Below are 143,269 nucleotides of genomic sequence, written 5' to 3' on the forward strand. Positions count from 1 at the left end.
GAAGGGGAAGATCTGGTTGTTCTGACCGTACCATTGTGTCCACAGGGGGAGAAGGGGAAGAAGGGGAAAAAGGGGCCTAAGGGGGAGAAAGGCGAACAGGGTGCCCCTGGATTAGATGCCCCCTGCCCGTTGGTATGTCCCAGCTGAGAGCTGAGAGAGAGCTGCCCGCGGTCATGCGTAAGGTTGGGGAGCTGGGGGGAGCAGCAGTCCTGCACCTGTCCAGACAGTATCAGCACCTGCAGCAGCCCTGACCTCTGACCTGTACATTCCCTACAGCTGAACTTGACCTCTTGTACATTCCATAGACCTGTCCTCCGACCTTTGACCTCCGACCCTTGACCAAAAAAGTGCGACTTGGTAGAGAGTAAATCCCCCACCTGCCCTGCCATTACTGACAGTCCCAGATGAGGACAGAGGAGGTGAGGACTGTGGCTCAGGTGTAATCACTGCGGTCCAAATATCCTGATGGGAGGGAAACACTGCCCCCACCATCGGGGACGGGCGTGGCTCAGCTGCGTGATGCTGATTCTGTCAGGGCTGCAGTCGTACAGAACTGCTGCTGCCCCCCCCCCGCTCGCAGTAACACTCCCAGTGTTAACCTGTGAACATGGCTCCCAGTAACACCCCCAGTGTTAATCTGTGAACAGGGCTCCCAGTAACACTCCCCGTGTTAATCTGTGAACAGGACTCCCATTAACACTGCCAGTGTTAATCTCTGAACAGGGGTTCCGGGGATTTAAAGGTGAAAAGGGTGATCCGGGCCAGCCTGGTTTGGACGGGCTGGACGCCCCGTGCCAATTGGTACAGTATTCTTTCTCCTTCCTACCTAACCCCCTCAACCCCCCCCCCCGCCCCCCTGCATGCCTCTCTGCACCCCCCCACCTCCCTTCCTCCCACCTCCTTTAGCAACCAAACTCAGTGCCAGGGTGGAGGCCCTTGTAAAAATGGCCCCACCCTCGTTCGGGTGTGTGGTGCGTGCTTTAGTAAGACACTGGCATCTGTGACGTGCTCCTCCCTAATCACCCTCACCCTCACCATCTCCAAGCGCTTCACAGTGCACTTTATTTTCCTCCTTCAGTCATGTTTCTTTCTTCCAAAGATTAATCAGTAAATTCTGATTTTTCAGACCCTAAAACTTTGGCTTTATTCCTGCAAATTCTGTTACCAGCTTGCAAAAAGCACCGAAAACTCTTGATATGTGTACTTATGACAGACCCAAGTCCTTGAGATAATTAGGGTCTGAAAATGAGTGTTTTCCTCTTATTGATCATAGAAATTCCCTTTCCTGAACCTTTCACAATGCCTTCTACTGCACACTCACCTCTGACTGACTTAAAGAATCACACATCCCTAATCGCAGTCACTGATATCTATAAATATGTGGCAGAAAAGGATTCGTATAAATTCACTGATAATGGTGTTTTACTAATTCTCTTCCCTGTATTGTTTCACCCTGTTGATATGTCTGCAAATTTTCTTGAAGTGATCTTATCGCAGCTTGATAAGGTAATGGTCAAACAAACTGGCTTTATCTTATCGCAGCTTGATAAGGTAATGGTCAAACAAACTGGCTTTACTGGCCCATAGTATTTTCTCTAACCTGTTTCTATTTTCCTTCTAATCACCCACTAAATCTCATGGTTCCCAGCTCTGACCCCTGGGGTACGCTGAGCTCTCAGTTCATTAGGTTCAATTTTGCTCTTTATTGAATCCTGATTACTAGATCTGATGTCTACATTTAAACTGATGATTTTATTTATTGTTTGCAGGACAGTCAGAGGTAGGGAACTGGGACCAAATATGCTAGACTTTGTTCTCCAGAGCTTTGCTATATACCAGAAAGAGCAGGTGTTTGCCTCCTCATTTACATACAGGTGTTTAATCCAGAGCAACCTAATACCGGTTCCCTAACCACTGTACCACGCTGTCATTGTGTGCTTGCGATATGCTAGCATCGGCATCACACAGCTTAAAACTTGCACAAGGATGACAAATATACATGTGTGTTTTCATATGTATTCTACCCTTGAAAGGTGTGAGGTCACAAATATGTCATGGAAATGTTCTTAACCGAACATTCTAATGCTGATGTCACAATAAATGCTGGTAATTTAAAAGCAATGACGTTCTGGCTGACGCTGACTTTGAATTTTGAAAAAAATATTACAAAAAAAAAACCTTCTCTTCAAAGGGTGACGTGGCTCACACAAATCGATATAATTAACATTTGCATTTTCATGGTCCGTTTCCACAAGTGACTTGCTCAGCTTGCATTCTTTTTTAATTTAATTTTTCAACGTAGGCACACCTTGTTGCTGAATGGGACAATGGCGGTGTCCCACACGTCCAGTTCCCTAGCCACTGTGCTACATAGCCGTCGCTCACAGAAACACTTCACTCTGTCAGGAGCCCTTCTGTCAGAGAAAGCAACATCTACAGAACCGTGTCATTAACACCGCACTGACAAACTCTTTGTTAGGTGACATCAGGTCCGGATCAGCGTTCAGTCCTCGGCTTAATCTAACTAAATTAATTGAGAGCTCAGCTGGAACCGAAACCAGTGTGCACCACGTTCACTGTGGGACCATAATGGGGTAACACCTCTTGCCCTGCCAACTACCAATACTACCAATCCTAAAATGGCTCCTAAATCCCCTGTTCCGCCTGTATTTCTGTCCTCTCTGTATGCCCCTGTGTTACTGTTCTCCTGCAGTGCAGGATGAAATCCCATAATCCTCTCTCCTCTCCTTCACCCTGTACCAATTGTGCAGAACTCGGTCGTTTACCACAGAAGAAGAAACCAATTACTGGAGAGCCATTTTTAATTTCAGTTTTAAAAAATGTACAGTGCTTTTTACAGAGACACCGTCACAAAGATGGTCTGCGAGATTTTTAAGGGGGGGGGGGGGGGGGGGGTAATTTGTCATTTCTGTTGAATTATGGGGTAATAGATGGTTGAGTCTCTTAAATTAATTTGAGGTTAATTTCATTTTAGAATAGTAAAAACAAATCTGTCAGAATTAACTTCAAGGCTGACTTGAAGCCTTAGAATCCTGGAACTGCAGCCAAAGACTTACGCGTCTTAAGTCTTTTTTTTTTTCGGTACAAATCCACTGAAACAACACATTGAGATTCTTGTTTGGCTCGAGACGGGCTTGCCACTGGGGAAATTCGCCGTTTGGCGTTTCTCCACGAACAAACACCATGCCTTTTCCCCTGCCACGGCCGGTGTTTCCAGACATTCTGATGATTACCGCCATTTAGCAGACGCTCTTATCCATTGAGCGACTCGCGCAACATTCTACACAGCATTTACACCGCATCCATTTGCACAGCTGGATATACGCTGAAGCAGTGCAGGTTCAGTACCTTGCTCAAGTGTACAACAACGCCAGTATTCTACCTGGGATTCAAACCTGCGACCTGCAGGTTTTTCCCCTCATTGCATCACCGCACGTCAGCTCCCGTCCATTTCAGCTTGCATGTCAAAAACCACCGAGTCGGCATGACCCATACACCACCCATCAGATAACTGGTATTTTACTTTACAAACGTGTTAATAAAAATGTGAAGCTGAGAGAATGGTCCTTTGGGTGAGTGAGGACGAATGCCTTCACATGACTAATGTAAATAAATATTGTAATGCAGTGCATCATTTCTGGCACATTCTGGTTGGCTGGTTTCATAACTGAATGCACTTATGTAAGTTATTTTGGCTAAAAGCATCTGTCAAATGACTAAATTGTAAATCGAATGCCTTTGAGGTGTAGTGCGTTCAGCATATACCCATTTCCAGCACATTTATCAGTTGTTGTATTATATTATATCGTAATAAAGCTCATATTAGCCTTCCTTGACATCAAACATACATTCCAGGATATTAATGAGAAATAAAATATTTTTTAAAGAAAAGCTACTGCTTGTAGTGCAGAAAACTGAACTGTCAGTGTTGTTTTTGGCAGGAATTTATATTTCATTCATGTAAATTCATATTTCATCTGTTTGCAGATTTATTCTTAGAAAAGACTGTTTGAATGTCCTTTGCCTATTTTTATTTACATTCACATATATTTAAGAGATTTTTATTTATATAATTTAATATATATATTTAAGATTTTACATGGAGCCTAGTACTCTGATGTCTTTTGATCTGCAACAGCAGCACAAAGTTGATCTACTGCACCACTTAGCAGAGATTTGATAAAAACCAAGGTGCTTTGCTGAGTTTAAGCTGGATGACGGGGATGCTTGGCTTCTTGTGTGTTGATTTAAAATGGCTGAATCTGAGCTGGGCTACTGGGGTGTTTAGCTTTTTGTGTATTGATTTAAAATGGCTGAATTCACATCTCTGCTGTTTCCTGTCTCACAGGGTCCAGATGGTCTGCCGATGCCAGGCTGTTGGCAGAAGGTAAGTCAACCAGGAAGTAACGCTCCTAATCACGAAGGGTCCATGCAAAGTATAAACTTAATTTAATGCCACTTTTCAGGGGTGTGTGTCACAACCTGACTTGTTATTATGGTTATTTATGAAATCTCTTTCAAAATAATTGTGTGTATATGTGTGGGTTGGGGGGGGGGGGGTGTAGCTCTCACTGGGAGGCCAGTTTTGCACCAGAACATGCAAAACGCACTCAATCTTTGTGAATGTATTGAGCAATGTATGAACACACATAAGATGCAGTCCTGACCGCATTAAGTTAAACTCCCCCTGTTAAACTTCAGTAACACATCGCTGGACTAACCCTCATCACCACCTGTCCTGTCTCTCTTGTGTTCTCTTGCAGTGATCACTCTTAATACCCAAAGCATGGAGTTTTTGTACATAATGCTTCATTTTATTTTGTATTTGTATTTATAGTTTTGTTTTGTTTTGTTTTTAAAATGAAAATGTAGATGTACACAAAGCTGTGTAACTGTGTTAAGTCGTCTCCCATAACAAATGTGTGCAAATTTCACGTCCGCATCGTGGAGCTTATTGACCGATAACTGAGGTCTCATGGGGCATGGTGTCGTGGCCTAGCTTGCTTGCATGGACAAAGAGGTCAAAGGGCACTTTGGTGGTGACATGGCCAAAGCAGAGACTCATGGGAAAGTGAGTTCTTTATGGAGGCGGGACCAGACTCACTGTAACGGGAGGTGATTGCTGTTGGTTCATCTCAAGTTCATCGTCCATCCATGCCACAGCACCAACTCAAATGACTAAAATGTTCATTCTTTAAAAAAAATATGCTAAATGCAAAACAAACAAAAAAAATGAAGAAAAAAAAACGCATGGGTGTTGTGTCCAACAAGGAATATATGTGAACGGATTATAATGTCTCTTTGTGGTGTGCTCAAACATGCGGCTTCCTCAAACACTAACTTGCTGCTCATTGCAACTTACCGCAAAAACAAAATGGATGGGAAAAAAAAAAACAAACAAAGCAGAGCACTGATTGGCTGTCCTCTTTCTTTCGTCATCTCCAAAGGGAATCACGCCATGGCTGGTGGTTTGACAAAAAAAAAACAAAAAAAAACAAAACAAAAGCCAATTCCCAGAAAGCGGTGATGAGTATTTTTGGTTTCTTTATCGCGGCGCGGCGCCCAGCAGCTCGAGCTTCCTGGCATCCCGCCATGAACTCTGTCTCCGGGGCCATGCTGTGAGCACAGCGGCCCTCACAGGAAGTTGCCTGGGGCCCTCACAGGAAGTTGTGTGGGGTCTGCCTGCAGGGCACAACAGCTCGGAGAGGCCCTGGACAGGACAGACAGACAGACGTGTGTTTTGAGAGAGAGAGAGTGCAGTCCAGGCCCCACTGTTGGCTCCCGACAGCTCGGGGGGAAGGGGGGCATTTTCGGTTGTTGTGGACAAGGGAAATGGAGGAGAAGAGCGTGGGCTTGGAAACCGTTTCAGAAGGTGCTTGGGAGAGAGGGAGATGGAACTTCTAAAGCAGCCAATCAGAGCTGCTGATGGAACCATCATGACTTTAATCTTTTTCTTTTTTTTTTCACCATTCATACGTAATGTCCTTAGGTGCCTCACTTTGGTAATTATTTTTTGGCAACCGTGACTTTTCTATCATGCTCTGAAAAAAAGGTTTTTTATTTTTGATGAATGGAATGCTTGCTATGTACCATGCAGTATTGTTCATTTTATTGTCTTATATCAATTTTCATGTATATTATGTTGTTGAAATTTTAATGGTAACCTGACACAAAACTATATTTTGTGCTGCAAACATACATGCTGATGTGGACTTGAATATATCTGTGAAGAAGCATTAAACATTTTACAATTACTGAAAAGTATCGTCTGTAAATTGTCTGGATTCACAAAAGATCCTGGTGATTTCTTAAATGTTAATTGTTAAATAAGACAGATGGATGTTTTAGCGTTGAGGTTTTTAGTGTAAGAAAAAAAGACTACCGTTGATGATAAATAACACCATGGAGAAAACGAAGAACATTTTCTGAGTTTTATTTTATTTTTTAAAATTTCTGTTTATTTGATTTATGACATCTCACGATGCTGTGCTTCAATTCCCCCAGTTTCTTGTTTCTTTGATTGTTGAACATGACCAGGAATAGTTTTCTGTTCTATGATTTATTTCCCAATGTAAATGTGTGTGTATGACGAAGTTCAAGTTCACTTTTTTTTTTTGTTTTGTGTTGTTGTTTTATTCAGAAAGTATCACCGATACTTTCTAGAATTTTTTTTTTTTTCTGTCCAATCGGACCAAACATGTTTCATTTTAAATCAAGTCATATTCTTTCTTACCAATATCCGTTCCACGGTTTGTGTGATTAGGTTGGGACTTCTGTCCTGTTCGCATGCTGAATCATGGTGAAACCTGGTTCCACTGGTGGATCCAGGAAGTGGTTCCCAGGGTAATATTTCTGATGGAAAGAATCTTGTCCAGCCCGCCCCACCTCCCCAGCTTGAAAACACCACAGCGCCACAGGCTCAAAAGCCTGATTTGAATATCAAATCAAGGTGTTAGCCTTTGGATGAAGTCTTTTGATTGGTTCACAGGTGGTGATTGACAGCACTGTGTTCACTGTGGCCATGTCCTTAACGGCCTCGTAACTACTGTGTCCTCAAAATACGTACTGTCTACTAAACGTTGCTGCCTACTGTTTAGTGTGCCGTTTGGTACATGATAGGCAGTATGCAAAAAAAAATATCCTCGCATGGATGTAACTCCCAAATTTCACTCAGCGAAACCCTGGAAATAAGTGCATCTACCGGGAATTTTAAGCACACTACATTTAGAGAAAATCTTGCATACTTTAACAACTTTTTTTCATCCAGTGTACTCAACTTTCATACTTAATAGTACGTAAGTATGCTCTTTTGGACAAGGCCAAAGCTATTTTCCACGCCTAGCTACGCATCTCCAAGCTTTACATTCCAGTGTTAGCAGGAAATAATATGGTTTCTCCTGGCAATGATGTTGCTGATGTCAGATCTGATGGAGTCCAAGGCTGACAGCCAGCCCTGTGTCAAGTCGATCGTTGCAACTTAAAACTTTCACACTAACGATGGCCGACCATGAATGAATAACACTGAAAGCACTGGATTTATAAACGAGCAGTAGGGCAGTGGCTCCCGGCCCTGTTCCTGGAGATCTTACCGTCCGGTAGGTTTTCATTTCAACCGTAATTTGGCACGCCTGATTCTGCTAATTAGCATCTCAATGAGATCTCTAGCTGTTGAATGAGGTGTGCTTTGTTAGGGTTGGAGTGAAAACCTAGAGGACAATAGATCCTGAGGAACAGGTTTGGGCAGCCCTGCCCTAGCTGTTGAACAAGGTGTGCTTTGTTAGGGCTGGAGTGAGAACCTACAGGACAGTGGATCTCCAGTAACATGTTTGGGAACCACTTCAGTCGGAGGTTTTAAGAAATACACCCTGGCTCAATCATCATTCAAATGACAGGCCCCCAGGAGTACCAGATATTACTTGGAAAACAAAGCTGTTATTTTCTTTAGTCTCTGAAATAATTTTCCTAATGTCCTTGGCAGCTATTCGCTGTGTTCTTTTGAATCATGTTACAAGATGTGAAGTTGTGTTTTTGTGCCATTTTAAAAAAAGGTGCATAATTTATTTAACTTTCCTTAAATTCAAATTTTTTTTTTGTTTTGTAATTGTGCATTTCATGGGTTGCACTCTTTAAGGTTGATCCATGTCAGTGCTGTTTTTCGAAGAACTATGACACTATGACGCATTTTGTAGGAAGACAGAATTAATTGTGAATAAGTATTGTGAAATTGCTTTGACGTTAATTGCATTAATTTAATTGGTCAATACCGCATAGGAGTACATGAGCTGTATTGAAATGTTTTTGTTTTTTTTCCTGCGGGAATGATCGACAGCCACAAAAATATATTCTTTTAATACATCATAAAAGAAAGTATGCAGATGTATATCGACTGCGCAAAACGAAAGCGTTATTATGCTTGTCCTCTTATTCCTGCAGTTGGTGTCTGGTTGAAACAATGTACTTTATTGTGTTTTGATTATATATTTGTCATGCCGGAGATATTTCATATTTGAGATATGCATTCAGATAAAAGTGTGCATATGCAGAATTTGTGTCTTACACAAGCAAGAAACAGCCTTGGAGTCTATATATTGTGCCATAAACAGTTTTGTTGCAAGTTTGCTATCTGAAGATGGACAGTTTTCAGTGGTGGCTTTCCAGTTTTCACTATAGCTACTTTTATGGGCTATATATGTCTTTATTTTAAATGCATACATACCGTCATGGGAAAATGCAACTAGCAGTCATTTTAAAGCTATGCCGTACCTATTTCCATTATGTGCACCATTTCAGATTGCTGCATTATAAATGTTTATTATAATTTTTACAACATACTGTAATTTTCTTTTCCTCCTTTCTTGCAGTTTTATATGCAAAACAGAATGCTTTTTTCCTGTTAGTGTTGCTACTGTTTGTAGTATTGTGAGTTAATGTGAGAACATATCAGTTTTACCTGTGTTCATTCAACATTTGTTTTTGAAATGTTTGAGGTCAATACAAGGATAGCACTTCAGAGTTATTGATCCCTGAACCTGCCAAACTGTTTGTGAAAAAAGTATAAAGTTTGATTTTAATTGTTAGCCAAAGTTAGACAAATGTTGATTGAATCTGAACCTGCCACAAAATATTTTTGTCATTCACACCCATATTATTTATCAATAAACTTGTCCTGGCCTGAATTTAGTTATGATCGGATTATGTAAATGATGTACAATAAACTTGCATAAATACATAAACCTTTTATGTCTAGAACCTCATCATTGAAACCAATGTTTTACTAAGACCCCTGATGGAGTCTGATGGTGATCACTTATATTTATCATTTATTTCCTCTCTGCAATTTGAAAAATCTGTTTTTAAACATACTTTATTTGCATTGCTGTTGTGAAGTTTTTTTTTGAAGGCCAACTCCAGTTTCTGTCATCACATTTTTTTAAAAGTGTGTGTTAAGTGTTGTTGTTGTCACAGATTTGGGCAGTTAAAAATGTGAGCCAGACTGCAGGGAATTCTGGGAAGACTACATTGCAGTCATGCAAATCAAAAATGCATGCCAGGACACATTAGAGACGACCAGGCCTTGTTTTTCTTGTACTGTGGATGTGCGATTATTAACTGAACCACACAATTTTCTTAAGCTAGGTCATGGCCGGTTTCCATTGAACTATATCTTCTCCCCCCCCCCCCCCCCCCCCCCCCCCCCCACCCAGGTGACTAAGGCCTTTTTTATCTAGTGGATTCCATGTGGATTCCTATTGACCGTATAGTTTCATTTTGAATAAAGAGTTTTCCTCACTGCTGTGCTGGGGCCATCAAAATAGCAATTCCTTTTTTTCGGCACACTTAATCTGATTTCCAGGAATCAATTACAGCATTCACTGATTCAGTAAGCGAACCCGATACAGCCAAAGCTCATCCCACATTACTTGACTGTCATATCCATTAACGGGAAATAATTGTACTGCAATTGGTGACATTTGAACTATATGTCATGAAGCCTACATTGCTCTCTCATATGCACGCTGTGACACCGGTCTTAACTGGGCAAGACAGCGCATTACAGCTTTAACTGTTATTGTTGTGAGCTGTATTATGCCATTATGACTGGTTATGGCTGGTGTTATGTCATGCTTATGGCAGTGTTATGTAGGCTTTATGGCATGTGTCTCCTGCCATAGTTGTCCTGTCGTGAGTGTGAGGGGTGTTGATGTCATTTGAGTCACCTGAGTTCACCTTTAGCCAGGTGCTGCTGCAGCCTTTAATGTTAGCTTCTTACTGCTACTGTTTCTCAGTTATTGTTATTGTTATTTTCATTCTTTTGGCTGCATTGAAGCTGTACCATTTGGAGCAAAAATAAATGCAGATTCGTGTGTTCATTTTCATGTATTGCTTATTGTATGTCTGTCTCTATGTTCTGTCTGTAGGGAAAATACATTTTTTACATCTTTTTATTTAAGTTGTTATACTTTAATCTGTTTTCAGTGAAGTTTCAGTGAAACTCTATGGGAAAGATACTTAAACAGTGATTTAAGTTTTATCAATGTTTCCAGGAGGACAGGAGAACATTAGTTTTTTTATATTATAATAAATGAAAACCGTCAAATTACAAGTCTTTCAAAACAAATGCTTGTTCAGTGATAAGGTAGGTGAGAGAAGTCTATATCTCAAACTATTTCCAAGCTTTAGATATTCCCAAATTATGAATATTATTGATTCAATAATTTGTTACAATAAGTATTGTTACAGATAATGTGTTATTGCATTCCGCTTCCGCATCTAGACCCGATCCTACTCTGGCTGCCCAACCTACCTCATCTACACCTGCGGTGTCTAATTAAAATGACTGATATCCGCGTTAAGGAAAGCCTCGTTTGTGTAGTGATTCTCTAAAGTTGCACGTTCCTCGATTACGCCCAATGGAGCGCACACAGGGGGCGGTGTTGCGTCGCCAGAAAGAAGGTGCGTTCTCGTTCTAGCTTGGCACGAGGATCCGTGGAGGAGGGAAAAGCCCAACCTCTGGCAGTTTTATTCGCAGATGCACGCCGACTACCAAGTGTACACTGCGGGTAGCGGGGGGACTCTGCGCGAGATACAGCTCCACCGAAGAAGGATGTCGGAAACTTACGATAAGCAGAAGACGATCGAACTGAGGCGGAAGCATGTCGGGTAAGGGACCGCAATCAATTAGATTATTTGTTTAAAAGATATATAATTGAAAATATATATAAATTATACAAATATAAAAAATATGTTATTACCGCGTTTCTACCTAATTACCTACTTTTACTCCAGTTGGTAAACGGAAATCTGATGGGAAAAGTTCTTGGACACATTCAAAGACTCGCGCCTGGGTCTGCGCTTTTATAAGCGTTTAGCCGCAAGTCTTGCCCTGGACTTTCTGGAGTTTCACATTAAGTGACCGTAAAATTTACAAAGTAAAATAATTGGGCTACTTAGAATATATATGTTGCTAATGCTGTTTAAAGAACGGTGTTGAATACAGTATGTGTCATATGAATTGTTTATGCACGTACAGTAATGACACTTATGTGCTGACAAATAAGATATAAGGATTCACAGTAACTGAAAAGGATCTTCCTCGTCTGCACTTCTGTGCACAATTCTACGTGTATGACGTCATTTGTGATCTACTGGTACGTCGGCACTCACGGTCCATTGCAATAGGCTACTGGCCTGTTCCCAGAACACGTCCGAAGAGCAATGGCGATTTCTCCCTCAGTTAAGAGGCATCTTTCCTCTTTACTGAGATCTGTGCCCTATGCATTCCTCGCAAATGTTTTGTATTTAAAACAGGCCAATGCTCAAAACAACTGCAGGATAATTATTTTACTTATTCAGTGTGCAAAGGTTATTACTCATGACAAAATTCAGGATAGGATACAAGCAAGCAGGGAAAAAAGGGGCATTAAAATTAATTTACAGGCGTATGACCTGGGTGCTACATGTCCTGCATCTGGGTCCCATTTCACACCATGTTGCATGCCTAAGTGTTACTGTCCACATAATTTCGGTTTCATCGTCTTTTCTCTCAGTCCGTCGTGCAAGGTCTTCTTCAGCCAGGATCCAATCAAAATCGTCCGAGCCAGAGGCCAGTACATGTATGATGAGAACGGAGAGCGCTACCTGGACTGCATCAACAACGTAGCCCACGGTGAGCACCCCCCCCCCCTTTACACCTGGGTTCTGAGAGCAGCACAGGTGGAATTCAGTTACAGGTAAACCCTGCATTCGTATCGGGTAGCTTTTTTAAATGTCAACGTGTGGTACAGCCTGCCAGCCAGGTCATGTTGTAGAGACAGAGACACTCACCGTGTTCAGTTCTGGTAGTGCGGGTTAGACTCTAGACTGTCCTGACCGCTCCAGTGGCAACTGTGACCTGGGAACCGTGCTCAAAGGAGACTCCTAATTGGCCAGAGCTTCCATTCCCCCACCTTATTGCCCAATAGCAACTCTTCTAGGCGATCCTGCTGACCTACAGCAGCTGGAAGCCTACAGATTGCAAAGCATGAACAGGCAGCAGTGTAAGATCTACTGAATCGCCATCGGACACTTGAGCAATGGAAGGCGTACAGTCACAAATGGGCATTTCCAAATGCCAAATGAAAAGAAAACCGGACAGATAAAAACAGGAGACAGGAACTGAACATGTGGGTTGATATCTTTGGTCACATAATCGTCCCCAAGAGGCCTTTTTAAAAGATCCGATGAACAGCTTGCCACTTCTTCTTCAGCAACTTAACCTGCTTCTTACACAGCAGTCAGAGTACTTACTGAAAGAGGCAAAGCTTTGTTTGTAGGCTGTTCCAGAGAGGCTGCTTCACTGATAGCAGGACAGCAGTTATAACTGGAACGTGTTCGCTGATGTCACAATTGAAAGGGAGTTTTCTATTGGCAAGCTCCGTGGAACGTTGAGCAGGAAGACCGGGGCTCCAGACTTGTGTCCATTTTACTCTCATTTGCTAGTTAAAACCTGGCTAGCCCTGGTCGCACCAGCACGACTGGAATCCGGCTGGCTGGAACGACGTTTGATTTACATCACGCCGCTGTCTGTCTGTCTGTGCGCGAGCCAATCTGCTCTCCCTCCCTCCCTCCCGTCCCTTAACGTCTTTTTTTCAGTGAGACAACATTCTCAGTAGGTTAATTGCCATGGGTGGATACCATCACTGCCAGTAGCTAAAGCTACTCCAATAGACTCCCCCCCCCCCCCCCCCCCCCAGTACAAAATCTGCTGGTGTTTGGGCCTCCACCTGTGTCTACCAAACCTGAGGTAGCACCAGGGTCAGATGAGCTCCATGTTATTTAACATTTATTGGCATGTGCTGAGATCGAATAACTGACACGCTGGTAAGGGAACGAAGGGAGAGGGCACTCCCTGACCTGCTGGCTGGGTCGGGGGCACTCCCTGAGCATTGTCTCACACTTCCAAGATCTGAGCTTCTGGCTGGGTTGAGGGCATGCCCTGAGCTTCCGGCTGGATTAAGGGCACTCCCTGAGCCTCTGGCTGGATTAAGGGCACTCCCTGTATCGAGCCTCCTGATTGTGCTTCGCAGTGGGCCCCTGCATTGAGTGTCCTGGTTGTGCTCTACAATGGGGCCCTGTATTGAGCCTCCTGATTGTGCTCCGCAGTGGGCCCCTGTATTGAGCCTCCTGGTTGTGCTCCACAATGGGGTCCTGTATTGAGCCTCCTGGTTGTGCTCCACAGTGGGCCACAGTCACCCGGATGTGGTGAGGGCAGGAGCCGCACAGATGGAACTCCTGAACACCAACTCCCGCTTCCTGCATGACAACCTGGTCCAGTACGCCCAGCGGCTGCAGGCCACCCTCCCCAGCAGCCTCTCTGTCTGCTACTTCGTCAACTCCGGGTGAGTGTGTGTGTGTGTGTGTGTGTGTGTGTGTGTGTGTGAGAGTGTGTGTGTCTCTCTGTGTGCGTGCGTGCCTGCGTGTGTGTGTGTGTGCGCGCACGCGTGTGCGTGCGTGTGTGTCTGTGTATATGTGCATGCATGTGTGTGAGTGCGTGTGTTCATGCACACATGCATGTGTGCTTGTGTGTCTATCCCTTGTTCCTGTGTGTCTGTGTGTGTCTATGCGTGTGTATCCCTTGTGTCTGTGTGCTTAAGGATTCAGAATCCAGGCAGTTTAACCCCATGCATGCCATGCAGTGTCTTCCTGCAAAACACCCTGTGCTGGACTGCACTGCCATGGCCTGTGCCAGGGAACACTGGATAGGTGCCACTGAATTCCCCCAGCCTCAGCATTGGCAACATTTGCCGTTAGTTTGCTTAGTTTGTATTTTTTAACCCGGAATCTCCATTAATTATCGCTGTAAAGTCAATATTTGTATAACCCGCAACTTTAGCAATCTGGTGAAGTGAATGGTTTACAGGGAGATGTGAGATATGGTCTCTGTGTGGATTATGAAACGGGTTGTGTTCATGCATGCAGTTTAAAAAAAAAAATTTCTAGCTACTCACACTGAAAGAGAAAAACAGTGAAAGAGAAAAACACTGAAAGAGAAAAACAGTGCTGTAGTCTATTCCCATGGAGTAGTGTAAACAGGACTTGAGAAATTTCTGCCAGGAAAATGTACTTCTCAAAATTGCCACACCAACAAATTTTATGTGTGTGTGTGTGTGCGCCTTTTTATTTCACATTGCTACATTTCAAGTAAAAAGCATATTTAATAAGCAGGGGAGGATTTCATAAATGGGGGGTGGGGGAGTGGGGAAAAAAACCTGGAGAATTACAGAACTTGAGTTCTCAAGACTCAACTGTTATTATGACAGCTGTTAGCTGTCAGTAGCTTCAGAATGGATGACAGGAGAAACAGTGTCTTTGACCAAGGGCTGCCACCCCCCCCACCCCCGGGGCATGATGGAGTGATTGAGAGAGAGAGGAAGGGAGACCGAGAGAGACTGACAGAACAGGCTAGGGAAGAGCGATAAAGAGAGCATGCAAGGGAGAAAGAAAGAGAGGGAGAAGATCAGTCTTTGGCGGTGTGGAGGCCAGCCAGCCAATCACAGATCCCCGCTGGAGGCACACCCGCCGGCATGGCCGGGGGCTGCCGTGCAGCTGTCCCGCGCGGAATGTCGGCACGTGCGCGGGCAGCGCAGGCACCATGGGAAAGAATTCCGCTCCGCTGCGGAGTCTCGGATAGCGCTGCAACGGTGGCGGTGGGAGGGGGGGGGTGGGGAGGGGGGGGGGAGGGTGGGGGTTACGCACCACGAGCGTTTTTCCGCCTTGGGCCTTGTCGACTGCACGTGCATTTAAAGCATGCGCAGGAGCCACAGACGTGCAGCACGTCCAGCCTGTCCTCATTCCAGTATTCAGGGCGTGGTTTTATCCCTCTGGAGGTCAAAGGTAAAAAAATAAAAATAAAAAACATCCTTGCACTTTTGGCCTAAGCACTAAGCACAGTAATGGCAGTGGGTCAGTCAGCCCTGGAGCTGATGGTGGCTGAGATTGCTTTCATAAGGGTTGCTGGCGTTCAGTCCACCTCAGGGCCGGGCCTATCACTCCCCTGGTGTTAAGGCTCAGGGCCTGTCACTCCCCCTGGTGTTAAGGCTCAGGGCCTATCACTCCCCCGGTGTTAAGGTTCAGGGCCTATCACTCCCCTGGTGTTAAGGCTCAGGGCCTATCACTTCCCCAGTGTTAAGGTTCAGGGCCTATCACTCCCCTGGTGTTAAGGCTCAGGGCCTATCACTCCCCTGGTGTTAAGGCTCAGGGCCTATCACTCCCCCGGTGTTAAGGTTCAGGGCCTATCACTCCCCCTGGTGTTAAGGTTCAGGGCCTATCACTCCCCCAGTGTTAAGGTTCAGGGCCTATCACTACCCCTGGTGTTAAGGTTCAGGGCCTGTCACTCCCCCCGGGTGTTAAGGCTCAGGGCCTGTCACTTCCCCTGGTGTTAAGGCTGCGTCTTGGGCAGAGTTCAGCGCCCAGGGTGGGTGTGTCCACTCAGCGGCACGTTGCCGCCATCAGCATGCAAGCTTGCTGTGTTTTTATCTCTCTACCACAGCTGTGGAGGTCTCAGAACATTAGCCTGCCCGCTTTCCCATTGGCCGATATCACATCTGTCGCCCAAGCAACAGATTCAACAGACTCTTTACTGTCTGTTTTCACACAGTTAAGAGTGAAGTGAGAAGTGAGGAGCGTGCTTTAAACCCACACCTTCTGTTACTTTATACTGTATGATTGATAGCGCTGAGGGCGACAAACCCTTTCAAGGGTGGTTCCACAGAAGTGTTGTGTGTGTGCTAACGCCGTCGGTGCTAACCTGTCCCCGCGGCCTGTCGTCTCTGCAGATCCGAGGCCAACGACCTGGCCCTGAGGCTCGCCCGGCAGTACACCGGCCACGATGACATCATCACCCTGGACCAGTAAGCACGAGCGCCCCCGGCCTCCCCCGAACAGCTGGGTCGTTAGCATTAGCACGTAAATCATTTGGCGCGTACACTGTAGCTGTCTGCCCGGGCTACGGGCTCCATGCCCCCGGGCTGTCTCAGAGAGCCGAGGCAAAGCCAGCCGATCCCTGCATTTTCATACGGCGCACGCTGCCGCCGTCTGGAGCCAGTACCCTCCCCCGCCCGACCGCGCAAAAACAAAATCTTTCCAGGGAATGTTCCAGTAGGGCTGGAGCTCTCCTTCCGCAGAACATTTACGGCGCTCGCTTAACTACTTCCTGTTTTATTTGTATAGACTACTTTTTGTCGTGTCAATAAGATTACCTACAGGGTCCAAGTTAAACTGTGCGGTTGCTCCCTGCACTTGGAACTGAACTTCGCTTCTAGGGTTTTCAGCGCACTTGTAACTGGTTATGGTTATACACTTTGTTGTACGTCGCTCTGGAGAAGAGCGTCTGCCAAATGCCTGTAATGTAATGTAATTTACAGAAATGGAATGTACTGTAATATATTGAAATAAAATATCAGGATGAGAAAAATATTTACAAAACTTTACAAATGTATGGCCATGTTCACATATTTCTATGTATTTTTTTTATTTAATGCGATGTGTGAAATGTGTATATCCCGGCCTACTGGGGAGTATAGCTGGCAACACGTTCAGGTTCCTGTTAATGTGCTTGAATCGACATTGTGTCCTTCAAAAACGAGTTAAGATCTGTCTTATCTGTTTGCGTCTATTTAGGAAAACACCTGCAGGTACACTTGTTTTAATAGTTTTTTTTTTGTTTCGTTTTGCTGCAAAACTTTGGCTTAGTTTTTTTGTTTTGCTGCAAAACTCAGTTTCAGGCCTTGACTTTCTCAAATGTTTCTGATTCAGAAATTATTTTTGATGGTTTTGTAAACTATGTTAAATGAAATAATGTGTTGTAAACAACACGTCTCGGGTTCACTGTGGATTTGTGACGCGAGAGAGCATTGTCTTTGAAGTGTTGCAAAACATAAGAATGGAATGTTCCTGCCTCAGTGCTCTCTTTGACCGTCATGCTTTCTGACATTGGATACTGGGCGTTTTCTTTATTCATTTATTTATTTTTTCTATAACTTGTTTTTTGAACGTTGTTCCAGCGCATACCACGGCCACGTCTCCTCGCTCATCGCCATAAGTCCGTACAAGTTCCACGAGATGGGGAATTCTGGAAGGGATCAGGGTGTTCATGTGGTGAGCTCTCTTTGACAGAACACACACCACACCTTCTCCCAAAACAACAATGCAAACAAACACGTACGCCTCGTCTGGTGAACAACAATGCAATGGAACACCTCGTCTCACGAACAGCAGTGTAACATGAAACAATTACTGCTGGTAATTAAAAGCAGTGGAGATGTAGAACACTGAACACTGGGGAAAAAAACATTCCAAAAAATTTAAAAAACCCTACTCTTATATAGGGTTAATATAATTATTTTCTTCAGCTAAGCCCCACTCCCCCCTACACCCCATATCTTAGAGGTACATTTACCTCCCCTGTGTATATTACATACTTCAAGCTTTATTGTTTAATATTCTTGTTGGCAGTTGTTATTATTTATGTATGATTCCCCTCCCCCCCTTAGTCATATACTTTGTTGACGGCAGCAGTGGTGAAGTTTTTCAGGAAGTAAGAACGCACGCAGAGCTTAACCGATTGTTGTTGAAGTGTTGTTAGCGTTGCTCTGGATACGAGCGTCAGCCTGAGCGCCCGGACTGCGCTGTAACTGAACGCCGGCTGCCCGCGACACCGCAGCTTCTGCGGAAGTGGGCACTGGAGACAGCGGCTGTGCTGAAATTAGGGCGTTTCCGCTCGTATCCTGGAGCAGGCTCGGCGCGCGTCCTGTCGTCTGTCGTCCTGCGCGCACCGGCGGGAGGAGGCCCGATGCCGTCGTCGCCATGACGCTCCGCTATCGTGTTACGCTGGTGGTGTCCTGATCTCCGAGGCTTTGGGGGGGGGGGGGGGGGGCGCTGGGGGGGGGGCGCTGTACATTATTAATGGCAGGAGACTGTAAAAATAAAATAAATAAATAAATAAATAAAATAAATGAAAAACACTTCCTGTTTGTTGCTCGGGCCTGCTCAGAGAGTGGTCAGTGTGTGCAGTAGCCTGCCAGGTCACATAGTAGAGCCAGAAACTCCGATACTACCTAGCCTGTAGGTGATCAGAGCACTAGGTGCAATTTAGTCAGGAAAATGGCGAGCATTGTTGGGGCGAATGGCGTGCTCTCATCATTATGTTACGTTACGTTATTTAAGTGTTGAAAATGAACCAGAAATCGGCACGTACTGTGGGATGTGACAGCCCCTCCTTACTGGAGAGCGGTAACAGGCGTTGTCCCAGACAGCTCGTAGCGCAATTACTCATCGAATTGGGGAAGTGCGGATGTTCGTCACGATAGGGTCAAAGTCCTGGCTTGCTGTTTCGCTGTGAATGTGTAGGTTTTGGCAAAAAGGGGAACCTGTGTCATTGGGTGGTTACATAAGCGTTGTGTTACGTTGAAGGGAGTGGGGGGCGGGGGAGGGGTGAGGAGGTTGACTGTCGTGAAGATCACAAATCGCAGAATTTTGCAAATCGCCATGGGGTGGATGTTCACCAGAGTGTGGGGCGGGGTCTGATCCCCCGCCCCACATGGGGGGGGGGGGGCAGATTGATTTTAAGAACAGCTTGTCTCGTTCCTCAGGCTCCCAGCCCTGACGTCTACAGAGGGAAATTTCGCGAGGACCACCCGGACCCCGCCACCGCGTACTCGGACGAGGTTCGGGACATCCTGCAGAATGCCCACAAGAAGGGCCGCAAGGTATGCTGGGTCCCCAACCCTAAAATGACCGCCCTATGACCCTGGGTTTGGGGTTCCCGTAACGTTTCAGTATCCGCGGGGGAGTTGAGGCACCAGAGACCCTAAAATTGGCGGACCTACCGTGTGACCTGCCGGTCTGAACCAATCAGAGCGCTTTTTTTCTGCAGAGAGCAAAATCTTGTGATTGGTTCTCCTGAGATGGTGATCGACCATCAGCCTATCACAGCCACTGCTATAAACGTACTCTGCTCAGCCTGCCTTTGCTTCCCCAACAGCTGCTGATCCAGTTGAATAATCCCATTTAATCCGTTCGTAGCCCATCCTCATTGAAATCTGATGCAGCAATTCAACAAAGGTTTCACAACTTGGAAGAACTGAAACCCTGTTTTGCAACTGTGTCCTGCACATTTTATTTGGCAGTATCCTAAATCCTGACTGAAATAATGGCCTTTAGACACTGTGTTTGCTGGCAGAGCCGTTTTATCTTTTTTCAATTTACCACTGGATAAAAGAAAAAACCCTGCCCAATCCACACGTCCTAGCTGGTCCAGTGTTGGCCAATGTCAGCGTTAGGTTTTCAAGCTGGACATTTACAAGACTGCTCCAATATTTACCACAAGCAATGGACAAACAAAAACTAATCTGATAAGTGGTTCGGTCCCTTGGTAAAGTGAAAAGAAAAACAATGTGTAAGCGTTGGCTTTGCAGACGTGTAAATCTTTGGTCAGTGTAGGGTCTCCCTGTTCCAGCTGTGTGTGGATGCTGATAGTTGACATGGGGACACTTTGCCCCATCTGTAGGTTAACCAAACTTGCCTTTGGGTGCAAAAAGACAGCGACTGTTTGGGGCAATTGACTTGGGATCCTGAAAATTCCAGCAATGGGGACTAACTCAGGAACTATAGCCTCGGGGGAATGAAGATATAGCTTTCAGTTATGTATGGTAGCCAGTGCATTGGATCAGCACTGGCTACTGTAGATTAGCCACAGCTGACTGATTACAGCATAACTAATAGGAGGTTAGAGCTGGTCTAACAAGGTTGAAAATTCCATTGCAGGTTTTGCAGATCTTTCTCAAGTCGCTGCTTGTTTTAGTTTTTCTTTTTTTTTGCCCCTTTTTTTTTGTTTAACTGAGGAAGGTTTTGACAGGTTGTCTGAAAATGTCCAACCAGGTCACTCCGCGACTGGCTTTCTAACCCAAAGAGAGAGAGAGAGAGAGAGGAGGGCATGTTTTCATCGACACAAAGAACTTATTCACATTTTACAAATGTACATGGAGACTAATTTATTTATTTATTAATTTTTACTTCTCTTTTTTTTTCTCTCCCTTTTTCTCCTTCTTTGTAGGTGTGCCCCAGACAGGGGCTCCCCATTGGCTGATGAACCCCCTCTCACCCCCATCTCAGGCTAAGCCTGAGGGGAAGGGGGGGGGGGGCAGGCCAGCTTAGTTGCTCAGACCCAGGCTGACGGCAGCCTCGGTCCTTAACTCTTTGTTCCAGGAGGACCGGATGACGACCTAACCCTTTCTTCCAGAGAGAGGTCCGGAGATGAGTCGCTGCTGTCTCTGTGGAATCCCGAGAGCTTAAGAGTGCGGCATGCTGGGAATAGCAGTTTTTCAGCAACTTGGAAACTTTTAAGAGCTCCGACACGGCGTCTTCGACCTGAAAACCGAACTCGTGAGAGCGCACGTGCACAGCTTGTGCCGCTCTTGGTGTTAATTAGCCGCGCAAGCCCATGCAATGCAGTCTTGTTGTTTTACAACTGTAGAAGAGCAAACTCTGTGGACACTCGTTTGGGGTGTGTGTCCCTGCGAGCTCACTGTCCCATGTGACATAACGTGTCTTTTAATTCGGGTTTACCTATCCGACGGACATTAAATCCCACCCTTCCAGGGACGTGTGGAGAGGAAAACGGACGGTGGGTGTTGTTGGTAAGGGGGGAGGGGGGGGCGGGGGGCCGGCGGCGTTCCTGCCCTCCCTCCCTCCCGCTGGCGGTCTCCGTGGCGACCCGCGGCCGGGGGCGGGCCCTGCTCTCCTGACGCGGCTCTTCTCTTGTGTAGATCGCCGCGTTCATTGCCGAGTCTCTGCAGAGTTGTGGCGGGCAGGTCATCCCTCCGCCGGGGTACTTCCGGAAAGTGGCAGAGTACGTAAGAGCGCCTCGCCGCCGCCCCCTGCTGTTCGCTCAGGCGCTCGCGGCTCGTCTTCACGCCTCTTTACGTAAAAAAAAAAGAAAAAAAAAGGACGCTACACTAGCAGTCAAAAAACTAAACCCACTCAAATTAATTCCAGGGGCCTGGTCACTGGAAAACAAGAAAAAAGATTATCATTCCTTAGAAGCCATAAACATTTATTGGTGGCTTATCCACGCCCTTGTAGCAGTCCAGTGAACTGTGCGGGGGGGGGGGGGGAGGGGATAGGTCAAAAATAATTGGTTTATATACACATGTATTTATATATTATGTAATTCCTTTTGACTGCTGGTGTATATTCACCATCATGCATATTTTCCCTGCACGATTCTGTAAACTTGCTTTGTGTACTCTTTATTGCTGTGCAGTTTTAATGTGGGAAAACCAGTCTCTCTTAGGAGATACTCCCGTGTCGTAGTTAAATGAAACTGGCACTGTAACATTATGAAGATGTGCTGTGATTTCACTTCGTTTAGCCAATTCTCGTAAAATCAATTGCTTGTCCATCACGTTCGTTCACTTTGTTAATTGTTATAGCTATTATTTGATGTGCAATAGACTGCGAACTGTTGCGAGTGTTTCACGTGTACGTGGTGAAGGGGCAGCCCTCCTGTGCTCGTGAGTGCCCCCTGGTGGTGAGACGGTGCCGTGGCGCTCTTCCCTCTGCGCTCGCAGGCAGGTGCGGCAGGCGGGCGGGGTCTTCATCGCGGACGAGGTGCAGGTGGGGTTCGGTCGGGTGGGGTCCCACTTCTGGGCGTTCCAGCTGCAGGGCGACGACTTCTGCCCCGACATCGTCACCATGGGCAAGCCCATCGGCAACGGGCACCCCATGTCCTGCGTGGTGACCACCCGCCAGATCGCTGAGGCCTTCACGTCCTCCGGCATGGAGTACTTCAACACGGTGAGCGCGCCCGGCCTACTGCAAACAACAGTCATAATCATTATCATAAGAACAACAACAACACTCGGGCCTGCATGGACATGTCCTCAGTGCTGCCTGCAAACAATAATAATGTGTGATTAGTTCCTTTGGCTTGGGACCTCGGTCTTCAGCATGACAGAACACGCTCTCACACCCGCATGTCTCTTACAGTTGTATTTCACGTATTTCAATGTGCCAGATTCATATATTTATATTTCATATATTTCAAGTACGTATTTGAAATGTACATATTTCCTTTTGTTATGATTGGGGTCTTTTTTTGTATAGTTTATATCTCAGCCCTCTGTGAGTTACCCTACCCCTGCACTGCAGCTCATAGACATGGTCTGAAAGGTAATCTGGCGTTGAGCGCACGTTAGCGTGCTTTAGCGCTCGTTAGCGCACTGTTGCTCATAGACAGGGTTTGAAAGGTAATTTGGCGTTGAGCATACGTTAGCGTGCTTTAGCGCTCGTTAGCGCACTGTTGCTCATAGACAGGGTTTGAAAGGTAATCTGTCGTTGAGCGCACGTTAGCGTGCTTTAGCGCTCGTTAGCGCACTGTTGCTCATAGACAGGGTTTGAAAGGTAATCTGTCGTTGAGCGCACGTTAGCGTGCTTTAGCGCTCGTTAGCGCACTGTTGCTCATAGACAGGGTTTGAAAGGTAATCTGTCGTTGAGCATATGTTAGCGCTCGTTAGCGCATGTTAGTGCACTTTAGCGCACTGTAGCGCTGGTTAGCGCTCGTTAGCGCACTGTTGCTCAGACCCGGTCTCCACGCTGCAGTTTGGCGGTAACCCCGTCTCCTGCGCCATCGGCCTGGCTGTCCTCGACGTCATCGAGAGGGAGGATCTCCGTGGCAACGCCCTGCGGGTGGGGGGCTACCTGACCCGGCTTCTGACTCAGCAGCAGGAGAAGCACGCCCTGATCGGGGACGTCAGGTAAGAGGAACGCCCCACACACACGCACACACGCACACGCGCACACCTGATACCCAGGTAAGAGGAACACCCCCCACATACACACACACACACACACACACCAAAAACCCAAGTAAGAGGAACCCCTCAACCCATGCACACACACACACACACACACCTGATACCCAGGTAAGAGGAACCCCCCCCCCATACACACACACACACACACATGCACACACACACCAGAAACCCAAGTAAGAGGAACCCCTCAACCCACGCACACACCTGATACCCAGGTAAGAGGAACCACCACCCCCCACACACACACCTGAAACCCACAGGTAACCAGGCACAGTGACACTGATACCTGCATCTCAGCTAGAGGTCAACACAGCACACACACAATAACAAAGAGATTCCCCAAATAACACACACATTCCCCTAATAACTCACACATCCTCCAGATAACGCACACATTCCCCTAATAACTCACACATCCTCCAAATAAAACACACATCCTCCAAATAACACACATTCCCCTAATAACACACACATTCACCTAATTTTTTAACTGATCAATTTAAGGACTGAGGGGCATCAATAGGACACTGAAACTAACCAGTTGAAAGACTATGAAGAATTCAAAGACAAAGCAAATGATAACGAGCCAAAACTGTAAACTTGCGTTAACAGCGTTAAGGATGTAAATATGAAAGAACTGAGGCACACGTGTTCAACAACCTTACCTGGGCGAGGCATCGGCTACAGCAAAAACCAGCATGCGCAGGGGTCTCAGGGTCAAGTGTGAGCGCCACTGTTTTACTGCGTTCTAAATGGGCCAAACCACAGCGCCTACGGGGGTCAGATCCCCCCCCCCCCAACCTCTGGCAGAGCTCACACCTTGCTGTAATGTCAAATAGGAAGTGCACGCCCCTCTTACCTGAACGAGGTGCTCTCCTCGCTTACCTAAACAAGGTGTACACCCCTTGCTTACCTAAACAAGGTGCATGCCCCTCTTACCTGAACAAGGTGCACGCGCCTCTTACCTAAACAAGGTGCACGCGCCTCTTACCTAAACAAGGTGCACGCGCCTTGCTTACCTGAGCAAGGTTCACGGACACAGGTACATGGACAGAGGTGCGTTGGTACACAGGTGTGTTGGGACAGATCTGCGTTGGGACACAGGGGCATTGGGGCTCAGGTGTGTGTTGGCACACCTCCTCCGCTCCAGTGTGTCTGTCTGGGCTCCAGCTCACCTCATTCTGACACTGTGCCAAAGCTACGTCAGCTGGCAGCACGCCAGCCTCACCTCAAAAGCCCTTCTTATTATTCCTGTATTTTGTCACGCTCGCTCCATTTGGGAAACGAGGGGGGAAAAAAACAGGGAATCCAGTCCTTGCAGTGGAGCCAAGGCTCCACATTCCTTGGCCTTGTTGTTCGATGGTTCGATTCCCGGGTAGGACACTGCCATTGTACCCTTGAGCAAGGTACTTACAGGAACCTTGCATTGCTTCCGTAAATGGATGCAGTGTAAATGCTGCGTCTGCTAAACGGCAGTAATATAATGCAATGTCTGAGTAGTTCTTGAGGGAGGGAAAAACAAACGAACACAGCGATAGCTGACAGACATTGCCCTTACTGGAGTCATCTCCACTTGTACCTGTTGTGCATCATGCTGCACAGGGCATACCGGCGCGTAGTAGTTGAAACAGGTTTCCGGGTCGCGTTCAGACGCATCGCCGTTGAGCAGTGAGCCTCGTGCTAGCCGACACGCGCGGCTTCGCTTCCCGCCGCCTTCGGGCGCGACCAGGAGGGCGTTCCTCTCCGGGGCGGAGGGGGCAAGGATTTCAGCGGCGGCTCATCGTAAAAAAACGCCTGCACCGGTCAGGGCTGGGCGGCTGGCACCAAGGGTCAGAGGTCACGCCGCGTCGCTGTTCCGCAGGGGCGTCGGCCTGTTTGTGGGGGCGGAGCTTGTACAGCTTGTGCACAGGGTCAGAGGTCACGCCGTGTCGCTGTTCCGCAGGGGCGTCGGCCTGTTTGTGGGGGTGGAGCTTGTACACAGGGTCAGAGGTCACGTCGTGTCGCTGTTCCGCAGGGGCGTCGGCCTGTTTGTGGGGGGTGGAGCTTGTACACAGGGTCAGAGGTCACGCCGTGTCGCTGTTCCGCGGGGGCGTCGGCCTGTTTGTGGGGGTGGAGCTTGTACACAGGGTCAGAGGTCACGCCGTGTCGCTGTTCCGCAGGGGCGTCGGCCTGTTTGTGGGGGTGGAGCTTGTACACAGGGTCAGAGGTCACGCCGTGTCGCTGTTCCGCGGGGGCGTCGGCCTGTTTGTGGGGGTGGAGCTTGTACACAGGGTCAGAGGTCACGCCGTGTCGCTGTTCCACAGGGGCGTCGGCCTGTTTGTGGGGGTGGAGCTTGTGAGAGACCGAGTGAAGAGGACGCCGGCTACTGCTGAAGCCCAGGAAGTCATTTACAAGTGAGCTTTTAATTCCCTTATTTATTTATTTATTTATTTATACTGTGAAACGGTGTAGAAGTCCCAGCCTGGACAAAGGTCACCTAGGATATCGCACAACTTACAGAGAGCACTGCATTATGGGAACAGGCACTGGCCCTGCCCCCCCTTCTTCTGCTCACATCCTCCCTTCCCTTTCTGTCTCTCCCTCCCTCCCTCTCTGTCTCTCCCTCCATACCTCTGTTTTTCTCTGTCACATCTGTTACTCTCCCTCTTTTTAACTTCCCACACCCCGCCTCGCCGCAGACTGAAGGACCAGCGGATTCTCCTCAGCGCAGACGGGCCTCACCGGAACGTTCTGAAGTTCAAGCCGCCCATGTGCTTCTCCGAAGACGACGCCCGGCTCGTCGTCGGCGAGATCGACAAAGTCCTTACAGGTGTGCACACCCCCGGGCGAGCCGTTTTCTCCGTCCGAGATACGCCACGGACACACGGTGCTGTTCATGAACTCAAATCAGTACACAGTGAAAGGGGGGGAGGGGAGGGGCAACACACCACAACCACCACACCACTGTGTAGCACCCCACCTGGGTCATCTGCGGCGGCCATTTTGTGCCGGAGCGCTCAGCTGAGGTGGAGACGGAGGGATTTACTGAGCCAGAGATGATTAGGCTGCCTGATTGAAAGAGCTGAGGATCCCCCCCCCCTCCACACCTCCCCGCCCCCCCCCCCCCACAATGAATGTAAGTCCAGCCTTGAGACCCTGTGTCCCCTTTCTGCGCCTTTACAAGGCCTTGTCTTTTTCTTTCCGCAGAGCTTGAGAAAGCGACGGGGCTCCACTCGCAGGCCTGCGCTGCCGTGGAGACGGGAAGCAGCAAGCGAGCCGTGAGTACAGCCGAACCACCGCTCGCCCTGCGGACCCCGAACGTTCCCACAACGCTGGGCCCTGCTGCTCTGGCCTGGGAGCAACGTTGCGTCAACGTTGGGCCTCCGGGAGGTCACTAAGTATTGAACACTGAAGGCTTTAACGTCATGGCACTTGGTCGCATGGCGTAGTATTCGATACGCTAACGGAAGAATATACTGAAAATGATATTAAAGTACAAATATATTATTAAAGGTATTGTGACGTTTGACTATACATATGGACAACTATACTTAAAGAACATCAGCAGCAACAGATTAATGCTGATGTAATGTTGTCTCTCTTCGTGGTTAATTATGAAACCCTTCGTGGTGTTCTTTAAATATCAGCAGACGGGGGAATGCGAGCAGACTGGTCTAAATGCAAACAGAAGGAAAATGGAAATGTCCTGTAGCCGCCGCCAAACCGCCAAAACATTAACCTCTCTTCTGCGCCGCTTTCTTTCTTACCAAAAAATCGAACGTTCTCACGGGTCCATGCTCAAGGTCTCATCTGACCGCTTGCTCGAGAGAAAGAAATAACAATTTTTTGGAAATGCCTGTTTGAGTAGGCAAATTTTTTCTAGAGGATAGATTTTCTGTGGGACTGTGGCAAGCTTGTCGTGACAGCTGGAGAAGTTCGTTGAATGTTTAATGGTGACACCATGAACTCCTGGGTAACCTGGTGGGTGCAAAGGTAGATTTGCATCGAATTTCTGTTCTGTTTCTTGCAGCGGTTTTTCGAAATGTGCTTTTTTTTTTTTGTTCTCTGGAGTATGTCCAGCTGGTAAAACACGTCTCTCTGGTTTGATGCACAGATGATTTCCCTCTTGCTCGTTTTCTGTACCTATTGGGTGAATAATTTTATTTAAAGGCACAGCTCTGCCTGGGAGGATTTAGCTACACAAAGTGGATGAAAACACCTGTAGAATATGAGCTTGCAAAACACCTGTGAATAATAAGTGTGCAAATCACCAGTAGAATATCAAAACAACATGCTTAAAAATCATTATGAGTCAAAACTAGTCTGCGATACAAAAAAAAAAGAATCTTTAGTGTAGTGCGGGTATTTCAAACTCAAAGCTAGGGTGTGTTTTCAAGTTTATTTCACTGAGCATAGTCAGGTATTTCATATGTGTGTTGCTTGTTGATATTATAGAGGCATTTTCGGTTTTAAAAAATGTGTTATACTGCACAAACTTTATTTTGTTAAAATGAAAGGTTATTGTTTTGAAAAGACAGTTCAAGGTTCAGGGTCAACTTATTTTAAGTTCGCTTTACCAGAAAAATTTGTGGAATGAGGCAGATAAACACACGCATAGAACAACCATGACTTCAGAGCGCTTATTGTAGCAGTGCTTTAAATACATTAGTATTGCCATTACGTTACATTGCATTGCAGGGATTTAGCAGACGCTGTTATCCAAAAGTGACTTACGCAACATTTTCGCGTAGCATTTACATTGCACCCATTTTACAGCCGGATATATACTGAAGCAGTGCAGATTAAGTGCCATGCTCAAGGGTACAACGGCAGTGTCCTGTCCGGGAATCGAACCTGCAACCTCTAGGTTCCAGTTCCTTACCCGTTACACTACACTGCAGCCCGCCTTGTCATTCATACTGCAAACTAAAACTGTTTCCAGCTGCATATTTTACGCCTTGGAAACAAGCTAGTGTGCGACACTAGCCAATCGCTGACTTGCTTGAGTTAGTCAGGCTAAAACATGCTGAAAGGCAGCAGACACCATTGCACTACAGGGCCAGAGCCAGGCAGCCCTGACGCAGGGTAACCCCTCCCACCCGCCCAAAGGGATCACAGAGCTTCTTCACCCTAGCTCCCCAGTGGTGGAATGAACTCCCCGTACCCCTCCGAACCTCCCCCTCACTACCCATCTTCCGCCGTGGCCTGAAGACTCATCTCTTCAGACTATACCTAGACTAACCACCACCACGCTGTATATTTCACTCTAAATCTCCCCCCCCCCACACTTGTTACATGTTGCCCCATCCCAGCACTTCTTGGTAATTTGTATTTGTCCCAATACTGTAGCTTATTCTTCTGCCTAATTGGCTTTGCAGAGGTTAGGTCTGAATAGCGTTCACTGTGTGAACTAAACTGTGTTCTTGGCTAGAAATAGCTGTACAAAATAAGCATTGTACCTTACCGAACCTGTGTTTAGCAGTTGTCCATGACCATGAAATGCATTTCTTGTACGTCGCTTTGGATAAAAGCATCTGCCAAATAAATGTAAATGTAAATGTAACGCAGGGATACTCAATTTAGGTGCCGGGGGCCATTATAGCTGCCGGTTCTCATTGTTCCCCTCTCGTCAGGGACTGATTTAGACCTGCCACACCAGAGCAGCAGGATGGCTGGCCAATTAGGGACACTGCTCAACCAGTTAACCCTCAGGTAGAACGAAAACTAGCGGTACTACTGGCATCCGGGCTCAGGTGTTGGTGTCACTGCATTGCAGTTCATCCTTAACCACACATTGGGCCTCATTCGCAAAACCTTTCTTAAATTATTCTTACTTTTGTTCATAAAAATGTTCCAGGGAAAAACCAATATAGGATTTATGACCTTTGTTTTTTTTGGTGCATATCCCAGGTGTATGAGATGATGAACGCTGTCCGGTTTGTAAAATTTTATTCACAATCTTGTTCATGTGATTAGCATAAGGGAAACAGCCATGAACAAACACAAATAAGAAAACAGAAAAAACATGAATTCCAGAACTGGAAATGTCCCTGGAAACGTTCTTACGCACAGTTTTACGATCAAATGTGATCGTACGTGTTTTCGTGAATGAGGCCCGTTTGAGAGTATTTTGTGTTTTTTCTCTCTCTCTCTCTCGCGCAGAGGGCCTGTGAGGAAAATGGCCGCCATCACTCGAGCGGGAAGGAGCATTTTAGCGAGTCCTGCAGACAGGAGGAGGCGCACCGCCAGAGTGACAGAGCGCCCGCCAAGCGGCTCAGGACGTGATGCTCGGCCGCGGACCTCACCCCCATCCCTGCCCCCCGCCCCCCCGCCCCCCGCTGCCCCACCCGCACAGTCCTGGACCTCATTCGCACCCGGGACCGCGTACGCTCTGTCTCTCCAGCCCTCTGGGTGGAGCTACTCTGCATGGCCTTTGCTGAAACACGTACAAGCACAACGCTAATGAAGCCTAATCATATTCAGGGATCACCTCTTTAACAACCGCGATCGCGAGCAGTTGATTTTCATGTTTTAACGGTTAACGCGAAAATGTTTTTAAATGCGCTTTTAGAAAGAAATAAGTTTACTCAGAGAAGACGTACTCTGTCTTCACGCCCACACTTTGAAATATTTCTTTTTTTTTTGTTTTTCTTTCGTGTGGTGATATTAACTTTATGTGACATACTCAGATGGACCTTTCCCGCCTTCCTGTAGCCAGTGTTTCCGTTTCTCCGGGGCTTCGCGGGCCTCGCTCCCGTACGCCACAGTGATGAAACGCTGAGGGGGTTTTTATGGGGCTGAAGCAGAGCTGGTGCCAGCTGTGGCCTTCCATATCACCACCAACTCAATGCCTGTCAGTGTGATTTTAAGATGAACACACACACACACACACATAAATATATACATGCATTATCTCATACACACACACACACACATTACACATGCATTATCTCATACACACGCACAATCTGCCTACACATACACACTCTCAAATGCAAACACACAAACATGCAATCTCCCTCACACACACACACGCCATCTGCCTACTCACACACTCTCAAATGCAAACACAAACATGCACGCACGCACGCACGCACACACATACACACTCACACACAGACACATATGCATACACACACACACACGCGCACACACACGCACCTGTCCTCTCTGCGCTGTAGAAGAGGACCCGCTGCTGCGGCTGCTCTGCTGATTGGCTGAACGGACCGCGGTGCACAGGTCACAATTCAGTCTCAGGGACCCAGGAGAGGAGCCGCGTGGCCGCCGCACTTCAGCCGCGCGCCACCGCCTCAGACTGACAAACTAGCGCTTATATTTCCAGTGCTCTTCTTCTTCATGGACCTCGCATAAGTCAAATAAACCTCAGGCTCAAGCACCCAACCTGTCCCTGAGTTTTATTCACGCAAGTGTCCCCCTCTGGACCGCTGCTTAGATTGCTGTCCAATCAAAAAGAATAGCTGTGAAAAAAAGCATTGATTTCTTTTATTGTTGCGTATTTGTCACACTGAATGGTTTCGGATCTTTACACAAAATGTAATATTAGACAAAGGGAACCTGAGTAAGCACTGAACACATTTTTTTTTTTAATTACTTCATTTGTTTAATGAAATAAGTTATCAAACATCCATATGACCCATGTGAAAAAGTAATTGTCCCCGTTAACGTAATAACTGGTTCTACCACATTTGGTAGCAACAATAAGTGCAACCAAATGCTTCCTATAATTTGATATCAGTCTCGCATCACTGTGGAGGAATGTTCAGCCCACTCTTCTTTGCAGAACTGCTTTAATTCATTCCCTTTGTCTAATTTTACACTTCTTCTAATGATCTGAACCCATTCAGCAGGACAAATATGCAATAATACAGGAAAATAGGAACGGGACATGGGGGGGGGGGGGGGGCATTGTACTTTGGTCGGCACAGGGTGTGGATTAATAGCGACTTCTCTATCTTCAAAGCGATTAAATGACAGTACTAATGAAGACGAAGGTCAGCAAATGCAGAACGTTTCCCATTGTCAATTTACAGCAGTTACACAACCAGAGGAGTGACCTGCAGCATTCCACGTAGCTCTAAATCCTGAAGTTGGGGTTAAAACGCACAGGTCATGTCTGCAAAAAAATATATAACAATCAACAGAGAAAAATTTTGAGTTCAAAAGAAACCCCATATTAACACAATATGATTCATCTCTCACTGATTTTTGGAAAACAGAAGGGGGAATATTTTCCTTAAAAAATTGAAGTTCTCTTCAGTTTCCTGCTGGAATCTCTCTTCGTCCTCTCATTAGAAAATCATGGGAACGTACCCCTGAAACATGGACGGGGGATTTTCCGGGCATGCTCTGTTGCAGCCCCTCGGCCTCTGGAACTCACCTGAAACTCTCCCAGACGCGCACGTGATTTAAGGCACTTCTCCTCTGCACACCTGTTGGCTAAAATGTCCTCCGGGTATTTTGATGCGAATGCTCAGTCAAACCATGTGTTTTTACTTAGCAGCTGTTTTTCCTGTTTTCATTGTGCAGTACTTTTGAATTATTCAAAGTAGTCTAAAATATTATTAATAATAATAGTAGTACTACTACTAATAATAATAATAATAATAAATTCTGCATCAAGACATTTCTTTATTCACATCACACCTTTAAACATGTAATTGTTTTTAAGTCATTCCAGATCACTTGCCCTATATACTCATTCAGGTAACACTTACTTTTTCTACTAAAATACGTCTTTGTTGGTTGTCATGGGATCTCCTCCTCCATCACGTATCTCTGTTTGAGCTGGTTAGCCTTGGGGAAGTACAGGAGAATGTAGATATGTGCTTTTATTGCTCTCTAATCAGTGCACGTGTCAGAGTACAGGTGGATAGTTTTATAGCCGGTTTGAGAGCGGTGGCACGCCGCTGAACAGTGTCCCGTCTGTACCCGGAAATACCGAGCAGTTACGTAGCTCGACCCGCGAGCCCGCGTTCTCACGTCCCAGTCTTTCTGCGGTGCCAATCGCTGCGTGGTACGCTGCTGGGAGCTTGGAGCGCATCTACCCCAAGTGGCCAAGGCCGGGCGTTGTTTCTGAAGCTCACTTCCCGGTCTTGTTGGAAGACATTGCTCTCTAATGCCAGTGCGGTTGGCTCCAATTCAGCCACCTGTTTCAATGCAAATCAGTTGTGCCAATGTACCAAAATACAAAGTCAATTTTCCCCACAAAAATATTCAGTTGCAAAAAGGTGTGCCTATTTTTTGTTATTGTATCATTTGGACAATATCTGAAAATCCTGTGGACCGATCAGGGACACTTGACATCAGTGCCGCGCTCAGTGGACGAGCGGGACCCCCATTTAAGGGTCCACCATTTTAGCTACTGCCTACTGCGCAGTCAGTCCCAGTTTGTACAAAACGACGGCACAAAAACTGCATTTCAAAACGCTTTTCGCTCGCCCGTGGGAATGCGTTGGGTGACGTCACCGTTACTTCATCCACATTTTTCATACAGATCTACCTCCCAGTGCGGGCTCGAGATTTGTGCACACTCTTGGCACATTTGTTGTAGATTTTTTTTTTACTCCGCTCCCCCGTTGTCGGTTGTTCTCGTCTGACCTGTCCCAGACGCTTCGCGAGTTTGGACTGGGTCTGGGATGGTTTCAGTCAGACGATGCTAGATTTGCGCGTGACCAGGCTAAACAAACGATAAGATCTCCACATCCTTTGACCTGCTGGCTACCCACCGCTGTCCCTATCCCGTTCAGACGTTCACATTCATGTTAATGTGTCACTTGGGAATTGTAACTGTGTTCTTTTAATGTTAATATTTAAATTTGAATATATGCCGTGTTTGAAATATACACACTATCTGGTCTGGTTTAGTGCCCTAGCAGTCATGGACTATTTACCGTTTCTAAACGGATGTAGATAATGATTGTGGTTAACAGAAAAGAACTGAAAGGTACAACTGAATAGTTGTGCAGCCTTGTCAGTATTCTCGGCCATGGCGCAAATCACCATCAACAACACTAATTTTCTGGTATGATTCGTTTCTTTGATCGCTTTCCTCTACGCCAGGAAGGGCCACTGCGAGCGAAGGCCATGCCTTCAGTCTCAGAAGTGAGAAAGAATCACGCGGTCTTATTCCCAACTTTGACGCGCAGAACCTGTGGCGCCAAGAGTGTTTTTTATTTTTTTTATTTTATTTATTTTTATTTTTAATAATTAAAAATCTGCACTATAAGGCAGAATGAATTGTACATTGTGTATTTGAAAACCCAGATTCGTGTGACATCCATTTGAGGTGGCATTTAAATTCTGCAGCTTTTTTAAATAAAAAAAATCGGTTGTTAATGTAAACGTTGTAACTATGTTATTGTCATTTTGCTTGAAATTATGCTTCTTTATTTTAATAGCTACCCTTGAGGCACAAGCTTGGACCATCAAAAATAGAGCACCTGCTTCCCTATTCAGCTCCAGCACCCTTTGTTGCCAGGCTGAAGTAATCGTTGATTGACTTCATCATTATTACTGCAGTTAACTAACGCTGGGTCACTGTAAATTTTACACACATTGTCAAACTGTATTTTATGAATCATCTCAGGTAAAGTAGCAATGGCCAGGGACACCAGTAGAGCAACGCTGGACTGGAACGGCCCCAACATGGAAAAAAGCCAGAACATTATAAATATCACCAATATATTTTAAAGGGGCCCAGAATCCCTGGCAGCAACATTGGCATGAGCCACCAACACCATGATCAGGAAGTGTCTGGGCCTTCTCTCTGAGCAATGCTATTGCAGGCTTCGGTTGTTAATGTTATACACTTTGGACATGAACCCAGATGTCCTAACCTGGTCAGTATTGTGTTCTTGGTCACCTTTTTAGGGCTATAAGTTTCTCCCGACCACGTGACCTGGGAGACATTTTGACCCGAATTTCAGACCTTAACCCAGGGGGTTCTCAACCCAGCTCCTGGAGATCCGCAGGATTTGCTGGTTTTTTGTTTCCACCTCACAAATCAGCGACTGATAACCTGCTTTCACTGATATATACTCCCGAGCTGCATCACAATGAAAACCAGACCCTATGGCCCTCCAGAGAACCTCTCATTCTGTAGAATGGTATTGTCATCATCATCTCAGTATAACTGTTTGCACGTGTTTTCCGTCATGAAAACTAATAATTTTGCAGAAACGTCAAAAATGTCAAAAAAAAAGTTTTGGAACTTTTTCCCGAAGTACTGGAGGAGGAATGCTGGCCACTCCTGGCCCCTATTATTTATATATATCATTTCTTTATTTTTCAATCGTATGGAAAAGAGCATTTATCAGCACTTCAGCCTGCATACGTTAAGCTCTAGAGAGCCATTTCCCTGCCTTAAAATTCCAGATGCAAATCTCCTTTCCGTTGAGCTCAAGAGAGCCGAACGGCATCCTGCCACTTTAGCGCTGGTCCAGAAATGTGTCTCCAGTCTTCACCATATGAAGTCGAGTTTCCCGTGGCTCGACTCGTCCGTGGCGGCGCCGTACAGCCTGCTGATGTCCTTCGCCGTGCTGTTGACGTAGTCCGGTATGTAGCTGGAGCCGGGCACCAGGTACTTGGCCCGCAGGCCGCCGTAGATGGGCCCCACGCCTTGCCCGGCGCCCGCGTTGGCGGCCCTGCGGACGGGCGCGGTGTTGCGCTTGCTGGCCTCCGCCACGCGGATGATGCCGTCGGCGTAGCGGCGGAACTGCGCGTCCTCGTGCGCCAGCAGCTCCTGGTTGCGCGCGTCCAGGTCCATCTCCGCCCGCCGCCGCAGCGCCTCCTGCTGGCGCTTCTGCGCCATCTGCTGGCGGAGCGCGGCGTCCATGTCCGCGCGGGCGTCTCGCTGCGCCCGCGCCGCCCGCCGCTCCCCCGCCCAGTGGGCCCGGTCCGCCGCCCGGTGGAAGCCCAGCTCGTCCAGGCCGCTCCGCTTCTCCTCGTCCTGCCGCAGCTGCCGCTCCCGCCGCTTGTACTCCCGCTGGGCGCCGATGGCGGCCGCCATGTCCAGGCCCGTGCGCTGCTTGCGGCCGCGCTCCTGGCTGGCCCGCGCCTCCCGGCTGGCCAGCGCCTTGGCGGTGGCGCGGGCCTCGGCCTCCTCGTACTGGCGGGCGCGGTCGCCCTCCTGCGCCGCCAGCATGTCCGACGCAACCTGGCTCCGCCGCTGCCGCCGCCGCAGCCTGGCGGCCATCTTCTCCTCGTTGGCCCGGTCCCACTCGTCCTTCTCGCGCGCGCACCGCTGCCGCCACTCCTCGGCCAGCGCCTCCCGCCGGTTCTCCTTGTCGCGCTCGCCGCGGCTCGTCGCCACCTGCGCCGCGTAGGTGCCGCGCACGCGCAGCTGCTCCGCCCGCTGCCGCTGCCGCAGCTCGCGCTGCTCCTGCTCGTGCTGCTCGCGCAGCGCCTCGCGCTCCCGCATCTCCCGCTGCTTGGCCAGCGACGACTGCTGCCGGCCCTTCGCCATCTCCCGCATCTGCTGCCGCAGGTCCTCCGCGTACGCCCGCTTGTTCGCCTCGCGCTGCCTGGCCCGCTGCCGGTCCTGCTCCAGCGCCTCCATCTCCCCACGCCTGATCTCCGCCATGAACCTGCGCGTCTCCTCGTTGGTGTTGTCGTCGATCCTGCGGTTCCGCTCCATCTGCAGCCTCCGGTCGTTCAGGGTCTCCATCAGCAGGAGCTCCCTGTGGAACTGCTTCACCCGGTCGCTCTGGTAGAACTGCTGCCGGGTGGCATTTTCGATTGCCAGCTTCCTGTATTCTCCGAGCTCTTTGGGGCCATTCCTCCCGTTTAAGGAAAGCAAAGGAGAAGTTGCTTCCATCTTGGACCTGGTTCAGGCCTCATACCCTTGGTATCTTGCCGGTAGAGATTTATAAGAAAATGCGTGGAATACCTACTGTTGCGTCACGCATGCATCGGCCAATAGAATTTGTTGACAACAGTTGCACCGCTTTGAGCGTTCTACAGTGACGTCAGGAAATCAAGCGAACTGCACTTGGCTAAATAGTGAGCTGTGGATGAATTTTCTGTTTAACGGTATCAGTTCCCCAGGATGGAATTGTATTCTACACTATATTCATCAACGGCATTCATATATTTTTCTGATATATATTGGAGATTATTTTCTATATTTGTTACTAAACATTGTCTAACCTGTTGCCGAATAATATATTGAATTCAACGAGCTGAGCAAGTTACGGCAAGACGATACTTGAATGTTAATACTGTCGTTATCAAAATAACAAATTCAGTAAAATCACATTAAGGATGTTGTTTGAGCAACACTGATAATATTGCTAGAACCCGTTATTTATTTCTACGGCACGAATTGCATTATGTAGAGGTAACGAGATACCGTAGATTAAATCTTTTTTAAGTGTACAGCTAAGCTGTATATAGCCTTTATGGAACATCTTTTTATGTTTTTAATATTCTGAATCAAGTCCGCGCATTCAGCCAGCGTTTACAACGTATACATTAGAACGTTCTGTGTTACAAATTAACCAGAGATTCTTTAACGTCCTTCGGTGGACTGGGCACTAACACCTGGAAGTGTTCGACAGCACGTACTGCAAGATAGCACGAGGATCGTGACACGGTCGAGTATCTAATAAAATAAACTATCGAATTTATTCATCATCTTCCAGGACGAGTCCACATGGATTTCTGCATAACGTCGACATACTTTTAATGACGAAATTTCATAAAAATAGAAACAAATCGTTCCTGTTCCTGATTGGTGCTCGATAGCGCAAGCGATCCGCAGTGCATCCTTCCCAATTGCTGAGCACTACTGTAAAGCCAGTATTCGTTACAAATATGTAAGCCTGTGCATTATTGTTGAAATGCCAACGGTTATTAACAAAAAAATCTGTTTTCCTTTGTAATTCGTTAATGTTCATTTCAGTTCATTGGTGGAAAAATTTTAATAATTTGGATTAGAATTTGGTTCAATTTGCAACTGGTAATAATTTTCCTTGTGATTAAATAGCTCATAACTTACTGAGGGGCTAGTGACAGTAGCGTTACCGTGGTAATGCTGGCTGACTCACCCCGGGGGGAGAGGGGTTACTGTGTGTCAGAGAGACTGGTACAGTCTTAGCCATGGCAACCAGAGCAGAAAACAGAAATGACAAGTGACTGTTGGAAGGGAAGAGAAACTGCATGTGTGTGTGTGTATGTTTGACTAGAGAAACTATGTGTTGGTGACCTCCTGTGCTGACTACAGTGTGAGCGCTGACCAATCGTGTTGCGGGAACAGTGTGGGAGTGGTGTGGCAGCCGGCGACCTTGCGTCTGCCCCCCCCCCCCCCCCCCCCCCCCAGAATATAGAGATGTCCTGTAATGCCACTAAGAGGGGAAACGAATGTGACTGGGGGCAGCGCATGCACACACACACACACATACAATAACAATCCACTGCACACATGCAGTCACACATCTCTCTCCTGCACACAGAGATGTTTAAGTGTGCGTGTGTTTGTGTGCACATGCCCCCCCAGTCCATTGGTGTCCCCTCTTTAGTGACATTACCGGACATCTCCGTATTCTGGGGGGGGGCAGACGCAAGGTCACTGGCTGCCACACCACTCCCACGCTGTTCCCGCACCACGATTGGCCAGGCAGCGCTCGCACTGTAGTCAGTACGGGGGGGTCAGTTTCTGATGAAAACAAACAGCTACCGATGCCAGTCATCGTGACGGGCCAGAACGCAAGTCCTCCAGCTACCCAGCGAAGGGGGCAGGTGAGGACTGCCTCTCTGTGATAGGGGGGAACGCTGTTGATGCCCCATTCCCCAAATGTATTCAGAGCACAAACAGAGAGCAAAACCAAAGGAGCTGGCCCAGTTCTGGTCTGCAGGGATTCTAATGTAACAACAGGACAAGGATTTGTTGGTTTAGCCTAATTTTGGGTGGAGTACTAGCACTGGTATACCGCCAGTCTAATTTAAATTAGCCTGCGTTATTTGGTTAGTAAGCATCAAAGAGCTCTTTCAATGTTCCCCATGAGAAAAATAGTATGCTGAAGTATACTATTTAATACTCCGGAGTACTTGAAGTATGATTAAAGTTCATAGAATTATGCTGCAAGTAAGCTTTAGGTATACTATCTATACCTAAACTATATCTATACAGTTTTTAGGCTATTTATTTATTTATTTATTTATTTTGTTCCAGGGGTTTGGTCTTTAGTGGCGTTTTTAGATATGTTGGTGTCTTGTAGCCCCTCTCCTCATTACCTCTCTCATCCACGCATTTTTCAAAATGTCAATTCAGTTCAGTTTACTTATTTCATTTAAAAAAAATAAAGTTCATTTTCACGCGCCGTGCTCGTGTCCAATAGCCCCGACAGGTCGCGCAACGTCTGGAATCGATTCCAATACGAAAGTTCTGTGGCGAAATAGCGATGATGTTGTTGATTGGCTCGTCTGTGAACCTTAACGATCAGCACGGGCATAATCTGTCGCATTTTCGCGAACAGACAGGGGGACCATTAGCTCGGGGACGGCACTCACGCGCAAAGCGCGGCTGACTCTTAAGTGCTGTCCGAACATCTGGCTCAGGGATGATTAGTATTTTTCTCACCTCATTTACCCTTTATTTCACATGCAGTTCAAACAACGCTGCTTGTTCGACTCGTTCACTTCGTTGAGGCCCACTTTACAAATCATTTACCCGATGACCCATCACGTCCTTGTCAATAGATGACATCCCACTCTGAGACACGTGAGAAAAAACATGTAAAAACAGTGACACAAATGATTTCCCATTTTTAACAAAAAAACAACATCCTGCCAATTTCTGCAACGGGACGATTACTGCCTATTAGTACAAGTATGTCTTAAACGATACGAGCGCATGCTAGATTGCGAACTCAGGTGTCTAACGAAGCAGTTTATTTTTCACTTGTGCTTGAATACATTAAACTCCCGTCGATGTCTCAGACAGCAGAGCGTGGGAAATAACTAGAAGCAAGTTTATCTGCATGCTTTGAGCGACCGAAATAGCTTCCTGCAAATGCCACATGCTATCCAGTACTCTGTCGTTCTGCCCTGTTCAATATACGTTCGTTGCATTGGTGATATTTTCCCCCCACGTTGAATAACGTAGCTCAAGTACACCACCTTGTGGACACATGTATCCACACACAACTTTAGAACGAATACTTGCGGTTACTTTTTCAAATGCTACTTTACATTGCATTTTATTTACAATGCATTCTGCCTTTCTGAAATGTAGTTCACCCATTCTTAGGATATTGATGTGTGTCTTCAACCACATTACATCGCTGGTTCTTAAGTTTTTTTTTAATCTAAACTTTTTTTAAAATATATTAATTTGGCACCCAGCGTGTGGCGGCATACATCCAGTTCCCATCTTAATTTGGCATGTTTAATCTCCAGCTGCAGTTTCTCACACCACAGACTACAGCCAAGCTTGCACAGAGCAGAGGCGGAGGAAGATCATTAATATGTGGCGGTGACACGCAGTCCACAGGCCGTGGGGTCCCCTAACCCAGCGAGCCATCCCACAGCCCCATACTCAACCTTTTATAACAGAAAGCAAGTCGCACATGAAAGATATTCCCGATTTCGGGCGAATGCAGGAATGGGCGAAAGGGGAAAACACTCTGCAGGGACATGAGCCCACACAGGTCCCAGTCTGAACCGATGGCTGGAACTCAAATCTGAGGGTCTGACTTTGAGTTGGTCAGAGATTCCCACTTAGCATAAATTTAACAGCACACAGCGGGACACAAACAGCAGACAGATTCTGGAAAGTACAAACATTTATTTCTGACCTTTTAGGGAAAAAAAAAACCAAAAACAAAAAAATTAACATACATAACTTGGGTCATAGCATGTAAGGCCACATCAAAGATCGCACTTGGTTTACAAACCAATGTGCTTTTTTTTTTTTGGATGGGCGGGGTGGGGTGGTGAGTAACCTTCAAATCAACAGAACAAAAAGCAAAACCCATTCAATCGAGCTTTGATCTGGAATACACACACAAAAAAATACCCCCCAACATCTGGAATGGTGGTTCCCCAATGACAATCTGAACAAAGACAGCACGATTCATTTCACGCATAACGTGAACATCCTGAAGTTGTCTGCAAGTGCTGGGTCGGTGCTGAAATGTTTCTAGCTGGGCTTGGCTGCAGTAATGGCACCTTGGTCTCCATTTCAGGCCAGTACAGGAAGCAGCAGAGCCCGCTGTGGTCTCCCCCCCCTCTCTCTTGCCCCCCCCCCCCTCTTCTCTGATGTCGCTGTCCACACGCTCATCTTTATCCCATCAGGTAGCCCCTGCAGACCAGAGAAAGAGTCATCAGGATTATACAGGTACAGCAACGCATTGAAACAAAAAATTCAACGCTCCTGTGAAAAGGCTTTTTATCTGATTTTAACGCATGTGGAAGACTTGGTCTGAGCCTTCATCAGGACACGCCCCTCCTCTGACGTGCCTAAGTATAAACAGACACATATTTCTATACATTTTTTACTCTACTCACTACTTGTTCAATGAAACTTGTTTGCTAAAACCACTTCAACTGTTAATATGCTACAACTGGCTTACTCATGTTACGTTGCAACAGTTGTTCAGGATTTGTAGTTGTATTAGCCCAATAAAATGTTCTGCAAAAATCGTAATACACGTGTTTAGGGAATTATGAAATGCATTTTTTCCGTGGGATTCTAACTTTTTGGAGTTCCCAGATTCATAGTTCCACTTTTATTATATCCTACAGGACAGTAGATCTCCAGGCCTAGGGTTGGGCAGCCCTGGCCTACAGGACGGTAGATCTCCAGGAAGAGGGTTGGGCAGCCCTGGCCTACAGGACAGTAGACCTCCAGGAACAGGGCTGGGCAGCCCTGCTCTAGCTGTTAAGTGAGGTGCGCTTTGTTAGGGCTGGAGTGAGAACCTACAGGACAGTAGATCTCCAGGCCCAGGGTTGGGCAGGCCTGGTCTACAGGACAGTAGATCTCCAGGAGCAGGGTTGGGCAGCCCTGGCCTACAGGACAGTAGATCTCCAGGCCCAGGGCTGGGCAGCCCTGGCCTACAGGACAGTAGATCTCCAGGAGCAGGATTGGGCAGCCCTGGCCTACAGGACAGTAGATCTTCAGGAGCAAGGTTGGGCAGCCCTGGCCTACAGGACAGTAGATCTCCAGGGCTAGGTTTGGGCAGCCCTGCTCTAGCTGTTAAGTGAGGTGCGCTTTGTTAGGGCTGGAGTGAGAACCTACAGGACAGTAGATTTCCAGGCCCAGGGTTGGGCAGCCCTGCTGTACTGGTCAGTAATAATACGGGTCTTACGGCCCCCGCACTGTTGGAATGGCGCACTAACGGCGCTCTCCGCGGGGGGGGGGGGGGGGGCGGGACTTACGGCAGCTTCATCCTCATGAAGACGCGGGCCATGAAGAAGCTGAGCAGCACGCTGACGAAGCCGATGAAGAGGAGCAGGAAGCGGTTCAGCTTGGGGATGTTGGGCGCGTTGGAGCGGTCCAGGATTATGAAGCCCAGCCCACCCATCGTGAACAGGAAGCTGGAGGCCAGACCCTCCATGATGTACTGCCCGTTCACCCTGAGGGAAGGTCACGTCTGTTTAATACGTTTACATTTTTTTTTCACAACTTTCAATATACTGTTTGTGGCTTATGAGACGCCATTGCATTGGGTGAATTTGTCATGCCCACGTTTCTCATATTGAACTTTCGTAGTGCGTGCACGTTCCCAAAATGAGAGCTTTGGAGATGAAATGAAGGCACAGGTTAGGGTAGGGCACAAACGCACGCAAGTTCAGTCTTTACTCTGCAATTCGCGCAGCGGACTGAGGGGTGAGGTGACAGTGGTGCTACTCTGACACGTAAAGACAGGTGCTGTCGTCATCAAACCTGAGCATCCTATTTACATCCTGCATGCATGCAAGTGTGTCCCTTTGGGTCAAACACAAATCAAACGCTGGCACTAATCTACATTAATTCACTGGCTGGCTTAATTTCGTTAGTGCTAAATGCTGTCAACTATTTTAAATGATTAATTCTGACTTTGGGAGACCAAAGTCAAATGATTCCATCTGTGAACAATGGACGGCCAAGCAAGATCACCTGGCTATGGCTCGTGCTTACCTATAGGCCAAAAAGGCTACAGGCCTTTGGTGACCATGTTCATCGGTCATTGATCCGACACTGGGCGGTTCGACAATGACGTCATAGATGATCCCTGCAAGAAACACGTACAGTAACAATGAGCCAAAGACACAAACACACACTAAAGACACTATCACAGTAACAGCTACACAGTACAGGTGACTGCATTCTGCAGGATCTCCGTAGAGCACATAAGAAGGCTATCGCACTCCAGTCAGAAGTAAGCTAAATAAAAACATGTTTTTCGGTGTAACTTGCCAAATGTCAATTTGGAATGAAGGCTTGTAACATACTTATCTAGCTAACAAGCTAGGAAGTATGACGTTACTCATATCCTCATCTTGACAACTCCGCAATACGAATTTCTTTGACAATCTTAACAGTAATATGCAACAAGATAAGGTTAGACCCTGCAACTAGGTTGGGTAAAGGTTTCTTCTCCTTCATTCTCAGAGGCAACTGACGTGCAATTTATGGAAGAAGCTTAAAACGTGCACAAAGTGACAAGGAATTAACTAGCAGAGAGCAAGCTAACAGGCTACCTTACCTCCAGTGATGAGAAAGTACGACACTATAACCAGAGCATAAACCGTCATTGCCGACGGCATGTGGAGCCAGGACGGCTTCTTGAGTTTTATGTTTGGACATTCTAGCACAGCAAATGGAAGCCCGTAAAGAGTTTCCATTTTTTAAATGCAGCCAAATATTTAGCGTGCTGTACAGTGCAAAAGAAATTTCCTTTCTCGCTCTCCTCAAAGCACTTCCTATAGAACGTCGACGTGTCCAGGAAATACAAAGGTACTGGTTGGCGCAACAACTAACAAAAAACAAAAAATATAAAATTATAATAATTTGAGCGTTAAACTTGTGTGCCGATTAAAGTTCATATGTAAATATATCGCTTATTTTGTTTTCAATATATTCTTTATATCTTTTGGTTTATATATGTTAAATACTGCTTTATGTAACAGCTACAACCCGTCATATATGACGTGTCACGAATACGCCGCCATTATGGTTCTTAATGGTGTCGCTGTTTCCCGCTGTTTCAATCTTCGAACTGTCGCCATTACGGCTCTTAACGGTGCTGCTGTTTCGTGCAGTTCCAATCTTCGACATGGGTAGTAATCTAAAGTTAACCAGTAGGTGGTTTGTAGCCGATGATGTCTGACTGTATGAAGTTCTACTAATCTCCGATAATAATCTTCAATGCATTGTTTACATTATGATTTATATACAATATTCTCAGTGATGGTATTCCAATATCGTCATTAAAAGATCGTGATTTTTAGGTAATATTATAAATTCTACAGGGCAGTGAAAATAGTTAAAATTCAGTTGCAATTTTAGCGACTAATTCAGCTGTGCCATGGAGTGTGACAGCTTATATCAAGGAATATTGCTGCAAGTAATGTTCAGGATGAATACTGATAGTAAAACAAAATACAACACGTTATTTTTCATATTTTAAATAGCCTACTATATTTGCTATAGGCTTACACTAGGCCTATATATTTATAAATATGTACAATATATTTATAAATTATTACTGGTAATATAAAATTACCGGAGAGACTATGTATAAAACAGCTGTAATTCCTACGCTTATCATCCGATGGATGTAAGTATCCTCAAACCAAAGCCGACCCTCTGCAATAACCTCGCGATGCATTGTTTTAGCCTATTTTATTTTAAATCCCACGTGCTACAAACATAGTGCGAGCCACGGCCCTGATATTTTCTAACGGCACATTCCACAGACTGGGGGCCTGCAGAGTCTGAGAATAAACAGTGCAACAAACCTTTCCCCAGTTTTCCTACACCAAAACCAGCTTCACATCAACCTGACAAAGATGGTTATCTGCCCATTGTTCACGCGCCACCTCATCGGAGCCGCCTCTGATTTGCCCTTTGTCTTCACGTGAAAGAAGAGGCTTATCTGACAACCTGAAAATCTGTCCAGGTCAGCAGGGCGTCAGCAGCAACTGCACCTGCTCTCGGGGGTCTCTTGCAATGCAGCCGGGCACGTCTTAAAAAAAAAAAAGATTCTGAAAGAAAGTGCGCGGCAGCGCAAGTAAACCGAGATCAGAGCAATCGGCGGTATCCTCTTTGTCCTGGTCAAGCGACGGCATTTTACTCTAAACAATGGCGGGATGGATTGTGGCAATTTAAGCTTCTACAGTAGGCTATAAAGAGCATTTCAGTACTCCAATCAGGAAAAAAACATGAATGCACAAATGATTCTCTCAGGGAACTTATGTTCAAAATCACTTATGTTCAAAATCAGCAATCAATGCCTAAGAAAGTTCTACATATTTTTTGGCAGGCCAGTTTTGATCTAACATGGTTAAAAACATCCAGAATAAAAACGCAACTTTTGCAAATCACTGTAACAACAGTAGTGCATATGCATGTTAGAGCTGTGTGACGTGAACTTGACAGGAGCTCTGCTCACCTTTAGTGCACAGCAGGTAACTGTCCGTTTAAACATGACATTACATGTACAAATCAGGGCAACTTTGACCAAAATAATACTTAATGAAACCTATTATGCACAGTGTCTGCTCCCATGTTCATGAACTGAGCAAGAAAACTGCAGTGATTTGTGTGTGTGTGCGTGTGTGCATATGAGTGTGTGTATGTGCATGTGTGTGTGTGTGTAGGTGAGAGTGTGCATATGAGTGTGTGTGCTTGTATGTGTGTGAACTCAATGCGGAGCTGAATCATTAAAGCGCACACAAGGCTTTTACAATCAATGAAAGGTTGTGATGTTGTGATGTGGACGCAAGCAGAGATGCATTCACAACCAGAGCACCTTACAGGTCGGCGGCTGTTTCTAAAGTACCTCCAGCTCATCGGTGCATTAAATGGCCATCGCCTCGCAGGCTTGCCGTGGGTGCTCTTGGACAAAGCTGTCCGACGTCGGCCCATTTTATTGAAGCGGGAGTCCTCGGCCGCAGGAGTGCGCATTCGAGGGGACCTTGAATCTATAATATAAAGTGTGGGAAGTGGTCTCTAGGTGGCAGTCGTGGAGAAGTGCGCCAGGCGGTGGCTGTTGTGCCGATTTGTGCAGAAGTGCCTCGTGTCTCCTCGTCTCCACGGAGAAGGGATGAGATCGGAGAGAGCTTTCTGCGGTGTGACTCACGGCCATGCTGTACAGCAAGTCTTAACCCATTGAAGAGTATGTTCTTTTTTTTTTTGGAATGTGTGCTCTCAAAATTCCGAGTCAGTGTTCTAGAACTCCGCTGCTTTCAGTTGCCAGCAGTGACTGTGACATCAGCGTTAGGACGTTCGGTTAAGAACCATCTAATCACGTTCACGTTTAGTGGGGTTAATACCGAGACGATTAGCTCTGAGTGAGCGGGGACGCATGCACGGTGACCAATCACGCGCTGGGCCCCACTGTAGGGGATGACATCACAGTGTTAGCGGACTCACGTGCGCTGTGAGCTCAGATTTACTGTTCTTAGGCCGAGCGAGCCGGCCTGAAGGGACACGTTTTGGTTTTTGGCGGCCACTCAGCAAGCTCTTCCTTTAGTGGCTGTCCTTGCTGGGGGGTGGGAGATGGGGGGGGGGGGGGGGGGGGGGTGGGAGGGGGGGTGCTGGCAGCTCCCAAGCTGCTCTCCCAGATGGCCGTCGCTTCTCTTCTGAGCGCTTTGAAGCCGAGCGTCTGGCGAACGCCAGAGCGGTATGCCACAACGTGACGCCCTGGATCACAATATTGACACAATGAGGTGGCAATTAAGAGGAGGGAGCTAGGGCCTTAATGGAGCCAATTAGCTTTAGAGCACAAATAGGGGGTGGGCGTGGGGGGGGGGGGGTGGGGGGTGAGAGAGAGCTCTTCTGACTCCTGGGGTGTCTCCCCCCCCCCCGGACTCATGCTCTCGCCTCGTGACTGAACACTTCAAACCCCCCACTTTCAACAGATGTTCAACAAACACATTTTTTTTTTCCCACTGACAAATTGTGCCTTCTTGATCGCCCACAGTCGATAGTTCCTCTCGTTCTCCCCACCTGCCGTGACAATTTGTCAGGAGTCCTGACAGTTCCAGGTATTATTTATTTTTGCCCAAAAAAAAAAAAAAAAAAACCAGAAAAACATTTGCGTCTCTCTGCGTTTGGCCCGCCCACCTCTCAAATGATTCTGGTGCCCGAGTCTCCAGGGTGCACCGGCATATCACGAGTTCTGCTTGCAAACTTTTTGCAGGAGAATGGAAAGCTTAAAATAGAAGACTCTCCGTGTCTGACGTCACATCAGAGGCATGCGACGCTGATCCAAAATAGACGCTTCTCTGAGCAGAATGATCCATCCATTAACCCCCCCCCCCCCCGACTCCCATCCACCCCCCCCCCTCCTGTGAGCAGAATGATCCATCATTTAACCTCCACCTCCCACCCCCTAGGAGCAAAACAATCCATCATTTAACCCCCCCAGCCCCCCCGTGAGCAAAACAATCCATCCTTTAACCCCCCCCCCCCAGCCCCCCCATGAGCAAAATGATCCATCCTTTAAGCCCCCCCCCCCCCCCCCCCATATTGTTAGCAGCTGCACTTACCTGTGTCAGGTCTGACCGCACAAAAACAAACCTGCTGGTGACGACCGCGCTCCACACTGGGATAACAAGGAGCAGCGGGTGATTCGGCCGACCAATCAGCACGCGGCGTTTCATTGTGAAGGGAATGAATTGGATCGCACGCAGCGTTCCTTCCCTATATACTTACTTCAATGTTATTTCAGTGAAGCGAATGCCTGCATGTTTGTACTGACCCATTTCTGTTAATCACACACGTCTAACATTGCCTTCGCGTCAGTGCTGTGCGTTGAAAGGCACGTAATTGGACATTTTTGGAAAAACAAAAGTAATATATTGGATTTAAAAAGTAGCTGAAGAAAGTATAAATATAGTGTAGACTTTCCATGAAGTGTCATACTGCAGAGTCTTCATAAGCCTTACATTATGCCTTAATTAAGCACATTCATAAACACTTACAGTATATGCATACAAACTGATATAGAGTGTCAGAGTATGTTATGCCACTCAATCAACCTGACACAACACTCCCAGAATCTGTACCAGATGGCACATGCTTTATTTACGAATGTATATCAAGTGCTATAATCTGGGCCTGTAGTACTCCTCCTTGCAGAAGGTATTGAAGAGCAATGCATTGTGGGGGCACATTTGAGAGACGTGGGGCTGTTTAGACCCTCCAAAACTTGTGGCAAAATTATTTTAAAAAGACGCCATTGCACTGAATAATTCTTCACATGATTTATTAAAAAAAAACCCACACTTGTGTTTTTAAAGAAATTAAGGGGGATGGGGGGGGGGGGTGCTAATTGTATATAAGATTAGAATGTAGGCCCAGCTCCTGCTCTCACACACCTGCCACGCCGCGTATAGATCTGCAATAAACACCGCTGCTGTTACATATATACAGTAATAACATGCTCTATTCGTGACCACCGCACCGGGAGTTCAGACTGTCAAAATAAGAGTCCTGTGGGGGGAGAGCGTGGCGTGAGAACAGTGCTGAGGGCTTTTATTTTTACCCCTGCTGGCGCGCGTCACACCTCCACCTGCGCCACACGGGCTGGCACCGCCGCGAGGAGCCTCTGCTTCTCGCCCCGGGGACTGTCGGCTGTCTCGGCCCCCCGGAGACGAGGGCTTCCGCCCGCTAGCGATGTTAGCACTCCGGTTGTGTCCTTTACCTGGGGGGTCGGGGGGTCGAGGGGTCGAGGGGTCGGGGAGGGGGGGTCACTGGTCATGTGACAAATTCATCCTGTCGTAAATGTCTGTCCCAAGAGCAATGCGACATTGGATGTATTTTTGTTATTTGTTTTTTTTGTTTGTTTTGTTTTGTTTTTTTGACAAGTCAGACCGTGTAATGAAGCACAAAGGCCTTATTCATCGATCTGACACATCTGAAGGAAGTTAGCTTGCGCATTACGTACATTCATAACCTCTCATTTAGCACAGTCTCTCATCCAGACTGACTTCTATATTAGTGCGTTATCGGGCATTTTGTATCAAGGCACTGCTGTTAACCTGCAGCTTCAGTATATATCCATGTATAACTATGTAAGAAATGCACAAGCTGTGTAAGTCACTCTGGATAAGTGTGTTTGATAAATGCCAGTAATGCATAGGCAAATTGTCAGCATTTATTTGACTATGTCAGTCCAAGAGTGATCTAATGTACTCAGAGCTAAATACACTTTATCAGAGGTCTGGATAAACAGCTGTACAGATTCAGAAATCCAGCAGAATCAAAAGTTTATTTATATAAATCAATAGCTCATGTCAGGACTTTGTGATGTGCTTTATTGACAGGAAAGTGGGGCAACTGAGGATGGTCTGCGATTGGTGCAGAAAGTAGAGTGGGCGTGGCCTCAAATCCCTCCCTGTTTTGAGGATAACAGAGAAAAATGAGGAGGAGCAATGGCGTGATTGACAGGTGAGACCCTCTTTTTAAAGCTGGCATGGTTTTCCTGGACTTACCTTTTCAGCTTCTTGGCAAATGTTCCCACTGCTAACTTTTTTTATACAATTGAAACCAACAAATTTGCATAACATCTTAATAACTTTATTTCCATATTGTGTTACATACTTCGTTAGTTTTTTTTTTACATAAAGAAATACCATTTATTTAGATTCAAGTATACAAGAGATTATATTGTTCAGTTGAGTGTGTATATTCGTACGGTTGAAAATAAATCTTACGTGAACACACAGAGAGAGAGAGAGAGAGAGAAAGAAAGAAAGAGAGGAAACTGTGACAGAGCAAGAATAATAAATGTAGTAACAAAGTCCACCAATATACTTATTTTTGCCTCTTTAGAATAAGTTGTAGTTTAAAATGGTTTTCACAATGGACCTTCCGCTAAACCGCGGCTCTGCGGGCGAGCTCGCCTGCCCGTGTTTAAGCGTAAATAAGCGACGATGAGGGCGGCGCTCCTCTCTCAGACTCCACTAACCCTAACCCTAACCCCCACCCCCGTCCACCCCCCCCCTGCACACGAGGCCGTCGCCTCATAATCACACGCCGGAATTCAGAACCCATTTGCGGCTCCCTGATAAAAAAAAACGAGCGTATGATTTAAAGTGCACACGCGTGTGCGTGATCACGGGCCGTGTTCGCTGCCTGGCGGGGCGCCGGGGCGGCGGACAGGACTGGCGGTATAGGTGGCTTCCTTGGCCGCCATCCATATGGGGGGGGGGGGGGGGCAGAACGCCGTGTGGCGTTGATGGGCGCTCATCCCACCCCCCACCCCCCCGGTCTGCAATCGCAAACTACACCCAACCCCGATAAGCGATCGCTATCTTCCCCTAAACGCCCCCCCCCCAAACCCCACCCACTTACCTGCGCAGTCTGCAATCGTAAACTACACCTAACCCCCAGTTTGCGATCGCTACCTACCCCTCCCCCCACCCCTGGTCCACGACTAGGGTGGCACAAAGGTTCGAAAGTACCACAAAGGAAGGGGGAGGTTGCAGAGGCGCCCATGTGACTGCCCCACCCTGCACCCATCGCCATGACAACTTGACAACCCCCCCCCCCACCCCTTCCCCATTGCACAGTACAAACAAGACTGAAAAAGCGTCAGTCTTCTAACAAAACATTTTTAAAGGGGCATAAGGGGCATAACATGCCTCAGTGCCAGCATGATAATGTGATGTGCTGAAGAGGGGTATTAACGGTTTTCCAAACTTTAGAACCAGTGTGATAACATACTGCACTGACGAAGGTAGTAACGGTTTACCAACCTTAGGGCAGTACACTGATTTCTGGCAGCAAGGAAACGTAAAATGCACTAAATAAATAAATAAATAAATAAATAAATAAATAAAAGCTTAGAGGATGTGTCTCCGTTGCTGGAACGATAATGAGGTATTATAATTTCCACTGAATTCAGTTCAGGCCTTCAGTATTAAAGTGCGTACGTATATAGAATATTAATATAGAATATTAAAGGTTTCTCTTATATTTTTCATCCAAGGCAGGTAGCAGTGTGAGGGACTGTTTTGTGTTCATAATACAGCTTTCTAGATGCCTTTTTTCCTTCTGTTAAAAACAAAAAATAAATAATCAAAGCAAGAGCAGAAACATGGAGAAAGGAGGATGTTTGTGTTGGTACATTCAACAGGTTTCATTTCTTTACATTTCCAATTTTTAAATATCTCATTTATATATTTCTATTTACAAAAGCAAAATAAGTCATTTAAATAAACGCAAATTAAGCACGGTGTTCACGCCCTGCTTTTCTTGGGAATGACCAAGCCCAACACATCCATTTTGTTTCTCAACTGTAATACACATAGAAAGTTATATACTTATAAGAGTAATTTACAGTTTCTGTGTGCACAAAGGTTCTGGGACACAGGTGCACTTACATGTATACTCACATCCTTTTGGGGTACAGCTTCTGATTGGAGCGGGCAGAAGATGCTAATTGCTCTCTGTTGTCTGTTTTTCTTATCCCCCCCAGAGAAGGTTGAACCCTAGATGGCCATACTGTACCCTAAAAGAATGGCTCAACGTGCACGTATTCAGAGTGACAAGAGTACAGAGTGCCCAGACGACAGCACTGATTGGTGGACTGTTAGCCAATGACCATACAGGTCCTACTGTTGCTAATGGTGCTCTGGAATCTACATTCCTGGTGGCTAAGGAGGGGATTGAGGATTATGGGAAAGACATTTGCACCCAGTGGGGGGGGGGGAGATCCTATTTGCACCCCAATATAAAATATATAGAAGACATATTGCAAAACCAGCAATGCACAACAGCCATGAAAATACTATTCCTAGTTATCAGTATGCTTCTTTTATCAAGTATATGCTTATTTATTCTGACATCAACATGTGCAGGTGTTTGTATATGCACATATGGACAACAATAGCATCTTTCATTTGAAAACAGACACACACACATCAATATAAATGGGGTTTTCTACATGTGTACCTGACATACCCAGGAGTCTATTTGTAATGGGAAAATGAGAGGCATAGCTAGGCTGAGAAATGTTGATGTGTTTGCCTGTAACCCGTCCATTCATAGTCACAGACAAAAGGGACATACAACACATCCCCTTATTACTATTATTATTATTATTATTACTGACCCTGAAATGTATACAAAAATAGCTTGATAATGACAGCGATTGATTTGATCAGTAACATTGTTTCAAATGGCAGGCGTTGTTCTGCTGCTCTGACGCGCTGAAATATTTATCAGGAACGTGTGATTCTGCGTGTGCTTGTTGCCTCTGAAACACAGCATAATACAAATGGAAGCTACACATATTTTGTTGTACCCGTGGTAACAAAATCCTAGCGCTATCTCTCTGTTTATACAGGCTCATCTCTATCATTGTTCACATCCCCCCGCTTAAATATAGACAACACTGAACGCTCTGTACAGCCTGAATGTGTGAGCAGTCTATCAGGAGAGGTGAGACGGACAGCAATAAAACTATCACGGATACGACTAATCTTAGCCACCGTCGTGGAAGCAGTGGAAAATGAAAAAACACCTAGTTGCTTCCAGTAAGCAGCGAGGGAAGCTAACTTCGGACCGTCATCAAGCGCAGAGTAAACGAAGGCATCACCCGTTACGTCAGGCGTCACCCTACCATACCCATAATTCCTTGGTGATCCCCAGAGCAGCTTTGATAATCTGTTTATCCACCGTCTAGCGTCGCCCCCGACAGAAGGGTCAAGTTTCCAGGTTCCATCTTGCCAGAGTCGCCCGCCGGTCGTTCCAAACGGACGGCCGGCTGAGCGCCAAGTAATCCGCTTACAGCCGAGCGTCCAGGGCCGCGCGTCAAAAGTGCTAAAAGTCCTGCTCTGTCTCCCGCCACGGCGATGAGTCTGTACGGGACCGACATCGTTCCTACCCAGAATCCTCCTGCTCGGGTGCACATTGGTGCGGGCAGGTCCGGTTCGCGCGGGGGGGGTAAAGGCCGTGTGGTGAAATCATCACGATGCCGGTTGTCTTGGAAAGCTACGCCGGGGCTTGTCCCTGAAAGCTCATTCGGCTGGATCCAGGCGTCAGATCCTTACAGAGTGCACCTGAGGTCTCGAAGGGCAGCTTTAGACTGTCTCTCTCTCTCTCTCTCTTTCTCTCCTCGCACGACCTCAAGGCTCCTGGATGGGGGGGAGGGGCCAGAGCCCTTGAGCTCAGTCTGTACAAGTGCTAATACCACACAGCCCATCAGTCAGCCAGGTGAAAAAATAAAAATAAAAACAACAGCCAAAAAAACAAACAATAGGCCAAGCTTAATGTGGCCATCCATCAAAAAGGCCCTGATTCCCCATCAACCCCCGAAATCCCCCCCCCCATCAAAAAGGCCCTGATTCACCATCAGCCCCCTAAATCCCCCCCACCATCAAAAAGGCCCTGATTCCCCATCAGCCCCCGAAATCCCCCCCCCCATCAAAAAGGCCCTGATTCACCATCAACCCCCAAATCCGCACCCCCCCCCCCCATCAAAAAGGCTCTGATTCCCCATCAGCCCCCTAAATCCCCCCCATCAAAAAGGCCGTGATTCACTGTCAACCCCCCAAATCCAACCCCCCCCCCCCCCCCCCCCATCAAAAAGGCCCAGATTCCCCATCAGACCCCAAAGTCCTGACATCCGTCTTGGCGCCTTGGGGTCCAAACCAAACCAGGCCTGACCTCCTGATTCTCTTCTCCCCTAAAAGCCAAGCCTCCTGCCCCCATCCTCCCTCCCTCCACCCCGCCCCACCCCACCCCGTCTCCCCGTCCCGTGCGAGGGTGTCCGGACCGCGGAGGAGGGGCGGATGCCTCAGATGGAGACGGGACACACCAGGACCTTGTCCTCCAGCATTACGGAGATGACCAGGAAGATGAAGTAGAGCAGGAACATGATCAGCCCCAGCAGCTTGCTCATCCGCCACTTGCAGGAGGCGATGGAGATGATGACGAAGATGAGCATGAGGAAGAGCAGCACGATGGCGCAGAACAGGCCGTTGCTGCTCACCGTCACCGGCTTCAGCTCGTGCGTGAGGGAGTAGAGTAACCACGGAAACGGCAAGCTGAGAGGGGAACGGGGACAGAAATAGGATTCGGTGAGATCACGTTTACCGAAAGTTCTGGAAAATGTAGAGAGAGAACACATAAATATTTTGTATGCAAATGTTGGTTTGTTAGGCCCTGTTTCTCACACACAGTTTACACAGACCCATGAGACAATTACAGGAACATTATGATGATCCTCCTGTGATACTCTAATATTTTACTGAACGTAGTTCTCTTAGCAATTGGACCATTAAACCATGGACGTGGGCAAACAAATTATTCCTGCGTTCATATATTTCAAAATGCATTTTTTTTTCAAATGAACCGATACAAAATATCATTATATTTTTCTCATTTACAATGCACTGGCAGTATATTCAATTCAATAGTATTGTATAGTGTAGTGCTTTTTTTTATAGAGAACCATCACAAAGATACTTTACAGAGAAAGAGCAAAAAATCTGACCTGAACCCCCAAACAGCAAGCACATGAGGTTAAAAAAACTCCCAGTGGGGAGAAAAACCCTCAAACAGTGGCGAGAAAGAACTCCCCGATCAGAAGAGATCTCGAGAGGAACTAGGCCCATGAGGGGGAGCCCATCCTCCGCTGGTTTACTCCATTCCTTTTGGGGGGGAGAGGGTGGAGGTGTCACACGTACCCTACTGTGATGTCAAAGATGTTGGACCCCACGGAACTGGACACGGCCATGTCCCCCAGCCCCTTCCGGGCCACGATGACGCTGGTGATCAGGTCTGGGATGGAGGTCCCGGCTGCTAATATGGTCAGTCCCATGATCTCTTCCGAAATCCCAATGGTTTCTCCTACCTGTCGAGGGGTGGGGGTGGGGGGGGGGGGGGGGGTAGTGGGGGGTTAAGAGAGTTTCTTTTAATTTATTTCTAGAAAACAGAGTTTTAAAAAAAAACACAAAAAACAACGCACCGTAGCACGGTGCAACCGTTCCTTTCCTTTCACCTGGCTGATTTTGTTTAGTTATTTCGTTTCGTTTGGCTCGAGTTCATTGGACGCTTTATGCCCGGGCCAGGCATGATTGGTTAAGTGATGCAGCGTGGCATTTAACAACCGACAGGCAGTTATACAGTCACAATCAGAGGGCCAAAGGCTCTCGTCTTAAACTAAGATGACTTTCACGGACACGTGCATTGGACAGGACCGCAGTCGATGTGGTGCTAATCGAAATCTCTGTGGGTGACCAGAGGCCCTTGCTCTCTTATGCTTATGCAATGCTACACATTCCGAAGGGACTTCTCTTTGACAGAACACCAGGGACAGCCACATTAATACAGCAGATCCTTGCCCCTGAACCGAATGCCCGTTCTCTCCTTAAAGCATTCAACGCTTCTACACGACCCTCGGCATTGTGGGAAACCTCTCAAACCTCCAGAGCCTTCTACATGACCCTCGGCATTGTGGGGAAACCTCTCAAACCTCCAGAGCCTTCTACACGACCCTCGGCATTGTGGGAAACCTCGCAAACCTCCAGAGCCTTCTACACGACCCTCGGCATTGTGGGGAAACCTCTCAAACATCCAGAGCCTTCTACACGACCCTCGGCATTGTGGGAAACCTCTCTAACCTCTGGGGGTTTCGGAAGAACGGTTACCTGATGCGCCCACCACACCATGAGGTAAGAAAACGCCGCGATCCAGGAGATGGCGCCGAGGAAAGTGACGGGGAAGAACCTTCTGGATTTCTGGAAAAACAATAGCAGAAGAATCCCGCCCCCCACCACCCCAAGGACTCTTACTGAAACTGCAAGGTTAAAAAAAAAAAAAAAGCTAACATTAACAGTAACCTTTACACAAAAACTAACCAGCGTGATGGGTTTGTTAGTGAGTTCTGATTGGCCATTTCAGTCTGAGTTCCAGACAGGAGGGAATTATCTTCTTAGAGCTGGTGTGTACATCGAAAAGCCCTCTATAAGCTTACAAATCCATGTCAGAAAAGTTTTGAGTCGAAAACACAGTACCCTCATGTTCATGGACTATCAAGAGCAGGGAAATTACTACCCACTCTGTAAAAACAACCTTTCTTCTGGACGTCTCTTGATTTGAAACTTTTCCAACAAGATTTTGCCAATTAAATGAAGGCTTTTAAAACATATCCCTCCACTAAGAAGAGCGCCTCACATCTATATTTACATTTCAGGCACCTAACAGATGTTCTTCTCCAGAGTGTCTTAAACAGCTTACGTTTTTTTTTTGTTTTTTTTTTACACGCAAGCCATTTATACTGCTGAATATTTTTAAAGCGATTCATGCTAAGTGGCGTAGCACACAGCTGCCACGAGAATCTGCAGCTGTCTCTGCGTTGTGCTCGTCAAATGCGAACGTTCAATACAAATCCCCACTTCTCTCGAGTGCACGGCATTATGGGTAAATGCCCACGAAAGCTCTTTCTAGTTCAACTGCTTCTGTGAACTCTACTGCGCATCTGACACCCACTGACATTAGCGCTTCAGCTATTTCACAGATACGCTGTCTCTTGATCAAGGACTGTTGCTAACCCTGTCTATTCATGACATTACTCCCTAAATACTGTTAATTACTATGCTACTAGTAGTACTATCACTAATGTTATTTTATGTATGTACGGCAAGTGTGTCCTGGTTCCTGGCTACATTAGCACTGTCTGTAGTTATCTATATCTAGTCTATATCAGCATCGCACCTATAATTCACATGGAGGCATGTTTGCTCCTTTGCTTTGTAACTCACTGTGGAAAAGCTAATTGCTAAACAAATGTAAAGGTAATATAAAGCAAATTTAATGACCCGAGACAAATTAATTATGAGCCCTGGATCCGTGTTCAGTTGGTGATTTGGAGACCTACTGCATAGACCTGTGCTCTGTTTCATGAATTATGACTTAAAGTTTATAATTATGCAGTGCCAGCTAGCAAATAGAAGGATTCCTGTTGACATTTGTATGGAGAATTATTCATTGGCTTAACAGACTCTGCAATCTCACGCTCCCTGTTGAACAAATATTAATTTCTGGTTCGGCCAGCTTTGTTTAATAAGTGAAATGTCACTTCCATTCAGACAATAGGACCTGCTGGAGACATCCACATGGTGGAACAATACTGAATTACTGCACCATAGCAGTGAGGGCCTGCCACAAATGATTAATGTTAAGCAGTCTGTGAAAGCAGCAGTCTGTGAAAGAGGAAGTCTGTGAAAGGCCCAGTCTGTGAAAAGGGAAGTCTGTGAAAAGGCCAGTCTGTGAAAGAAGGAGTCTGTGAAAAGGCCAGTCTGTGAAAGAGGGAATCTGTGAAAAGGCCAGTCTGTAAGAAGGTCATTCTGTGAAAGGCAAGTCTGTGAAAGACCAGTCTGTGAAAGAAGGAGTCTGTGAAAAGGCCCGTCTGTGAAAAGGGCAGTCTGTGAAAGAAGGAGTCTGTGAAAAGGCCCGTCTGTGAAAAATACATTCTGTGAAAGATAGAAACTGTGAAAAGACCAGTCTGTGAAAGAGTGTGTCTGTGAAAGGAAATTCTGTGAAGGAGGGAGTCTGTGACAGAAGAAGTCTGTGAAAGTAACAGTGTCTGTAAGAGGCAGTCTGTGAAAGGTTCAGTCTGTGAAAGAGGGAGTCTGTGAATGTGGGAGTCTGTGATAGAATAGTGTCTGTGAAAAGGCCAGTCTGTGAAAGCGTAAGTCTGTGAAAGATCGGTGCACTCACTTCTTTCCGGACGTCCGGCAGGGTGAGCCACAGGGGGAACACAATGGGCAGGATCAGAAGGTAGGTGATGCGCTTACGAGGCGTCTCTGGCCAGGCCAAGCTGAGGGGCTGGTCTTCATCCTCGTCCTCCTCACTCTGTAGACGTACACACACACACACATACACACAGACCCAGACACACACACACACACACGCACACGCACACGCACACACGCACAGACCCAAACACACACAGTCATTTCCTGGCGTGTCTTGACAGCACATTTTAAATGTGAGTTTTCCCCTCACACCAATCCCAACCCAAAAAATTAGTCATCCTGTCATCATTCTGAAAATCAAATGAGATCTGCTAAACTGAGGCAAAATTAATCCGGAGGAAAAAAAAGATGGGAAGACTGGAAACGCATATCATGGATGTCAGCGGAGAACCGGGAGACAGCCAGCGTGCTGTGTGACGGCTTTAGATGTTGTCTGGACGCGCTTTGTCATGAACACGATTAGCTCTGTCACAAAACACGCTAAGGTCAGCTGACTCACACACTACACAGAACCACCTGACACTCTGCTCTCGCCTTCCTTACGTCCTCGCTGCTTCTGGCCGTGAAATATCGGAGGGTTTCTGCTGGTATACTGCAATGCAGAGCTTCCATTGCCCATAGTAATGTATTTGGTTATGGCCCCTTAATGAAGATGCATCATATAGGAATGCTTTGGCTTTAACGATGGGGAGACAGAACTTTCAATGCAGTCTAGACAAGCTGAGCGTCTGGTGGCAGAACTTTCAATGTAGCCCATACAAGCTGAGCGTCTGGTGGCAGAACTTTCAATGCAGTCTATACAAGCTGAGCGTCTGGTGGCAGAACTTTCAATGCAGTCTATACAAGCTGAGCGTCTGGTGGCAGAACTTTCAATGCAGTCCACACAGGTGAGCGTCTGGTGGGTCGATATAATCTATGGCTGAATGTCAGCTCAGCAAATGGAGAATCTGTGGCCTCACGTGGTTCGTGCAATCCCAGAGTGCACCTCTGTCCGCGGGACACGGCGAGCACGGCTTACAGGTACGAACGCGGGAGCAATGCCTTTGCATACCTTACCAGGGTGCAGGAACACAATTAAAGAGCCAGACTGAGATTCCTCCACCCTCAAATTAGATGGCATCGGTTGCCACAGCAACAGGAAGGGGGGGGGGGGGACAGAACACCTGACACCAGTCCATAAATAGTCCCGCGTTTCACCCGACTAGCCGTGCGCTGGAAAATAGACTGGGCTGCCTCTCTGGCAGTCAATACACCAGAGTCATTTAGCCCTGCATTAATAACACGTCTCGGAGTAGGAGTGCTGATCTAGGATCAGATCGGTCAGGACACGGACAGGTAAGGACTGACCCGTGCGTCAGCGGACGCTCTCTCTCCCCGACCTCTCCTCTCCTCTCAGATCGGACCGGCGCCCCCTTCTGGCAGACCTCTCCATCTCCGCTCTGAGCCGAGAGGTAAGCTTAGCCAGCAGCCGAGAGAAAGGCTGAGGTAAAGCCAGGCCTCCGCCTCTTCCCCCCCGCCCCCCCGCCCTCCCACCCAGGAGAGAAAGGGGAAAAGAGGACGCCGGTAACCGCGTCGTCGAGGGACGCTGGTATCCAGGCAACCGCCAGAACCTCGCTCCTCTGGACCGCTGCCGGGGCGACGCCCGCATCTCCACCACCGCATCTTTGCAGGTCCGCAGACGCCCCTCCCCCCCCCCCACTCCACCCCCCCCAGTTTAAAGCCGCAGAAGGTCGTTAAAGAGTTATCATGGGAGAAATGTCAGCCGTCCTCACCCCGGCGGTAAGGAAAGGTTAACTCCTGAAGGACGGGCTGACGGACGGACCCACGGAGACTCCCAGGCGTGACGGACATGGCCTTTTCCCGGCTCTGACACTCGCGGGAGACGCTAATGAGCGCACGCTAGCCCCGGCCGTTCCCCCAGAGCAGAGGGGGACTCACCTCTCCCTCTCTCACTTAACCTTTCTGCAAGGGCAGAGTCAGGACATCAAGCCAGAGGAGACCTTGTGTCAATCAAAACCAATTCTATTTCTCAAAAAAAAAAAAAAAAAAAAACATTACATAACAACTTTAGCCTTTGTACGTCAGAAATCCAATGTCGCTACAGAGCATAGTAAATGACAAAAAAAAAAAATCTGAATTCAATATTTATATTTCGTACATAATTACATGCAGAAAGGACCCGCAGTCTGCGTATTTAATTAAGATGAGAATAAAAAGCCCGTGACGTGCCGCCTTCATTAGCGAAACGCTGTCGAACGCTGATAGCGGTCCCGTATACCTGCCTCCACTGTGTCACCACAGGCGTTACAAGCCAATTATAGCAGGAACTACCAATCAGAGCGTCTCGTCTCCTAGCGCCGAGCGCACAACGGGAGACGGCGGGCCCACGCGGGAAAGGACAGGAGCAAGCCAAGCGAGGGGAGGAAGCGGAGGGAAAACAGGCTCGGCGTTCTGTGATGTCACAGGAAGCTGCCTCCGCTCCTCAGGACCTCTAATTGGCGGGGCTCTGAACGGGTCCAGCCCGGGGAGCGGGCCCGCGTCACACGCCGCGCGGGACCGAGCCGAAAGCGAGCGCCTAGTTACCGCGAGCGCTCATGGCGAAGGAGGCCGCGCTCGCTCAGCCCCCCCGCCCTCCTCTCCTCATACAGCGACCAAGTTTTTCTTTTTTTTTTTAAACAAAAACTAGCGCGTCACTCTGTTTTGCTTGAGTTTGGCTGCGGCCTGCTGCACAGACTGCTCTTTCTCTCTCAGTCACAGTTCACTGTTAAAAATGTGCAGAGAACTCGCCGGGCACTCGTGAACCTCTGACCCTTTAAGGAGTGAGAGCACAAATACGTGATTGGAACACTGACGGAACATTCTAATGCTGATGTCACAGTCACCGCCGGCAACGGAAAGCAGTGGAGTTCTAGAACTCTGATGTAGAATTTTGAAAAAACTTTTTTTTTTTTTTTTTTTTTTTTTAAACAGCTGCTCAAATGTCATTGCTGTGGAGAGCGTTTGGAGAAGTAATTCCAATTCGCGCTCATAAATTGGATTCTGGTTTGCACTCCACTGTTTGAACTGAATCGAACTGAAAAGAAGTTAAGAAAAAGAAGAAGTTTGGCGCTGTATCCGAACAAAAAATTCACCCCTCAGCTTCACAGGCATGGCACTGAACTGCTCTCCAACACTCTCTCCAGCTGAGTGCCTAAGCTGTACCACTGTTAGGATTTCATTATTTTATTTTTTTAAGAGCAGGGTTGGGGTAATGAAAGCACTGGAGTGTGACATCAGCACCCCCCCACTTCCTCCACCACAGAAGACTGTCCAGCTCCTGCTTAACTCCTGCTTAAATAAAAAAGAAAGGCTAGAAACCTCCCAATGGAGGTTGCCAGAGCAGCAGAGTCCTTTGAGAACTCAACAGTTAATGTGACGCAGCTTCTGGAGTACGCCACAGCAGCAGTCAGCACCAGCCCTGGTGACCAATGAACTCAGAGTGAAAGGTTTTGGTTTCCACTCAAGAGCAGCCAGGACCTGCATCCCCCCCCCCCCCCCCCAAAAAAGGCCACCAACTCAGGCAACGGTACCAGAATTAGCCATACCGTTACCCCAGTTCTGATTTAGCCTGATGGAGGAGCGGGTCAGTGTTCTAGAACTCCGCTGCCTTCAGTCGCCAGCAGCGACTGTGACATCAGCATTGGAATGTTCGGTTAAGAACATTCTAATCACATATCTGTGACCTCACACCTTAAAGGGTTAATAACACAGAAGGACAACGCTCGGGGATGTCTAAGTCACACAGGGGTCACAGGGAAACTATTTTACAAACCGCATTCGTGTACTATTTTTTCTCAGGGGATCCGGTTTCTCTTTAACACTTAACACTTTTAATCGTTTCTCACGTATTACAGATGAAACGATGCAGAAACAAGGCGTATCGCTCCTCTTGTGTGCACAAAGCAGATCCCTCCCCAGAATGCACCGCCCTGGCAGCAGTGGGACGTGTGCTAACACAGTGCAGACTCAGGCCTGGGCACGGTCACGGTTCTGACGTGTCTCAACAGGCTGCCGACTCAAACAGACTGTGTGCGAAGTCGTTTAGGGTCACGACCACGAACGAGGCCACATCTGAGGTTTTAAAATGTTTTTTTTTGTTTTTATTTATTGTGTTGAGGGAATAGCATTTTCGGTCCGCCATTGCTTCTGCCAAACACCCCATCCCCTTCCCAGTCCGTGATCGGTTGCCCCTGGTTACTTCCTGCATTTAAGGCCACCAAAATACTTGAGCCGACTCTGTGCCTAAATAGTACCGTGGAATGTGCTCACTGCACTAATCACTGGAAAACAAAAATATGAAAAACTGACTATCCCTCTTTAAAAAAAGAATTATTAATGTAGCTTTAAGAAAAAAAGATCCTTTTTTTTCCTGAACTCAAAGGTTCTCAAACTTGGTCCTGGGGCAAAGCTCTTGATTTAGTTTTCTCATTGACACCAGTGCCTGGATCACAGTCTCATTTTTAGTCTCCCAACTGGAGCACTTAAGTGAACAGAAAAGTTTGATGCGTGGCCTTGCATAACCCCGTGGTTTTAAAGCTCTGTACCGGGAGCCTGCTGTGTGTGATGTTTTTTTTAGAGAAAATGTCTTTGAGTAATTACAGTTGTTTCAAAAAGCTTTCTACGTGCTCCCGTATCTGTCCTCACGTTAATTAACATAATGCAGCGTGACTCATCTTGATTGTCTGAAAAATGTAAATAACGTAATTTATTTCCTAATGAATCACTTGTACTTTAGCACCTTACAGAACACAAAAGCAATTTAGGCTCATCCAGAAGTCTTTGGATGTGAACATGAGACATTTAGTCTTCATGGCGTGCACAGCTTTGCTAATTGTGACATAATTTGGCCTTAGAGGGGAAGTCACGGAACTCGACAGAGACGTAAAGTGCCTAATTGGGGATAATTAACAGCTCGTTACCATTCCGGGGCTGCAGTTTTGGTGGGAACTAAAGCCTTTAAGTTACCTTTCCTCCCTCCCCCCTCCCCCTCACCTTAGCAGCAGACTGTTAGCAAAGATACTACAGACTTCCTGCTAACGTGCTAATGCTACTCTTGGTGTAGGTCGCGTAGTTCAGTGAGCTGTGCGCTCAGACTGTTAGCAGAGATACTCCAGGGTTCCCGCTAACGTGCTAACACTCGTCTTGGCGTAGGTCGCGTAGCTCAGTGAGCTGTGTGCTCAGACTGTTAGCAGAGATACTCCAGGCTTCCTGCTAACGTGCTAATGCCAGCCTTGGCGTAGGTCGCGTAGCTCAGTGAGCTGTGAGCTGCTCTCCCCACAGCTGTACAGGCCCATTTGGCCCGCAAACACCAGACTCCCTGCTGGCACCTTGGCCGACCCATGCCCTGCAAACCATAAACTCTGCAGCCCCCCCCACCCCCTACCCCCGACCCCCCCCCCCCAGTCTGACTTTGAGAGGGCACTTAACTCAGGACGGCCCATCTGCCACCCTCATGGCTTGTTTGCCGGACCCCCATTTGTGCCAGTGTGTGAGGGGCAGGATGGTAAAAGAGAGGGCAGTTTTTGTTTTTCTCAGTTTTTTTTGGGGGGGGGGGGTGCTCCTCATTGGACTCTCTCCACAGGCCCCCTCTTTGGGCAGTTGGCTCCAGGCCCTGCTTCAAAGCAGCCAGGATTTTAAATCAGTTAATTTTTTTTTTGTTTTAATCATTAAATGGGATTAACAAAAAAAGGAAACTTAAAAAAAATTTTTCCAAGAGAGCTCTGTCAGCAATGTAAAATATGCAGAAATATGTGGAAGGTAAATTCCACATGGATATACAGAAGTACAATTTCTATACTTTATGTTTTCCAGACCATGCAGTGGAGACGAACACCCTTGGGTTGATCAAGTGCAGGTTTGAAACAGTACTATAATATGGTTTTCTGTATATAATAATAATATTCTGTATGTAATAATAATATTCTGTAGGTAAATGATGAGCCTCGGTTACTTTACATTAAATTACATTTCATAACTCATCCAGAGTGACCTTTCAAAGAGTACACCAGCATCGAATGCACTGATTGGCTGCCTTCCTCATTACATATTCACTGTTAACACTGTGTTCCATCTGTCACACCAGAAGAACACAGCGTTTAATAGGAGAGGCACTCAACCACAGCGAGTGACATTTTAAAAATCCCCCCCCCCCCCCCCCCCCCTTGTTGGACTCCCAAAATAAGGCGCTGCACCCCCCCGGCACGGTAAATGGAGTGTTTGATAATGCGGGGGTACACATCAGACCCCCCTGGAGATCGAGCGGCCATGGGGCAGGTCAGGAGACATCCCTGGGACGGGTGCCCAAAAGTGCTCAGCACATATGTGTTCTCTCAGAGAGGCTGGTGAGCGCCATTGAGATTGATGGATTGTAAATGACCTCATTAATATCCAATGAAATTATTTTACTTTTCTTTTTAAGTCTCTGTGACAAATTTACTGCCGGTCCGAACCAAGAACAAACACATTCTTGGGGGGTCAGCAGGAAACATAACAGAGTCACTTGGAGTTAACTGGGAGGTCATTTCTCCTTGCAGTGAAATCACTCACGTGCAGCGATTTAGGACACAGATCCCACAGTTTGTGAACCCCAGGACCAGGCTAGGGTTGAAATAAAAGCCTACGGGAAGGTAGATCTCCTGGAACAGGGTTGGGCAGCCCCAATATAGACAGCCATTAAAAAAAAAATAAAAGCTCCTTACCGTGTCCTGTCCCGCTGTGCCGTTCATAGGGGGGGTCACCTCCAACTCCACGCTGGAGCTGTTGGGCAGGTTCATGTCTGTGAGGGGGGGGGGGGAGCGGGGAGAGGTACAAGGACACGCTTCTGTCAGTTCATCGCATACCATGTGCTGCATCCCAACACCAGAATAACGCCAGTGCAACCCTAACCTGCACTCACTATCTGCACAGACCACGTCCAGGGCCATGCGGTTTAACGATAGGCTGTGATGTTGTCACATGTCACAGGTGTGAGAGAGACAGCAGAAGGGGCAGAGGCAGAGGGGAGAGGAGGAGGTGATGGGAGAGGAGGAGACAGAGGGGAGAGAGAGAAGGTGAAGGGGAAAGGAGGAGACAGGGGAGAATAAGGTGGAGGAGAGAAGAGGAGGTGGAGGGGACAGGAGGTGGTGGGAGAGGAGAGGAGGAAGTGGAAGGGAGAGGAGGAGGCGAAGTGGAGGATGCAGATAGCTTCTTAATGGTAATCTACATTCTGGCTGAATTGATGGGAAGGGTGGGGGGGGGGGGGTCTAATGTGAGACCTCGGTCACAGACTGCTCCCATTGGCTAATGAAAGTCCCATGACACGGAGCACCGGGTCTGTTCAGCTGAGCTGAGTGTCACTGGCACACAGCCCCCCAGCCGGAGCGATGCTCCTGGGCGTGGCAGCGCGTCTCCTCCTCGCACGCTTCTAATTCATCTCAACGGACTCCCAGGTTCATCCTTTCTTCCCCCTCGGTGTTAAAAGGCGCGGACAGTCGCGTAATCAGAGAATTAAAGGCTTATTTCCATGGAAATCGGCGCGCGCCGCAAGCAGACCCACTGTCGTGGCGGGAAATCGTCCGGGGAATAGGAGGCGGAGATAAACAAAGCCACACGGCAGGGAACCGCAAAAAGGCTCAAATTAAACGAGTGGCGAAACAGCATCGCTAAAAAGGGCGCTAACTAGCCCGCTAACTAAAGTTATTAACATGGATGCGAACAACACATTAAAAATGTTCAGCGGCCAAGGAACCAGAATGGCGGTGCGATGAGAGGAGAAATGCCAAACTCAACATGTCTATTCTGGAAACAGCAAAATCCCTGAATCCCTTGAATTTCCCTTGAGTCTGTGCTTGTGGTGTGTGTGGTCATGTTACCTGCAGGTGATTGGTCGCGTCGCTTGAATGTGCATATGCATGTGTTTATGATAACAAAAGTGTGGGTAAATCTCACCGGTGTGACCCGGGACCCCGTTAGACTTGTCCCCATCTTCTTGGCACCTGTTCTTGGCCATCTTGTGCAGAATGGACGCCTTTTCCCGAAACTTTCCTGGAACGCAAGACACGGGATCAGTCAGGATCACAGTTCTCTGAGCTTGTGTTCTCACAGTAACAGGGCGGTCTTCAGAACTTTATTTTTTTCCCTAAATTTTGTGGGTAACCATATTAAAAAAACAGGGCTCAGGTTGGCCCCATTTTGCCCAGAGACTGTGTAAGAAAGGCAGTGCTGTGCAGAGAACAGCTCACAATTGTTCTTTAACACAGGAACAAAAATTACATGTGACAAAAGTAGCAGAACAAATCAATACTACTCTCCAGATATCATGATATTATTACTATACTTTACTAAGTTTATTCATCTTAAGGTCGTCCTGAAGCATACACAGCAGAGCATTATAACATATTTATTACTCATTCATAAGCATTTGTGCAAGAACGTTGGTCGAAGCTGATGATTGGTTTTAATTTGACCTTGTGTTTGGACCTTTATTTCAGAGTAGCAACTTTGTGTGCACATTCTTCATGAAGTACTGAATTTGTGAAGGAATAATTTATAAATGTACTGTATCATTTTAATTAAGGCTTTATAAATTCTCTGTCAGCCTCATATAAAATTCACTTCATATAAAGAGTGATTTAATTTATAATGCAGGGAAACCTCATAAAGAGAAAGTATTTCATGCATTAATAAAATGTAATGATGTTAGTACTAATATTTCCGAACCATTATGCTGTAATATAAACTAAATGTGGAGGGAAAACATGATTGATTACTGTGCCCCTCATTATATTAAGACAACATCGATGAAATATGATTTTACCTTGACGTCCTGGAGCTACAACGGCACAGATTGCTCTCATAGCACGTACACAGAACGTTTAGTCTATTCGACAGAAATTCTGCACAGTAGCCTCTCCCTGTTACTGCAGGTTGGTGGTAGAAGTGAGAAATGGCTTTGTTATGAGGCGGACACAAAATATGAGATGCACACATAGCCAAACGAATGAATCACACATAACATGGATGTTATGTAACATTTTCTGGCAAATAAGGAAAATATACAAAAAAAGATAAAGAAGAGAATTTGATCAAAGTGAAGCAGGCTGTGGGGAGGAAGAATCGGATAAATTGAGCTCCTGCATTTTGACCACAACTACTGTACGTTACTAACAATGTTCCACTTGACCACATGATCTAAAATACATAAATACGATTGGTTATAATAAGCCTTTCATCCACAGGGCTTCCTAACACATTGTCTTGTGTCTGTTGGAGAAAGCAGAGAATCTTAAACGTGTCTTTTACAGAACGTACAGTATTTTAAGTCCATTTGTCAGAATGGGACTAAATTAATCTGAGCAAAGGACTCTGCTTTTTTTTGTACAATTTAACATAAAGCTATTACAAGTTTCAGATGGGCACAGAAAGTCATACCAAAAAAAAACAACAAAAAAAAAAACGGAGTAAAACTCATTACTTGAAAAACAGCCCGCAGTTTGGCATGAGTGACTAGCCTTTGAAGCCCACGGGGGATTTAGCTGCTGCTGTCTGGCTATCGGTTTCTGCACAGGGATGACGGCGGCTTTATCCGCACACTGTGCCGCACACTGTGCCCGGGGAGACAGGTGCTGTTTGATCCCAGCGAGCTTTTTTAACGACTCCCCGTACGGCACCTGAACCTCCTCCCCAGCCTGCGGAGTGCGGATCGTCTCAGTGACGCGGCAGTTTTTGTGTGTGTGTGCGTGTGTGTGTGCCTTTGCGAAAGCACACGTGTGCATTTAACCTGGCCCTGGTTTTGATTCATCTCTACGAGCTCTGTGCCACTGCTGCGAACAGTAGCACTGGCTATGGGAACACCCTTCAAGTATCAAGCATTTTGATTGGTCAGTTTTGGATTGCACCTCTGCAGTAAAATCCGATTCGATAGGTCAATTCATGACTGGACCAGCCCATGTAACTTCTGCGGTTTGATGGGTGTCATAGTGCATTTTGTTCATAGCAGAAGCCTTCAACTGTGTTTGGCAGCAGTGTAGTGTAGTGGGTAAGGAACTGGGCTTGTAACATGTAAAAATCAGAGCTCATTAAGAAACGGGGTAGATGATCATATACATTTTCATTTGCGGCTCAGAACCGAAGGAAGCCTGGCCTGACGTGGTCATCTCCACTCTGGGCTCCTCGTCTTCCTGCTGATGTGTGCGTTAATATGCACTCCTCTGCTCGGACTGCCTGTTTCAGCAGCTAGCCTAGCACCTCGGGCTGCATCTGCCCAGCCAGCCTGTCTATTCAGTGCAATTCAATTCAGTTTTATTTGCATAGTCCTTTTTATAGAGACACAGTCTCGAAGACACTTTACTGTGGAAGTTAAAAAAGAAAAGAAAATTGGAACAAAAATCCAGACCTGAACCCCCCAAAAAGCAAGCAATTGAGGTTAAAAAAAATTTTTTTTTTTAATCCCCAACATGATGGAATCTCAGGAGGAACTTGGCGATAGAGAGAGGGGGAGCCCATCCTCCGCTGGCCAGCCTGGTGTAATAGTTAGGACAGACTGAACGGTAACAGAGCTGCAATGGGGGATCTAGCCGAGCAAAACACAAAATGGGTCAGCCATGTTACAGTCGGCGCTGTCTATCTGCTCTGATAAGGTTCCCCATTGCCTCCCCATCACCGTTTAGCTGGTCGCTAACTGTGCCGGCCAGTAGAGGATGGGCTCCCCCCCCCCCCCCAAAAGCTAAGTTCTTCCCACATGGAGATTTTTAGAAATATTTTTTTCATCCCTGCTGGGTAATTTTTTGTTTCTTATCTCGCTCGCTGTGTGTGTTTTTTTTGTGGGCTCGTGTTCAGTCTTGCCTGAGTTTTTCCCTCCTATTTGCAGTTTTTTCCCCCCCGTTAAAGTGTCAGTAAAAAAAAAGCGCCGTATGAAAATAAAATGGGTTTTTTTTCTCTCTCGCTCTCTCTCTTTCTCTCCTCCGCTTATTCTCTCCGTCGGTCGCACCAGCTTCGCGCGACGATGAGTCATTCCGTCTTTTCGCCCAAAAACCCGCCTGACGTAAGGCTCTCGCGTCTGCACGCGGCCGAGGCCACCGGGAGAGAGGCGTAAGGAGCCGCACCCCCCCCCACCCCCCCACCCCCAGGAATGAGAGTGAGGGTTTGGAAAATTCCAGATAGCATCCTTGGCAATATTGGATTTTCTCTCTCCAAGCACAAGGCAGGTTGGCTTGGCTGAAGCTGCTCGTTACACAGGCTTGGGGGGGGGGGCGCGTGACCCCACCCACTCTCCGTACAGACTGCCCTCGCGACCGTGTGGGCAGTCTGTATGGGCCGTCTGAAAATGCGGCTGTAAAAAAAAAAAAAAAAAAAAAACTACAATTCCCACAAGACCTTGTGAAAATTACCTATAAGTATTACAAAGAACTCCTTAATTCTGTCAATCTGTTCAAATAAGCACAGTGAGCAGCCAGTCTTGTTTTAGCTATTGTCAGATCCCCTGGATTTATACAGCATATTATGGGCTTCCAGCTGACAATACCAACATGCCAGTTTATTAATCCATAGCTGCAGCATTTAGCTGGGATCGCTCCGGTTGTAGTTTCTGAACATCTGTGCTGTGTGGCACTTTATGGCAGGATCACTTCCCAAAGTGAGGACCGTCTCAGCTGGGTTCTGGTTCTGGTACTGGTTCTGGTTCTGGTTCTGGTGTTCGTCTGACCTTTTGCCATGCGCCTCTGCTCCTCAGTCTCTCTCTATGTGTGTGTGTGTGTGTGTGTCTGTGCAGTGAAGGCATGCAAATGAGCAATTAGGGATATTGAGAGCGATAAAGCAAGGCTAATGATGGGCTCACTCAGAGCATATGAGCCCTCAAATGTAAAATAAAAACACAAGATTGTAATTGGACCGCTGCAGCCACGTAAGCGGCCAATGGCGATGGTCTTGCCAGCTGGCGATACAGAACGTTCCAGAATCTTGGGACAGATGAGCGCCTGGCAGCCAGTGAGCAGTGCCGGTTTTATCTCACAGAGACCAGACACTGGATCAGAACCAAAGACTTAAAAAAATAATAATAAAATGGACCAAAAAAAAAAAAAAAACCAGGAGGAAAGCAAGATGATCAGAATGGTAATGGGAGCTGAAAATGGGAATTGTGAACAGGAACTGGGAATGGGAACTGGGAATGGGAATTGTGAACAGGGAATGTGAATTGGGAAAGGGGGGATGAAGCGATGAAGTACTGAAGTGAACAGAAGAGCGGGGTTCTTACCTTCCTCAGTCATTGTCTGATAATATTTTAGCTTTCCGTACGTCCCGAGCTCTACAGCACCACAGCAGGGGGGGTAGGAGTGAGAGGAGTGAGGAAACGAGGAGGAGGAAGGAGGGGAAGAGGAAGAGCAGCTTACAAACGCAGATCTCAACACGGCGCAAAGTACAGGGAAAAGAGCATTCGTACATCTTTCTCTCCGTCTCCCTCTCTCTCTCTCTCTCTCTCTCTCACACACACACACACATGCAAGTCCAAGTGTAAAAATGTAAAAGAATGTATTGAAAAACATACAGCAAACAAGTCATGTTTTCATTTCCCACCTTCCTCTGTTTGACAATACAAGCAAAGGGCACCTAGCCTGCAGTGATAATACCTCAGCTCTGAATTATGATCAAGGTAAATGACATGAGGCCCGCGTTTGGTTTATCATGCAGTTCTTTTTTACAGGACACCTGCTGGAAAAGCACAGTTTCCTGCTGGTGTGACACTGGGGGTGGGGGGGGGGGGGGGGGAGAGATCCCTCCTGTAAGCAGCAGCACACCTGTGTGCGGCTATGCTGGCTGTCCCAGGCGTCCTGCGTGATGCTGAGATGAATTTCTTTTCTAACAAAAGCCGAAGCGGCCATCATTGCACAATTAAATCTGGGACTCAGAGCGATGCACAGATATTTTTAGCAACAGCATTTTTCATCTGGAAATACTCCCACCCTCCCCCACCCCACCCCCACCCCACCCACACCCCCCCCATACCGCCTCAGCTGTCTGTCGCGTGAGTCACGTCAGACGTCACAATGCACGAGCCAGGATTCCGTGCGTGACTGAAATCAAAATGGAGGCAACCCAACCCCCACCCCCCCACCCCAAAAAAAAAACAACAAAGCTTCAGCTCTACGCTCAGCGTGTCAGCATGACCTGTGGCTAACCGGCTACTGAGCTGACGTCTCTCACGACATGCGAATCCAGCTCTTTCTTTTCTGTTATTATTTATAACAGATGACGTGGGACTGCGTGACATTTCTGCGTCGGTCCAGACAGCCAGCACAGACCGTATGGACCGCACACTGGTTCCCCTCGCGTGTGCAACAACAACACCACCGTTTGGACTGACGGACGGGAAGAGGACCGAATCCAGGTGGGAAAGACAGCAGAGGTTCGCACTGAGCACCGCGAAGCCGGTTTGTGCAACGCACAAAGGATTCTGGGGGAAAAAATGAATCTTTTCCACTCCACCTCAGCCGACGTGCGGTGAGTGCTCTTGTGCAAAATGACGGGTTTGACACACGGGGGTGATTCGGTTTCCCCAGGTCACTGTGAGACAAAAGCCACTATATAAATTGAAACCCATTAGAAGCATCGCTTACGCGTCATAATGTCTTCTTTTTACTGCAAAAAGGTGGTAGAGAATTAGACCCCTGCATACACATCAGACCTATAACTAGTAACCCTCATGACAGCATTTCCTATTCATTTCAATCATTGGTCCTTTGAGTACACTTGTACCGTTCCTCAGTATGACACATCGGCCAATTTCTGCAACCAAATACATTTGCACAGCAGTGTAATTATTGAAATATCTTAGAGTGGCACATTCTTAAACTGATGGGCCATTTCCAAGGCCTACAGACAGGCCTAGTCAGAGGAATATTTTTTTTTCAACGTTGATTTTTTTCTCTTCTGTGAACTATTCTGTGTATCTATACACATTTTTCATTGTTGTTTTGCATATTTGTGTTGTTCTTTGCACTGTAATCAGGGCTCTTGTAAAAGAGACTCAGGAGGACTTCCCTGAATAGATAAAGGATACATTAAAATAAAATTTTAAAAAGTCCTCATATTCTTCAGTTTTGCGATATCTCAACAATACATTTTATTAAAATATTTTAAGTATAGTCGATTTCCTTAATGCCCTTCCTCCAAAAAAAAAAAAAAACAAGCTTGTTGGCTTGTTTTGAGATCTACCAACAGGGAAAAAAAACGTCATCGCTGACCGAACTGCACAGTCACAACAAGGACAGCCTACACAACGCAGAGGAGAGAGAAACAAACAAACAAACAAACGAAACATTAAACAAAAAACCCTGCGGCTGGACTAATTGATCAAACGGGGCGGAGGGGAAGCCTCGCTTCTGAGCCCGGCCGAGGAATGGATCTATCTGAGGCGCTCACAATCCGCTTAGCGTGCACGTGCACACCTCCCTCGCTGAAAACACGGGGGGGGGTGTCACTAACTGGATAACTCGGCTCTGATGCCCTCATCAGGGGGGTCAGGGAGTACCTGTGCTCTGGTAAAACACCCCCTCCAAAAACGACATGGTGGACAACGAAAGCTTTCTCCCCCCACCAGCCTGGACTTAGTGATGTTAAATAATCATTAGCTGAGTAAAAAAATATATATTTTAGCAAGAGAGCACTTGAACTCCAAGCCTATATACTGACTCTATAAGCTCCACTGCAGTAGCCACATGCTGTAAAGAGTCTAAGAGGGATCACGATAAAGACACACGGTTAAAACATCTTCTCGCAATCAGGAGAACACAGTATATCAAACACACAGATAGGAAATCTGTATTTGTGTGCATGAAACACAAAATAACATAATTTCATACATAATATGTGCTTTTCACTACAACCTACAAACCTATGTGCTTTAAGGGGATTTATATTTGTGAGAGATATTTATTTGTATTTTTCTCCCCCATCCTTAATTGAAATTCAAAGGTTCGCCATAAAGGAGGGTTTTCTCTCTTTGGGGGAAATGCTGATTGGTCTGGTTCAGTAAAATTATCCCGTCTGTGTCACTTTTGAAGACTGACAGCCTGGACCCAAAGGTCAAAGGTCATGGTCACGAGGACAGTTCATGACATGACCTGACGAGGTCTGTGTCTGAGGTGAGGAGGGTAGTGGAGGAGGAGGGGGTGTGCCGACATGGCTGGACCCCGTGGAGCGGTCCCATGTAGAGACAGACATCTGCGTCTCGACACCCCAAGCGGATTTCTCGAGCTTGAAGTCGGTCGCGGCGCTTGTTCTCACCCCGCTGTCCTGTGGCGAAATCCACGGTGTGCGGGGGCATCGGTGGGGGGGGGGGGGGGGGGGGGGGGGGGGAGGTCTGTATTTATTTTATTTTAATTTTCCTCTTTCCTCTTTTTCCCGCACGAACGAGCAGCGTCCGCCCCTCGGACTCCGCGGCCTGAGCGCCAGTCCTGCCGTTTCCAATTAATCTCACAGCGGACAGGCTGTCATCGCCCGCGCCGAGCCACTGAGCTCTCTAAATCAGCCTGCGCTGAGCTCTCTAAATCAGCCTGCGCTGAGCTCTCTAAATCAGCCTGCGCTGAGCTCTCTAAATCAGCCCGCACTGAGCTCTCTAAATCAGCCTGAGCACTCTAAACCAGCCCGCGCTGAGCTCTCTAAATCAGCCTGAGCACTCTAAACCAGCCCGCGCTGAGCTCTCTAAATCAGCCTGCGCTGAGCTCTCTAAATCAGCCTGCGCTGAGCTCTCTAAATCAGCCCACGCTGAGCTCTCTAAATCAGCCCGCCCTGAGCTCTCTAAATCAGCCCGCACTGAGCTCTCTAAATCAGCCTGAGCACTCTAAACCAGCCCGCGCTGAGCTCTCTAAATCAGCCTGAGCTCTCTAAATCAGCCCGCGCTGAGCTCTCTAAATCAGCCTTCGCTGAGCTCTCTAAATCAGCCCGCGCTGAGCTCTCTAAATCAGCCTGAGCTCTCTAAATCAGCCCGCGCTGAGCTCTCTAAATCAGCCTGCGCTGAGCTCTCTAAATCAGCCTGCGCTGAGCTCTCTAAATCAGCCCGCGCTGAGCTCTCTAAATCAGCCCGCGCTCTCTAAATCAGCCCGCGCTGAGCTCTCTAAATCAGCCTGCGCTGAGCTCTCTAAATCAGCCCGCGCTGAGCTCTCTAAATCAGCCTGCGCTGAGCTCTCTAAATCAGCCCGCGCTGAGCTCTCTAAATCAGCCCGCACTGAGCTCTCTAAATCAGCCTGCGCTGAGCTCTCTAAATCAGCCTGCGCTGAGCTCCCTAAATCAGCCCGCGCTGAGCTCTCTAAATCAGCCCGTGCTGAGCTCTCTAAATCAGCCCGAGCTCTCTAAATCAGCCTGCGCTGAGCTCCCTAAATCAGCCCGAGCTGAGCTCTCTAAATCAGCCCGAGCTCTTTAAATCAGCCTGCGCTGAGCTCTCTAAATCAGCCTGCGCTGAGCTCTCTAAATCAGCCCGCGCTGAGCTCTCTAAATCAGCCTGCGCTGAGCTCTCTAAATCAGCCTGCGCTGAGCTCTCTAAATCAGCCCGCGCTGAGCTCTCTAAATCAGCCCGCGCTGAGCTCTCTAAATCAGCCCGAGCTCTCTAAATCAGCCTGCGCTGAGCTCCCTAAATCAGCCCGAGCTGAGCTCTCTAAATCAGCCCGAGCTCTCTAAATCAGCCTGCGCCGAGCTCTCTAAATCAGCCCACACTGAGCTCTCTAAATCAGCCCGCACTCTCTAAATCAGCCCACACTGAGCTCTCTAAATCAGCCCGCGCTCTCTAAATCAGCCCGCGCTGAGCTCTCTAAATCAGCCTGCGCTGAGCTCTCTAAATCAGCCCACACTGAGCTCTCTAAATCAGCCTGCGCTCTCTAAATCAGCCTGCGCTCTCTAAATCAGCCCGCACTGAGCTCTCTAAATCAGCCTGCGCTGAGCTCTCTAAATCAGCCCGCGCTGAGCTCTCTAAATCAGCCCGCGCTGAGCTCTCTAAATCAGCCCGTGCTGAGCTCTCTAAATCAGCCCACGCTCTCTAAATCAGCCTGCGCTGAGCTCTCTAAATCAGCCCACACTGAGCTCTCTAAATCAGCCCGCACTGAGCTCTCTAAATCAGCCCGCGCTGAGCTCTCTAAATCAGCCCCCGCCGAGCTCTCTAAATCAGCCTGCGCTGAGCTCTCTAAATCAGCCCGCACTGAGCTCTCTAAATCAGCCCGCGCTGAGCTCTCTAAATCAGCCTGTGCTCTCTAAATCAGCCCGCCCTGAGCTCTCTAAATCAGCCCGCGCTGAGCTCTCTAAATCAGCCTGCGCTGAGCTCTCTAAATCAACCCGCGCTGAGCTCTCTAAATCAGCCCACGCTGAGCTCTCTAAATCAGCCCACGCTCTCTAAATCAGCCTGCGCTGAGCTCTCTAAATCAGCCCACACTGAGCTCTCTAAATCAGCCTGCGCTGAGCTCTCTAAATCAGCCCACACTGAGCTCTCTAAATCAGCCCGCACTGAGCTCTCTAAATCAGCCCGCACTGAGCTCTCTAAATCAGCCCGAGCTCTCTAAATCAGCCCCCGCTGAGCTCTCTAAATCAGCCCGCACTGAGCTCTCTAAATCAGCCCGCACTGAGCTCTCTAAATCAGCCCCCGCCGAGCTCTCTAAATCAGCCTGCGCTGAGCTCTCTAAATCAGCCCGAGCTGAGCTCTCTAAATTAGCCCGCGCTGAGCTCTCTAAATCAGCCCGCCCTGAGCTCTCTAAATCAGCCCGCGCTGAGCTCTCTAAATCAGCCTGCGCTGAGCTCTCTAAATCAACCCGCGCTGAGCTCTCTAAATCAGCCCACGCTGAGCTCTCTAAATCAGCCCACGCTCTCTAAATCAGCCTGCGCTGAGCTCTCTAAATCAGCCCACACTGAGCTCTCTAAATCAGCCTGCGCTGAGCTCTCTAAATCAGCCCACGCTGAGCTCTCTAAATCAGCCCGCACTGAGCTCTCTAAATCAGCCCGCACTGAGCTCTCTAAATCAGCCCGAGCTCTCTAAATCAGCCCCCGCTGAGCTCTCTAAATCAGCCTGCGCTGAGCTCTCTAAATCAGCCCGCACTGAGCTCTCTAAATCAGCCCGCGCTGAGCTCTCTAAATCAGACTGCGCTGAGCTCTCTAAATCAGCCCGAGCTGAGCTCTCTAAATTAGCCCGCGCTGAGCTCTCTAAATCAGCCCGCGCTGAGCTCTCTAAATCAGCCCGAGCCGAGCTCTCTAAATCAGCCCGCGCTGAGCTCTCTAAATCAGCCTGAGCTCTCTAAATCAGCCGCGCTGAGCTCTCTAAATCAGCCCGTGCTGAGCTCTCTAAATCAGCCCGCGCTGAGCTCTCTAAATCAGCCCGCGCTGAGCTCTCTAAATCAGCCTGCGCTGAGCTCTCTAAATCAGCCTGAGCTCTCTAAATCAGCCTGAGCTCTCTAAATCAGCCCGAGCTCTCTAAATCAGCCCGCGCTCTCTAAATCAGCCTGCGCTGAGCTCTCTAAATCAGCCCGCGCTCTCTAAATCAGCCCGCGCTGAGCTCTCTAAATCAGCCTGCGCTCTCTAAATCAGTCTGCACTGAGCTCTCTAAATCAGTCCGCGCTGAGCTCTCTAAATCAGCTGGAGTTAGCGGTACCAGGGGCAGCTGGAGTTAGCGGTACCAGGGGCGGCTGGAGTTAGCGGTACCAGGGGCAGCTAGATTTAGCGGTACCAGGGGCAGCTGGAGTTAGCGGTACCAGGGGTGGCCAGAGTTAGCGGTACCAGGGGCGGCTGGAGTTAGCGGTACCAGGGGCGGCTGGAGTTAGCGGTACCAGGGGCGGCTGGAGTTAGCGGTACCAGAGGCGGTTGGAGTTAGCGGTACCAGAGGCGGTTGGAGTTAGCGATACCAGGGGTGGCTGGATTTAGCGGTACCAGGGGCGGCTGGATTTAGCGGTACCAGAGTCGGTTGGAGTTAGCGATACCAGAGGCGGTTGGACTTAGCGGTACCAGGGGCGGCTGGAGTTAGCGGGGAGAGCCTGCATACACACAGAGGCTGGCGGCTCTGTTTTTAACGGTCCAAACTCACAGTGCAGCAATCAGAATAGTGAATATTACCTGGAATAATTGCTAGTGATTTTTTTTTTTTTTCAAAAAACACAATTATGCAGCGTCAATGAATTTTCACACCAGAGGGATGCAACAGTTACATTCCAAACAGCTATAACATTGCCATAGCCCCCCTAGCATAGATATCACCACAAATCTGGGTTTTTAATTGTCCTATTATTGCACATCAAACAGTCATTTTTATCAAGTGTGGACCATCAAGCTAGGGGCCTGAAACTCATTAGTACAGCATTAGTACCCCACCCCCCCCTCAGAAATCTGTGACCTAATGAGCCTGAATCACACTCCCACTTCCCCACCCACTGTCTCCTCTCCAGAACAAAGCCACACCCACTGAGCCTGTCAACAAATTGTGTGGGCTGTCAGGAGATGAGAACCCCCCCCCTCACCCCCCCACCCCCCACCCCCCACACACACACACACACACACACAAACTCATAAATAGGCAACACAAACTCATACATACATGTAGAAACAGCAGCGCTGGAGAAACACAGATGCAAGTGATTCATGTCGGGATTGGAAGAGGCTGAGAGATGGGTGGGGCTGTGGGAGGGTGGAGTCTGTGGGTGGGGCTGAGGGGAGGTGGAGTCTGTGGGCAGGGCTGAGGGGGGGTGGTGTATGTGGTCAGGGCTGAAGGGGGGTGGAGTCTGTGGGATGGTGGAGTCTGTAGGCGGAGCTGTGGGGGGTGGAGTCTGGCATGGCTGTGGGAGGGTGGAGTCTGTGCGCGGGGCTGAGGAGGGGTGGAGTCTGTGGGCGGGGCTGAGGGGGGGTGGAGTCTGTGGGCAGGGCTGAGGGGGGGGTGGAGTCTTTGGGCAGGGCTGTGGGGGGTGGAGTCTGTGGGTAGGGCTGAGGGGGGGTGGAGTCTGTGCACGGGGCTGAGGGGGGTGAAGTCTGTGGGAGGGTGGAGTCTATGGGCGGGGCTGAGGGGGGTGAAGTCTGTGGGAGGGTGGAGTCTATGGGCGGGGCTGTGGGGGGTGGAGTCTGGGTGTGGCTGTGGGAGGGTCGAGTCCTAGGGGCCGGGCGAAGGGCGGGGCTGTGGGAGGCTGGCGGGACATCTTTGTGAGAGTAGCGCGCGGCGGTGTTGGAACCACAGCGGCAGAATAACGCAGTGGCCGCCGGCCTCAGCGCAGCGGCGAAGCAGGGCACAATGACGCCTCGGAGCTCAGATGGTGCAGTGGAAGCGTGAGCGCTATTCCCGGCGGCTGACTCGGAAACATGGCAGCCTGGAATCTGGGAATGGCAGCCAGGAATCTGGGAATGGCAGCTGGGAATCTGAGAATGGCAGCTGGGAGTCTGAGAATGGCAGCTGGGAATCTGAGAATGGCAGCCTGGAATCTGGGAATGGTAGCTGGGAATCTGGGAATGGCAGCCGGGAATCTGGGAATGGCAGCCGAATGTGACCCAGAGAGGTGACAGACAAAAAAAAGCTTCCGCGTGTTTTCAAGCTGCGATGATAATGGGCGGCCTTTTCTTTTTTTGCTTTTTTTCGAGGCTCTGAGCATGGATAAATGCGCACGCACACACCGGGCGGCTTCAACTCACCGGAATCCGCAAATTCTGAGGAAACTCAAAAGAAGGAATGAAAAGAATGATGTATAAAAGGGAAAAAAGAAAAAAAACAGAGGAGATTAAACAGGTGTACTCATCAGACACATACTGCTCTCCTCAACAACATCCCTGTAATGCTCACCGAGGTAGCCATGAAGACATGAACTGTGTGTGACTGGCATGTCAGTAAGTAACACTGGCCAAGCATGTCAGAGAGACCTGATATATTGGAATAAACTCCAATGATTCTTCAGTAAGCAATGGAATTGGCTGACAGTGATGTAAGCTGCAGATTGTGACCGTTTGCATTGCCTGTTAGAGGTCTTCTTACACGGTTCCTTGATTTTACAGGGTCTGAATGGAATTTCATGTTGAATTTTGCAGTTCGGTATCAATGGTGTCTAACAAAAAAACGTTGCCCAAGCTGCTGTTTACTGTAAAATACAGTACAAAACACAAAGGCTCACTGAAGCCTCCACTATCTTGAGAGCTGGGATTTCAAAGGCGTGATATATAAACACAATCCCACACAATGTCTCACTTAGAAACAAATTCATTTAATTATAAGTAAAAAATTTTTTTTTAAAGTCAGCCGTCTTGTTTGCCAGATACCTGACGAAGCTCAAGATGACTCAGCGTGCCCAACGCTGAAAACTTCTAAAAACACGAAAACTCGAGTTAGAACCCAAAGGAGACATTTATATCGAGAGACGAGCACGTCCTCACATTAAGAGCCGTTAGATTTGGAGGTGAAACCTTTTTAAAGTGGGCAAGAGTGGCCTTTCGGCTCCACGGTCTGACGCCCACACGGAAAGGGTTCTCGTCCGCTAAAAAGAGCGGTTTCGGCGTCAGGACCCCGCCGTTCTGAGGGAAAATGAATCACTTTAATAGCGGGATTACGCACTGATGTACTCTCAGCGCGTAAGAGCCCCCCCCCCCCCTACCCCCCACGCCTCCACAGCTGGCCTCTATCAGAGACGAATTTGGCAGCGATAAACCACGAGGCCCCTCTCTCTCTGGAACGGGCGGCTCCATTTTACGCCTGAGCAGAATTCACCGCGGGGCCCGAGTGCACTCGAAATAAAACCACCTGCACTCGCGCCTCCCCTCTCAGGCCCGTTACGTCCCGCTGCCCGCTCGCCGGCGGGACGCTGGGGTCCCGTTAAACGTCCTCGGCCGTGACCACCGGGCCAGCTGAGCCCGGAGAGGTGGGAGCGCAGTTTCACCGCCAGCTTTTCTTTTTTAAATTCGCAACTTTGTTTTTGTTCAAGAGAGGCATTGTCTGGAACAGCCGTGTGTCTGTGTGTCAGTGTGTTTGTGTGTGTGTGTGTGTGTGTATGTGTGTGTGTGTGTATGTGTTTGTGTCTGTGTGTGTATGTGTGTGTGCTTGTGTCTGTGAGTTTTGTGTGCTTGTGTCTGTGTGTCTGTGTGTGAGAGAAAGAGAGTGTGGGTATGTGTATATGTGTGAGTGTATGTGTGTGTGTGTCCAATCCCAATGCACTATGCTTCACAGTCCAAGAAAACAGACCATTTGTTTTGGAAAAAATACTTTGTAATAACTCAATAATTTTGAGATGGGGGCCCTGAGCTCTTGTTTTTTTTGGAAAAAAATTCCCCCATTCCCCCTTAGTGTAGCTTACAGCTTGGAGCTCGTCAGTGTTTCAGTAACCTCTGAGGAGAAGGTTGCCATCTTGATTTAAGCTCCCTCTCGCCCACGCCCTCTGGAGGCCAGAGGCAGGACTGCTGCAGTAGAGGCGTGGACCTGTCAATCACTTCTCAGGTAAGTGGTGGGAACAGAGTTTGGCTAAGGAGCGTAGAGCACCCGAAACCCCCCCCCCGCCCCCCCCCCCCCCCCCGCTAAAGTTTTGATTTTGGTGAAGGAGCATGAATGAATAACTCTCTGAGTGTGCTGTGTCGCTGTGCTGGGTTAGTTCTGATCTCATTTCCTTTGATGCCGCTTAATCATTTTGTTTATTTGCATGCCGGAGACGGGCAAATATCACCCACATCGCAGACTGATTCTCACTCCATGCCGACAGAATGCAAATGCAGTTTAACATTTTAGCACTTTATACCGTTCCCAGCTTGATTAAATACGCATTCGAGAACTTTGCAGGAGCTAAAATGGTGGGTGGGCACGTCTCTTCGGTTAGGAAAGTCATACTCAACAGCATCACACCCTGCATGTGCTAACAAGACAGATATTTATTCCAATAATGCTAATGTGGCAACAAGAATTTCTAATAAGCACCTTGTCAGCAGCGTGTTACACGAAAATGCGAATCTTACTGACAGTAAAATCAGATCAACACCATTTCCAGTGCTGAAAAATGCTTGTGATCCTGGCGGGGATGTGATTTTCCATGGGGCTTCATTCCTGTGTCACTGCATTTATTCAAACGGATCTTTGTTACGCCGATAGGGATGAATCATTTCCTTTATAATCCAACTTGATTCTTATGGTCAAACGCGATTTTAAAAACTCACTTTTAAATTCCAACTTAATTCTTCCGTCAAACTGAATTATTATAGAACTCGACTCTCCTTTCGCGGGGGCTTAAAGATTACGAGAACGAGACGCAGCCCCAGCCTCCGGAGCGTCTGTAAAAAATAAAAAAAATTTGTTAAACGCAAACCCCACTGTGAACAGAAACGCGCTCGCGCAGATTAAAGCGAGCTCTGCACCACAAGCAGCGCGTGTAATAAGAAGCGTGAAGCGCGGCCGTTAGCAGCGGGTCGTCAGGGCTCTCTTTCGCGGGGTGTTTTCTGAGCGTTCGCAATTTAGACCACAGGCAGCGAGCGAGCGAGCGGGCGAGCGGGCGGGCGGGCGGGCGAGCCGGCTGTCGTCTTGCAGCGGAATGACCCGGCCTTGAGAGCCTAGGAACACTATCAGTGGTTGCTGGTACAACGGGGAGCCTTTTCCTGCGCATTTGTCTGTTTTCGCCGAAGGAGATTTTATTAGTCCCAACTCTACACTGTCGACGAGCTGGCTATGCCTTCTTTCTTCGAATAACCGAGGGGAAAAAATGAATCTTTGTTGCATGAAATAATATAGATTCATCTGATTACTTTTTTTCCCTAGTGAGGGGTATGGTAATATGGTATATAAACGTGTGTTGTTTTTTCATTCGTCTGAGTAAAAGTGTCGCGGTGACATTTGTCTCTGAATTCTGAGCTTCAGCATCACGCTGCGCTGCTTTGCTTTTGCACCCAGAGTAAAATGTGCAGTTAGTTACTGTGGAAATGTTGCCAGAGCGGCAAACATGTAAACTTGCCTTTACACTTACACTGACATTCCTGTGTGCGCGTAACGTGTGTGTATGTGTGGGTATTCGTGCATTCATGTGTGCATATGTGTGTGTGTGTGTGTGTGTGTGTGTGTGTGTGAGTGTGTGTGTGTGCATTCATGTGTGCATACGTGTGTGTGCGTGTTTGTGTGTGTATTCCATGGAAACTGGCAGTTTGTTTGGCCGGCAGACATGGTGGATGTGGTTCACAAAACATCGTGGTTCAATTCTACAATTGCTTACTAGATGTATTATGGTGCATTCGGGAAATTTATATTGCCCTAAAATGAATGACAAATGTGATTTTAGAATTGGAACACTCAACCAAGATGGCTGACGGCCAAAATTCTACACTATACAGTAAGCAGGGAGCCATTTTGGCACAGCCTTTGTTTACCGTTATCAGTGTTTATCACCCCACTGATAAAACAGATAGCAATGAAATCGATTTACAATTCATCACCAGTGGCCATCAGCCATCATGAAAGACATCTAAAAGTCAAGCCTGCCAAAAAAAAAGTTTTTTCTTGTGTAAGTTTTTAACAGAGTTTTTGTGTCACCCTCTGTGAAGGTGCAGACTTGGGCACATCTGGAGACGTCTGGGCACAGTGGCCAAGAAAGCGCTTTCACAAATAACAACCCAAAAAAGACATTACAGCAGTGCATCCCCCAGAACACGTGCATGCACCAAGGAACGTGAGAGAGCCTGCCGCAGGGACAGTCAAATATGACCCAGGGGACCAGTAATCCTGCTGGTTGTCCTCTCTACCTGACGGGTAACTAATTGATTAAGGATTAATGCCCCTGATTGGCCAGAGAGTCTGCTCCCCTGGTGTCCCAGGTCTAAATCAGGCCCTTATTAGAGAGCAGGAGTGAGGAGCAGCAGCACTGCTGGTCCCCAGGGCCCGGCCCTGAGTTTCATAATCAGAAATTTTAACTTACACGCATTTTGTATTTCTTACCCTTCGAAGAGAGAGGTTTGTTTCGAATCTTTGTTTTTTGGTTTTGTTTTTCAAAATTACAAGTCAGTGTTCTGGAACTCCATTGCTTTCAGTTACCAGCAGTGATTTTTACGTCAGCATTAGAATGTTCAGATAAGAACATTCTGATCACATATTGTGACCTCACACTTAAAGTGTTAGTGGGTGAAAGAGTGAGGTTTGAAAGAGAGAGAGAGAGAGAAAGAGAGCATTCTTCTCCTTACCTTCACTCAGTGGGTCCAGGGTGTGGATCATCAGCTGGAATATGCTGTTCCTCATCAGGGTGTTGTGAAGGGAGGCGGAGCTACCCCCTCTCTGGAGGCGGGGCCTGGCCTGCAGGAAGAGGAGGAGCATAGAATTAGCCCCGCCTTCCCAACGGAGTCCAGGGATCGATGTGGGCGGGTCGCCATGGTGACTGTTCTGTACCAGCAATATGCTGACGTTTCTCACTAGTGTCTTATTTCAGGGAATACATTCCATTAACAGACAGGCCATCTCTTTCCTGTTTCCTTTCCTTAGGAGCACCAGGTTTGCTTCAGTTCTTTTTCTAAGCCAAAATTAAAAATAGTAAAGTTTTAAAAAATTCTGACTAATTTTTAGATCTGAACAAAACCAACCTACATTTCTAAGTTAACCTATTTTTCATAAAGAAGAGATCCAAACATACGTTTATAATTCATTTTAAATGTAACTTCCAGATGAAGGCAAGATATTAAAAGTATTATTTAATTTTAAATTAAAAAAGAAAAACAACAGCTTTAATCATTTAAGGCAGTATGTGAAATACAGATTTTATTTAGATGGTATGAGAAGGATAGTCATGGTTCTGTAACCACTTTTGGTTGTGTTGCACTATGGAGGCTGGCCTAAGGTCAGTGCAGCTTGGCACATCTTGACAGTGATGTCACTGTTGAACTGGATAGGTTCTTCTGTGATGGCACAGTTGCACTTGGAGAAGTTATTCCGTGATCTTAAAGGTGATTTGAACAGGTTCTTCTGTGATGTCACTGCTGCTTTGCTTGGAAGGTTGCTATGACAACTGACCTACAGAAACCTACGGATACAACCCACAGTATTGTCCAATCAGACGGCTGGTATTCCGTCACTGTTTAAATGTCAGCCGTGAGCAGTGTGGCTTCACCGGCTTGTGGCCAGCAGGAAATGAGGTCACACCAGCTCCCAACTGTCAGGCTTCTGTTCCTAGTGAGAGTTCTGGTCCCTTTATATACTCATATTGTCTCAGAGAGGAAGTGTTGATCTAGAATCAGGTTTGCTCTTACAATATCCTAATCTTATCAATTATGTGCTACAAGGCAAAACTGATCTGAGATCAGCACTCCAACTCTGTGTCACTTTTTCAATAAGAGCCCTGGTAGGTATGACAAGCCATCCTCTTATCTTCAGTACTGGAGTAGGGAACAGTTTGTCGTGGACACACACACAGGTGTTTCAATGGCCAGTGGAGGACATAAAATGCAGAGTATTGCTGGTGCGTGTGTGTGTCTGTCTGTCTGTCTGTCTGTATGCGTATATGTGCATGCATGTGAGTATGAGTATGTGTGCATGAGTGTGTGTGTGTGCATTTGTTTATGAGTGATTGTATGCATGTGTGTGCATGTGCGTGCGTAGGAGTGTGTGCGTGCATGCATGTGTGTAGGAGTGTGCATGTCTGCGTGTGTGTGGTTGCTGGGAGGGGGCGGTATTAGAGGAGGTGTCGGTAGGGAGAGGGAGCACACGACAGCACTTGTGTACAGCGGACACACACAGTACCTACAGTCAGATGCAACAAGACCTACCGACAGCTTGGTCCCATCGTCCCCTTGGCCCGGACTCTTCACAGGGGGGGGGGGGAGAGAGGGAGGGAAAAGAAAAGAAAAAAGGAAAAAGACACGGACGTGTAAAGCGTGCTGTAGACCTGGGAGACCAGACAGCTCACACCACAGAAGAAGGGACTGTCACGCTGATTGTGATGTCACAGAACCACTGTACGAGAGACGGAATGAAGAAAGAACATCAAAGACCACTCGAGCGGAAGGAGCAGGAGAATGCTATTAATACCAGGAGAGCGGGTCCATTGTAGAGATGTGTCTAAAGGAGCTTTCGCAGTAAGGTTAGAGATTACGACCGCACAATCAGCAAAGGGAGGAACCACCGCAAGAATTCCCGTGGTCACGATCACACAACAATTTGACCGCAATTCTGAATCTCCTGAGATAAGTCCTGCACTTCTTCAGAGGATTCGTGCAGAAGGCAGTATTAGCCACAGCTAGACCTATGTCTGTGCACAGCCATGCAGGGCAACGCAGGGTACTTCATCCTATGATCCATATTCAGCACATTAATCCAAGGTTAATATTAACGTGATTGCACACCACTGTGATATCTTAGCAAGCAGTATTGTCCTTTTCATTTAAAATGTGCTTGTTTTCATTTAAGCAGCATGATACTTTAAATGAAACATCTCCGATGCAATCCTCGTACTGAACAGAAAGAGTTTAAGTTAAATGAAAACGAGTGAAATGAGCTTGAGGATCATGTTCCCTTCACCGTAACACAAAGGGACAATGGAGGGGAGAGGAGACTGATTGGGTGATACATTCTGAAACCAGACTTAGGCACGTTTGCCAGAAGATTCCTCTAAAGGGGAAGGAGAGATGTGTGCGGGAGTGTGTGAATCTGACTGTGAGTCTATCTGCCTGCCTGCCTGTCTGTCTCTGTCTGTCTGTCTGTCTGCCTGCCTGCCTGCCTGCCTGCCTGCCTGCCTGGCTGTCTGCCTGCCTGCCTGCCTGCCTGTCTGTCTGTCTGTCTGCCTGCCTGCCTGCCTGCCTGCCTGCCTGTCTGTCTGTCTGCCTGTCTGCCTGTCTGTCTGTCTGCCCATCAGGTTGATGTTACCGACTGGCATCAGTCTGGCAGCAGATTTAGCCCCTAACAGGCTTGACTAGCTCACAGCCGATTCTGGGCTTTCACATTTGCTGTTTGCTCAGTATTGACCTCCCAGCTCCGGGGTTTTCCGCGGTTTTCCTCTTAAGCCTGATTCTGCGCACTAGTGTCCACAGCGTAAGACGCTCCGCGGAAGAGCAGCGGTAATGAAGTGTTATAACCGCCATCGCCTGGGGATTATGAACAACGCTGGCCAGGTATCGGTGGGGGGGGCATGTTTTCAAAATGAGAACATTCTCATGGTCTCTCTCTGTTCTATCCTTGTGCTACTCCCACATTACTTGGTGTTAACATCCTTCGTCATGGAAACGCAGGTCGCCATGGTCACAACCACAGAGCAGTCCACTTACGAGCTCACAAACCCCCCCACCCCCCCAACCCCCCTCCCCCCAACTCCCCCTGCCACATCCATTGTCCCCTCCCAGTGGTACAGTCCACTCTAAAAACAGCTGTTCAGTCCATCTATCGATCAGGTGGGCGCTAAGTGCTGGTGGCGGTTGAGATTTGGCGGATCTGTCGTTCATTGAGTTGATTGGAGCGGAACCCCCCCCGCTGCCCCCGGTGAAGAGGACCGATCATCTCTCCGAAAAACGCAGGTACGTAACAAAATGGCGCCTGAAACCACTCTGAATTTACCACCTTCAGGCGGGCGAGTCCTCTCAATCAATCAATCAATCAATCAATCAATCAATCAAAAAAAAAAAGAATCAGAACTTATTCATATAGTGCATTTCACAGACAATTGTCACAATATGCTTCACAGACAGCACTGGCATAAACCCCCACAGGAGCAAGCCTAAAGCAACAGCGGCAAGGAAAAACTCCCGGTGGCAGATGGGAAGAAACCTCGGAAAGGAACCAGGCTCAAGGGGGGGAACCCATCCTCCTCTGGTCAGCTCTGGGTGTAGACTGGTGACCAACATGGTCACTTAGTCAATGTTTACGTTGAGCAAATTAGTGGCAGCTAGGTGACGATCCTAAAGTTGTGGCTCAGGTGATGGGCGGGGCCGGGTGGCGGTGGTGGAGAGCGGCAGGTGGTGACGCAAGTTGGGAGGGTGGAGGTGGCGACGAAAGAGGGGCCGAACCACATTGGTGGGGGGAGTCCAGACTCTCTCTCCTAAAGAGCAGGTATCTCATCACATCCTGAAAGTTTTGGCAGGACAATGGGGATTAGGATGGGGGATTGGGGGGTGGGGGGGGGGGGGGCAGTCCAGCTGAGCCAATCCAAGAGTCTACAACAAACAAAGCCAGCATCCCGTTCTTACTGCTGCTCAGACAGCGGCAGCGGTGTCAAGTCGGGACAAACGTCGCTAACGCAAATCCTTTCTGACTCATTTACACATCAAAAATAACATCCGCAGCCATCCCCATAGGCTGGGAAATGGAAGCGCAGAAAAAAAAGAAAAAGTCGAAAGCTGAACCACATCAAAAACGCACTTCATCAATGTTTTCAAGCTTCGATGTGCCCAGGGGCACCATCCCGTTTCGCCCTAGCGTGCATCTGATAGCACCGCCGTCCCCGCCGTCCTCTGCTCCTGCATAATTCACGGTAAAATTCTCAGTGCTGTTCCAGCACTGGCAGAGAGATTTAAAAATAAAACATAATCAGTGCAAAATGTGCTCTATCAGTGTAAAATGCATTTGCAGTGTAAAATGGACTCTATGAGTGTAAAACGGACTCTGTCTGTGTAAAATGGACTCTGTCAGGGTTAGAATGAGCTCCACCTGTGTGAAATGTACCCTTTCACTGTTAGACTCATTTAACACAAACACACCGAATACCTAATTAATCACTGCCGGACCTGAGGGCAGTGTGCAGTGCTACTGCTTTAATAGACTGCTGCTGAGCATGATGGGTAAATCAAAGGGAACCTTAATGAGGAGGACAGGCCATTCAGCCCGAATCTAGAATCTAAAAACCTATGAATAAATAATGAGAACAGTCCATTCAGCCAATCAACAACAAAAGAACATAAGAATACATAATGAGGAGAACAGGCCATTCAGCCCATCTAGAACATAAGAACATAAGAATACACTATGAGGAGAACAGGCCATTCAGCCCATCTAGAACATGAGAACATAAGAACACACAATGAGGAGAACAGGCCATTCAGCCCATCTAGAACATGAGAACATAAGAACACATAATGAGGAGAACAGGCCATTCAGCCCATCTAGAACATAAGAACATAAGGATACATAATGAGGAGAACAGGCCATTCAGCCCATCTAGAACATAAGAACACATAACTACTGTAGTAGAACGGGTAGTTCATCGTTACCTACGGATAAGGGAGCATCCAGCCCTGCATCAAGCCTGGACTTGACTACCCTTGTGGGTTTCCGCAGGTCCCTACAGGAAGTGAGCGCGTCTCTTTGGGATTATCGTTTGATGCCGCAGGCTACGGTATGAGGCGACGCCGATCTCCCGGTACATTTTCGGGCGCTACGCGCGCACACGCTAGAAACAGTGCCCGCCGCGTCACGGCTCTCTGTTCTGCGTTTGACGCTCCATCTCCGCGTCGTTGTTTGCACTTCTCCGCTCACCCCCCCCCCCCCCCCCCCCCCCCCTTGTTCTCGTGGGGGTTTTTAAAAAATATTTTCTTAATGTATCTCACAATGACAGCTTTGCAAGTCACCCGGGACTGTAGGGGGGGATCTGCCAAGAAAAATGGGTAATAATAACAGTTCTGTTCGGTGATAATGAAACTATGACTCACACAGGCACCGGTTCTCTGTTCTCTCTCCCTCTCTTTCTTTCTTTCTCTTTCTCGCTCTCGCTCTCTCCTTTTTGACACATCTGAGAAAAGGCAGTGCAGCACAAGAAGGACAGATATGGAGTGTTTGTGCCGTCAGGAAGCAGCAGGGAAACGCATCAGCTGGAAGGACGCAGGAAGGCTGGCCCGTGTCGCGCATTAAAAACTGCAGCCCACTCTGGGACCTGTTAACGCTCTGTCCCAAAGTCACGCTCTCGAAATGCGATCCAGAGATGCAGCGTCAGTGCCCAGAACTCTCTGAAATGCTCAGAGCATACAAATGTGTGTGTGTGTGTTTAGCCGCAAGCAGTGATTACAGGGCCAAGCACTCACATCTACAATGTAACCAACAAATGGAGTGAGCCTACAGGGACCCAATGTGGCCAAAAATCACTGTGTCGATATTAAAGAATATCCTCCTTTGCTTTGGAGCGTTACGCCTGTTTCTAATGCAGAATGACACTGCGTTTTCACTGGCTTGCGGTGCTCACGCCTCGATAATTATTCCTGCAATTATTCAGTTCAGAAATACAAATGAAAATGTATTATTCAAAAATGAAAAAAGCTTTATTCTCACGCTGAAGCAAAGGCTAGCACGCACAACCTTAAAAAGGGGGGCAAAGGTCAGGCAAACCCAATGAGAGGACGGAGGAGAGGACTAAGAACTAATCTCTGAGTCCATTTCCAGTGGTCATTACCAATCTTCTTCTTGCTCGGTGTCTCACCAGTTCACACTTCCTGTGCTCCTTAAACCTCGGGCTCTGATTTTTAAATGTCAGCGCGGCCCCTGGTTATAGCGGCTGTGGAGGTGTCATCGTTAACCGGTGCACGGGAGTCAATGACACACTCCGCTCTCGTTAGGGCCCTCAGAAAGCTGGCTATTTCACAGCCAGGCCCGGTCTGAGCTGACTTCACCGCCCCGGGGGGAGAGCTTAAAATGGAGGCGACCCAACGAGGATCCCAGGGTCCCGTGTCCGAATCGGCACGCTCGCCTACTGTTCAGTATACTTGTTGAGTACACTGGATGGGAAAGTGGTTAAGCAGGCAAAATTATCTCTAAATGTAGTGTACTTAAAGTCCCAGGATGATATACTTATTTCTGGGGCTTCTCGGAGCACACTTTTCAAAAAAAGTAAACAACCATTTTGGTCCCGTTTTAAAAAGGAGGCACAGCTACACTGATGTTCTCATTCAACAAAAACAACGTGAGCAACGTGAGCATGGCCGCAAGGCCAACAGTAGGCGTGGACAATACTATGGTGGATACTTTATACTTTTCACATCATGGGCCATCGCATACTAAAAAATATGCACTACACAGTACACAGTATGCACAGTCGACAGTATTTTGTATATGTATTTAGTATATGCATTTTGAAGAGGCTGATTTGGACACAGCCCTAGTTTAGAGAACACAATGCAGCTCACAGAACATCTGCTGTTTGAAGTTATTATGATATTTAACACCTGAGTCTTTGTCATGGAATTCCATACACATTTGTTGTGACAGCATTATGTTGGTTTTGGGGAATATGCGGCTGGGAGTGGGCAGGGAGGATGGGGGTTAGCAAGCGCTACACAATAAAATATTCTGTTTCAATTTAGCTCTAGCAGAGTAAGATTAACAATCCGAGCGAATTAACTAAGAGATTATTTAAACTGGAACATTTTCCTGTGTGGAGTCTTCGTGTGATCTTTGCGGTTGATAAAAACGGAGCCTCATCGCTGATGGTGGAAACAGAGATGGCAGAATAAATAAAGAGAAAGTCAGAATTAGCCAGATTGTGCATCACAATTGAGAACTTATTATGTGTCACCCTGCTGTGTGTAATACTAAGAGCTATTCCCAGATCCACAGTTATACCGGGGAGGATTGCTCACACAAGGCTGTCATTGGCTTGTCAACCAGCCAATCAGGAGTCTGCTCTAATCATCTCCCACTTCCAGCCTCGGGCCACAAACTACAGCGTGATATTAATTTGCTGCTCACAATAATCATCTTCATCATAATCATCAAAGTTAGTTACTTCAAACAAAATGTCATTTTTGTCGCTTCTTTTTCTTGCCAGACAGGGTCTTTTTCAGGTTAGGGCTTTTTTTCCCCAGCTGCTGATGTCACACACAGCTGAAGAGGCTTTTCTGGGGGCTGGTGATCGCTCGGACGAATACAGGCGATCATTCAGACGGAGACAGGTGATCATTCAGACGGAGACGCCCCGACTTCCACCTGCGCCAGCCACTCCATCAGTGAGAACCCCCAACCCCCCCTCACCCCCCATTCAATTAATAATGTACTATAACATGTTATAATTATATATAATATGATATACTATTATTTTGCTGTTGTATCATATCGTATGTTTTATGACTCAGTATGGGTATTACAGTCATACATAGTATGGTAATATGGGGAAAGATAGATGATGCAACCACTTGTTGGTAACAGATGTAATAGTGGTTTAGCCATAAATATACGGGCAGTGAATATCTTCGATTTTTCTCTCTCTCTCTCTGCGGAGAACGTTTCGCTGGTTTTAAGGAATGTGGCAGTTGGATTGTGTGGTGAGGTGCTTTGTTTGTTTGATGCTATTGTCGTCTTGATGTTTAGCCTGATAATGTCCTGTGTAGGTAATGTAGTGTCCTGTGTGGATCCCAGGAAGAATAACTGCTGCTTCTGCTGAAGCTAATAGAGATCCTAACAAATGAAATTAAATGAAATGAAGTCACTGGGTGCCGTGGTAAGCCTGTGAAACAAAGGACTGAATGTGTAATTTCAAAACAGAAATCAAACAGAACATTTAATACTGTGTTATAATTGTATTGCTGTTCAAAACTACTTAATTCGTTTTCCTTTCGTTTAGCGAAAGCTTTTTTTTTGTCCAGAAATAGTAAATGGATTCCTTTTACCGGTGTTTTTAAGGTATTTTCCTGTCCTTGAATGGACTCTTACTCCACGGATTGCAGTTTTCGTACATGTAATGTGATTAAATGAGCCTTCATTCATGAACAGAACTGCAGGTTAAACTGAAAAAACTTTTAAAAATCTGCTGGGTTTCCCCTTTTTATGGAGCGCAAACATCTTTACATCTTTAACTCCAGTGTTTCATCCAAAATTATGGGCATTTTTATGGAGTTGGTCTACCCTTTACTGCTATAACAACCTACACTCTTATGGGAAGGCTTTATACTAGATATTGGAGCATTGCTGCAGGGATTTGCTTTCATTCAGCCAGAAGAGCATTAGAGAGGTTTGGGCACTGATTGGGCGATTAAACCTGGCTTCCAGTTGACTGTGCAGGCCAGACAAGATATTCCACACCGTTCTCAACAAAACCATTTCAATATAGGCCTTGCTGTGAGCCCGGGGGCACTGCCATACTGAAACAGAAAAGGGCCTTACCCAAACTGCTGGGGAAGCACAGAATCGTCTAGAATGTGATTGTATGCTGCAGCATTAAGATCTGCCTTCACTGTAACTAAGGGGCCTAGCCCAAACCATGAAAAACAGCCCCAGGCCAGGGGTGTCCAGACTCTTTTGGTCATACAGTGTATTTCTGTAGTAAGGACAGAACTGGAATTCCCTGCGAGACATTCATTCTCACGCAAAGCGAAATCGGAATCAGGGAATTACTCTGCGGGAATCTCCTCCTGAATCCCTCTACAATCACAGCCCTGGCTCTTTCCCTCCATCTCTCTGTATCTCCTTTATGTATCTCCCTCTTTTCTTTCACCCCCTCCCTCTGCTCTCTCTCTATCTGTCCTTCTCCAAGATATTTTTCTGCCTGTGTCCCTCCCCCTCTCACTTTATTTGCTCTCTCTCTCCTCTCTTCTCCTCTCTCGCTTCTTTCCTCACTCCCCCCTCTCTCTCTCTCCTCTCTTCTCCTTTCTCTCTTCTTTCCACACTCCCCCCTCTCCTCTCTCCTCTCTTCTCCTCTCTCTCTTCTTTCCTCACTCCCCCCCCCTCTCTCTCTCTCTCCCTCTCTCCCTCTCTCCTCTCCTCGGTTTTTGCCCAGAGGAATAATGAGGGCTCAGAGCACGCGGAGACCTTAAGCCACCCGTTCGCTAATTAGCTGTCCCTTCCTCTAACGAGCGGCGGCTCTAATTAGGGCAGCCGACGGGACACTCGCTCGGCACCCCCGCCCGGGGGGGGGGGAGTTACACAACCTCGGGACAAACACCGAGCATCCTGTACGAAAAAAAAAAAAAAACCTCCCAAACGCCAGGCGCTGGCACGGGGAACCAGGACAACAAGCAGCGCCAGGCTCGCTCTGATCTCACCCTCACCTGTGCCCAGCCATGCCACACACAGCCCTCTGCCCTCAAAGCTGAATTTATACGGCACGCCTGTATGTTACAGTGAGCGTGGCAGACAGCTGAGACACCTAGTATAAGCTCAGCTCATTTCCCTAAACCCCGATGCACGTTTTAATATAAGTCGCTCTTCGTTAAATGCCAGTCAATTCTTAAATATAAGTGCAAACACAAATTATACTTTTTTTTGGTTTGCTTTCTTTACCGTAAACAGTCAGTGATGAAAGTATTTACATCACTTCCATCTGTTTTTGATTTTCAGCTAAATTGATTTCAGCTGAAGATTACTGAGAATAGCTCAGCTTTCAATTTTCAGCTTGATGACCTCGCAAAAGCTTACAGAGAATAAATGCTAATGTTTGTCCCACAATGCACCCCTTGAACAGGCCTTGTGGGCTCTGCTGTGACCTGGAATGGCACACACACAGTCCAGGCCAAGTTCAGGTCTCACCCCTTAATCCCCCTGACTTATGCTGAAGAACATCCTGAGGAGGAAGTTCCGGAATCTTCGGGATCCTCCTGTTCCGACTCTCTAGGAACTCAGGATTACTGAGAGAAGTCCAGAACACATCACTACATACAGTGTCTGAATTAAAGCAGTTCTGCAAAGAAGAGTGGGCTAAAATTCCTCCCCAGCGATGTGAAAGACTGATATCAGATTACAGGAAGCATTTGGTTGCAGTTATTTCTCTAAGAGAAATATGCAGTGATACAGGAAATCAGGAATGGGGAAAATACTTTTCCACGGCACTGTATATATATCCACATCCGCCTCTCCACCCTCAATCCTTTCTTTCTTCCTTTTAATATCTTTCCATACCCCAAATGTTTTTCTTTCTCTCTCAATCTCGAATGCCCAGTCCTATTTGCACGCCTGCACTAAAATTATAATTTGCATTTATTTAAGCATTTAGCAGACGCTCTTATCCAGAGCCACAGAATTGGAAACACAAAAGGGTTTGGAGAAGAGAGGAGACCAGGCCAAGCTATCAGGGGCTGCCAGAACATATCATCCTGATGTACTGACATCCTGTCCATATCTAATGTACTAATTTTACTACACTGCTTGTGTGTGTTTTTTTAATAAATGAGTATGTCAGTGTAATGAACAGTGCTGTGCACTTCAATGTCTGCATTGTACATTTAATTTTTGAGGCTGATCGCTGCGTCGCGGAAACTCAAACTTAAGGCCTTCTAACTCGGAAAGACCGAGCCAGCTTCTCACAAGACCTCTTGTTTACTGATGAAAGGAAGATGCCCAGCATCAAAAATGTACAGAAAATAATTTTTTCTTTTTTAAAAACAGCTTCATTAATAATAATAACATTCTGAATCGCTCTCTCTACTGAATCCAAGCGATGGTTATTTTTTTCCCTTCAGAGCTGGGCTCTCTCAGACTGAATGTGAGATCCGACGTGCCTCCCAGACAAAGCGGATGTTCTCTTCCTCTTTCCATCGCCCGACTGATCTTGGAAGCGACGGGATTTGTCAGGACGGCGGGAGCGTTCGGCTGCAATCACGGGGAAATGAGAGCGGAGCCGCGGATTCTTCGGCTCGGTGGAAAAAAAACAAAAAAAAAAAAACTTTTCCCTCCGCCTCGCTCGTTTGAAACAGAGGACGCGGAGAACAGGAGCGTGCGTTTAAACCCTGGGGGCGAGGACGGCTGTTCCTCCCTTTTTAATTTGCCAGCCAAAGAAAGGGTTTGATCCCAGTGCACTTGCAGCGTGATGTCAGCCGCTGCAGCGTTAGGGATTCAAACTCAGATAACGTGTAAGAGCAAACAACAGCAGCACAGAAGCAATGCTTCAGCTCTGGTGCTTCTTCCCTGCCACAGTTTATTATGTGATACTGAAGAGGAAGGCATGCTCACTTTTCCATAGTAACCAGGAAACAAAAATGGATTTCTGATGACATCACAAAGGCATTGCGGCGCCATGGCAACAAAAGGCTTTTTATTGCAGCGAGACGGAAAAAAAAAGGTGGTTTGACATTGGTGCATATCATTTTCTTAATACTGCCTTTTTTATTTTCGATTTTTTTACTTTTTCTTTTGGATGAAATCATTGTTTTTAGATTATAAGGATCACTGCCATTGTACTTACCACGCATGGCTTCTCAATTAAGCCAATTAACATCTAACAGAGTTTACACGAGTCCAACAGAAATACAATGTCTATCAGTTGAATTAATACTGAACAGTATCTATCTATCTATCTATCTATCTATCTGTCTGTCTGTCTGTCTGCCTGCCTGTCTCTCTGTCTGTCTGTCTGTCTGTCTGTCTGTTTGTCTAATAATAATAATAAGAAGAAGAAGAAGAAGAAGAAGAAAAAGACATGAGAAACGCTTGGCTCTTGCTCTCTGATATCCAAAGGCACTCTGAAAGCACCTGAAAGCAGTGTGGCAGAGACTCAGCTGGCTCGTCCCTATCGACGGGCAGGAGAGGCCTTGGCAGAGGTGTTAAGTGCCCGCATCGGCTGCATCATGCAAATCTTCCCCTAATTAGCAATTCCAAGAACCCGGCTTGATTGCCGCCGCCGCGCGGCTCTGTAGTGGGGGGGGGCGGGGGGCGGGGGGGGGGGGGGGGGGGGGGGGGGGGGGGGGGGGGGGGGGGGGGTCTGCGTTTCAGACACCACAGCGGCGATGTAAATAGCTTGGTCATGCGGGTCTCTCTCTGAGCAGCAGGAGGTCAGTCAGGACAGCGCAAGGCCTACCCAAAACGCCACGGTACTGAGAAGCTCAAAACATCCTTTTTTTTTTTTTTAAAGAAAGTCATGTTTCACAGAGATGGAAGTGTTGTTTAAAATATCTCTGATCCATTGTGCTTCAAATTTCCTCACCATTCACCTACCCTGCCTACTCCCCCAGGGCCCCTGCCTACTCCCCCAGGGCCCCGCCATCTACCCCAGGGCCCCGCCTGCTCGCCTTCCTTTCACATTGGTGTCCAAGCAAAGTAATCAAAAAAGAGCCACTGTTTTGGAGGAGCCCCCAAATTTGCCTAGGGCCTCCAAAGTCTAGGGACTGCTCTAATCACGTCTACCTGGAACAGCAACCCCCCCTCTCCAATTTAATCCCCCCCCCCCCCATACCCAATACCTACACCACCTAGGGAGCATTCCATTCCTCACACGCCCACACAAATGGCTAACAGCTAAAACGGCTTCGTTCCACCAGTCCTACATTTTAGCAGAAGCTCTTACTGAGAGGCAATTACACAGTCTACAACTTAAAAAAAAAAAAAAAAAAAACACAATCCATTTAAACTGCCCGATATTTTTCCGAAGCAAATTCCCAGGAGGCTGGGAATGAAACCGGGACAGCTGAGTCACAGGCCCCCAGCCGCCATTTCACATTCATCTCCAGGCAACTTCACAACTTCACACACACGCATACACACGCACACACACGCATACACACACACACACACAGGCACGCAAGCATATGCCCACCTTGCTTGTGACCCATAGGTTCAGATAAATTCACACCTTGCACTGACGTAGATCAGTCTGCTGGACAAACCTGCATTTCATCCCAGCTGTTAAAAATACATTAGATAAATATGTTTGCAAAATTCAAACCAAAAAGCATTTCAGTCAGGCTAGTAGTAGCTGTCCGTGGTCCTGAAATAAAAAAGCAGTAACTATGACTGAGTGTATGTGCGTGTGTGTGAGAGAGAGAGTGAGTGTCTGCGTGTGTGCGTGTGTCTGTGTGTGTATGTGTCCGTGCGTGCGTGTGTATGTACGCATTTGTGTGTTTTCTCTAAATAAACTTATTTTGTCATCCACGTCCTGTTCAGCTGTGCTTCTCCGTTGCAGTATAATCCCGCGTTTGCTCGCGGTGATGATTTTACTCCTCCCCTAACGAGCGCGCTCAGGAGCCCCTCGTTAAAGAGAGCAGCACGGTTCCCCGGCTCCAGCGGCAGCCCGATCCTGCGCCAAGGCTTCTGCAGACACCGCCATTACCTCAGAGGGGCCGGCGATAATTAGGCTGTGGCCCCAGACCAGACGGCCCAATTTGGAGGTCAGGAATTTAAAACAGCCAAAAAGGACTGAGAGAAGAATAGCTGGATACAAAAAAAGCGAGAGCAGCAGGCCTCTGTCCCGGAATAACAATGCGCAAGTCTGCTTGAGGGAGACTCAACGCGTGTCCCGGAACACTCTCCCAAAAACAGCAGCTTCAAAGCGAGACCCGTGTACAACCGCTGATGCGGAATGAGGGAGACTCAACGCCTGATCCGGAACACTGTCCCAAAACACCAGCTTCAAAGAAAACACTTTTACAAGCGCTGATGCGCCTTGTGCTTTTTCTTCAGCATTTCCAATGCAGTGCGATTGAAAGCACGAACGCCGCCAGGTCACTCTTTGAACGCCAGGGCACTGGAGCGTGGCATGGCCAACATTCCAGAACATTCCGGAACCTTCCGGACCATTCCCTTTTTTAAGAGCAGATGCACAGAAAAGTGTCCAGTCCACTCAGTAAATTTAACTCCATATGTGGTACATTTGTTCCCTACTGGTCTCTCTCTCTCTCTCTCACAGAGAGAAATTAATACTGGACATTCTACTTTGTAGTTCAGCACATAATTTATCATTTCTCCAGTGTAATGTTTCTTCAGTAAAAATTATTTTGAGCTGAGCTGTGTCCTGCTTTGACCTGAGCAAAGCACAGTTTAATGAACAAGTAAGTAAAGCTTCCGCAGATCTATTGGGAGCCTGATTTTTTTTTCTCTCTCACGGAGGCTGTGATTTTATTACAGCTGATATGCACTGAGCGATGCTGAGTTTTAAACCCGCCCGAGTGTAAACATCGAAGGAGTGGCATACAGCTGAACGGACAGCGGCTGCCCGAGGTCTTCCTGTCTGCTGAGAAACGATGAGCGTGATGGATAACGTGCGCGAGGCCGCTCCCGGCTGTCCACCTCTCGCTGTTTCGTCTCAGCGGACGAACTCGGACCGCACAGGTGAAAGGCGACAGGTGCGAATCGCGTACGCGTTTATCACTGTCCGTTTTCCATCTGTTTAAAAAAACGCAGCGAACGCGTCTGCTCTTGAAAACAATTTGAGGGCTTCCCAAATTTTATATTGAGGATTGACAGGAAATCAAGATCAGGAAGTCAACAAACAGGGATGGTAAAATAACACAAGCTTGATGCCATTGCTATAGTCTGCAAATTTGTTTACCCATGTTGTAAATGGCATGGGCCTCCTGAACCCTTTCTAACTGGATAGCGAACAGCGAACGGATGATGACATATACTGCGGTGCGTCAAAGCTTCCAACCGCTTTCAACTTTTGAAAATAAGTGTGCAAAATATGTTCAAACCCACAGAGAATAACAGCGACTCCTCCATTATGTAGACAAGGCATTAGCTCAGACTATTTCTGACAGACACAGAATCTCTGGAGGGGAGGTGGGAGGCTCGGGGGGAGGCGGGCGGCAGGGGGGGGGGGTTCTGTGGACTCGCAGGTGACTGAAACTCACGACCCCCCGGGGAGGAAGACGGTAATGAATTCTGTCTGCTCTCCTGCTTCGCTTTGATCAGCAACGCTAAAATTATTTGATTATAAATCCTTTTCCTGGCAGAGGAAACCGTGTCTGGAAACAAAATGTAGACCTACCCATGTGATGCACTGAAACGGCAGTAGTTGTAAACAGAGCATGATTCACTTCTCATATAAACACTGCGTTTGGGGGGGAAAAAACCATCCAACCTTTCCTTCCATTAACTGAGTAGGCAGGTAGGGCTTGAAGGACACAGCACTGAATGTTCAGTCGCATGCCCTTATGTGGACTTTATATACTTTGTAATATTAATTTTGACTTTACAGTTTATCTTTAATATGTTTTTTATTACCGTTGACTCCTGCCCACCAATTGGGAATGTATGACTACACATTCAATAACAGCCCCCAGACACAACCTCTCTCTCACACACACACTCTCTCACACACACACACACACGCATACACACATAAACTCACTCTCTCTCACACACATACTCACACTTACTCTCTCTCTCTCTCTCTCACACACACACACACACAAACTCACTCTCTCTCTCACACACACGCACTCTTTCACACCCACCCACACACATACTCTCTCTCTCACACACACACACACACACACACGCACATACTCACACACACACACAAACCCAACGTTTACGGAGAATGGCATTAAAATGAGAGTACACTACGAGCAGCACACCAGACAGACGAACTGCAGACATTACAGAGCCTCGCCATGCTAGCTCAGAGCAGCGCACAGTCCTGAATGCACACGGGGGCCATTTTAATTCATCAGTGTCGTGAGGAATAACAGCGCAATTTATGATGCTAATGCCCTGAGCTGAGTAATGAGCCTCCTCAGAACCAGGGCACACGCAGAGCTGAGGGGCGGCCGCTGTCAGCCTGAGGGATGCGCCCGGCGGCCGAAGGGCAGAGGAAGACTCTCAGAAACAGGCCGAAGGGCAGAGGAAGACTCTCAACAAACAGGCCGAAGGGCAGAGGAAGGCTCTCAACAAACAGGGTGAAGGGCAGAGGAAGACTCTCAAAAAGAGGTTGAAGGACCGGGAAGCTTCTGAGGTCTGGAGAGGCCCTCTTAGAAAAGGCCCCAAAACACAGAGAAACAAGCCTGAAGCACACCCCCCCAAAAAAAACACAAGCTACACCCCCCCTCTCCCCCACACCCTCGAAGCCTCGCGCACTGCCCGTCCGCAGCGGCAGACCCTTCACAGTTCTCTGCGCATCTCGTACTCAGCCAGTGTGTGGAACTTGTCCCATGTTGGGGTTCTTATTTGCTGTGATAGATCCTCTATTACGATTCAGTTACCATCCATTCTACCGCTACTTCGCACCAGGCCGGCCAGTGGAGGACGGGCTCCCCCTCTGTAGCCGGGTTCCTCCTGAGATTTCTTCCCATCGGGGAGTTTTATCTCACTTGTGTGCTTTGTGGGGGGGGGGTCAGGCCTGGATTTCTTCTGAATTTTCTACATTTGTTTTGTCTCTCTCTTCCACACAGTCTGCCTCCAGGGAAAACCACACGGTCGCTAAAACCCAGGCTGCATGCGGTCAACCGCACTAGACCCATTACGGATGATCGCTTCGACCGCGGTCGCATCGCTGGAGCCATGGAGGTTGGAGCCGGCTTCCCATTACAGTGCATTCATTCCGCATTTACCTCCCTTATCCCCCCAAACAGTGAGGTAAACAACAAGCCCCCCAGGGGAAATAAAAATACCCCAAAATACCGCAGCCCTGCTGCTGATACAACCAGCTTAGCACTGAATGCACCACAGATGCTATGAATGACGTTAAGGCTTTAAAGCATGAGATCACAAATATGTGATTAGAAGGTTCTTAACTGAACATTCTAACATTCTAGAATGTTCTGAACAGAACCATCTAACATTCTAGAATGTCCTTAACTGACCATTCTAACATTCTAGAATGTTCTAAACTGAACAGTCTAACATTCTAGAATGTTCTTAACTGAACATTATGTTTCTCATGTAAGAATCACTACTGGAAAACAGTTCTAGAGTTCTAGAACACTGATTTAGAACTTTTAAAAAACGTTTTTTTAAAACTGCTTTTCAAAGTGATAAGTAGTGTGGTTTAACTTGTGCATCAGATTTCTTACTGGCCCAAACTACCTGTGTGGCCAGCTTATGTATGTCCAGTTTTGCTGATGTGCTGCAACTTGTTGTTTCTGAGAATTAGTTTTCACAAGAAAACAACACGTTTTCAAAAAGATAGTTATTCTTGCCTCTTATTTTCAGCTTTGTGATCCACCTGGGTAAACACATTTCAGTACAAATAAATCCATGAATAATCAAGATGTGTTTTCTCCCCAGAGCAGATAATTTATCAGCACCAAATACGAGCAACGATTCCAGTCCTTCTGCCCTATTATCATACAAGCAAGCTGTGTAAAACCACACCTGTAAAGAGCCATGACCACCAGGTAAAGAAATGAAAGAAAGGCAATCTCTCCCTCAATTAGTTTTTTTTTGTTGTTTTTTTTTGCAGCAGCAGCAGCAGCAGTGCAAGGGCAAGCGACAGGCCCGTTCGGCTCTTGTAATCTTCTGAGCTAGCGATCTCTAAGCAGATTAATGGGAAGAGATAACCGCATTTAGGACTGTGATTTCCCATTCCGGGAGTGACTTCTGATTCCGCCCCCCCATAGAACCGCATTTAGGACTGTGATTTCCCATTCCGGGAGTGACTTCTGATTCCGCCCCCCCATAGGTCACCACCTGACATCTGATTGGCTGCTCATTAATTGCTCACTATTTCGTTTGCTATTGATTGGGCTGGAGTGAACCTGCACAGGTCCACAAAATAATGAGGCGTGTTGTTTGGGCTGAAGCTAACATAACACATCCGTGGGTCCAGAAATTAACACATGAATCCACTTAGTTCTTTATCTCCGCTACGGTATGGGGCAGTTCAACTGAAAATATGTGATCGACACGAACATACACTCCATGGGAGAAAAAAGCTTGCGGATTAAAAAACACCTCCTTGGGCACACAGTTCGTGCTGAATGAAGGTACTCAAACAGGATGCTCTGCTAATCAGCTGACACTGTTGACAGGATCTCAGTAGGCAACACCATCTCTCACCATCTCTCACTGTCTCTCACCGTCTCTCACCGTCTCTCACCGTCTCTCACCGTCTCTCACCGTCTCTCACCGTCTCTCACCGTCTCTCACCATCTCTCACTGTCTCTCACCGTCTCTCACCATCTCTCACCATCTCTCACCGTCTCTCACCGTCTCTCACCGTCTCTCACCGTCTGTCACCGTCTCTCACCGTCTCTCACCGTCTCTCACCATCTCTCACCGTCTCTCACCGTCTCTCACCGTCTCTCACCGATTCTCACCGTCTCTCACCGTCTCTCACCATCTCTCACCGATTCTCACCGTCTCTCACCGTCTCTCACCATCTCTCACCGTCTCTCACCATCTCTCACCATCTCTCACTGTCTCTCACTGTCTCTCACCATCTCTCACCATCTCTCACCGTCTCTCACTGTCTGCACAGTTATTTTTAAAGATTAACAGCTTTTATTTGTCTTGCAGGCAATAATAGCGATACAATGTAAGGGTACTTTTACCCCCGACACGCATGCACGCACACACACACACACACACACGCATGTACACACACGCACGCACGTACACACATGCACACACACACGCGCGCGCGCACACACATGCAAATGCACACACACACGCATACACACACACGCACGTACACACGCATGCACGCACACACACACACACACACACACATGCGCGCACACACATGCAAATGCACACACACACGCATACACACACACACACATACAGACACACAGACACAAACACACAGGCACAACACACATACAGACATAAACACACACACACAAACGGATACACAACACCCCCACAAACAGCCATACAAACACACAGACACACAAGTCTGAGAAGGAGGGCGTCTATCTCTCTCTCTCTCTCCCTCCCTCTCACCACTCGCTCTCTCCCTATCTCTTCCCCCCTCTCTCTCTTCCTCTCTCTCTCTTCGCCCCTCTCTCTCTCTTCCCCTCTCTCTCTCCCTCCCTCTCACCCCTCTCTCCCTCCCTCTCCCTCTCTCCCTCCCTCTCTCTCTCTCTCTCTCTCTATCTCCCCCATCAGATAAGTGTCAGCGGTGGGAGTTCATGCGAGAGGAGTGTCACACGTAAGACTTCATATTACATCATTGACACTGGAGCTCATGAGTAGTTAATAGGGTATTAAACGGGATTACAGCCTTAGAATAATCAAGCGCTCTCACTCTGCCGGAGGTCAAATGACAACTGCGCTGATATGCAATGCTGCCAGCACACCTCCTCTTCCATAAATACAACGTGTCACACAGAGAACGCTGCACCTGCTAAATAGCCTTTGTTAACAGCTTAGCCACTGCGTGAGGTCATTGGATCTTATATTGGTCTTAAATCTGAAATCGGTGACATACAGTATGTCTTGGTATGGTTCCAATAATGAGATCTGGGGCTTTTTCAGTGATTCACCTGAGCCCTGTTATGTCACAGGAAATGCTAGAAGTATCTCCAGACAGACGGCTTCAAAGCGAAGTAATATCTCCCTTCCGACACTTGTCTGATAAAAGCTTGACAGTGCATAGCGGAACCATAGATCGTGTTGGCGCACTAGATAATCTATGCATCTATGGTACTTTCGGTCCTCCGTGATTCAAATTGCATGGGGTTCCAGTTGGTAGTAGGTAGCTTCTGTTTCTACGGTATGGCGCATCCACTGCCACACAGGGGGTTGTACTTGCTCTCGCCTCTTTATGCTTTATAAGAAGATAAAACCACCAGATTTGAACGTTTCAGCGCAGAGAGACAGAACATTCGCTGTACTCAGTAACTGCTGAGTAATTTGTGGTGCAACCCACAGCTGCCACCAACTTGGGGACAGGATTATTTTTTTTTACAAGTACACTACAAAAGAAAAGCCTGGTCCCATTAGATATTTTGTCACGAGTACTTTTTAACATGTCTAGATTTAATCAAAGCTTTCACTGCCCCTATAATCACAAAACAAAAACAAACCCTCAGCTATAGATAATAACAGGCATTGGCGTTTTCTCAGTGAAAGCAAAACAACATTTCCACAAACAATAATAGCGTTAGTGTGTGTAAACTCTGTACGCATTAAAACATTGGGTATGTTGGTTAATTTATACCAGGCCCAAGGTTCAATTACTAAAACGTGCTGTATACATGAAATGCCTCTTGTGTGTTTCCCCTAGACTGCCATTCACCTGTAACAGTATAATTATCTTTCAGCTCTATTATGATCCACTGGACTAAGGTCTTCATTCAGCCAAACTGCAGTCACTCTTTTCCTTATTTTTGTGTAATTTATCTACACAAATGTTTCAGTTTCTTACTTGTGGGGAATTTTAATGACGAATCCCATTGTTGTGTAACAATGCAGAAGTGAGCCTAGCTTAAATTTGGCGAGACAGAACAGAGGAGAGGAATTAGCCTTTTTCTATGAGATGTGGAGGACATCTTAGGTTGTTCTAGGCCCTGGAATATTGGCAGTAAAAAGGCCTGTGGAGCACACCTGTAGACAGCACGCTTTATTGTGTGATCTGCCACACAGACGTTGTCTAAACCCACCTGAATGGTGGCCAACAATGGAATTCTGCGTTATACGTAAATGGCTGTCGCAGTTTTATTTTCTTTTTTTTTTTTTTTGAAATTCAGCAGAAGTTGCTGTCAAAGCAAGAAACAAAAAACAACAACAACAACAACAACAAAAAGCAGAATTCTGAAATGGCAGGCAGACCAAAAAAAAAGAGAAGAACATAAATTCAAGGCTTTGAAAGCAAGACGGCGAAGTGAATCGATTGTCAGTTCTCCCGCAGAGCATGCTGTCACACAGCGCTATCAAGCGAAAGCCTTGGGAGAATCTCTAACTGTGAATCGACCAAAAAAAAAACCCCTCACCCTGTGTTTATCGACTGTGTTTTTAAACGTTCCAGCTATCATTCTTTTTTTCACACCCACAAACAGATGAACAACGTAAAAAATGTTGAAAAAGCAAAAAAAAGAAATGTACACCCCAAGGGTTATTCGTGACCGGCATCCTGACCAGTGAATCTGGCTGGCATTTCTCAAGTCAGTTTATTTGCATATTAGAAAATATCTGCAGATATCTGTGACGACCTTGTAATGCTTCAAAACAACAAAATGCTAAAAGTTTTTTTTTAAACTGCTTAACTGTTTAAAAGCTGTAAACCATTACAGATATGAGCTGCAAAAGACATAATAAGCCCACTTTTTCATATTGAAACTATAAGTAATTGGCCTGCCCAACTTCATTTTATGGGTTATGCTAGCTGATACACTATAGGAAAACTGATGGAACGTTTCAGAATCATATTTCACATATCTATCAAACATTTTTGTTTTGTGTTTGTCGATAGCCGACAATGATATACTTCACCATATCCACTTTAGCATCCATGCTTCAGTTTATACCTGGATTCCATTTTTGGAAATTTATTAGGTTTCAATATTCGCTTGTTATAAATAATGCTACAACCGGTTGTCCGTTCAGTCTTTAAAGCACTGCCTGCTGGGATATCTCCAAACTCACATTCAATTTACTCTCGTTTGATCTCCTCTTAATTGACTAGATCATGAGGGCGGCCATTTTCCCCTGTAGGCCGCATTAAAAGGTACCCACTCGCTGTAAACAATAAACAAGGTAAAGCCAGTGCAGTACACGCCCCTGAGGTTTGTCCATAAAAGAAAGTGACAGAAAGCTATGGTCTGATGAGCACATTGAACACCAAGCTAGTTCACCTGCTCTCCGGGGGGGGTGTAGCTTGCATTGGTTAGCAATGCAGAAGACTCCAACTGTACAGGAGAAAGAACACAATTGGTTGGACAATTTTTGAGAAGAAAAAAAAAAGAAAGACACCAATTCTGTTCACAAACGAGTGTCCGGAGAACTCGAAATGTTCTCGAAATGTTACTGGAATGTTTTGTCAGTGTTAGCAACATTATGAGATTGTTTTGGGTTTGCTGGGTACATCAAATGCAGATTCAGAAACAGCAATTGTGTCTGGTGTATAGTAATTATTTAACTAAAATGCAATTAGCTACTATGTTTTTCTTTGAAAAATATAAACATTTTGAAAAAGAAGTTTTTCTGGAAATTTGTGCTTCCCTGATTTTACATGAGAGAGGCCCATACAGTATGTCCATAAATATGGCATCGCCTCGTCTACATCTACCCAAAATCCTGGGATTCCCTTGCTCATAGCAGAACATGGATCTGTTCAATTTATCTTAACTTGAACCGACACAAGTATTTCCCTCTTTTTAAAAAAAAAAAAAAATGTAAAAACCCACTAAAGAACACGAGAGCTTCCGAGACTCAGAAATAAACGGCTCATTCTGGAGCTCAGGCGTGTTTTTATCGGACGTGTCTTTTCTCTCATTCACCTCTTTTAAAACGAAAAACCAGATTTCACATTCTTTAAATAAACACTACCGCATCACAGGGCTATTTCAGCTTGTGTTTTAAAGACAGTCAACTTTGATAGACAAGGATTTTGCGCATGACGATTAGGGGGGTAATACAAAGCATATTTATTTGTTTCTTTTAAATTATATTTTAAGAGTATTTAGTGGTTTATTATTTTATATAGTATAAACCCAGTGAGCAGAAAGGCAGAACCTGGACGTCAAGTAGGGGCCGAAATCTAGGCTGACAGACATTTTGACATAAATGGACAGGGTTAACCCCAGTATAGCTCAGGTTATGACAACCATAGCCTGGCTATGTCCCAGTCGGCAAGAAAATTTTCACTTTTCAACTAAATGAAGCCGGGTTTTCACCATGAACACCTTTATGACATTTCCCTGAGTTTGCTGCGACTTCCCCACAAATATGTTCACAGTAAATACAGCAAGTATTTCAAGCCTTTGAGACATATTTAAACCAAAAGCATACTTCTGAGAAAAAGGAGGGCAATTTGTGAGAATGAAGTTTAAGCCCACATTTAAAATGTGATTATAAAATGTTTGACTATGGGAGGTTTTATATTTAATTGCAATTGCTGCCAATAGAAATTTCATAACATTCATAATAAATCCCAGGCATTTATTGGCATCAACACATTAGTGGGCACCCAGGGAATTATGGGAGGTTAGACTTCACAATGCATAATAAATTAATAATATTTAAGAAACTATAAAACCTGTACTGTATAAGCCTACTAACTGTTGTCTGGCAACTAAGTTTGTTCATGTCAAATGTTCCACGTTGTAATACCCCGATATGAAATCTATACACATCTATGTTTTGTTAATTCTCCTATGTAAATTTTGACAATGTGTTGACCGACTTTCAAAATATTGTAAAAACCATTCGCAGCCAATAAGGGATTAAAGCTCATTGGAAAATAAATAAATATGGTGGATATTGGGACAATTAGCTGCAAATATTCTGCATCGTATCTTTTACACAGACATCATTGCAGCAATTTTCTTTAAACAAATGTAAAATAAAATAAAAACGTTAAAGCAAAACAAAAAAAAGAAAAGAAAAAGAAATTAAATTAATTTAATATTGTGTGAATTGGACAGCGCGGTAATGGAACATTACCCAAGGGTTTCAACACAGGTACATACAGTAAACCGAGCAATACACGTCACATCGACTTGTGATTTCCACGCGGCCTTGTGCAGCTGTGGCTTTAAGACCACTTCAGATCAAAAAGTGATCCGCGAGCAAGACGCTTTCGGAACGCTTTGTTCGCGCGTAATTTTATTCCGCGGACATTTACGCGGCTTCACAGCAGCTGTTACTGCCGGCTGCGGCCTCAGAGAGATTGGGCTGGTCAATTACGGAATTTAATTACGAGAGTCCGGAGTTTAATTATGAGAGGGATCTAACGAACAAACCCTCAACTCATTTGTTGTTGAAACAGCCATTTGATGTGTAAACCGTCGTTTTGATGAGGGTTGTGTCGGCTTTACTCTGTAAAATGCTCGTGTTTAAAAAAATTTTAAAAAAAATTTTTTAAACTCACCAGGCTGCTCTCAACTATTCTCACAGTTTATATCTAACCTAGGTTTAATGTAGCAAGGATAGCAATTCAAGCCTTTCAACCAACATACCCTCAGCACCCAACACATAAGCCTTACAAGAATCAAAACTGCACATAAAAGAAAGACTCGCTAAAAAAATGAGTCATATTAAGATCTTACTAACAACAATAATTATATTGAGTACTATTAATAGCATCTATTTTACTTAACACCAAACTCACAAGCCAGTCAACAAAGAGACGGTTCACATCTTTTACTTATTGTACTAACCTTGCAAATTACTAACACTGTTACTGATAATTAAGAGGTTTCAGCCAGCCCTGAGGTCACAAAGATGTGCTTAAGATAAAAAAAAACGTGCTCAAGTCCTTCACTTAAGACTGCACTGCGGTGTGACTGAGTCCAGGTCTCGGGTGGTCCCGCGCTGAGAAACGGTGTCTCTGTTTCCGCCTCGCTGACCAACGCGTGTCTTCGTGATTCGGTCGACGAGTCGGAAACAGACGCCGTTTGTGAATCAGACACCATCGTGAAAGCATGGCAGCGGTTTGAGAGAGGTGCCGTGCGCACGCCGGACTGCCTCATCGTCGGCCGGGCGTCTCGTCCGCGGGGAGGCCGAGACCGAGACCAGCCGACCGTGAGACAGCGGCGAGACAGCGGCGAACCAGCGGGGAGCCCCCTGAGACATCCTCCCCAGACTCAGATATCAGGGAGGAACAAAAACCCAACTGCCCAAAAAACACCGGGACCTCTGCTCATCCGGACCGGCCACAAGACCACAGGTACTGAAACATAAGGGGCAATAGGAGGGGATAGTGATTTAAAATATTGTTTTCTTAAATTCCGCTTTTTATCCAGACCAGCGAATCAGCTACAAGCCAGTAGTTGGCTTTAATTTCCATTAACGTTTGCAGGGCCTTCAGCCTAACATCACCGTTCACAGGAAACGTCGCTAAATGGCTAATCACAGTCTGCGCATTCAATCAGTCCAGTTACTTTAATAATTAAGGAATGATTTTGTTACTAGAAATGAAGATGCACTACCAAAGTACCTGGACCAAACAAAACTGAATCAGAAAACTCCTTAATGTATTTGGTTTCCTCTCGTCTACTGAGGGCGGTGTGTGCTGCTAAGAGGTCGTGTCTGGCCGTCTAAAATAGGCTCTGAATCTGTTATCCCTTCCCCCAGTGCCAGCTATCAGGATTGGCCATGGCAGGGGCCTTCCATTGTGTGCTAAGCAGAATCCTGAGGCTTAACGCACAGCCAGGCTGCGCCTTACCTCAGCCAGAATTAAGGACAACTGTGCTGCCAATTCAAGGGTTCCGGGCCACGCGAGATGTTTCGGCCAATCAGGACAAGGCAACCCAATAATAATAATAATTTTTGGTTATCTGCCTGATACACAAAATCTTCAGTTGACCTTCTTTGACAGTCATGCTCATTTAGGGCACGGTGGCAAGTGTGTCAGAGCAACGATGCCAGACGTTGAAGAGGGTTAAACACAAAAAAAAACAAAAGAGAGCGAATAAAAAAGACCAGGAGGGCTCACCTTGGGCGTGGCCTCCACCTCGTCCACCTGGTTGCGGTTCAGGAGGGTCTTAATGAAGCTCTCCATGCTGGTGTTGAACTTCATGAAGGTGACGTAGCTGGAGTAGCACAGCAGCAGGCCCATGCTCTCCCAGCACGTGATCTTGTTGTCCAGGAAGAAGACGATGAGGAGGATCAGGCCCACGATGTAGAAGGACACGTCCCGGAAGAGCGGCCACCAGGTGAGGTTGAGGATCTCGCGGGAGAAGATGGCGCACATGCCGATGACGAAGAGGATGTTGAAGACGGCGGAGCCCACGATGGTGCCGATGCCCACGTTGCTGTGGGAGATGAAGACGCCGATGACGGAGGTGAAGAGCTCCGGGGCGGAGCCGCCGGCCGCCATGAAGGTGGCGCCCGCCACGTCGTCCATCAGCTCCAGCTTCTCGGTGATGACGGTGAGCGCGGGGACGAAGAACTCGTCGCACACGATGGCCAGGGCGATGAACATGTAGAGCATGCCGAACATGTGGAGGGCCACGGCGCCCCTCCGCCGCTCCTCCAGGCTGAACAGGTCGCCCGGGTAGTCCCCCTGCATCTCGAAGCTGCCGTTGCTGCCGCCGCCGCCGCTGCCGCTCGACCACCTCAGCGCCGTCGGCGGGCCGCCGGTGGAGCCGCCGCTCGACTCGTCCCGATCGGCCGAGAGGAGTGACCGGCCGTGGGCGGGTCCCGGCTCACGCCCGTCCCGGGGCGGGGGGTCCCCCCCGGCGACCCACGTCAGGGCGCCGAGGGAGACGACGGCGCTGGCGGCGAGGAGGACGAGGAGGAAGCACAGCACCCGCGCCGGCCTCAGCTTCCTGCGGACGGGCCGCTTCCGAGGCCGCCCGCCGCCGCGCCCCTCTTCCGGCACGGAGCCGACGGCCGCCGCGTCCGCCGCGCGGAGCTTCAGACCCATGAGTGTGCGCCGGGCCGGCAGTCCTCTTCAACCGCCGGGGGGGGGGGGGGGGGGGGGGGGGGGGGGGGAGAGAGAGAGAGGGACAGACAGAAAGAGGGACAGACAGAGAGAGACAGACAGACAGAGAGAGAGAGAGAGAGAGAGAGAGAGAGGGAGAGGTAGAGGGAGAGGGAGAGAGAAAGACAGACAGAAAGAGAGAGAGAGTGACAGGGAGATGGAGATGGAGAGGGAGAGAGATGGGGAGAGAGACAGGGACAGATAGAAAGAGAGAGACCGAGAGATACAGACAGAGAGAAAGAGGCAGAAGTGGAGAGAGAGAGAGAGAGAAAGAGAAAGAGAGAGAGAGAGAGAGAAGGACTCTGAATTTACCACAGGCGAGGAGGCATGGTGCTGCTGCTGTCCATTTTAAAATGTCAGAGGATCCTGGGTGTGTTCAGGGGCCAGGTGCAGGAAATGGCTTCCTCATACTACCCCCTGCTGAGGAGAAGGGGAAGCAGGCCACATTGCATAACCGCAAAAAGAGCCCTGACCAAGGCACTGTTCAGTCCACAGTCACCCGCAATGAATATCCACGTCTTTAGAATTACAAACTCATTTAACATTCATAACATCTGGTCCTTTCCTGCACTTAATTTGGCAAGGCCATTCACCTGTTCTGGGCCCTTGCAGACTGCTCTCTTCAAAGCAGTCCTGGTGTCAGACTGAGCCATATTGTGGTGATGGAGCACATTACCAGCCAAAATGGTGAAAATGTTCCACGTGTAATAACATGGTGGCCCACTCAGTTGAAACATGAGACTCAACTCTTTGCCAGAAGAGAGTCTTCAGTACACGGTAAAATAAATGTCCAGTGTTAATTCAACTCTAACAGTGTTATTTCAACTCTTAAAAGATAACATCTGGTCCCACTCTGTAATGTGGGACCAAATATAATCTGTTAAGGGTTGAATTAACACTGTTAAGAGTTGAATTAACACTGGACATTTTACAGTGTAGTTTTCAGAGGTAGCCCACTGCATAAGCCCAGATGCATAAATATAGTGCGCATTCATTAGGGAACAATGCTAACAGCTGCTCGTTAGAGCTCAGACGCTGATTTCTGAGTGTAAGATGAAAATGCACACTAACAAGTGGCCTGTATGTTAGTAGGTTTATGGCCAGGATCTTTTGGGGAAATATTTTTATTATCACCCTTAAGGATTCTTGAACTATTAAATATGACTTTGGCAATAAATATCTAGTAAGGCTTTTCTCTTTACCCGACAGTATTTCATCACGTTACCATACCGTGTCTGGGCTTACCAAATACTCTAATGAGGGCTATTGGTTTCCAAACAGCCTGAGTTTTATCAAAACGGCGTTAAGAAAATTCACCGTGTAAGAAAACTGCCGTGAAAAGGTGACAAATGTGACATAGCGTGCGATATCTGGTGGTTTAGATTAAGAGACACCCAATTCTGCTATAAAAAAAATAAATAAATAAAAAAAAACCTGGTAGGCTATACCATTAGACGTCGTGTCAACACAAGGTCGGCATTGCTTCACATTGCTATTTGCCCAACGTGGCTACACTAGCACCAGGAGCGCACCTCCCAAAGGGTGATGACCTTTGCAAAGACTGAAGGCATTTAATGTTTTCAAGCCCTAAGGCGTTTTTCTTTTTGCCTTAGGACACGTACATGCGTCAGCATAAAACGAAAGTGCCACCTAACGCAAATCGGCCATCATATTTAGCTTTTATAGTCTATAACCGCCCTCTTGTTTCCACGACTGCAACGGAATATCCCCTGACCTAATTGTATGTTCACACTTACCCGCAAACGCGGCCACAGTATGCAAAATGAAATATTTAGTCTGCTTCTAGTATCCTTTCGTGGAATGGACCAAGTTACCGAAAAGAATGCTGTAATTTCTTAAAATCCCAAACTATATTATATACTGTGTGTGTGTGCGCGCGCGCGCGCGCGTGCTTCAATCATTAAAAAAAATAAACTCAGATTTAAAGATACGCATATAGTCTATGCAAATTGCAAATGCTTGCAGTCCTATTCAAACGGTATAGCCCACCGGTCACATCCGACGCTTTGTTTGACGTGCCTAATGTGAATTATAGGCGCAAAAATGATTTGCCACCCCAGTCTCAAATTGACAAAGTAACTTCGTCGAGCATAATTCGGCTTCCGTGTGCCTGTTCTCTTAAAAGAACACCTGCTAATGTTAGTCTCTATTTCACCTGAAAACAGCAACGTGTGACGGAAAAAAACAATGAATATAAGGAGAGGTTGTATGTATTGCGATACAAGGATACAAGAGAAAAAATATTGATGGCTACGAGGGCGTTCACATAAAACATATTGTATCGAAATGTAACGTGCGGAGAATTCATTATGGTTTACCAGACGCGTCGTGGAAAAACGCGATTACTAATGTGATCTATTACAAGCGTGCGCGATGTGTAGGCTACAGTCTTGGGTATTTACGAATAAAGCACAGAAAGTTACCCATGCACTGAACGCATAAACACCACTCGCATAAATACTTTAGATCTGACCAAGTTGGCTAAACTAAGATGTAAAAACAATAATAACCAATGTCCACAAACTCTTGACATTCAATACATCCATTTTCCATTCTGGGAGCAAAATGTAGCCTATGTAGTCTCTGGCCGCAATAATATTGTTATATTTTAAATTACTGTGTAAATCACTAATATAATGCTTTTTAAAAAAGCATTTATGCTTACCTGTTCTAACCTATAATGGCGTTTTCAGAAACATTCATTTTAAAACGCAACGAACAATCATTTTGTATCTTATGAATATATATATCGGCTATTGTCATTATTAGCCAACGATATTCGATATATGATTTGTTATCATCTTTGTCTATAGTTGTTGATTAGGCTACGATTCAACACCGCCATATGTTTATAATTATTATTTTTTTCTGTCTGCTGTGTCTAAAATAACATTTGTAAACTGATATAGCCTGCTCACCATTGGTTTTACCAAGTAAAATCAAGATTGGGGAGAGCGTCAAGAATACATAAACTTGACTTACATATGTGAATATTTACGTGCAGTGTAAACGTTGTCAATCATGGCGTTAAATGTGGCAGATTTGCCACAGAAACATGCTGTTAAATTGCATTATCGTATCGCGAAAGGGTGTGTTTTATAAGTAAAATATTCAGTCACCTGTATGGAAAATTGTTCGCTAAATGTACCGTCATGGAAAAAAACAAAAACAAAACAAACAAAAAAACATTAGAGCATTGACGAGCACTCATACGGAAAAAAGGCGCGATTGCCTACCTTGACGAAGGCAAAAGTGGCGTTGATATGGCAGTTGGTTAGAGTGGAAACCGTTGTTTTCTCTCGTGCCCTCTCGCTTTCATTGAACAAATGTGATGCTGCTGAACGGCGCCTGCCACGCTGGGAGGAGCTCGAAGTGACTGTGAGCAAACGACTTCCAATCTCCCTTCATCCCTACCTCTATCGCTGAGGGCAAAATCCAGCCAGTCACAAACCCAAGTAGGCTACCATCAATATCCGTATCAAATGTAGGTCTGTCTGTCCCGTACGCGAAGCGTGAGCGTTATATTCACACTACCGACCAAACCTACAAATTCAATCCCTCTGTTGTTCACGCCCTACACTGTTTCAGCGGAGACACAGAGAAAGCCAAATTCTGGGGGAACCGTTGATCTATAGAAGGGAGTTGCCGTGGTTACAGCAGGCTGCACAGTTAGGTGTGATCGACAGGTGCGGTGGCTCAAGAATAATCCGGTGGACATTGCAAGCTATCAAAATAATAATCTTGGAGACTGACACCTGATATGTGAGCATCATCAGCGAACAAGGCATAGGCTAATAAGTTTTCGACATAGCTTGAATATTCCGTACAGTGATCCTGCCGTGTTTGTTTCATTTCAATATTTATAATGTAAACGTTGGGTAAAGCTGTGTATGTGTGCGTTAATACATAAATTAAACATCAAGCGATGATGTGAAATATAATGTAAATTATGAATCAAGGCGTGCATCTCTCGCATAACATTTAATAAAATATATATCCAATTATATATGCAATTTTTACAAACCCACTTAACAAGGCCGTTTTGACTGGGCAGCTGACAGCCCTGGAGTAGGCTACTGTAGGCCTACGTGGATTTTAAACCTTTAGGTGTAAAAACACAACTGTGTGATGTTCTTAACTGAACGTTCTAATGCTGACGTAAAAATCACTACCGGCAACTGAAAGCAATTGAGTTCTAGAACACTGAATTTGGAAAAACATTATTTATATATATATATCTAGTCTTTGAAGGGTTGGATAATTAAGCCCAAACGTCCGTTATCATGTGTGACGTCACAATGCCACCTGGAGGAACTGGCAGAACAGTTTTTGCCAAGTGAGAGCGATGTTCCGGAGGGGCATGACAGGTTGACTTTGTGACTAATGCCGCTTTCCCATCCCCGCGGGAATCGGGAACACGGCGCGGTGGACAGGCCCGGGCTCGTCAGCATCTCCACTGGCTGCTCCCTCCCCATCCGAGGTCCCCTGAGCGGGAAATAACGAGGAAACAAGCAACGCCTCAACAAAGGCCTCCTTTCAAACTGACGCCAGCGTGGGTTGTCCTTTACCCTGAATAAGAAGCGATCAAGAGGGTTACATTTCCCATTGCTCGCAGGTCTGCGGGAAATCAATGCAGCTCGTTTTTGTTTTGGCTGGCGGTGCCATCTTTTGGAGTGGATTTCATCACGCAGGTACAAATGCGGGCCGCAAAGAAGGTACAAAGAAACTAATTAATTACAACAGAATCGCCCGTCGCAGTTCATTCTGTTACAAAAAAAAAAAATATATATATATATATAGCTTATATTCCTCGAACGATGCGGTCTCTTTGTGTTATCCAGTTTAATATAACAAATCAATCCAGGGCCAGAGGACATGTGGAGAGTCAGCAGCTCGGCCGTTGAGATTTGAAAGCGCAGACGTGTTCGTCTACCGTTAAAAAAATAATCTGAGTTCAGATGCTGCTGTTACACTGTCACAATATTGTGTTCGCTCTTTTTTCATTTTTCCCCACAAACTCATTTAGAAGCCGAAAGGGCAGGAGGAGGAACGTGACACCACAGTGAGTAAAAGATTGAGCAGATTGATTGATAAGAACAGAATGAGTTGGACTCTTCTGAAAGGCTGGAAGCTTTGATTCCTCTATGTAAGTCACATAGTCAGTGTAACACATTGGATTTGACTGTAAAATGAATGAGTCTATTTTTTTTTTCTCCTGCAATATGCAGAAATAAAGTGCTCACAGTGCCAAGTTTTTGTATTTCAAGACTCTGCTATGTGTTCATCAAAACACAAGAGTTCTGCACATCACTGAAATCAATGTAGCCTAATATGGTTCACCTCAAAATCAATCTTCACTCAAAAACACGTTGCTGGCAGCAACAGAATAGAACAGCATTGCAGTGTCCCCCCCACCCCCCCATCACACACCCCCCCCACACACACACACACACATAGTAGCATACAATGCAAGTTGTATATATGGTTCAATATTACATATAAATGCTATCTCATAATTCTCAACCATAGCTATTTCACAAAGCCTGCAGTTTGGTGTTAATTCTACTCTCCTTTGGACACGGGACTGGAAGACGAGATCAGAATTAGGTGAGATCAGGTCAGATTGGAGATTAGAGTCTGCAGTATGACATTGTCAGCACAAGGCAAAGATCGATATGTTTGATGTAAAGTTCAAATCTATGGGGAGTATCTGAGTCAGGTGGTTAACACGCACCCTCCGTGACTGACGCCTCTCTAATGGCGATGTCTGATGGCTTTCTGATTGGGTCACATCTAAAGTGAGTTGGAAGGTAAACTGCATTAACCCTTTGAAGTGTAGGTTTTTTGGAATGTTGTTTTTTTTTTCTGGATTTCTCAAATCAGTGTTCTAGAACTCCACTGCTTTCAATCACCAGCAGTGATTGTGACATCAGCATCGGAATGTTCAGTTAAGAACGCTCTGATCACATATTTTGTGATCTCACACCGTAATGGGTTAAGTGCCACGTTCAGGCTAAGAGACTCTGGATGTGCTTTGTCACATCAGCAGATTTCCACAATGGGGCCATCTCCTGCACAAAGGCCTCAGCCTGTCACGGGATACCCCCCCCCCCCCACCCCCCAAAAAAAGTGATCCTAACCCACACAAAACTGTAGAGTAACACATAAATCCCTGCTTTGTTGCTGTGCTGTATTGTTGAATGGATTTGCTAGGGCAAGGGGTGGGGCTTCATCAGAAGAGGGGGAGGGGCTTGAATTTAGACCAGTGAGATCAACAGACATTAGGTTCAGTAGAGCATAGAGTACCTGCTTTCTAAAGAACCAATGGACCCCAACATAGAGGAAGACCCCCCCCCCCCCCCCCCCCCCCAAAAAAAAAAAAATGGAATCACTAATGTCACTTCATAGGCCAGCTGGGGTCATCAGCATTAGAATGTTCAGTTAAGAACATTCTAATCACACACTTGTGATCTTACACCTTAAAGGGTTTAATGCAAAACTTTAGGCTTTATTTCCCTGATGACCAAGACATGCCTTCCACCTACAGAAGTGCCCTGATCTTCATATTCTGCTTCACATTTCATTTTCTCTAAAATGCCAGCCGTTTTCCGCAGTTAAATTTAATTCCACCATTTTTTTGCTGAAACAGATCAACCCCTGCAATTACCAAAGCTGTCTAGCGTGTTTATTCGTGCTGCAGTACAGTGTGTGTGGCCAGGTTTTCAGAAGCACGTCTATGGCTGAATATGTGGAGGTGGGTTCGCTTGGAAGGACCCCTAAATGTTACACATTAACCAGCATTATGAGCAAATGGAACAGGGGCTCCAGTAAATAGACATACAGTTGAACCGTAAGTAGACCGTAAGTGGACCCTAAATGGATGGAAACGAATGACAGATTGACTGTAAGTGCACCGTGTCGATTGGGCAATCAAGAGATTCTGCCTGCCTGACCTTCTAACGGGATGTAGGAGTTCTAATTTGCGTCAGGCCTTCTTTCTGTTAACCCTTTGAAGAGTGAAGGTTTTTATTTTATTTTTTTTTAATGTTTTTTTTCAAAATTCTAAGTCAGTGTTGTAGTGTTCTAGAACTCCACTGCTTTCAGTTACCAGCAGTGATTATGACATCAGCATTAGAATGTTCAGTTAAGAACGGTCCAATCACATACTTACACCTTAAAGGGGTTAAGTACTGTGGCTGATTAATCTTGAGAGCAGGTAGCAGGGTGGGAAATTTTGGAAGAGGGCGGCGTGAGTTCATGGAGTCAGACAAGGCAAACAGAGTCATTGTTTTTGGAGCCTTCAGCCAGTCATTTCCCTTTCAAATGAAAAATGTTTCCAAATTGGACTAAATTACTGGGTTACTAGGGTGCACAAAAAAATCTTTCCTGTTCATTGTTTTTTTTTTTTTTTTTAGCAATACCCAGCGTATGGAAATAAACTCCATCACTTATTACACCTGGCCAAGCCATCAGCACTATCAAAATAAGCCTGCAGCATCCCAAAAGGATGGGAAATGCACTTGTGAAGTCATAACCGGTCAGTCAACAAATATCCGTCCATTAAAACCACACGTTTGGAGTTTCTCAAGGGTACAAGTGAAATTGCCTTTATGAAATTGGCAATGAAATTCAGTAAATTCTTTGCAAGCTTCGGTGCATCAGATACCACATTCCCCAATGAATTAAGATGAAATACATTCACCACCCAACACCTCGCTTCTCTTCTCTTTATACCCTCCAGAGTCTGAACTCGAGGATATTCCTGTGTGTCCCACCTCCTGCCAACTGGCACGAGCTATAAATGTAAAACCGATAATAATGAAAAACAAAAGTTAAACCTCTAAAGCACTAAAAATGCTTCCCAGTAATTGGCGCTTTTATGAAGCAGATATTTACAAGCTTGTGAGGTCTGCGATAAATTAAAATGGGCCAATGTTACTCTATTATTTAGACCAGATTATTCCTCTGTCTTCTTCCGTGACTCAATTCAACTCAGTTTTATTCATATTGGGCTTTTTTTAAAATCAGCGCAGCTATCCAGCTAACTCAGAGGTTCTGCTTCATGATACAGGGCTCAGAACAGGAGTGAAGCCAAGTGACGACTCATTATCAGCCTCGGTGGCTGTTGATTGGCCAGGGCCCTCTGTGGCTGTTGATTGGCCGGGGTACTGGTCTGGGTAAATCATCAGATGAATGAATCACAGGTGGCTCCTGCAGGCCAGGTAAAGAAAGACCTGGATCCTCGCGATGGTCCGATTAAAAAAATAAATAAAAATAAATAAATAAATAAATGCAATGTGAGGTGGAGAACACCATTTTGACTGAAAGAAGTGAGCGGGAGAGAAAACAATGGTTTTACCTGCCAACGAGGTTGCAGGAAGAAGATGAGCTCTAATCCCACTGTAATCACAGTGGGATTTGCTTAGTTGAAGCAGCAGGTTGTAATCTCAGCAGATCGGGGGGGGGGGGGGGTTTCTGTAATCAGGTGCATGCTGGGTGAGGATCCTGCACGTTTTCACTGCCCCGAAAACCAGCCCAGGATCGTTCCAGTGCCCGTTTAAGATGTTTGGGGCGTGTCTTGGGGCGTGTCTTAACAATGTGTCCTCGCAAAGGAGGAGGTCCTGGGTTCCATTCCCGGCCGGATCCTGCCTGTGTGGGGTGTGCATGTTCCCTCTGCGCTCACATGGGTTTCCTCCGGGTGCTCCGGTCTTCTCCCACGCCAAAAAGGCATGCATGTCAGGTTAGGTGTACTCCTGCCATTGGCCTTGGCCAGGACTGGAGCTGGTCCCCGGGCGCTGCACTGTGGCTGCCCACTGCCCGTAAGTAACTGGGATGGGTTAAATTCAGAGGACGAATTACCCCACAGGGTTCATTAAAGTATATCTTATCTTATGAATACAATTCAAGGAGGATGTCATTGTAGAAACTCGATGACATCAGACATGCTAGCCAATCACACATTAATGGGCTGTAGCTGGTCTATTCACCACTAATCACTACAATCACCATTATAATTATGATCCAAATGACACATTATTCAGTTATTTTTGTGTGTGTAAAATTTATTTAACATTTGTCCAATTAATATTGATTGTTGTTTCTTTGGATATGTACACGTGTTCTGTATGTAGCATTCAGACACATACACAATACAGATGAGAGAGTGCCCTCTATTGGTGGAATTTAATTACTATCTTCCCTTTAAAAAGTCTAAATCAAGTCATTTGGGTTAATGTAATATTAATGTAAGATAAGATACTAGTGGTAACCAACCCTGTTCCTGGAGATCTATTGTCCTGTAGGTTTTCACTCCAACCCTAACAAAGCACACCTCATTCAACAGCTGGAGATCTGCATTGAGCTGCTAATTATTAGAGTCAGGTGTGCTAAATTTAACATCAAAATTAAAACCTACAGGATGGTAAATCTCCAGGAACACGGTTGGTAACCACTGAGATATACTTTATTGAACCCTATGGGGTAATTTGTCCTCTGCATTTGACCCATCCTAGCTACTTAGGAGCAGTGGGCAGTCACAGTGCAGTGCCCGGGGACCAACTCCAGTTCTGAGGCCAGCGCCTTGGTCAAGGGCAATGGCAGGAGTGTACCTAACCTGACACGCATGTTGTTGGGTTTCAGTGTAACCTGACATGAATATTATGCAATGTGAATGAGTCACTGGTTTGCAGGTGAGTACATGAGTTTCAGCTCGTGTGCTCCCCCTGCAGGGTGTAGACTGGTACAGCAGTGACCTGAGATAATAGGGCTGTCATTATGTTTTGAGCAGGGCAGTATTTATTGATATTCTCCCCCACTGGTAGTAGCCTATCAATATGTAACAACAACAACAATTGTAATAATAATAATAATAATAATAATAGTTGTTTCTTCTAAAAATAATAACCAGAATGCGGGGCTCTGGAAAATAACAGTAACAAGATTTCCCTTTTGGTTGGCAGTTTGTTTGCAGTTCCATCCATTTTATTTGACATAAATGGCGGAACTCACAAGAGATCCATAGAAGAACGTTGGGTCTTTTCTGCGTATTTACATTTTTGGAATCAGCTGCAAATTTACGCTGTCCCAGAACAGATGTGCAATACAAACAGAGGTCTTAGGGGATAAGAGATATCAGTGTGGATACAATGTAAGGATTGTAATAACATGATTAATAGAATAACAGGATACACACTTTACTGTAAACTATCCTTAAAATTATGATTCAGCCCTAGAGCTGCAGTATGTTATTTAAATAAACAATAGTACTTACTAAAGACAAGGTAGTCTTCAAGGAATCGCCTTATGTAGCATCACAATGCAAGATATTCTGAAGATGACGGTGAGACATTTGGAATTCATCGGCATAATCTCATCAGAAAAACGAGAGAATGCTTTTCCAGGCGACCGAGGATATAATTACATACTGACGACTGCCGGGAAAGCCAATACAAAGCAATGCTAAAAATCCAGGAGATGGCACATTTTCAGTGTGAAATATCCTCTATTTATCGGATGTCTGGAGAATAAATTAAGCGTCACACCCTCAATAATTAGCACGTTCTCCAGGAGATGACAGAATGGTGACCGCATCAACAACACCCCTTTCTGTAGAATTTCTTTTGTCCTTACAGCCTCATGCAGCCTCAAGACAAGAATTTCCAAGAAGTCCAATTCAATAGGCCTATATATCCCCGAACTGCAGAGAGGCCTGTAGCAGCTGGCGTACGCGTCGACTCGCAAACTTTACCTGTTCAACACCAGCGGCGTAACACTGTCCGACCATCAGTGACGCCGGGCCACACCTTTACCACCCACAAGATTCCCCGAAGTGTTCGTTTCTTGGGAACTTCACAACTAGCACAAAAGTTCCCGAAAACAAACACGAGGGATTATATATAGGGAGAATTCACCTTGGGCAGAACATTTAGTTCTGACTACGCGCCGCAAAATTTCCCAATGAGATTACCTAGGCTACGGACGTTTGATGGATGGACGCATTTAAATCGTTATAAACGATATGAAGCATGGTGCTGTCATTTACGTTGGTACGTAGGCTATGGGTGTGTGTTTTTTAAATAAGAGTTTGCTTTGTGAGAAATTGTCACACATTACCTGGAATTGCATTTTAGGCTAGGCTACATTGCCTACATTCCGTATGTAGACTACAGAATGTCGGTAATAGCTTGTACAACCATAACAAAACGACTGTTTTATAGCAGTATTTCACCGAAGTTTGTGCAATAAAATTGTTTTCATTCGGCGCGTTATCTCCTTGGAAACTTCTTAAACAGCGTGGATTATTATGACAGACAATAGTTTGTTACCGTAGTGCAATGAAGTAGGCCTATCTACCTGGTTTAGTATTGATAGCCTACTGGACTGCAAGAACCGATTAAAACGGTAGTTTAATTAATTCAATCTCATGGGATGTTTTTGCTTCAGGTATGTGCGACATTTAGAAGTTATTTGTCTCATTAGGCCAATCAAAAAGTGATTTAAAATTATTATTGCTGTCGTCTAAGTGGTTTAACTGCTGTTGTCATATCTGAAGTAGCCTAGGATATATTGGGATTGGTTAAAACTTAATCTGGCCCAGATTCTCTCTTTTTAAAAAAAATGTGGATTGGCTAAGTGTGATCATTAGACTACCATCAATGCTGTAGCTGTTTTTTCATCTTTAAAAAATATGTTCTTCTTTGTGTATCTCAGATGCCGCATTGGATAAATTAATGAAATTTGGCTACATATGTGCACAACTAAACTGAGCGGCATAATATCGCCGCGAAGCATTTCACTACTGAAAACATTTTGGTTGCTTTCGTTTTACTGGGTTGTGTCTTTTTTTCTCTACTTAGCATGATTATATGACTACCTAAATGGATAAAATTGATTTACTTCAAGTCGTGGGTTTGTTTTGCATTTTGAGATTGAGCAGTAAAATTTTCATTATTTTTCCTACCATCTTGTTTAGTGTGTGTGTTTTTCCACTCGAGTGTAAATAATAACCTGCATTATCTTTTTAATTGATAATATTTTAAGATGTTCCTCTAGGGCACCCAATGAACTGTATAACGATGCAATCTTTGAAGCAATGCAAGACAGTCATTTTGTTGAGAGTGCATAATAAAATAGAATTACGTTTTTTTTTGTTTTGCTTTTTGAGAGCAGCCTTTTACAGAAAACAAAACAGTACAAAATCACCTCAGGATAATGCGATGGAGCGCTTTGAACTCTCGCAGGGCACACATGGTCTCTATTGGATCCATACACAATTTGTTACAGTTGATTTAACGCAGAGAATTTTGCTATGCACGGTTCGCTATTTGAAATGGACCTCGGAGGGATGCACACGGAACTACTCAACGTGCGCCACCAACAGAGACTGACACATACAGGTCTGCATTCGATCACATTGTCCCTAACTTTGATTTACAAGTAAAAACAAACGTTACACTTTTTCTTAACAAAGTCAGCTAGGCAAGTTAGCCTGGTTTTGATTGGCTGAACTTGGCGCGCAGTGTTTGTAAAGAGAAAGATAGCTTTTTTTGCTTTTAATCGTTAAAGTTACAGTTACAGTTAAGGACGAATGTTGAATTGAATTCCAGCCAGAGACTCCCAGCCAGTGACCAGCTTACGTGATCCTACTCCTGTTGTCCCCGTTTCTTACCTTTTATAGGCCGCTCAGGTACTCAAGGACTTTGGCATGGCCGGTTCTAGGCATAGGCTGCAAGGGCAGTTGCTTAGAGGGGGTGGGGGGCTGAAGAGAAAAAAATTATTTAATTCAACACCCCCCCCCCCCCAATTCTCAAACACTATCTTCAATCACCCCTTCCTGGCTATTAGTCTGCAATAGCTGACCTCACCCCCCCCCCCCCCCCCCCCCCCGCAAGTCCAGAGCCCTGACAGGCCTTGGGATTCACCAGAGAGGAGGCGGCCATCACCCCCCCAATAGGAAGAGAAGAGGAGGCAAGATTTTGGCATAACTCTGGTGTTCAGTGCACGGTTGTGCCACTACCTCGCCATCTTTTGCTTCCTTTCAGCAGCAGGTACCATGCCCCCGGCATGGTCGGGCACGGGCATGGGCTTGTGCACAGGCCAGGGGAGGAGGGGGGGCACAGACCTGGAGAGGGGAGGGGGGGATCACAGGCCTGGAGAGGGGATTAGGGGGAGACAGGCACAGGCCTGAAGAGGGGGTGGAACACAGGCACAGGCCTGGGGAGGGGGGCAGGGACACAGGCCTGGAGTGGGGAGGAAAGAGAACTGGAGGGGAGGCGGGGGGGGGTGGGGTGGGGGGGGGGTGTACACAGATCCTGAAGGAGGACTGGAGATCACTGGTGGTACATGATGATGATGATGATGCCATCAGAAATCGGGAAAAGGAAAGAAATCCCTGGATTATCTCTGGCATTAAACAGTAGTAGGATTTGAGAGATGTGTGGGTGTGCGGATCTTTTCATATGGAATTCCTTTCATGTGCTTATTTTTAGACATTGTTACTGACTAAAGGACGGGGAGCTGTTTTCAGAAACAAGCATTTAAAAAAAAAAAAATGAATGTCTTGCCAATGGTCTCAAGGTCCAGGCATATTCCACTGAAGTGTGGTTTACTGAAAGGAGGATGATGATAGGGTTGCACGGGCAAACACAACAATGCAGCACTCCACTCTTAACGGAAATGCAATATGCTGCAATTATATTGAGTTAACTGTATTATTGTGATACTGAAACACTTCAAAATATATGGAAATTTTACACATAATGTGTTTGATTTTCTCAAGACAGAGACAGAAACATTTATACCCAGTTTTTAAGACTGAAACCTTCTCAAAAAAACATACATAAATGTGTACCTTTTTATTTGTAGAAAGTAGCCTACTGAATAGTATCAACATTTATTGTACTTTCAGGGTACATCTGGGAATTTGTTCCCTAAAGAACAAATTCACCTCCACTGCAGTATTTGTTCTGAGACTGACTCGTAAATAGAGACTGTAAAAAATAACTCGTAAACTGGTAAGAACTGTAAGCATACTACGTCAGACAGTGTTTACGCAATTGCGTCACGTTAAAACGCACTATGATTCGACCAATGGACTGTTGGATTCGATTCGCGGATTTTCCCCCCAAGGACAGTAGCCTACACACAGTACCGAAAAGGTCCAAGTAGGCCTGAGGCCTGTTTCTTACTGCTTGAAAAGTGGTTGTACTTCACTGGTGCGAGCTCGTAGCATTGAGCTCTGTAACTCAAAGAAAGTCAGGATATGGTCGGCCATGCATTCGCACAAGCAACGTCGACGAGGAGAACCAAACAAACACGAACTTCCGTCTCATTCCCAGTCTGTCCCGACTTCAAGTTAAGCTCACGGTCATGGCCACCAAACACCAGCCACATCAAGTAACAGATCTCGAAAGCAATTGATTACAACAACGCCGGAGCAACGGAGCATGGCCTAGCCTAGTTGGTGGAGTCTGACTGAGTTTCTTGTTGTGGCTGGTCGATTTCTGAAGATTCAGGTTGCCGGGTGTGTGAGTGAAAATGGATCAGACGTGTGCAATGGCGGCTGTGCTTAGTTTATTGCAACAAGACCCTAACATGGTTTGGGCGGCATTCACGACAACCCATGTGAAACCAGCGTTGCTAAATGCATTTAGCAAGCAAGCAAGCGGCGTTCGACAACTGGTCCAGCTGGCATTCGAGCGGGAATTTGTAACTGATTTATGAAGAATGGAAAGAGATGAAACGTTGGAGATTCAGTTCAACGCGAAGACTGCAACTGTACCGACTCCGGGGGTAAGCTCATAAGCCATGACTGTGTTATTTGAAAAATACTCGGTCAGTCAATAATACGGCTAGCTGGCTAATAGCTCTTCCTGCCACGGGCTGATGCACTGAGGTTGCATTGCTTGCTTCCTGCGATTGTAAAGGTGTAGAAAACAAATTGCTTAAGTTGATATCAACATAAGCAATTCGTTTACTATAGGCCTACCTTTACAAACTATTTACAATGTTTATAAACTATTGCGCATTGTATTTGCAGTACTGAACTTAGAAAGCATGTCAAAGATTATCTCATGTATAGCCTATTTGATTTCATACAAATAATGTCAATTTCATTGCAAAATATTGTCTAAATAAAATGAGTAAATAAAAAGCAGGAACATTTATTCATCTTTATTCTCAGCATTTCTCTGCTTTCTTTTGTTTTTCTGTCTGACTTTGACTCTGACTCTTAATGTTTTCTTGGTTTAACAATTACTCTGGAATGGCTCAAATGCGTCGGGCGTTCGTCGCCTGTTGATGTAGCAAGGAGCCGTTGTGAGCTTGTCTAGGAACAGTTCGCTTTCTGGGTTTTAAAAAATATATATGTTAATTCAGTTTGCTGCATGTTTTCAGTTGGCTCTGACAGTTTTTTTTTTTTGTGTGTGATGAAGGATTTTAAAGAGGTTTATTGACATTTCTGATAAGAGGCTGGGCCGGACAGTGGTTGGTTTGAGGGAATATGGGGGTTTGTGGTTGAAAGCAAAAAATATAGAAATATAGTTCAAGTAACTAAAGCAGCAGTAGGCCAACAACTGCAGTTATACTTTAATCCAGGTTCAACATATCCTTTATGTGGGTATATGCACCTGTTCTCCACTAGGTGGCAGAGTGAGACAATCATAATTAGGTGAAACTTCAGGTAGTGTTAGCGCTCTATGGACCTGTATCTGAGCGAACATATTTTAGTTATATTATATTTTAGTGCTTTGGGGAGGGACTGTTGTTTTCCCTAAAATCTGTGTATGTTCAGATCAGGGAAATTGACAGACGTTCAGTGATTGGTCCATGCACGCTGTTGATTGGAAGGTCGTGAGTAAGACCCTACCAAATTCACGACCGTGAAGGTTGTGTCACGGACCACGAAATCAGCTTTTTCCTGTGAAATTGGTCTGCTCCCGTGTAATTGATCATTTGCAGTGAAATGCTGTGTTATTATTATTTTTCGTGTGTGTGAATTTACATGTGTTGAAGCTTAAAAATAGAGAATGACCAAAAGTTTCCATGAATTTGGTAGCGTGTTTGGGGGGGGGGTACTAATGTACAACCCTCCAGCAGTGGGGACCCCCATCCCAGTTTTAGACTTTCCTCTAAACTGAGAGGTCCTCGCTTCGTTCCTGGAAACACCGCTGCTCCCTCCTGCACGCCCGCATTAATTAGGCCGGGCTAATTGGGCTGCGTAAAAAAGTTGTGAAAGTCACTCTGGACAAGAGCGTCTGCCTGTAATGCAATTAATAAATTACCCCCCGTTTTTTCTGTCTTTGTTTTACACTCCAGAATAATTTTTACATTTTTACTCTACAGAAAGATCGGAGCAAAGCGGAGACGAGGAACCTGAGAGCCGCTTGCCGCTGGGGGGGGAGGGGGGGGGGGGGGGGGGGGGAGGGGGGGGGGGGGGGGGGGGAAGTGGTGAAAGCGCTCTAAAATGGCCGCGCCTCGCTGTTCGTTTTGGGCAGAAATGGAGCCGGCGGGCGGACGCGAGGCGGAAGGTTCCGGAGCCGCAGAGCTCCCGCTGGGCGGGTATCGTGACGCGGCTTTCCTTTCCTTTCCTTTCCTTTCCTTTCCGTCGGCTGAAATGGAAAACGCTCGTTGGAGGAAAAAAAAAACATTTGATCAGATTTATTCGAAGCCGCGGGGCTGTGTCGTTCGTTCGTGGGTCATGTGACTCGTTAAACATTAAAGACTCGTGTAGGGTTGCTGAGGGCTGTCGTGTGCCAGGAAGGACTGGTGTCAGGGGTGTCATCACTGTAGAGGTCATTGCTGCTGTATTGCGCGTAGCGTAGCTGAAACAGACTGACTCGGGCTGAGCCTGCCCTGCTGAAAATCTGATTCTGAGATGGTCTGTGCCTGGTCATAGCTGGTAAAAGCTGGTCAGAGCTGGTCTGTGCCTGATCAAAGCCAGTCTGTGCCTGAACAAAACTGGTCTGTGCCTGGTCAAAGCTGGTCTGTGCCTGGTCAAAGCTGGTCTGTGCCTGGTCCAAGCTGGTCTGTGCCTGATCAAGGCTGGTCTGTGCCTGGTCAAAGCTGGTTTGTGGGCAGTCAAAGCTGGTTAAAGCTGGTCTGTGCCTGATCAAAGCTGGTCTGTGGGCAGTCAAAGCTGGTTAAAGCTGGTCTGTGCCTGGTCATAGCTGGTAAAAGCTGGTCAGAGCTGGTCTAAGCTGGTCTGTGCCTGATCAAAGCCAGTCTGTGCCTGGTCAAAGCTGGTTTGTGGGCAGTCAAAGCTGGTTAAAGCTGGTCTGTGCCTGATCAAAGCTGGTCTGTGGGCAGTCAAAGCTGGTTAAAGCTGGTCTGTGCCTGGTCATAGCTGGTAAAAGCTGGTCAGAGCTGGTCTAAGCTGGTCTGTGCCTGATCAAAGCCAGTCTGTGCCTGGTCAAAGCTGGTTTGTGGGCAGTCAAAGTTGGTTAAAGCTGGTCTGTGGCTGGTCAAAGCTGGTCTGTGGGCAGTCAAAGCTGGTTAAAGCTGGTCTGTGCCTGGTCATAGCTGGTAAAAGCTGGTCAGAGCTGGTCTAAGCTGGTTGAAGCTGGTTAAGCTGGTGGCCAAACTGGTGGCCTAGGCTGACTCTCGGCTGTTAATTAGTTATTTACTTGAAGTGGGTCTCTTATTGCTGGGGTGAATCAGAAACCTGCACCCGCACCAGCCCTTTCTGAATGAGATCGGACTCACCTGATCTAGACCAGGGGGTTATAAACTCTAGTCCTGGAGGTCTGAAGTGTCTTTTGTGGTTTTCTTTCGATCAGCAGCCAAGTTTAGAGCCTTGGAAAGTAGATGTGCGGACTCTTTGTTCAATCGATGGCTTAAATTAAGCACTTTAAAGTAAGTGCTGAAGGGCACTGAAAGCTAGCGGGCCCTGCGGTCCTCCAGAACTGGAGTTTGGGGATCCCTTGGCTAGCACGTCCTGGGCCAGTCCCTCACAGCATTGCTGCGGGAGGGTGGAGGGTGGAGTCCCGTCAGCCTCAGAAATCGGACACATTGGTAAATGGTAAATGGACTGCACTTATATAGCGCTTTTATCCAAAGCGCTTTACAATTGATGCCTCTCATTCACCGGAGCGGTTAGGGGTTAGGTGTCTTGTTCAAGGACACTTCGACACGCCCAGGGCGTGGGTTTGAACCGGCAACCCTCCGACTGCCAGACAATCGGTCTTACCTCCTGAGCTGTGTCGCCCTAGAGCTACATAAGAGGCGACTTTGATTTCTGCTCACAGTATCCCCATTTTGGCCGAGGAGCCTGGACTATGAGGGAGGAGGGGGAGCCTGGACAGTAGGGGAGGAAGGCGGGGGGGGGGGGCGGGGGGGGGGGGGGGGGGGGCAGCTGTTCTATCCTTCGGTTATGTTTGAATTTCCTCGTACGGCGGCCAGGAAACTCCCTACTCCACGGCGGGGCGTTTGGCTCCTCTCCCAGACAGTTCAATAAGAGAAATGTCACTGTCCAATAGTCGCAATGGAAGAAAGTGTTTGTAAAAATAGTCACTGGCTCACTGGCATATTTATGGAAAAGGAACCTCAATTTGGAAATTTGCTGCACTCCCACCAGTGACACCAAACTGAATATACTGCGGTTGTGAAGCCAAGCGAAGCCCATGTTTTTTTAACACACATGGAAAGTTGTCAGTATTTCATAACGTGCTGGTTGGTTTTTGAAACCCCATGAGACTAAACCGCAATACAATGTTTATTTTATTTGAACATGGGATTTGTGGAAAATTAACTGAATTGATGCAAAAAATAAATAAATAAATAAAATACAGATTCATTTTGAAAATCAAATATAATTAAAATCAGACTTGAATCAGATCATAAACCCAGCATAAATACGTCACACCCTTTGGGCCAGGACTCGGCAACACTGAAATGGCAGCGTCAAGAAAAGCACAACCCCTTTTGAAGCACAATCCCCTTAGTGAGTTACTTAGTTGGTTGGTTAGTCTGTTCAGTCCGCTCATTGTCAACAGCAGTTGATTTGTACTGAGCCATAGCCTGTTTATTTGGAATGGACATCAAGTCCCACTGCCTCCCCGTATCCTTGCTGATGATGCACAACAAAACTGCAAAACAGGAGCAGACCTTGTGAATCCCGAATTTTGGCAGGACCCAGACTAAGTCAGACGTTCACCTGAGTTTTGATTGGATGAGGATGAAGATGTTGGCAGTATCTGGGGGCGATGGCCATGGGGAAAGAAAAGATCCACTTTAAATGATAGAGAAGGCTAAACCCCTCACGTAAATACTGCTGTCGGGATGTTGCTTGAGCTTGCACTGTCTGTCACACTGGATCAGTCCCCCGACGAGATCAGTCCTCCAGCGGCTTTTAAGCTTCTACCGACCTTTTAACTGCCTTTTCCTCCACTGTTCGCTCTCAGGCTGTTTCTGCAGTGTAACTGCCTTGCACCTCTACTTGTGATGTCAGCGATCCCCACACCTTCACCATGACGAGGTGCGGACTGCGGACCGTCCTCATCACGGACCATCAGACCACGAGATGAGCCTCAGCTTCTCCCGGGAGACCTTCCGGCTCACGGCTTGCGATTGTTCCACGTTCGCGGGTTCAATTCCCATGATGCAACGCTGGGCTGCGTAACGTTACATAACGGTTAGAAGATCTGGGCTTGTGACTTGAGAGGCTTGCAGGTTTGATTCCCAGGTGGGGCAAAGCACTTAACCTTGAATTGCTTCTGCAGTTCTTTATCTGTGTAAACGGTAATATATTCAAAGGGAACCCGTGTTTAAGTCACCCTGGATAAGCGAGTCTGCTAGGTGAGTCTGTAAATGGGCTGTAATGGAGGGGATAGAATAGCAGGGGCTCTCCTGACAGGACACAAAGGTCTGATTGTCAAAGCCGCCGCGTCTCCACAGCCCCGCCCCCCCGGCCGTGACGTGACCGATCCTCTGAGCGTTTCGGCGCTGAGCTGCTTTGCCCCCGCCGGGGCGGGGTGAGCCGCGAGGGTCGGTGAAACGCGATGGGGGCGTAGCTTTGGGGAACAGGCGTGCCGTTGTGCCCGCGAACCTCTCCTGGCTGGTCCGGCAGGCCGGAGCGCGTCCAAAAGGCAGAGGTCGCGCTCCTAGGGGAGCAGTAAAAAAAAACTGTCCCGTGAATTAACCTTGGTGAACAGCGCCCTTGGATTGGCACTAAAGCGGCGAGTCCCACAAGCTTAATTAGCTTAACAAATTCAACAAAAGCCAAAGAGAGAGAAAGAGCAGTGGGTGAGAGCAACCAATCAGCAGTGATCTGAATGTAACAAAAGTTCTGGACCTAATCCAGTCAAAACACAGACCCGTCTGCTCAATTACAAAGGGCAAACTCCTGGGCCTCCCGTGAAAGGAAACAACCAATCAAGAGCCTGTTCTCCATTTAACAGGCAAAAAAAGACCAATCGCGGGGCATTGTGTAAACAGAATGAGCTCACTCTGAGCGTCCCCTCTCCTTTTCTCTCAGCCCCGCTCCAGACGTTCGCCTGAATGACACGTTTATTTTCCGCGTCCACAGGCCGCAGGTCGCCCCGTTCCTTTCTCGAGAAACTCTCAGGGCTGTCACCCCTTTATTTGCTCAGCAGGCAACCAGCCAGTCCGGGTTTGTCTCCCCCCCCACTAGGGGGCGCTGTGGGCATTGTCCATGATCCGCGTGGTGGCGGTGCTTTATCGGGGAAACTGCCCAGCGGGGTCCGTAAACGACCAGCCCCCGCTAGGTTCTTGGGGAGCCCAAGAACAGCACAGTCGGACACACAAGCTGCTACGAAGCCCCATTTGCATAGAATGTTTTTTTTTCCCACTTTTTGTTTGCGTCTCTCTTGGTTGCTTAGCAACCATCGCCATTTGCGCAGCTAATGGTCCATAAGGTGGGGGAATATGTCCCAGTGGGCAGCTTGCTCTGAGCTCCTCTCTGTCCCTCCCCAGGCTCACTGCCTCACTCTGCATAGGGTCACATGGCAGAATGTATCCCACAATTCCCCACAATCTGGACTCTGCTGTTGGGGTGGGGTGGGGTGGAGGGTGGGGGGGGAGGGGGTGCAGCTCTAAGCTGAGTTTTTCATGATGTCAGTTTGAGCGATCTGTTAACAGTTAGGCCTAACTGAATTCTGGTCTGAATATTGGTTTACATTAACAGGTGTCTGCTGAAATTTTATTTATCTGTAGTCTATTTTCATTTACTTTAGTCCCATAGGTGAAAAGGTAATGCATTCAGTGAGACTTTATTTATTAAGAGGCTTTGTTTTTCCAATGGGGCCCAGGGAACAATCATTTGAACATAGTTGTGACAACTGCTCTAAATTCATTACAGAGGCTGATATCAAGAAAAAATATGCTGAGCGTTTAATTTCATTCATCAATTAATAAGCACCAAGATAATGACTGTTAATTTTAGAATTTATAACAGATGACAAGCAGGCTTGTAATGTGGGAAATAGTCCATCAAAATTAACCGCACGGCTCAGTCATTCCTGCTTAATTAGGGGTATGACAGGAAGGAAAACAGTGTACATGACTACCCTCAGCACAAGGGCTGATGGGTAATGGAGTTCACCTCTCAGTACTCAGGGAAACTGCAACAATCCTCAGCTACCTGCCGTCATCTAACGGACAAATAGAAACTAGACTATGAGTATTTTGCCCTGTGTTAGTAATGTATATTAACTGTGCTCTAGATCTCAGAACAAACTGCAAACTAATTAATGTGGATCATGTGTTTGCATCATATCATAATTCGTGGAATTTAAGAATTCTGCCGTTTTTCTTAACCTTTGACCTATCCCGATTCTTCACTCTAATGGTTATCAAAACTCCCAGTTTGGGCATCTGACAACTAAACTGAACTCCTAATAAAAACCCAGCACTGTATAATACTGTGAAAGTGTGTGTATACTGTTACATGGTCGTTGCATTCATTGCCACAGACAAGTGACTGTATGATGCAAGGTTAATGATTTTACACCTTAAGTGCACAACACCAGTGGGTGATTAGTAATTGGCCCCCCGGTGAAACCACACAACCTCTTCCCAAGCCCCCACCTGGGCTTCGTTTGATTTTCCCCCTTGTCAGGTGAGTCTTCTCCACTATGGCTGCCTGTACCTGCAGGGCTCTACAGGGCTCTACAGGGCTCCCATTTTGGGAACACTGGCTCCTGAGGTTTGATGTGTGCTAACTGGAAAAATAATTTAGGAGCACATCTACTAATTGGGATGTGTTAGCATGCTCCTAAATCTTTCAGCTTTGTGAAAAAAATATGTTAATGTAGAGCCCTGACCAGCCCAAGGATTCCACCTCCAAAATCACTTTGGTGACTGCAATGCTTGTATTGACCGTGGCCAGCTTTGGTTTGGGAGTTTGAATCGCCGTGGAGAATGTTGGCGTTCTGCGCGCAGTGTCGGAGTTTTATCACACTGCGGTAGAACAGATGCATGCTGGGACTGCGGAGCCGTTTACGCTCCCTGCGTTACGCCGGGCACCCACCGCACGCGTCGCGTAAGCGTCGCGTAAACAGCAGGGCGAAGCAGCACGGCGCGACGCGTAGGGTGTCTCCACTGGTTCCGTTTGTGTCGCGCAAAGGCTTGCGTAAAAGCTAGTAGCTCTCGCAGTCTGCAGTGGGATTACATCGTGTATTTCACGTTTGTTCACGACTGTTGATTATGGGTTAAGTGAATACTTTGGTGAGAGACCTTTTTCAGTTTGTTAATTTGGTAATATTTCGTTAACTCGTAAATACGTGAGAAAGTAAACGCTTTCAAGAATTACCATAAACTTAAATCGCAACGTAGCCTGCATAACAATCAATCTCAAACTGTATTAATTTATTTGCTTGGTTAACAAGCGTGCCAATTTCATGAAGAATATGTAATGATCATAATAATAATAAATAATCCGTAATCAACCATTGGGAATTCCCGTGTTGTCTTGTCATTCACGTCAAAACATTTATAGGATCAGATTTAGTAAAATCAGCTAATCATGAAAAAGACAGTAACAGTTTAATCTTGAAGGAATATGAACACAATGCCATGAACACCGGAAGCTTTGAAGTAAAAGTGCAATAAAGGCTTGCTTACAACTTCATTTATAAAATAGGTGCATTTTCATCGGCAAGACCACTAAATAATCTGATTTTTTTAAAGATCTGTGGATTATCTGATTTTTATTAACAGGCCCTTTTTGAAAGCACGGCGAACGAAGACATCGGAGAAGTCAAATAGGCTGAGCAATGGTTGGTTAAAAACTACCTTCCAAAACTCGAGCTAACAAACGGCTGCTCGGTGCATTCACTTCTACGTCATTCAATAGGCTCCGTCTTTCTGTGGTGTATTTTCAAATTTACCCCACCCCCTCCGCAAAATAAGACGAAAACTAAGTTTGCCTTTTCCCCAGGTTCCAGTTATTTATTTATTTATTTATTTATTTTTACAAAACGAAACGGCTTGTATTTTTTTTAGCTGCTTATAAAATATATGGGAGGTAACTAGGGACACACCCCAGGTAATATAAGGATGAAATATAAATCAGAGCATGTATACCTAGCATTTTAGAGCATATTTCTGTGTATAAACAGGCCATCGTGACGCGCGACAAGCCGAAAAAATAGAACAGAAGCGAAAAACTACGCTTCAGTTCGCTTGTGTCGTGCGAGCTTCGCAGCCGGTACGCGACGCGTTCGCATCTGGTGGAGACGACGTCGCCCGCTGCCGTTGTAATAACAGTACTTCAACTACGCTTCAGTTACGCGCGTAATACGCGCGTAGTGCGCTCGCGGCCGATACGCGTGCGGTGGGTGCCCGGCTTTAGGAGAGACAGGAAGTCGCGGGCGGCGAGTTCAGAACCGCGCTCGTGAAAAATAAACGAACGCGTGCATAAACCCGGCGATCGCCCTGGCGCATTCTAGAGAAGCTGCCGGAAGGTGGAGCAGCTCCCGCAAGGTCTGAGCCGTCGGTTTTTAAACGTACTTTGATCGTGACCTTGGCACGGAGGCTGCTTCCCAATTATCCGTTCGGAATGGAATGCCTGTATTACGATCACCAAATGGAATTAAACGCTCGAGAACGCCCAACACCTTGTTTATGAATTAGGGTTTTTTTTTTAGTGATTCGTTTATTTTTGTTTGCACCTTGCCAGATGCGTCCGTTTATAGCGTAGGTGGACAACCCAATCTATGAAAATCACAATTCAGCAAATTATCTCGGTCCTGTGAAAGACCCAATTAAACAGGACACGGTCAGGTACGCTAGTTTAGCACGGTGGCTAATTGGGGCTAATGCGTAATTAAAATAATTATCGGTTTAACGGGACAAAGACCAGGTGCCTTTCAGTGTCAAACCTTCATCAGAAAAAAGTGGCTTTTTGCTGCCAAACCCCCATTGGAGCTCACTGCACTTGCTTGTTGAGATTGTGTGTGGATGTCTGTTTGTCTGTCTGTGTGTGTGCGCGTGTGTACATGTGTCCATCTGTGTGTGTGTGTGTGTGTGTGTGTGTGTGTGCGCGCGCGTGCACACGTTTGTGTGCATGTGTCTGTCTGTCTGCCTGCCTGTCTGTCCATCTGTTCAGCTGTGTGTTTGTCTGCCTGTGTCTGTGTGTTTGTATGTGTGTGTATGGGTGTGTGTAAGTGTCTGTGTGTTTGTATGGGTGTGTGTGTGTGTGTATGTATGGGTGTGTGTGTGTGTGTTTGTCTGTATGTGTGTGTGTCTGTCTGTTCATCTGTGTGTTTGTCTGTATGTGTGTGTATGGGTGTGTGTGTGTCTGTGTGTTTGTCTATGTGTGTGTATGGGTGTGTGTGTGTCTGTGTGTTTGTCTATGTGTGTGTATGGGTGTGTGTGTGTCTGTGTGTTTGTCTATGTGTGTGTATGGGTGTGTGTGTGTTTGTATGTGTGTGTGTGTTTGTCTGTGTGTGTGTATGGGTGTGTGTGTGTGTGTGTGCGTGTGTGTGTGTGTGCACCCAGTTTATCAGCACTGACACACAGACACGGTGCAGTGAGTTCACTCCGCTTCTCTCTTTAGAATGATCCAGAAACGAGCGCTGATGATGCAAGCGCCTGTTTCCCATATTCCCCTGGACCCGCCACACCTGTACTCCCGCCTCAGGTACGGCCCACAGGTGAGGAGGAAACGGGCGCTGCTTCCTGCACACACACACACACAGGTGCACCATGGGAATGCCGTGGGTCTGGGGGGACAGGGACAGGGACGGGGATGGGGACGGGGTGGGGGGGGAGGGCACTGAGCAGTGCCTCTGTGTTACAGCCTGCAGGGCTGACGGCACAAACAATCTCATCATCACCAAAACACTCCCCTCTCGCCTCATCAGCCGCGCGTGACCGAGGGCTTTTACTTCACCTCTCAGAGAGGCAGTCTGACGCGAGACTCGCTCCCTCTGAATCACCCGTCCGCGCTCAGAGGCGAAAGGGTAACGCTTCATATGACGGGTAACATACGAACACCTCCTGGTTGAGTAAACGCACACTGGTGGTCGCTGTGGGGCAGGGGTGTCGGGGAAAATTAGGGGGTTGCAAGAAAAATGCAGAACTTACACAAGATTGGACTCTTTGTGTCTGCATATTCAGAGCTGTTACTACATGAAATGTAGGGGTAAGACGATTTAATATAAAAAGCAATAAAAACACAGTAAAAAATTAAAGGGGTCTTAGCACACTGGAATATTCTAATGTGTCCGCACACAGGTGTTCACACATGGATGAGCAATAAATCCAAGATGACTGTTGTCTGACATGATCAGTGATCAGATAAAATCCTCAGTGTTTTAAATCAACTCGAACGAGGTTTGTTATCAGTCGGGTCCAATGGGGTCCACAGTCATGCTCCAGAGCAAAAATTTCTCTCTCAGGGCTGAAGGTGACTCCGATGTCCTGATTTGTAGTGGGGAGCTCATTCCACCACTGGGGGGCAGTGTTGAGAAGAGTCATAGCTGAGAGTGGCCCAAGCCACTGCAGTGGAAATGGATGGGGAGAGTGCCTCAAACAAGCTGTGGGCTATATTATAAACTATATTGAGCAGGAGGTCTATTCATGCTGAATTATTTTAAAGGGCAGCAGTGCAGTATAATGGGTAAGCAGAATGTAAAATGCAGGCCAACCTGCTATTTATTGTATCTTTGTCTTTTTTTGTTTATAATTATGCTTGTATTTCGTGTTGTAAAGCGTCTTTGACTCTGTGAAAAGTGCTATATAAAATAAATGTATTATTATTATTCCTCTGATCACTCCCCTTGATGAGCTGCACTTTTATTTATTTATTTTTTGACATTTTTACCGTGGCAGGTCCTAGAGTCCACCTGAGGGGGATGGATCCCGAGGCTCTAGAAATGAGTGGAATTGATGCTGGGGAAGCCAGGGGTCAAAGGTCGGCTCTTGAAAGGCAGGGTGGGCGGAGCCACGGCTCGCTCAGTGCCCGAGGTGCGAGGCGGAGCGAGCTTAGAGCCAGACTGCTCACCTGTGCTTCTGGGGGAAAACCGAAGTCCTCCAATCGCTTAAAGAGCACACCTTTGATCTGATTGAGCACCCGGCCCTGACAGGACGGTCATGTTTGATTTTTCGGGGGGGGGGGTGACAGGACATAATTGACGGATGGCTGTAGCTGGGGGAGACAGGTGCCTTTTGACCTTTTACATTGTCATGACAACCCCCCCCACCACCCCACCCACCTCGCTTTGAATTAAAAAAAAAAAAAAATTGCAAACCCTCACAGTACACAGGCGCATATGCAATGCACATTATTTTTGCACTTTAAGTTATAGCAAATATATGTCAGTGCTGTGAAATATATGCATCATTATATTTTCCAAGATGTCCAGATATATTTACAGTATATTCCATTTTCTTAAGGGTTCCCATGAACATTCATCCACCTCACTCCTCTCTTCTCAGTACTCTCCTAATGTGAAATTAAATCAAGCCCAGGCCATTATCAGTCCACCAAACCTTAACTGATATGAGCAGATTAGCAAAATAAGCCATTTGTCACCATTATTACGTTCTTTTTGGACTTTGCATTGTTGAGTAGAATTTGAAACGAGGTTGTGTGTTGTGACCTATGGACTATACGAGCAAATTTGAAGTAACGCTTTTTTTAAAAGCGTTACTTCAAACATTAGGGGGTCACGTTGGTGGAAGGAACCTTGCTATGATGTTTGCTGAAAGACAGGTACTCGTCTTAATTTTAGTTTGTGACATTTTGTCTGTCAAGAAAAAATAGATGTAGTACCGTTTTCTCCTACTGTTATGTCACTTGAGTTCTTCGTAAAATCTGGGAGTTTAAGGCAGAATACTGTGCGTATAAAAAGTGATGTATTGTTTAACAATTCCTCTTCAGAGATCAAAGAAGCCACATTTTGCAGTGATTTTCTAATCCTGTCACGTGTTATTCCGTTTTCGCATCTTTCCACGATTCCATGTTGTCTCGTAAAATGTGAAGTTGTGGTGTCTTGATTAGAAGGAGAAGTTTAAAGCCTCCTTGGTGGGTCTGGATGTCGCAGGACGTTGCCCGCCCCGCCGGTATAATTGCGCTCCGGCTCATTTGTTCACCTTTTTTCCTCTGTGCAGCCCCTGCTACTATCCGCCCGGTGCGCCGAAACAGCGCATGCGTCGTACGTCTTTCCTCGCTCTGAAACTCTCGCCGAGTGCAATTAGGAGACAATGTCCGCCATCGACGCCGTGCGCTCTTCCATCGTCCCCTTTTACGCCACATTTTCCATGAAACTGCTTTAACGCACGGCCCCAAGAATGACCAGCTCGGTGAGTAGACACAGCTCTTAGATCTGCCGTTATTGCGTCTTAGTTTTTTTAAGCTTTACGGATGTGATAACGCTGCCCGTCCGCGCGGCGAATTCTGGCCGTATTCCTCCATGCAAATACAGTTCAACTTGTTCGGCAGCTCGGTCCGACAGGTACGTGTAGTTCTGAGTTTCCCATGCCGTGCAAAAACGTTGTCTGCGGTCCTCAGAACTATTAAAGATGGACCGTCGATTTGAAATATCACATTCGCCAAATAAAAGCACATGCCGTGTTCGTAGTTTCAGAAATTGACATTCGTATTCGTTAGAAATGACAGCTGAATGCTCCGTTATAATAACCATGACAACATCGGTGATCAGGGCTACATATCATCGCGTACTTGACGGCGATAGACATAATCAACGGACTTTTAATCAACGGACAATTAAAAAAGATTACCACTAATTGGTTAATTTGCCTTGCGATAACCTGGAGTAACGCGCATGTATTAGACCAGTGCAAATGTAATTATATTAACACAAAATCGCACGCTTAATAATAATAATAATAATAATAATAATAATGTTGTCCGTTGTTAGCCGAAATGTAATGTTTTTTTATTTTATTCATTTCATTTTTTTGATATAATAGGGCGCGGTTCAGGTGAAACTAGAGCTTGGTCACCGTGCCCAGGTCAGAAAGAAACCGACAGTGGAAGGTTTTACGCACGATTGGATGGTGTTCGTCAGGGGTCCGGAACACAGTAACATCCAGCACTTTGTGGAGAAAGTTGTTTTTCATCTGCACGAGAGCTTCCCAAGACCAAAAAGAGGTAAGAAACACATTTTAAGTTTTTTTGTTGTTGTCATTTGTGGCTGGCTGGTTGGTTGTCTTGTAAATTGTTTATCGCTGAACTATTGCTGGGCTGTAATTTTGTGCGAGCAGATTTGAACGCTTCCTAGATTAGCCAACCCCTTGGATTTGCAAAATAGTGGCACTTCTTGCGATTCTCGATAGTGTTGATGAATAGAAAGGAATTCTGATTATTACTAAGTACTTCCCATTTTTCCCATAAAATAAAACAATGGACTGCTATCAGTTGCTAGTGCGTATTGTGCGTTTTTTTCGTGGACAGCCGACAACTTTTCAAGAACTGATCCGTTGGTTTACAGGAATATTCAGTGCCAAAGCTATGTGTATTCACGGATAGGTAGGCTAGTAACAGTGGACCCCGATGCTTACTTGTATTGTCGCGTCTATTGATTATTGAACTGTGTGGACTGTCTGCTTTCAGCTGAATAGGGCAACCAGTACATTTGTGCGCGTGCTGTGCTCGAGGGATCAGTTGTTTGTTTTGCAGTCGCCTGAAGAAGATAGACTTGAATAGCCTACTGAATATCATAAAATACTTTTATAGTGTATTAAATCTGTATTCAACGCTATTAAGCGTGCAATAAATTCGATATATAATATATATTAATTAATTATATAACCCAGCACAGTGGTCTAAAAAAAACGCTTAAGATTGAGAATTTCGTTTTCGTCCTTGTGTTTATTGCTGCCCCGCACGTGCGCGACAGCTCCGCAAAACCTGCAAGTTAGCTGGCTGAGGAATCTGTCTTACGTCTGACAAGAAAAGCCGCACTAATTTTCACCCGTGTCTATTTAGCACTTTTTTGTCGCCTGAAACAGACGCACATTTGAATCGGTGAGCGAGGTTTGACAATGAAAACAGAAGGCACGGTAACGCTCTCGTGCGACAGGACATTAAAGTGCAAGCACCGCTGCTCACGTCGGCGGCAGACATCAGACTCGACTGACAATGAGAAGCATCGCCAATAACATCTGTTTCCTTGAAGGTCCTCCTGTTCTCTTTGTAGTATTAGGCGTGTGAATAACACGCACGCACACACACACACACCGGCTAGTATATTGTGCTACACATGGCAGAAACAAATCTTCGCTGTTTTGTAGAAGCTGCATTACACGACTGCAATTTACGTTCACCCCAACCCACAGTTGTATATACTGGCCTATTTAAAAAGTACAAAAATAAATGGCCGTTTTTGGCAGAATTTTGAGTGTGGATGCTGTGTGATTGATTCCAGTGTAGTTGTGTGTGATCGACATGAAATTTAGAAATAAGATTTTTGAAGTTTAATATTCTTGGCTCTTAACAGTTGTTATTGTTGTAACGTTCAGAGTTAAGTAAACTGATTGGGTCCTGTCATTTTTCTTGGATACAGCACGTGATCCCTATTGGACTCATATCTGCAATGTTACGGCTGAATTAATACTGAAGTTTATAGAGTTGAGAATATGTTTTTGAGTAACAGTAATTGGTCAAGTGTATTTGACATTATTTTTTCCATGTCATGGTTGTCTATTTCCATGCTTCATGCGATGTAATGTCGCTGATTAAAAGGCACTGAAATCGCATCTAACATTTCCTTAAATCGACTTCAACATTTTTCTTAATTTTAGGGTAACGGTGAACTGCCAAATGAGAGGGTTGACATACCAACTTCACAATTTAATGTCTGGACCTCTAAAGGGAAAACTCCACCATAAAATCATCACTTGGTCCATTCAGTCTTACCCTAACCGTGGAAATCTTGTTTCAAGGTGAAGATGTAATTTGGATATGGTTCCTCCTATTTTTTTCCCCCATTTGAAGGGATGGTTCACTTTCTGTGTTTTGTTTTTATTATATCAGTTTTAGTGCATATTTTCCGTTGGCCAAGGTAGTTTGTTTGTGTAGAATGAAAGACATTGTGGATATTTACAGAACTTTCTGAGAACTGGCTCACTTTACAGTGGCTGGTATCAGGGCATTAAGGAGTCGAAAACTTCAGGTAACTCTAAAGCAGCTTGCACAGCGACTGTGGAAACAAAATTTCACGGTGTAAATCGGCACCATAACGTTGGCAGGACGGGGGTGGGCAGCCGTTTCTCTGGAGAATCGCAGGGTCTGTTGGCTTTTTTGTTTTCACCTTAAAATCAGATCAGACAGAATCGGACCTAAGAAACCAGGTGTGGTGAGGTAATCCGCAGCTGTAGCTGATCAGCTGAGAGCTGAATAGTGAAAAATGCCCAGACGTCACGTGGCTCTCCAGGACCGGGGTCTGCTGAAAAATGCCCAAACGTCATGTGGCTCTCCAGGACCGGGGTCAGCTGAAAAATGCCCAGACGTCACGTGGCTCTCCAGGACTGGGGTCGGGTGACCTCGGTTTAGGGTCGCGGTCGAGTCGTGACGCGCGCGGACGCGACCGCTCGGTACGAAGGGTCTCACGCCACGTTCTGTCTCCGCGTGGCCGCACGGCTTTGAACTTCCTTCCCCCCGTCGGATTGGACGACGGTTATGAGATCACTTCCTGTGCTTGGTTAGAAATTGAACCCTGTGATAGTCAGCTTTTTTTTGGTGGCCGTCCAGACGTAAAAAGGGACGCCTTGCAAGACTTGCTTTGTTTTGCTTTACCTTTGGCTGTTTTCAGAATACAAACCTCACTCAGTCAGTACCAGGTCAAGTGAAAAAGACCAAATGGCTGGAACTTGTTTTTGCCAACTTTGTGCAGAGCTCCCCTGTTAAGGAAAAACAAGAGCACTTTTTGGAAGTGTACATTAACATATTGTTGTGGGATGTCTTCAGTTATGATATCTAGTAAAGTTGGATCTCTCTAGCTGTTAGTTCATTGAATAGGAGGTATCCATACTGTGTTCTGCAGCCAAGTAAACTTATAATCGAGTGCTAATACTGTGTAGTAAGAATGGGTAAGCTTACCCTAGTGAAATAATAATAATAATAGATGTATTTTTTTGCCTGTTTTTTATTTAGCTTTGAGCGTGCAGAAATGCTGTCTGAAGTGCTGTGTCGTGGAGCACGATGACGCAGTTCTGTTGTTTTGTCAGGTCCGTCTCCCGCAGTTTAACTCCTGCAGAGGTAGCCAAAGGGGGGGGGGGGAGAAGGTTTTGGGTTTAACCTTCCCTCCGCTCACACACACATACACACGCACACACTCACACACACACACACACACTCACTCACTCACACACACACACACACACACACACACTCACTCACTCACTCACACAGACACACACACACACACACACACACACACACACACACACACTCACACTCACACACACACAAATACTAAGATAACTGGAAAGCTGGGAAAGTAAATGTCGATCAAATGGGCGGTGGGGGGGTGGGGGGGTGGAGATGCGTCGCCACCTCCGCCCCGCGCCGTGGTTTCCGTGGAGACCAGCGCGGCTTCTCCGTGGCCCGTTAAAGTTAACGACGCGACACCCCCGCCATAAAGTGACCGGCGGGCGTCGCTGAGCCCAGGAGCCGTGGCGCGGGGGGGCTTTTTCGGGTGTTTCCGTGGAGACGGGAGGGCCGCGATGGAGCTCCGCGTTCCCCGATGGAGCCGCGCGCCGCGCTGTGAGTTTCCCGCCCTTTGCGTCTCCGCTGTCGTCGCGGCGGCGGCGGGTGGTTTCCGGCCGTGTCGTCTGGGAGAAGACCCCGGGGTTATTTTTGGGGTTATTTTTGACGTTTCGTCCCGTACGCACCGTGTCGCGCCCCCCTCTCTCTCTCTCTCTTTTAGCGGTCCGGCCCTTCGATGCGCCCGTTTCCCGGCTGAACCGCGGCCGTCCCGAGCGACGTGGGCTTCGCACGGCGAGGCTCGGAATGCGCCGCACGCCGTTTCCATGGCAGCGCCGAGCGGCGTCTCTTTTGAGAGCGGCGTGGTGTTTCACCGCGGGGAGAGGAGGCGGTGTGGGGGGTGTGGGGGGAGAGGAGGCGGTGTGGGGGGTGTGGTGGGTGTGGGGATTACAGCGTGTGAGCACATCGGCCCTTTTGACAGGAAGCAGACGCCGCTCTCTGAGGTGTGTGGAGTGAAACTGTCCTGGGAGAGAGCGCCTCTTCTCCTCCTCTGGAACAAAAAAAAAAAAAAAACAAGCAGCGGGGCTGTTAAAATGGTCTCGGGTGTCATGGTCTGAAGTTTTTAACGCCCCAGCCCCCCCATCCCCCCACCCCCCGTACCGCTCCCTCTGCGCACAGACTCATCTCTAAATGGTGAGGTCAGCATCCTAGCCCCTGGTGCAAAGCCAGCCGCTGGAGTTCAGTCTTTAACTTTTTACTGCCCCCCCCCCCCCCCCCCCCGGGCTCCTGCACCGTGAACATTTTGCGGTTTTGGTTTTTCTGTTCACATGCCACATCAGATAAGTCACTGAGGTAACTCGCCCCCCCCCCCCCAACCCCCCCTCAGTCCCCTCCTTTCCTCCCCAAAATATGAGATCACCTGAGGGGGGAATACGTCCCCCTAGTTGGCGGCCGGTGCGCTGTGTTCTCTATTCGTTGCAGATGATCGGGGGTTGGGGGGGGTGAGTGTCTCGAGGTTTGTTCTTTGCGCAGAGCCGCGGGGTGTTGGGTGATCCCGCCATGCTTTCATACAGAGTGCTGTAATTACGCACCACAATGGCTCCGCTGTGAACTTTCATCCAAAATGGCGGCCCGGCGCTCTCGGGTGAACTGCCGAGGCGTGCGGCTCCTCTGCGCCCCGACCTGGCTCCTGTGTTCCGGGGAGCGTATCCGTTTCGCGGGCTGAGCTTCGGCTGGGTCTGTTTACCGGCTGGCTCGATCCGCCCATTGAAAAATCCGAAGTGGTATTGTGCTGTTCTATTAGTCGTATACTGTCACACAGCTGACCTTCTCGCGAAGCCCATCTTTAACCCTTTAAGCTGTGACGTCACAAATACGTGATCGGAACTATCTTAACTGGACATTCTAATGCTGGTGTGGTGACTGAACGCAATGGAGTTCTAGAACACTGACTGTAGAATTTTGGAAAAGAACAAAAAAAATGGCATTCCAAAAAAGCCTACTCTTCGAAGGTTTAGGAGGGTTGTGTGCTGTACCATTATAAAAACCTTAGCCTTGAATCAACTGCAACAGCTGTAGTTGATAAGCATTGTAATTGTGTTGTTATGATTCCAGAAGGGACAGAAAAAAAAAAGAAAACGGCACAATTGTATACGGAATATTCTGCTGGGCAGAGAAGTAATGTTGTCTTTATTGTCATTTGCAGTTTGAACGCATATTTTTTTAAAGCAAAAGCA

General features: G+C 46.8%; 6 protein-coding genes across 12 annotated transcripts in view; 3 read left to right on the forward strand and 3 right to left on the reverse strand.

The window, feature by feature from the left end:
* Positions 1 to 6,275, forward strand: part of LOC118228199 (collagen alpha-1(XXV) chain-like) — a 118,561-nt gene extending 112,286 nt beyond the window's left edge. Inside the window, exons 34-36 of the mRNA XM_035419537.1 lie at positions 724 to 801; positions 4,370 to 4,408; positions 4,785 to 6,275. Coding sequence (XP_035275428.1) covers positions 724 to 801; positions 4,370 to 4,408; positions 4,785 to 4,787 — 120 coding nt within the window. The 3' untranslated portion in view covers positions 4,788 to 6,275. The remainder of the gene's footprint in view (positions 1 to 723; positions 802 to 4,369; positions 4,409 to 4,784) is intronic.
* A 4,738-nt stretch (positions 6,276 to 11,013) lies between these two features.
* On the forward strand, positions 11,014 to 30,306 carry etnppl (ethanolamine-phosphate phospho-lyase). The gene is made up of 13 exons (XM_035419074.1): positions 11,014 to 11,181; positions 12,069 to 12,187; positions 13,739 to 13,898; positions 16,335 to 16,409; positions 17,562 to 17,655; positions 19,149 to 19,265; positions 21,324 to 21,406; positions 22,128 to 22,353; positions 23,158 to 23,312; positions 25,676 to 25,765; positions 26,051 to 26,181; positions 26,559 to 26,629; positions 29,514 to 30,306. The coding sequence occupies exons 1-13, from the start codon at positions 11,051 to 11,053 to the stop codon at positions 29,634 to 29,636; spliced, it is 1,575 nt and encodes a 524-aa protein (XP_035274965.1). The 5' UTR covers positions 11,014 to 11,050; the 3' UTR covers positions 29,637 to 30,306.
* A 4,524-nt stretch (positions 30,307 to 34,830) lies between these two features.
* On the reverse strand, positions 34,831 to 37,500 carry LOC118228200 (coiled-coil domain-containing protein 173-like). Its single transcript, XM_035419538.1, has one exon. It carries the CDS (start codon positions 36,184 to 36,186, stop codon positions 34,831 to 34,833), a length of 1,356 nt encoding a protein of 451 aa, XP_035275429.1. The 5' UTR covers positions 36,187 to 37,500.
* A 2,638-nt stretch (positions 37,501 to 40,138) lies between these two features.
* On the reverse strand, positions 40,139 to 43,301 carry ostc (oligosaccharyltransferase complex subunit). The gene is made up of 4 exons (XM_035418620.1): positions 43,058 to 43,301; positions 42,490 to 42,583; positions 41,748 to 41,945; positions 40,139 to 40,671 (listed from the first exon to the last, which is right to left on the reverse strand). The coding sequence occupies exons 1-4, from the start codon at positions 43,194 to 43,196 to the stop codon at positions 40,653 to 40,655; spliced, it is 450 nt and encodes a 149-aa protein (XP_035274511.1). The 5' UTR covers positions 43,197 to 43,301; the 3' UTR covers positions 40,139 to 40,652.
* Positions 43,302 to 53,262: 9,961 nt separating this feature from the next.
* Positions 53,263 to 113,107, reverse strand: LOC118227762 (sodium/potassium/calcium exchanger 2-like). Of its 7 annotated transcripts, none has more exons than XM_035418612.1 (13): positions 112,642 to 113,107; positions 108,395 to 109,352; positions 104,592 to 104,645; positions 84,009 to 84,044; positions 82,437 to 82,545; positions 77,940 to 77,963; positions 69,556 to 69,606; positions 65,253 to 65,348; positions 64,025 to 64,101; positions 57,250 to 57,384; positions 55,179 to 55,268; positions 54,216 to 54,382; positions 53,263 to 53,573 (listed from the first exon to the last, which is right to left on the reverse strand). In XM_035418612.1, exons 2-13 carry the CDS (start codon positions 109,325 to 109,327, stop codon positions 53,324 to 53,326), a joined length of 2,022 nt encoding a protein of 673 aa, XP_035274503.1. In that variant the 5' UTR covers positions 109,328 to 109,352; positions 112,642 to 113,107; the 3' UTR covers positions 53,263 to 53,323. The 7 variants fall into 7 exon arrangements, with proteins under 7 accessions (XP_035274503.1, XP_035274504.1, XP_035274505.1 ...); XM_035418613.1 differs by having other exon boundaries at positions 77,940 to 77,954; positions 112,642 to 113,104; XM_035418614.1 differs by lacking the exon at positions 77,940 to 77,963.
* Positions 113,108 to 136,981: 23,874 nt separating this feature from the next.
* Positions 136,982 to 143,269, forward strand: part of LOC118226918 (protein AF-9-like) — a 41,292-nt gene continuing 35,004 nt past the window's right edge. The window contains exons 1-2 of the mRNA XM_035416916.1: positions 136,982 to 137,167; positions 137,798 to 137,978. Coding sequence (XP_035272807.1) covers positions 137,156 to 137,167; positions 137,798 to 137,978 — 193 coding nt within the window. The 5' untranslated portion in view covers positions 136,982 to 137,155. The remainder of the gene's footprint in view (positions 137,168 to 137,797; positions 137,979 to 143,269) is intronic.

This window comes from Anguilla anguilla, chromosome 5, assembly GCF_013347855.1.
Source record: "Anguilla anguilla isolate fAngAng1 chromosome 5, fAngAng1.pri, whole genome shotgun sequence".
Lineage (NCBI taxonomy): Eukaryota > Metazoa > Chordata > Actinopteri > Anguilliformes > Anguillidae > Anguilla > Anguilla anguilla.

What these genes read in the sequence shown, in the direction of transcription:
- LOC118228200 (XM_035419538.1), bottom strand. Translation starts at nt 36,186, where the DNA reads ATGGAAGCAACTTCTCCTTTGCTTTCCTTAAACGGGAGGAATGGCCCC.
- etnppl (XM_035419074.1), top strand. Translation starts at nt 11,051, where the DNA reads ATGCACGCCGACTACCAAGTGTACACTGCGGGTAGCGGGGGGACTCTG. An exon ending in GATCGACAAAGTCCTTACAG is followed by an intron (nt 26,182 to 26,558) that starts GTGTGCACACCC and finishes TTCTTTCCGCAG; the next exon opens with AGCTTGAGAAAGCGACGGGG. An exon ending in CGGGAAGCAGCAAGCGAGCC is followed by an intron (nt 26,630 to 29,513) that starts GTGAGTACAGCC and finishes TCTCTCGCGCAG; the next exon opens with AGGGCCTGTGAGGAAAATGG.
- LOC118227762 (XM_035418612.1), bottom strand. Translation starts at nt 109,327, where the DNA reads ATGGGTCTGAAGCTCCGCGCGGCGGACGCGGCGGCCGTCGGCTCCGTG. An exon ending in TCAGACAATGACTGAGGAAG is followed by an intron (nt 65,349 to 69,555) that starts GTAAGAACCCCG and finishes CTTGCGTTCCAG; the next exon opens with GAAAGTTTCGGGAAAAGGCG. An exon ending in CGGGGTCCCGGGTCACACCG is followed by an intron (nt 64,102 to 65,252) that starts GTGAGATTTACC and finishes CCCCCCTCACAG; the next exon opens with ACATGAACCTGCCCAACAGC.
- ostc (XM_035418620.1), bottom strand. Translation starts at nt 43,196, where the DNA reads ATGGAAACTCTTTACGGGCTTCCATTTGCTGTGCTAGAATGTCCAAAC. An exon ending in GTACTTTCTCATCACTGGAG is followed by an intron (nt 42,584 to 43,057) that starts GTAAGGTAGCCT and finishes TGTTTCTTGCAG; the next exon opens with GGATCATCTATGACGTCATT. An exon ending in GTAGCCTTTTTGGCCTATAG is followed by an intron (nt 41,946 to 42,489) that starts GTAAGCACGAGC and finishes ACCTTCCCTCAG; the next exon opens with GGTGAACGGGCAGTACATCA.